Genomic DNA, 144,179 nt, shown 5'->3' with positions numbered 1-144,179 from the left:
ATTTGAAAAGTCGCAACTGTTTTTCACACTCTTAATAAAATTCCAAAAATGTTTTGGGTTAGAGTTGATTTGAGATTCGGTGTTCTTAATAAATTTGTTGTAACAGCAAGCGATTTCTTGTAGTATACAACACTTGAATTTTATTCCTGCAGCTTACTAGAGTTTTGTTCCGTTTATTTCAATATGTTGGTGTGTTTTCAAAAAAGTACAAAATCACAATATTTATCAACCTTAAATACAGAAAATATTCAAGAAAAAAAAAAGTAATAAACAAGCGCGTGTTCTATTTAGAAAAAACTGAAGTATGGATATATTTAAAAATTGTTCAAAATTAATTTTACAAAGACTCTCAGTATTAAGACTCGTTTTTTATACCACAAGAAAAGACGTATATTTATTTATCTCTAAATTGGAACAATGTGGCACCCGAATTTTTAAAAATAAACTGTCTTTATAAAGCTTAAGAAGGGGGCAATCAGAGTATTCAAAAACGTATAGGATATAAATAGAAACCAATAACACTTTACAGTTGAAAATAATTTTAGCGTATGGCTTTCAAACAAATTGATTAGTTCCTAATAATTATCGAGAAGCGCGCGATTAGTGACCCACCCTGCATACAAAAAACGTTAAATAATCTATCAATATCTTCTGTTCGATTTTATATTCCGTGTGATTTTTACTTCTCGAGCGTAAGCTAAGGAAGTATGGCAATCGGGCCACTTTTATGTTTTCTTGACGTTTCATGACCCCTACAGTACGAAAAAAGTAGTCTCCCGTTTCCGTCTGTCTGTCTATCTGTCTGTCTGTATCCATAGTAATGCGCTATGACTATTTTTTTTTTGTGCTGTAACTAGTATTATCTATGTTGATGACGCCTTCACAAATTTTTTATTTGTCAAATTAAGAACAAGTCGGTTTAAGAAGACTAATTCATTCAAATCGAACTAATTTCTACGTGACATTCTTTCGATGTATAAACATAAATAAACACTTGAGCTTCAGATTGATATTACCTAGTGCTGAAGGACATTTTATTACGTTAGTTCTGTACTTTAAATGTATTTTACAATCTCCGTACGACGGTGGGGCTGCAGGGATATGCCGTTGGTTTTTACTTTACAGCGGATATCACAAAATGAAAATTATAAATCAAGTTTTATAACTTTTTTGAAAGAGCTGTGAGAAGACCCACGTCTTTATTTCATTACGACCAAATTAGAATAATAATAATTTTATTCCATTGGGGCTTAATTAATAATTTTAGTTCTCTGTTTTGAGGAGACAACTCATTCAAATTAACAAATTTCTACGTGACATTCTTTCGATGTATAAAAATAAACAATCGAAGTTAAGTATGTACGCTGATAATGATACACAGTTTTCCATTGGTTATTTTTTTATTTTTGTCAATTTTCGACGACAAAAGTCTTTTTTAAGAAGCACATAAGCAGAATTTTCATCTCGAGAAAAATGTTCTCCGAAGCTCAGAAGAAATCCATACTTGAATCGTACTACCGTAACGACCCTATTTTCAAAAATTTCGTGAAAAATTCCCTGGTGAAGCTAATTTTTTAAACAATCAGTGGATACAATTGAAGACTAAAAGTGCGAATCATACAAAAGGGTAAACTTCTATCTAAATAACAACTCGTGTTCCTCAACGTCAAAAATCCGTCTTCTCGCAGTCAAGAAAACCAAAAACAAAATACACAGCATCCAGTTGTTGTTTCCTGCAATTTACGTTACTCTCCAGGCAGTGTACGACGTTCGTCAATATTATACTTACATTTACGTCGTTCTCTCCAACATTCTTCTCCAGTTTCCGCATTTTTTGCTTTCGTTTAATCCCCGTCGTACAAACGGTTGTTCAGAAATTGCGCCACAAAGATAACGGAATTTTATGCTGCACCATAGATAAAATTTAATTGCAGCTGCATCGCTTCAGTTTTATTTATTGCGGTATATTTAATGTTCGCGCGAACATTCGGACTTTTAAAATCGTACCAGCTCACAGTATTCATCCGTCACACCAACACTTCTCATTTGGGGTTGTCAACAACCAGAAATACCATTAACACAAATCCAGTTTACAGCGAGCTTTTACAAAGCTTCCGCTTTTCTAATGGTTTTTGTATTACCGTTCTTGCATTCAAATGGTGCGATAGAGGCTCCTAATGTAATCGCTGCCACAAATGGGATAATAAATATCGTGATGTATCATATTGGAAGAGAACACGCTGTTCGGGAATATGCATGTTTTATAATGATTTCGTCGATATCATTTTGATGGTGCCCATCTGCGCCTTCATTGGTAATGGTGGCACGGTTTCAGTTTTTTTGGCATCTTTTGTAATAAGAGTATAATGAATGTCGTCTATTGTTGTGGCTATTAAAATAAAAATATCAGTAAGTTTTATTATTCTTTTGAAAAATATGATCGCTTTATCTACGTAAATTATTACTTCGACGATTTTCTTCTACCTTCAGACGGTTCGAATTCAATTAAAGCGACGTAAATACTTAATGGGTTCACTATTAACTGACGATACTTATTATTTTTAAGAAGCACTAGTTCATATTTCTGACCTCACCTTCAAGAGCTTAAATAGAAAACGACAAGGTCACCTTATTTCTAAATAAACTGAAATAATCAATCATTCTTACAAAAATAACTTGTAACCTTATAACGCATCGTATACGGTATTTTGATAAAGGGCAGAATAAGTGAATGACACATGACTTGGAAAAATAGGAGATGAAAGAGTATCCATCATCCGAGAAAACAAAGCTCAATTTAGTGTTCTAAGGATCTTTACGTCAGAACAATGCAAAGCTACAACTGGTTAAAGTTACATAAATGGTTACTGTATGGAATCTCGAATAGAGATAATTCAATCATCAAACAAACAAGAAAGAGTATTTTTCTGGTTGTTTTCGTCCAACTAAGAAAAATCTAATTTTAACCAGGTCAGTACCAGGTTAAAATGCTTTCCTAATTATTTTTGCAGCATCTAATTAAAACAACAGAAGATAAGGAAATTTTTGTAATAAAATATTAAAATACAGTAAATTTTATCATTTCCGAATTCGAAATAAAATGGTCAGACAAGAATTACTCAAAACAAGTTAGGGTTCAATTTGCTTCCAAACTCAGTGATAAAAAATTGTTTTTATATTTAATTAACTGGGTTTTTAAATGAAACACGATTCTTTGTGTTTACGGTAAAATTCATTTCGCTTTGAACTTCCCCGCAGGAGCGAAAAATATCCAAATCCGATCTGATCAAAATACCATTGAAAGCGCCAATAATTGCCAATAAATCAGAACTCCGTATTGATTTCCCGCATTTCATGGTGGGGCCCGAATCAGCACACAAAAGATAGCAAATCAACTTTGAAACCTCCCAAAATGGTCTTCGTCCTTTCGAATAAACATTAAAACGAAATTGGGGAGAAAGCTCTCGGAATATTATCATCTCATATTTTTTATTTAACTTCGGTAAACATTTGGAATCGTCGTTATCAAAACCTATCCGAGTAACTCAAACGAAAGCTCTTGGCGAAACAGCTTATACCGCCTCCTCTTTGATCCTTTCCGGCCTAGACGAGCCATAAAGGATCTTAATTTCGAATGATTGTTTCTAGAAGTTTGCTCAATAAATTCGTCCTAAAAAGCGGTTCTTTATTCCACCGCAACCGAAGGGAGGATTTTATTTAATAACTTCCTCGATTAGGTATTTATATCTTTGAGAAATCCCCTACAGCATCGACGTAAGCTGTAACCCCTTCTGAATGTTTGTTTTTCGACGGCGCTCCAAGTGAAATAAGTCTCTTGAGCCATTTTCGCCGAAGGATTCGGGGAATTACTCGCCAGAAATGATATATTACTTCTCGAACTTCCGCCATTACCACATGGTACTGCGAACTGCTTTTTGCCGTGCTCGCGCCAACACAAGGCAATCTCTAAGGCATGGCGCGGGATATAGAAATATTAGTTCTGGAAAATTAGCAAGCTTTTTTATTTCTTTAACAATAGTTGAAATGTTCGGAATATTTTTTTATTTTCTTGACTTTCTAGGCTATAACATTGCATATTTCCGTTTCCGTTCATCTGTCTGTCCTTCCAAAAATGAAGGACATCATATCAAACTACTGTTAATAAAATGACTTGTTGCTTTATCGACCTCAGTAGAAGGAAAATCCACTGACGACTTAATAAATACAACTGTACCTACGAATCTCTACGTAGGCAAATACCTTCCGGGCAGAAAATTTATTTAAATTAGGATTTGTGCTCCCACATTTCTAATTTAATATAACCTCTAATAATGTACCTCTTTGTAAGGTTCTCTTGTTTGATCTCATTGATACAAAAGACTGTTGCTTTGAGCTTAAAGTTGATAAATTATCGTTAATCTTTGCAGTTTTTGTTACGAAGATTTGAGGCTTTGTATACTATAATTAATTCATCGCCATTTATTGTTTAATCATGAAACCCTTACAACCGACGAGAAGTACGGGCTAAATGTTACCAAAAATTCATACGAATTTCAGATTAAGTAAAAAACAGTGTTTTCAAAAATGATTATTTCTGTCAATTTTTTAACACAAGCTTTTTGTTTGATTGAAAAAAATCAATCTTTTCCGTTTTTGTTTTTGAAAAAAATAAAAAAATAAAAATTAAAGACACGTTTGTACAACCTGTTGTTAAAATATAGATCAATTGCAAGTACTTATCACCTTTTATATAAAATATGTATATATTAAAAAAGAGCTTTCAAAACGCAATGTTTTTATTTCTACAGTGACAATTGATGGAAGTATTTCAAATTCGATAACTTTAACGAAAGTCACAGAATACGAACATGTGGATTTCCCATTTCCCTCCGTCAACTATTAACTGTTAAATTTGTATACTCGTCCTCTCAAACAAATAAATAAATAAATAAATAAATAAAAAAAATAAATAAATAAATAAAAGTAAAAAAATAGCCAATCGCAAAAAATTCGACAGTAAATCACAGTTAATGCCTATGTGAAGTAGTGTTTGGCTTGTCGTCTAATATTCACCTATATTCGCAAATTTATAATAATTTACTGACTATATAACGTTCACTAAAACATATTTATTCATCCCCTCTAGTAATTTACTGACGTAATGGAAATTTATTAAATAAATGTTTGTTAAATATGTACCTCGAGATACCACGTTATTTGCGCTTAGACAGAAGTATTCTAATAGAGTCTACTTGACGAATTGCTACATTCATGTTGTCCTGAGATTTCATACCCCCAGAATTTGAAGAATTAGGTCTGCGGCTTCCGTCTGTAACTGGTTTGTTGTCGATTTTATTAGACAGATAACTTTCGGACCACTGACCTAATTTTTATCAAAATTTTCTAAACTAAATCCCACATAAATTTAAGGAGTGTATATGGTTTTTAATCAAACTTGTATAACACTATTTGAAAGTGTTTGAAAGAGTCTGAATCCTGGAGTTTTGTTTTTGAAAAAGTTGAAAACACTTTTGGGGTCCCTTGTATTTTACTTTGAAAATGTGGAAAAATTGCAAAGGTATCTTGTTTTCTTTTTGGAACAATTACAAAAAAAAAAACGAGACTTCTGGTAGTTCGTTTTAGAAAGAGTTTGAAAAAACCTTGCAGACCCCTGATGGTTCTTGTTTTTGAAACAGTTTGAAAAAAATTTGAAAACGCTTATCTTTTTCAGAATATAAACAATTTTTCGGCGCCTTTTGTGTTTTATTTTTTAAATAATTCGAAAACATCTTGGAGACGCCTTGAATCTTTTTTTTTCCAGAATATGAAAGAATCTTCGGGGCCTGTTGTGTTTAAATTTTGAAAGAACTTAAAAAAATTGTAAAGAATCTCGGTGTATTAAAGAATGTAAAAGAACTGTTATGGGTAGCTCGTGTTTTGTTTTTACAAAAATTTGAGAAAATATTTTGTTTTTTAAGAGTTGGAAAATTTTCTGGAAATGTCTTTTTAAGAGTTTGAAAGAAATTTTCGGGATCTTTCTGTTTTAATTTAGAAAGAATTTGAAGAAGTCGTAGATACTCCTTGTGTTTTCTTTGTAAAAAAGTTTTGAAAGAATCTTGACGGCGCCAAGTACCTTGTTTTCAGAATATGAAAGAATTATTGGAATTTCGTGTTTTAATTTTTAAAAAATGTCGGATATCCTTGGTGTTTTATTTTTCAAAAAATTATAAGGAATCTTGAGCCTAATGTCTGATGAATTTGAACGTAGCTTTGAGGGTCCCTTCTATTTTATATTGAAAGAATTTAAAAACACCTCGGGGATCCTTGGTGCTTTGTTTTTCAAAGAGTATGGAAAAATGTTCGAGATTGCTGGTGTATCATCTTTCAAAATGCTTGAAAGAATCAATTTTTTTTTTTCAGCATATGAAAGAATTGTGTGCTTGTTCTTTAATCTCTGAAGATCTCTGGTTCTATAAAAAAAATAGATAACTAAATAAATAAAATGAATTTTGGGGATTTATGACGTCTTTTCTTTTAAGAATGTGAAAAAATGTTGTTAGGTGTAGGTTGTGTTTTGTTTTTGAAAGAATTAGGAAAAATCTAGCTGGAGAGTTACCTCCTATTTTCTTTTAAAAATAATTTGAAACAAAATTAGAGAAGTCTAGTGTCTTTTTCAGAATATTAAAAGGTCTTGGGACACTCCTGGTGTTGTTTTTTATTTTGAAAAAAAAAATTTTCGAAGACTCATGTATTAATTTTAAAAGAATTTGAAAAAAACTCGGAGCTCCGGGCGGTTTCAATAATGTATTTTTTCAAGGATGTGAACGAATATTAAGGGTGGCTTGTGCTTTGTTTTTGAAAAAAATTGGAAAAATCTTGACGGGATCCTTGTTTCTGAAAGTGTGTGAAACGAATTGACTAGAATCTCTTTTCGCCCTTTCAGGATCCCTCGTACTTTAATTTGAGTGAATTTGAAAAAATCTAAAATCTTGGAAACCGCTTGTGTTTTATAAAAAAAGAAAGAAAACTAGAAAGAATCTTGACGACTTTTGGTGTCTTTATTTAAAAAAACTGAAAAGAATTTGGAAAAATCTTTGACACTGTTGGTGTTTCATTTTTGAACGAGTTTGACACAATCTTAGGGGCAGCTCGAGCTTATGTTTTGTTTTTGAAAAAAATTTGGAAAAATCTTGTGGGGAGCTGTTCGTTAAAAGATTGGAGAATCTTATGTTTTGGTTTTAAAATATGAAAGAATCTGAAAAAATCGAAGAGGTACTTGATGATGTTTTTGAAAAAAATTGAAAAACCTCTGAAGACGCCTACTGTCTTATTTGGAAAATAAAAGATTCTTCGAGGCCCTTTGTGCTTCAAATTTTGAAAGAATCTCGGAGACCGCTGGTGTTTTTTTTTAAGAATGTAAAACAATTGTTAGGGGTAGCTAGTGTTTTTTTTACAAAAACTTGGAAAAATATTTTTTTTTTGAAAATTTTTTGGACACGCCGGCGCCGAGTGACTTTTTTGGATTTTAAGACATTTTCGGGATTTTTGTGGTTTCACTTTAAATGAATTTAATAAAACTTGGATACTATTGGTGTTTATTTGGGAGTTTTGAAACAATCTTGATAGCGTCTAGTATTCTTTTTTTTCAGAATCTTCACAGCTCTTTGCTGTTTTATTTTTCAAAAAATTTTAAGGTATCTTTAATGTCTTTTTATAAGAATATGAGCGTATCTTTGGGAGTCTCTTGTATTTTAGTTGAGAGAATTTGAAACAACCGCTGGGATTATGGGATTTTGTTTTCAAAGAGGTTGAAACAATGTTGGAGACTGCTGGTGTTTTATTTTTCTGAATTTGAAAAAATCTTACATTTAAATTTTAAAAGAACTTTACTTGGCGATCCTGGGTTAAAAAAAAAATCAAAAAATTGGAAAGAATCTTGGGGGCGTCTAATGTCTTTTAATAACAATATAAACGTATTTTTGAGGGCCCATTGTATTTTATTTTTGAGGGAATTTAAAAAATATTTGCGGATCCCTGCTGTACTGTTTTTGAGTTTGAAGGAATGTTGGGGGCACCTATTTTTTTCAGGATATGAAAGAATTTTGTGCTTGTTCTTTAATTTGGAAAAAAAATCGGGAGATCCATAGTTTTATTTTATTTTATTTATAAAAGAAATTGGAATCTATGCAGTATTTTCTTTTAATAATGTGGAAAAATGTTGTTAGGTGCAGGTCGTGTTTTGTTTTTGAAAGAATTGGGAAAAATCTGGGTGAGGAGTCCCCTCGTATTTTCTTCCAAAAAAGAAGTAAAAAAAAATAGACAAGAAATTTTTGAGTGTTAATTTTGAAATAATTTTAAAAAGTCTTGGGACACTCCTGATGATTTATTTTTTAAAAGCTGTGAACGAATCTTCGAAGACTCTTGTGTTTTGAAAGAATTTGAAATAATCTCAGAGATTCCGGGTGTTTTGTTTTTGAACGAGTTTGAAAAAATCTTGGACACTGCTGGTGTTTTATTTTTTGTAAGAGTTTGACAGAATCTTGTGGTTTTTTTCAGCGTATGAAAAAATCTAAGGGGCCTAGTGTTTTAATTTTGAAGATTAGTATCTTTCTTTTCACACCTTTTGTAGTTTAATCTTGGAGCCCACTTACGTTTTATTAAAAAATAAAAAAAAATAACAAGAATCTTGAGGACCTTTGGGTGTCTTTATTTAAGAATATGGAAAGAATTTGGAAAAATTTTTGACACTGCTGGTGTTTTATTTTTGAAAGTGTTTGACACAGTCGTAAAGGTAGCTTGAGCTTATGTTTTGTTTTTGAAAAAAATCTTGGACATCTTAAGGGTCTTTTTTTAGAATATGTAAGGAATTTTCGGGGCACTTGATGTATTATTTCTGACAGAATTTGAAAAAAATCTCGTACTTCCCAGGTGTATTATTAATTAAAATATTTGGAAGAATGTTTTTTTTTAATAGTTGAAAGGATCTTTGAAAGTTCTTGTACTTTTGGTTTGAAAGAACCTAAAGAATTCCTGGTGTTTTGTTTTTGGAAACAAATTTCAAAAAATTTTCGAGGTTGTTAATACATGTTCTTTATATTTATAGACAGTGTCATGAAAAAAAAACAAAATTTTCAGAATTAAATACAATTTACTGGACTTGCTTCAGTGTGTAAGGGACGAATATTTTTTTAATGGAACAGAAATGTGTTAATCGAGTTTTATTCCTGAATTAATTTATTGCAGACCTTCTGGCCACCAGCACGTGCATATTTAATCTATCGTTCACTGCACGTAATGCCAACCTATGAATAATATGTATTTATAACCAGAACAAACCCACAGAACATATTACATTTTTGTAAATATTTAAAACGAAACGCAGACTCCAGCGAGGGCCCTGAGAAGCCCCGGAAGTGACTAAACCGGAACAAACCGAAGAACTCTAACTCTGTTTCGCAGATTAACTAATTTCCCGTTTCCCTATATTAGCTTTTAATTCTCCTTACTTGTCACTATCTAGTTACCTTCCTCCACCCTCTTCCCAATTCGTCGCGGTTTATTTTTATTGAAAACGGCCTCACACCTGCATATCTCTGTCTGTTGTCTCTGGCGAATCGCCCGAAAATTGCCCAATCGGTTCGTGACCAATTAAAAACGAAACAGAAACAAGTTAATTGGATCATTTCTTCCCCAGCCCCTATCTGTGAACTGATTTATTACGTCCGCACGAGCAAACGCGCTTTTTTCCTTAAACACCGCGCAATTATGCACGAGATGAAGTTCGGCTTTAATCCGCGAACTCGAATGCTTTCCTTACCGAACCCCGGAGTTGGGGGAGGATTATTCAAATTAACGTTCCGCCAATTACGAAACGTTTTATTGGTTTTTGCAGGAATTCGGATTCTGCAACGTTGGAAATTTCGCGATCGCCGTAAGATCATAGTTCATTCTTCGGATTTCAGATGTTTCTTTTGTGAACGGCTCTGGGGAGTCGGGCTCTTCGTAATTATACATTTTTCAGAAGCTCGCTGTAACGGCGAGCTTTTCAGTTGTTGCTACTTTTTGTTACAAAAGGGCTGTGCATGACACTCGGAGGTGGGGTTAATGGGAGTTTTCGCGTTCAGGTCGTGTTGGAAAAGGATAAAGGGTGTAATGAGGGGGTAATGGCAGAAAATTGTAAAGGGGATGAGATTCCTTTCAGTGTGGAAGTTGTGCAGTAATTTTCGTAAGTACGTGTAATGGAGTAGCGCAAAAAATTACATATGAAACGGCAGCGACCTAAAAGAGCGAGACTGAACCTGATTTTTAATTCAGTACGGATTTTAATCCTTTTGCAGAGTTGTTTTTTTTTTGTGCACTTAACATTAGAGTTTTAGAAATATATTTTCTTGTTGAATTTTAATAGCATTCGCATTGAAAATAAGAAATTCCCAATCGAATCGTTGCTGTGTAATTGATAACAACATTTACAAAAGTTAAAAAAAGAGAACTAATAAAAGAACCAAGCGAGATTTTTTTTCCCTTTCGGTTTAAGATTTTGAATTGCAAATTGCTGCTTGTGTGTGCTTCTGTTGTGATATACTCCTATTTAGTTTGGTCTTTGCATTAGCATAAAATTCGTTATTGTCCTGAAAGGAAAACATCGTCTTCATATAATACTTAAGCTTTACTGCAAACAATTTCTAATATATCTAATATGTACATTCAGATCGCTAAAAAAAATTTCCAAGCAAAATGAAAATTTTGTTGTTCTAAAATAAAAGTATTTCCTATGCTGGTAGTGTTTTCCTTTTTTTAAATATGAGAAAATCTTGGGTTTAGTTTTTGAATCAACTTGAAAAGATCTTGAAGGCTGCGATGTATAATCTTCGGAGCTCTTTTGTGTTTTGGTTTTGAAATAGTTTGAGAGTCTTTGGGAGTCCCTTGTATCTTTTATTAAGAATGTGCAAAATTCATAAGGGCCCTTAGTGTATTTTAAAAGAATGTGAAATAATCATGAAAGCTCCTTTGCGTTTTTTTTTTAACAATTTACAAGTTTTGATATTGAAATAAATAGTTTGAAAGATTTCTAGGGATCTCTTGCATCTTTTTTTAAAAATATGAAAGACTCTTAGTGTCTTCTTTATAATAATGTGAAAGAATCGTGGGAGTTTTGTTTTTGAAACAATTTAAAATGATCTTAAAGGTTTCTGATGTGTCTCTGTGTGTGTTTTTTTTTTTTAATATAAAAGTATCTTGAAGAGTTTTTGTGTTTCGTTTTCGAAATACTTTGAAAATATCTTTAAGTTTCCTCACGAGAATATAAAAAACCTTGAGGGCTTCTGGTGTCTTTTTAAAAGAATGTGAAAGCATCTTGAAAGTTTCTTTGTGTTTTATTTTTGAAACAATTTGAAAATACGCTGAAGGCTCCTGATGTTTTTCTGAGGGACCTCTATTGTCTTTTTTAAGAATGACAAAAATTCTGGTGTTTTTTAAAGCATGTGAAAGAATCTGGAAAGTTCCTTGGTAATTCGTTTTTGAAACAATCGGAAAAGATCTTGAGAGGTCATGTGTGTTTTTATTTGAAAGAATCGAGGCTGTTGATGTTTTTGAAATCGTTTGAAAAAGTCCTAAGGTTCCCTTAAATTTTTTGGCAATGTAAAAAAATCACGGGGCCTATTTTATTTTGTTTTTGAATCTATTTGAAAAATCTTGAAAGCTTCTGATGTTTTGTTTTTGGTATATTTTCAAAGATTTTTAGGGAGTCCCTAGTGATATAATGAATCTTAGAAGCTTCTGTGTTTTCTTTTAAAGAATGTTAAATAATCTCGAAAGTTCCCTGTATTATATTGAAACAATTTGAAAAGAAGGTTCCTCATGTGTTTTTTTTTGCATTAGTAATATTTTCTTTTGTTTAATATGAAAAAATCTTGGGGGATTTTTGTGTTTTGCTTTGGAACGATTTGAAAACACCGTGGCGGCTCCTAATATTTTGTTTTTGAAAGAGTTTGGAGGAAAATTCAGGGGGACCCTAGTTTTGTTTTTGAAATAGTTTGAAAGTCTTAGGGGTCCTTGTTTTTTTTAAGAGAATATGAAGAATCTTTGAAAGTTCCTTTATGTTTTGTTTTTGAAACGATCCTTCCTAGAGGCTCCTGATGTTTTGTTTATGAAAAAGGTCCTAGGGGGCCTTTAAATTTTTTCTTATCAATGTAACAAAAATTATGGACGCTTCTTGTGTTTTCTTTTTGAAATATTTAAGAGTTTCTTCTGATGTTTTTTCTGTAAATAATGTAAAAGAATCTTGAAAGTTCCTTTGCGGTTTGTTTTTTGAAGAGAAGTTCTTAAAGCCTCCTGATGTTTTATTTTTTAAATAGTTTGAAAGAGTTTTAGGGGCCACTAGCATTTTTTTCCTTAAGAATATAAAGTATTAGGAGGCTCTTTGTGTTCTTTTTTAAACAATGTTAAAGAATCTCGAAGGCTCAATGTGTTTTTGTATGGGTAGTATTTTCTTTTGTTTAATATGAAATAATCTTGGAAGCTTCTTGTGTTTTGTTTATGAAACAATTTGAAACGATCTTGAAGGATCAAGATGTTTGGTTTTTAAAATATTTTGAGCAAAGTGTTAGTACATGAAAGAATATTAGAAGGTCTCTCGTGTTTGGTCTTTGAAACAATCTGAAAGGTCTAAAAAGTTTCTGGTGTTTTTCTTTTCATGAATGTAAAAGAATCTTGAAGGATCCTTTGTGTTTTGTTTTTGAAACAATCTGAAAAGATCTTGAAGGCTTCTGATGTGTTTTTTGTATGAGTAGTATTTTCTTTTGTTTAATATACAAGAATCTTAGAGATTTCTTGCGTTTTATTTTTGAAACAATTTAAAAAGATCTTGATGTTTTGTTTTTGAAATATTTTGAGAAGGGTTTTTAGAGACTCTGGTGTTGTTTTTTTAAGAATATAATGAACCTTGAAAGAGGCTTCTGATATTTTTTTTTTTTATGGAAAAGAATCTTGAAAGATCCCTTCTCTTTTGTTTTTGAAACAATTTAAAAAGAGCGTGGAGGCTCCTGATATTTCGCTTCTGGAAGACAGTTTGGAGGAGACTTTGTGGTCCCTCAAATCTCTTTTTAAAAACGTGAAAAATTCAAGGAAGACCTTCGTTTTTTTGTTTTTGAAATAGTTTGAAAGGGTCTCTAGGGTCCCTAATGTGTTTTTATAAGAAGGTAGAGAACCTCGGGGGCCTCTGGTATCCTTTAAAAGTATGTGAATGAATTTTCGGAGGTCCCTCGTGTTTGGTCTTTGAAACAATTTGAAATGATCTTGAACGTTCATGATGTTTAGTTTTTTAAATACATATTTTGAGAAACTTTACAAATTTTAACAATATAATGAATCTTGACCGTTTCTGGTATTTTTTAAAGAATGTAAAAAAATCTTTAAAGTTGCTTTCTGTGTTGCTTTTGAAACAATTTGAAAAGATCGTGGAGGCTCCTAATGTTTTGTTTTTGGAAGAGTTTGAAGGGCGCTTAGTGGTCTCTTCAATCTTTTTTAAAACATTCAAGGAGGACCCTTGTTTTTTGTTTTTGAAATAGTTTGAAAGGGAATTAGGGGCTCCTAATGTGTTTTTTTTTTTTTTTTTTTTAGGAATATGGAGAATCTCGGGGTTCTGGTATCTTTTAAAAAGTACATGAAAGAATATTAGGAGGTCTCTCGTGTTTGGTCTTTGAAACAATCTGAAAAGGTCTTAAAAGTTTCTGGTGTTTTTCTTTTCATGAATGTAAAAGAATCTTGAAGGGTCCTTTGTGTTTTGTTTTTGAAACAATGTGAAAAGATCTTGAAGGCTCCTGATGTGTTTTTGGTATGAGTAGTATTTTCTTTTGTTTAATATCCAAGAATCTTAGAGATTTCTTGCGTTTTATTTTTGAAACAATCTAAAAAGATCTTATGTTTTGTTTTTGAAATATTTTGAGAAGGGTTTTTTAGAGACTCTGGTGTTTTTTTTAGGAATATAATCAACCTTGAAAGAGGTTTCTGGTATTTTTTTTATGGAAAGGAATCTTGAAAGATCCTTTCTCTTTTGTTTTTGAAACAATTTAAAAAGAGCGTGGAGGCTCCTGATATTTCGCTTCTGGAAGAGAGTTTGAAGGAGACTTAGTGGTCCCTCAAATCTTTTTTTAAAGACGTGAAAAATTCAAAGAGGACCTTCGTTTTTTTGTTTTTGAAATAGGTTGAAAGGGTCTCTAGGATCCCGAATGTGTTTTTATAAGAAGGTAGAGAACCTCGGGGGCTTCTGGTATCCTTTAAAAGTATGTGAACGAATATTCGGAGGTCCCTCGTCTTTGGTCTTTGAAACAATTTGAAATGATTTTGAAGGTTCATGATGTTTAGTTTTTTAAATACAAATTTTAATAATATAATGTATCTTGACCGTTTGTGATATTTTTTAAAGAATGCAAAAAAATCTTGAAAGTTCCTTTCTGTGTTGCTTTTGAAACAATTTAAAAAGAGCGTGGAGGCTCCTAATATTTTGTTTCTGGAAGAGTTTGAAAGACGCTTAGTGGTCCCTTCAATTTTTTTTTAAAGAATGTGATAAATTCAAGGAGAACCCTTGTTTTTTGTTTTTGAAATAGTTTGAAAGGGAATTAGGGACTCCTAATGTGTGTTTTTTTTTTAAGGAATATGGAGAATCTTGGGGCTTCTGGTATCTTTTAAAAAGTATATGAAAGAATATTGGGAGGTCTCTCGTGTTTGGTCTTTGAAACAATCTGAAAAGATCTTGAAGGTTCCTGATGTGTTTTTTGTACGAGTTTTGTTTAATATGCAAGAGTCTTACAGACTTCTTGTGTTTTATTTATGAAACAATTTGAAATGATTTTGAAAACTCCTGATGTTTTCTTTTTGAACTATTTTGAGAAAAAACTTTTAGGGGTCTTTGTTTTTTTTTAAGAATATAATGAATTTTGGCGGCTTCTGGTATTTTTTTAAAGAATGTAAAAAAAACTTCAAAGTTCCTTTTTGTTTTGTTTTTGAAACAATTTGAAAAGATTGCTGAGGCTCCTGTTATTTTGTCTTTGGAAGAGTTTGAAGGCTTAATGGTCCCTTAAATCTTTTTTTAAGAATCTGAAAAATTCGAAGACCCGTTTTTTTGTTTTTGAAATAGTTTGGAAGGGCCTTAGGTGCCCACAATGTGTTTTTTAAAAAATGTGAAGAATTTTGGGGGCTTCTGGTCTTTGAAACAATTTGAACAGATCTTAAAGGTTCCCGATGATTTGTTTTTGAAATAGTTTGAAAAGAGTCTAAGGATTACAACGTCTTTTCTTAAGAATGCGAAAAAATCTTCGGAGTTTCTGGTCTTTTTTTTTAGAACGAAAGAATCTTGGATGCCCTTCTGCTCTGTTTTTGAAACAATTCGAAAGGGACTTAAAGGTTCAAGAGTCTCTTTTAAAAATCTGAAAGAATCTTGGGGTGGCTTGTGTTTTATTTTTTGAATGAGTTTTAAGGAACTTAATGTCTTTTTTTAAGAATGTGTTTAACAAGTCTTCGACTAAATACCACTGAGTTATTGTACACGATTTTTTAAATTTTCTATATGTATATATATATTGAGAGAAATGGTAGGTGGAGCCGCAGATACGGCATAGAATAGAAAGCAATTGGTAAATCAGTTAATTTAGTAGGAGAAGGTCAGATTCTCAACTGATGAAAGGCATCGAGCCCATGTTAAAATTTTCGGTGTTGCGTGGATAATAATAATAAAAATGTATCCGTGTTACTGAATTTTTTTCATCAATTGTTAAACAATATAACTTTTTGCTATGTTAATTGTTATTACATTTGTGAAGTTAATAAATAAATTTCGGAAATAATTGCATTTATGTAAACTGAGTACTCATCCCGCAGTACTCTTTTATACAACACAGTTTTTCATGAAAATTTGAAAATTATGCTACGGAAACAATTTGCCTCAAAGATCATTTCTGTTACATACTCGGCAACACAAAACAGGAACGACCTGAAATTCACGATTCCAAATTTAAATTCTCTGTAGGCCTTCTTACTAGAGAATTACTTTTCATCAAATCCAGTCTTCCCTGACTGGGAAACGGCTATGTATGTATACACTGGACATACGAGAAACAAATGCGTAAAGTTAGCCAACAACTATCTACAAATTGCTGTACCAAACTTTAAGGGACCCTATATCATGTCAATTGCATCCAAAAATTTCTTAAGAAGTTGAGGTCGTAAATTTACCGAAACGAGCTCACTGAAATAAACAAGTCCCTTGAGAGCCACTAATATCGGCAGGATTCGTTAGTTTTACCGATACTGAAATGATGGACGACCACAAAGCATTATTACTATTATCCAAATTCAGGCCTAGAAGTTTTTCTGCCAAAACATCACAAGATTTATTCATAATCGTATTGTGGGTCAAGTTCAAATTGTACCATTGCTAATTCGTTTCGTGATTCTTTAGAACTGTACTGTCATATGTTGATAATTGTAATTTAAATGGTCCATTATAAACACAAATCTTGTCTTTGAGACCTTCGGCGACGCCAAATTTCTCTGTGCACTTTACAACTGCCAGCGACTTTTTCATTACCGATCTCAGCGCGTTCTTGAACGGTGAAAAATTTCGCTCATTCATTCAGATTTCCGCTGCTCCGCAATTTTGCCTCGCCTGACCGACATTTTTATGGTTTAAAAGTAATTTCCCTTTCTTTCATATTAATTCCTGCACATAAACCGTAGGTACTTGAGTCGTTCGTCGCTAAACTTTTCTGGATAAAAATGTAGAATGTTTGTTTTATCTCCATAACAAACGTCTTGCCTTTTTTACGCAGTCCCTAGTTAGTTATGCCTCCTTCGGAGTATTTCTTTCCACCGCTTTTCAGTACACATACATCTTCGGTAATATTTCATTATCCTGACACCAGTTCCATCATCTCACTTTTCTAAACGTCTTTCGGCAGGGCAAATTTGCGACGTCGTCGTCGGCGCCACAAAGCCGGGAATTATATGTATGCCGCACTAGCTAGCTTAATTCGCAAACATCTTCCATATTCGCTTGAATTTTTCTTGAGCTTTTCAAGCGTATTTACGTAGCGTTTCGAGTAATGCCAATAACAATTTCCGCTGCCTGAGTTCATCCCGGTATGTATTTTCTAAATCTGCCACAATTGCAACCGGATTCAGTGATGCACTTTCCTGAGATCCTTTCCACCCTATTTCCGACGTCTTGTTAATTTACTTTATCAATTTTTTTTGTTTTGTTGGTGAATTAATCATCTCCGTCGCCGTAACTGGTGAATTTTTAAACGTGTTCGATCACATTGGATAATACCGAAGCCGAAAATAGCACATTTCTTATTGAAGAGTTCTGGAGTTTTCGTCGTGTCACTGCCGTAGCAGGAAATCTGAAAGCTTCATTCCGGTAACGGGAAAAGACGTATGGAAAAGGCGGATGTTTCAATAAATAAAAGCTCACGCACCGCCCTCTATGACGGATATTGAGACGAACCTCGAAGTTTCTGGAGGAATTCGATAAATCCGAGGTTTATCTGATGCATTTAGCCGCTCTCTCTCTGCGGAAAATATAATTTATTCTTGAATGAACCCCATTTTAAAAATTTGTAGGTTTGTAAGAAACGTAATGTAAATGTAATGTAAAATTTACGTTGCCACTTACAAGAGCATCACAAACATAGTGAAAAATTATTACTCAATTTTCATAAAGTAATTCATAAAGTGATTTTTGATGGAAAAAGGTTCAGAAAGTTCACCCAAGGCGTTTATTAGATGTCATAATTTAGTAAAATAAGGTCTTAAATTTGTATTTCCTTAGAAAACCGGAAACCCTTCGAAGTTATGGCATTTCGCCATCGCACATTTTCATTCGTGCGAAAAGACTATTTAGTAACATTTTGTTGATAAATCTCTTGTTGACACCTTTCCTCAAAGGTCATTTGCTAACTCACGAACGCTGTCGGTCGTAGAAGCTTTACTGTATTAAGCAAATACGTGTTTAAACACAATAGTATAAACATTACGTAATTTATTCATAAGAAATAAATCAAGTAAAATTCCGATTTGAGTTTGATGGACACCCACCGGAACGTCAGATTCCGGAAATAATTTTTCTATAAATTAGAAAATAAAATTAGAAACGGTCTAAAAATAATTAACAAAGTGATCCAAAAATAGCTGACAAAGATGAAATGAAAGTAAAATCACGCACAAGTAAGAGATAAGGTAAGTTAGGCAGATGAATAAGCAAGAAAGGAACAAGTAAACTGCTGAACGAGAAAGTTTTACAACTTTGGAGGATGTCACAAAATTATCGCAAGCCACAAAGTAAAAATCTGAAAACGCAGATTCGAAGTTACTTCAGTATCCACAAATATAATATTGCTGTCACGTATTTAAAAAGTTTTACGAACGTAATTATAAAGAATGGTTTGAATTTTATTTTTTCGCAGAATTTAAAAAAATCGGGAGACAAATTCGGCATCAAATTGCCAAGTTGACGTGTATTGATTATGTATTTTGTATGTATGTAATAAAAGTATAATAAAAGACACGTTTAATGAAAAGTTGCCACCATGCACTATTTCATAACATGGAAGTACACCACAACAAACGTTTTTGTGGTGTACTTCCATGTTAGACTTACAAATGTTTACGAAATATTGGTTTAAAAATTTCAAAATTGTACTTAAAATGTTCGAAAAATAGGACGGTTTCGGTTTTTTTATTATATCTCAAAAAAAAAATAATAATATAGTACTTTCTTACCCCCAAAAAATTTATGAATACTAAGATTGGAAGCTACGTTGAAAATACAACGATCAAAGACAAAAGTTAAAAAATCCGTGGTTCTCTTTGCTCCTGCTTTTCGTTGTTCGCTCGGTATATAAAGAACAGAAAAATAAATACAGATCTTGGTCTTATGTAATGAAATATAATTTCTTTCGCCCGAAATTAACCCACACACCTTCCCGGTACGACGCCTATGGGTCTTCTAGTATGTATGTGTTTCTTCTAGTATGTAGTATTACTCATCGGCCGGGCGGCGCAGCGTTCGCTAAAAGAAAGCCTGGAAGCGAATGTCGCGATAGGCCCAGAAAACCCTCGAAGCGCCGTTCTCTATCCATCGAGAGAAACGTATAGGTTTAAATAGAGGCCACCATCTGGAAAGATTATTCAGTCGAGCCGAGTCCGGCGAATGTTAGGAAGAGCCAAACAAGTCGCGCCGGAATTAGTATGTAACATAATCGCTGTGAAGTTAGTCGTGTAAATTTGAGTTAATAAATAAATTGTTCAGTTCTACCCACGCCGATTTTAATCACCCGCTCAACGTAACAATAATTTAATCAGCCATACTTCACCACTGCCTTTAATTCGAACATAATATATCACAAAACACTCTGATGACTGGTTTATATTTAATCAGGCGGGGAATGCCAGTTTGCACTTCTCCGCCGATATTGGCGTGGTGCGGTTGTCAGTAAAGGGGGGGTCCATCGTACCTTTATCGCGGCTTTCGATCCGCTGAAAATCTGTCTTAATATAACAATCTACTCCAAAAAATACTTTTATGTTTCTTAAAGTATTTTTTCTTCAGTTTTTGAAATTGAAAAATACACGGGGTGTTCCATTATTCCATGTATTTCATCTGCTACACTTTCGTTGCATTAGTAGAAAAAAATTGGTCCAAAGTTGTTTCGACAGCATTTCCCTCGCCCGGGAAATACAATGATAATTTTTTTAAGTCACCCTGTATACGGAAATCCAAAAAATATGAATAGAATGATAAATCACAAGTACAGACTCATCACATTTTGTACATTTTAGTCCAAAGTTGTTTCGACAGCACTTCCTTCGCTCCGGAAATACAACGATAATTTTTTTGAGTCGCCTGTATACGGAAATCCAAAAAATATGAATGGAATGATAAATCACAAGTACTCATCACATTTTGTACATTTTAGATAAGATTTATTCAGCAAAATTTTGGGGTGACATCATCAATATTTTAGGGAGGATGAGCAAATACATTTTGATCAAAAATTTACCATGCTTATGATAACTTTAAAATATTTTCAAGATTTCAAAGGATTTGGTTTTGCAGATTCAAAATTAAATTGCAAAATGTTCGTTCATAATTTTGTTTTTTTTTTCCAAAAATGTGGGCGTTTTTGGAGGAGATAAGTAAATATATTTTATTAAAAATTTATCACGCTTATGTAATTCCAAATTAAATTGCAAAATGTTGTTTCATAGTAAAAACTCAATTCGGAATCATAAAACTACATGTGTAGGACTATGTTATTTTATACAATTTAAAATCCATTTACTATATACAATTTTGAAGTGACGTCATCACATTATTGGTGGGGATGATCAGACAAATTTTGGTTAGCGTACCATCTACATGATATTCGTAATATAAATACAAAATTTGACAACAATCGGCCCAATACTTTCGGAGATTATCTGTCTAATAAAAATCCGGAACGGCAGGACAGACAGACGGACAGACAGACAGACGGAAACGGGCGACCTATTTCTTCGCCCTCTCAGTATTGCAATAGGGTCGATCCGGTGAATCGCCACTTTCATGCTTCCTTGAGCTTTCATGGTATAAAAAAATTAAAAATTGTTCCACGTTTCCACCCGTCCGAAACTACTGGACCGATTGTTTTCAAATTTTATACCAAGTGTCTGGAAAATGGCGGATTAACTCTTCGTTATGTACGGGGGTTTCGTAATTTTATAAAAATAAAATTGGCAACACTGCATCCACCTTTTATTTTTTTAAGGACAACAATTATAACAACCGTAGTAATTAATCGTGCATTATTATTAATAATACAAACAGTTAGTTCTCATTAATAAAGTAAAAAAAAGATTTAAATAGACAATCACAAATTATAAACAAAAACAAGACCAACAAAAGAAAAATCTATTAAAGCATAAACAACTCAACACTAGAGAAGATGTTCAAAATTCCTGCCTTGTGTATATAATTGTGCTCGTAATGTTTCCAAATTTTGACATTTTTTTTTTTGTAAAAGTTAGTCCCCAGTAATACTTGTTACGGTAAAACTGATTTTGGCAAATGACATACACTCTAAGAAAAGAAAGGGTGGGTGGGCGGGGATAATATTTACTGAAATAAGACCGATTTTGGCAAATGACATACCCTCTAAGAAAAGAGAGGGCGGGACTAGTACCTGCTAAGATAAAACTGATTTTGGCAAATGACATAGCCTTTAAGAAACGAGAGGGTGGGTGGGCGGGGCTAATACCTGCTAAGAAAGATAAGAGTGATTTTGGAAAATGAGATACCCTTCAAAAAAATATAGGGTGGGTGGGTGGGGCCTAGTACCTCTTAAATCTGATTTTGGCAAATGATATATTCTCTAAAAAAATAAATGGCGGGCGGGCGGGACTAGTACCTGCTAAAATAAGACTGATTTTAGCGAATGACGTATCCTCTAAGAAATTTAATTAAATTATTATAAGCAAAGACACTAGAGGTTTAAAAGCAGTTTCAAATTCTTTCCAAACAAGAATACCTATAACCTCAACTGTTTTAAAATCTTCAAAAAAAAACGGTGTCCCAAAATTCTTTTAAATAATTTACAAAAAGATCTTCGGCTGCCAAAATAATACACCACGGGTACACAAACAGTGCGGCCCTCAAAATTTTTTCAAATTCGTAAAAAATAAAACCCTAAAAGCTCAAAAGATTTTTTTCAATTTCATCCAGCAACAAAACACCAAATTCCTTTAAATTTATCCGAAAATAAAACACTAAGGGACCTAAAATTAACTGCGAACATTTTAAACGTAACTGGGAAAAAATTGTATTTGTTGTTTATGATTCCATCTTGAGTTTTCTCCGAGACATCCAAACTTTCCCAAAAAATCCAAGTTGTACGGCAACCTTTTGTACAAAGTGTCTACAAATAATTCATACATCGTAATACCTCTATAAAACTTTTAGGTTGCATTTATGGTAAGATGGAGGTCACTTTCGACATTTTTATGATTTATTTAAATTTTGATTTTAAAAGTAAAACTGTACGTAAAAACATGTTTTCTTACAAGCAGCAGAATTCCCTGATTTAAAAAAATATTTTTTTTTCAAAGAGTGCTGGATGCATGAATCATACTAGTACATGCATGGGAATTTCCTAAAAGACTATTCGTTAGCTTATCGTGTAAAATGTGGGCGTACATTCGAATGTGTCACGGTTTTTTTTTTTGTTTCTTACGTTGCTACTTCTATCCTTTATATTATTTATTGATCAATTCCAAAAACGGTACACTCCACTGTTTTATTAGTAACACTACAATGCACGTGTCGAAATTGACATACATGTTCTCGCTGAAATAACGTTGATCGGAACATTTTCAAATGGAAAAACTTACTAAAAATCACCGATATCTTAACTAATAAGACTGATATTTCGTTGTCGACAACATTAAGTAAATACAGTATTTATTACAAGTTCTGAACGGCAAATTGCGTAGCTTTGTTTTAAGGGGGTTTTTTTAACTTGACATGTATGTCACAAAATTAGACAATTACTGAAGAAATTTATTTAAACAGACACACATTGGGAAATATCAATACAAATTAATGCCTTTATAGTCGTCTTCGTTTTGCTTTAATCGTTAAAAATGTTGTAATAAATGTTTATTTAAAAAAAAAACTTGATAATGATGTTTCTTAATGTATTTTTTTATCAGTATTATATACAGGTGTTTCCATAACAAACTTTAAATTTAGGTCATTTCCTGCTAAATCGAAACTGCAAAAAATCAAAAATGCTTAGAAAATAACAAATATAACTGACCGTTCTTGGACTTTTAACCAGCCCTGTATATATACACATACATATGCATGAACAAACTATAAAAAACAACATTTAAATGATAAAACTACTCAACACCCTATTATATTAGAATAGTTACGTAATTATATGAATCACCTCTGTTTACACAAAACCACAATAAATTTTACGTTGCACGTGAAACACACGTCATTACAGACGCAAGCAATTTTTCGAATAAAAAAAATTTTTCAAAGCGACGGGTTTTAAAATGTCCGAAAAATCAGGTAAATCGCGGACACTTTTCAGGCAGATATTCAATAATTGGTGTATTAAATCAACACACCGAAGCCAGCGATAAAGCACTGAAAACCCCTGGGATCTCTGTGTATAAAATGCACTGACAATATTTCATAAAGTCACTTTGATTTCGTAATGCATAAAATACAGAGTAAATCCGGTCCCCAATTAAAAAGAGTGCTATCAAATTTCATTTTGCCGTCATACGACATTAACAGGGCTTTCCATGCGAGCATTTTAGAAGTCACGATAAATCAAGCCAATATCGACAAAATATATATACGTTTCACTTTTAGATACAATAATATTGAAATCAAAATTGAAATATACATATGTTAAAATATGCTAATTTCAGTTTCAGGACTTCGAGTTGCCATCTGCTTGTGCGTATCTGAATTAAAAGTTTCTTTTATCCTTTGCGTACTAAACCAATTAGTGAAAAAAAGTATTTAGTTACATTCCTGACTATACACCACGTTGGTTTCGTTGCAATTTACGCAAAACAACCCTCCTTATTTATTTTCGTGCTGTCTTGCTGAAAAACTAACTATTTCATCTCCCTAACGAAAAATGCGAACTACTAGCACAAAAAACTTTTTAAGTCTATTTCACGGTTAATAAACGTTGACTTGTGGCTGGTTTACTCGTATCTAAATCCTCCCAAATGCCACGCCACGTGTAATCCAGCTCGGCTACACTAATTTTCCTCCGTATTGTTTATCGCAGTAAAACGCTACCAGAAGAAATTAAAAATAGAAAGACACCCAGCATAAATTAAAGGGCATTAATTAACGTGTTCTATTATACCTCCAGCTAATGTAATAAGCCGTGAATAATAAATAAATTAATTTGGGCAAGCGCTCTTGCCGTTGACGGTGGCGTTATTAAAGACAGGAGTTATTGCTTGAATTAACACAGCGCCGGTTAAACTGTCACGACGTGCAAAATAATTTTTCACTTTTTGCTTCTCAAGCTGCAGCCCATTTTCCCGAATGTGTAATTTCTTGGCGTTTCATGGGCAAAAACACGGAAACGGATTTCCGTCGGTCTGTCCGTTGGCAACTTATTTTCTTTATATTTAACAAAGTTTTATTTCTATTTTTAAACGTTACCCTACGGACTTGACGACTTAGCTCTACTAAAACCCTTTATACATTTCACTGCAACGTCCGCCGAAATTCTCACTGCTGCGACACTAATGAAACATAACAAACAAAAAGGATGTGCATCTTGGTGTACGGAATCGACTAAGTTCCATGCCCCGACCTCGTCCTAATGGGAAAAGGGGAGAACGGCGAGCATTCCGCAACTCTCTGCAGGCACGTCTAAAAGGAAACGTGGGAGAACGTCAGCCAAGAGAAATGCACATACGCGAACATTTCATAAACACTGACAACGAGAATTTCCTGTTTTCAGCTTAAAAACCACTTAGACAAAGACGAATACGGCTTTTGTGCTTGCTTTATCTCGCTGGCAGTTTCGGACTTTTTACCGCAAGGATATAAATTTGATGGCAAAATAAACAATGCAGTAGTTTATCACAATTAAACCGCATTTTGTCTGAACTGGGGATTCGCATGACGCGGAAAACAAACTGCTTCTGTTTGCGGTATTAGATCATGGAATTTAAGTTTTAGTAGCGTTTTCAGTTATCTAGCAAACCGATAAGCAAAATTTACCCTGGCTTTGAAGAAATAATTTAACTTATATTGCGAACGCGAGGTTTAATCAAAGTCCAATAGAGCAGATCTAGACTTGCTAAGCTCAAAGGTTTCACCAAAAAAAGGTGCATATTACACAACTTTATAGTCTATAATGGCGGTACAAAGCAAAAAGTGCCACGAGAGCACAAAATCGTGTGAAGTTAGTTGCCTTATTTGCATATTCGTGCCTTGAGGTGACTTTCAGACTGGTTGCGATATGAAACTACCGTGAAACTTCGATATCCAAAAAGTTATTGCAATTTCAATCACTGCAAGAGAGAATATTTTTTGGGCAAGAAAATTAAGTTATTGAGATTTTATGTCTGCGGCAAAAATTTCCACAGGGAGAGTTTGTGTCAATGGAATATAATGTGCTTATTTTTTAGGTTCGCAGGATAAATATTACTCCGATTAAAGCCATTGAAGCTAAATTTAATAAAGAGCATTAAAACGTTCTCAAAGGGCCCTGAAGCTTACAAATGGAAATCTCTGTGACAAGCAATGAATATAAACACCAACCGGGCGTATTTAACCAGAACTATCTGATTTGCTTTCAGAAAGATATCTCTGTTACAAAAGCGATAAATTTGGAAAATAAAGAGCGGAATGTTTCCGAGTATTTTCACTGGTATTAATGTGTCTTATAAAAATCGTTCCATACAAAAACAAATACTAAATTCAATTTTATCTCCGATTAGTGTCATTTAAGCCAACAGTACTCGAACCACTTCCCCGGTCCAGATGCTCGTCAATTTGTAACAACTGACGTGTGGGCAGCTTTGGAAAAATCTCAAGGTTATATTCCGGAAAATAGTTGTTTGTTCGAGGTTCCCTCAACGAATTGAGAGATAAAACAATTTCATAATTTGAAAGGATTCCATATACCCGCATACAAACATAAACAATAAGGTAATGTGCAAGCTTACTAGACCATTTGGGACATCTCAGATATATTCCTTACAACATATAATAAATACGGCTCTGTGCGGCTTTTAATGCTTTTATCGCTATACAAATATAATAATATATTTATGTGACTCATGTGATAAATATTGCCAACAATTTTTGTGATCAACATCGAGGCAGGTTCATAAATCACAAGTACAGGAGTGTGTTATAATATTTACTTATCATTTAGTATTTACCTTATCTAGTGGGCCATCACATGATTGATGTATGTGTAAGCCAGATCATGGCTATGTGACTCATGTGATAAATACTGCCACAGTTCTTGTGACCAAAATCAAGGCGGATTCATAAATCACAAGTACAGGAGTGTGTTATTGTATAACGTTTAAATATCATTTGGTATGCAAAATTTTGAGATGGAGATGAGCAGACAAATTTTGGTTAGAGTTTTACCATCTACACGATATCCCTAACATATCTACATATAAAATTTCACAAGAATCTGTGGAATTAAATATCGACACGAACGACAAATACAGCAGAGACGACAAATAGACGAAAAAGGAGGAGCTGTTTTTCCATGCTCTAGGAGTCACGAAATGTTGAGAAAACATTAAAGTGACCGTTCGTCGGATGGACCAACTATATCACAATATTTCCTCAGTTTATGCTTAGGAAGTTACAACAATTTAGGCTCAGGTAGTGAAAAGAAAGTTAATCTTGCTGCAATAATAATAATAATAATAAGTAAGCAGTAGACAAAGTTTACCATGTATACATATAGGGAATGAAGAACAGAAAGATCTTCTTTGTCAAATTTCGAAGACACTTGATTAAGGAAACGTAAAAAAAAAATCAATAGGGAGAAAGAGTACTGAAAAATTGGGTCTTTCCTGGACTTCCTAAAAATCTGCAAAAAATTTTAGGAGAAGGACTTCTAAGAACTAAGTTTAAAATATCGCATTCTGATGGTCCCAGTTCAATATTGAGCACTATCATCGAAAAATTTAGAGCCATAGTGAGGATTTTGTTAAAAAAACGTACTTGGCACAATCCCGGAAAAACTTTAGGACCAAAAATTACGAAAAAAATCGTGTTTGCGTAGAAACCGTGGGTCTCTTAGGGAGAATAATCCCAAGTCGATGCGAAGAATGGTTTTCGAAATATCCAATTTCAAAATCCAATTTTTGAAATATCTCAAAAACGGCAATTTTTTGCCGATTTTGAAAAAATTGTGGGAATTTTCGAATTGAAGCCGTAATTATTGATTGTTTCAGTCCAATATTGGGGACTATCATTGAAAACCTTAAAGCCGTTGTAGCACTTTTGTTAAGGACATTTAAAAGGGTTCCAAAAAAATTACGATGACTGATTTTCGAAACATTCGGTTTCGAAGACAAATTTTTAAAACACCTCAAAAATTGTCAGATGTATTTCATTTAGGCGATTTTGGGAAAATGGTGACAATATCTAGGGGTCATGAAACGTACAGAAAACATAAAAGTGGCCATTCGTCCGATGGGCTCAATTTACTATAACTTCCTTCACTTACGCTCGGGAGGTAAAAAACGGAGAATCGAAAAATGTAAAATTTAAGAGATTGAAGAATTGAAAAATCAAAAAACTGAAAAATGAGAAAAACGAGAAATCGAAAAATCTGAAATTAAAAACTCGAAATTGAAATCTCGAAAAGGTGAAAAATGTAAAATTTAAGAAATTGAAAAATTGAGAAATCGAAAAACTGATGAACAAAAAAACACGAGAAATCGAAACATCTAAAATTGATAAAACTGAAATTGAAAAATCAAAATATTGAGGAGTCAAAAAAATGAAAAATCGAAACATCCAAAAATATAAAAATTGAAAAGCCGAAAAATCTAAAAATTGAGAAATCTAAAAATCGAATAATTGTGAAATTGAAACAAGGAAAATCGAACCACGAAAAATGCGAAAATCGGAAAAATGAAGAATCGAAAAACCGAAACATCGAAATCTTAATAAATCTTGAAATCGAAAAATTGGAAAATCGAGAAATCGGAACAACAAAAAATCGAATAATCAAAAACAAATTAGAAAAAACGAATAACTAAAAAAAATCTAAAACCAGGAAGTCGAAAAATCGAAATATCGAGAAATTGTAAAATGAAAAATTTGAAATTAAAAAATTCGAAAAATTCAAAAATTGAAAAAACGAGAAATCGAAAATCTAAAACTTAAAAAATGGAAAAATTAAAACCTAGGAAAACTGAAGAATCGAAAAACCGAAAAACTGTAGAAACGAAAAATCTAGAATTAAAAATTGAAATATTAAAAAATTTTAAAATCGCGAAATAGAAACATTAAAAAAACCGTAAAATCGAAACAATGCAAATCGAATAATTGAAAAATTGAAATATGGAGAAATCAAACATGGAATGACCGATAAATCGAGAAATCAAAATAGCCCAAAAGAAAATTTAAAATTTGAAAAATTTAAAATTTGAAAAATTTAAAATTCAAAAAATTTGATGAATTAAAAAATTGGAAAATCGGGAAATTGAACAATCGAAAAGTTGAAACATCAAAATTTCGATAAATTGCGAAAATGAAAAATTGAAATATCAAAAAACCGAAAAATCGAAAAATCCAAAATTAAAAAATTGAAATTGAAAAATCGAAAAATTAAAGGACAGAAAAATTGAAAAATAGATAAATTAACAAACCCCAAAATGAAGTGCTGAAACATCTAAAAATTCGAAAATCGAAAAATTTAAAAATCGAAAAATGGAGAAATCGAAGCGTGAAATAATCTAGAAATCCAGAAATCGAAGTAGCCCAAAAGAAAAATTAGAGATTGAAAAATTTTAATAAAAAATAATTGTGGAATCAAAAAATTGAAAACTGAAAAATCAAAACAGCGAAATCTCGATAAATCGAGAAATCGAAAAATTGAAAAATCAATTATTTTAAAAATTGATAAATTGATAAACTCAAAAAACTAAAACAGAGAAATCGAGAAATTCAAAGATCGAAAATTGGAATATCAAAAAATTGAAAAATCTGAAATTAAATAATTTTAAAAATTGAAAAATCGAGACATGGAAAAATCTAAAATTTAAAATATCGAAAAATTACAATATCGAAAAACTGAAGAATCGGAAAATCCAGAAATCGAAGTTGCCCAAAAGAAAAATTAGAGTTTGAAAAATTTTAAATTAAAAACAACTGAGGAATCAAATAATTGAAAACTGAGAAATCAAAACAGCGAAATTTTGATGAATTGAGAAAGCGAAAAATTGAAAAAATCGATGGGTATTTTCCGAAGAACTGAAGCTGTAAAAAAATCTCAGGGCATCGAAAATTACAAAAAAAATCTCCTTTGCTAAATTTCGAAGGTGCTTAAGGAAAGGTCCAAAAAAATAAAACAGGTAAGATTTAAAGTTGATTCAAGGTGTATAATTAAATTACATTCAAGTAATGGTGAAACATGAAAACGCGAAAAAAAGAAATTATTCATGAAGCTTGCTTTCTACAAAGTTTGAAATTTTCAATATACCAGTATATCATATGATTTTGTCGATAAATAGAAATGCAATGTTGCCATATTGTACGCTTTATCGCCGTAGGCAGTTTAAATATGTGTTTAACTTTTTTGCACGTAAGAATTAATAATAAATGAAAAATACAAGATTAGTGAAAATAACACGTTTTTTGTTTAACTTCGCATTATTTTACTTTATTTTTCAATGCGTTAAAGAGATTTATCTTACTAATTTTGCTTCTACTTGTCTAAAATCATTAACTCACCAACCGTCGATGATGTGACATCAGCACTTACCTGAAAAAAAAAACAAGAATTATTATATGACTTCTTCAGTATTTTCATAAATAATTAAAACCACAAACTTTTTATCGTTTATTAAATTATTCTTAAATTCAAATTGAATTTTGTGACTCGATTAAACTTAATTACGAGTGGAACAAGAGTTAAAATCGTACAAAAAAGAGGTTTCACATATTACTGAAAAATGTCCATCTCCGCATCCCGTCGCTCCTAAAACACTGTTTCGAAATCAGAAACTCAAATTCCATTAGGGAATTCCAATAACCTATAATCCAGTAATCCTTTCCGAGATGTAGCAAAAGGAATACAATGGGGAAAAAATTGAAATGCGAAAAAAATGTAGTGCTGTATCAATCCTCTTCAGTTACTTAATGCTTGTTTACACATATCAATCAAACAAGAAAATAAATAGAAAACCATGATTTTCATTCTTATGTAAACAACAACCAACTACCGCAAACACAACTTTAATTTCAGCCCAACTTTGACAAAAACCGGGACTAAATTATTCACTGCCTTATTACTACCGTAATTAACCCAGAAATGCTGAATTATCTCCCGCAAACTCGAGAGCGACTCATTTACTTTTCATGGCCCCGTAATGTCAAAGGTGAACACAAGAAAACAAAAATAAAATTTGCCCAAGACAAATCAAAGACCCGCCCGCAACGTATATTTAGCCTTATTCTTCAATTCATGAATGATGTATCATTCGGGGAAAAACCCAATGCCTACACAACCCCCACAAACTCCCATTATAATGTCACCAAATTTTGTTAAACCTAAAGGGCAGAGAGCACCGCATTCGTTGTCACGATTTGGGATCTCTTAATATGTATTCAAGTGCCTCTGAAGAGTAACAGACTATGTTGAACCTCAAAATAACAATTTTCCTCCAGAGACTCGACCCTATTATATCAAAGTTCCAAGTCACCCAAGACTGCACAAATTCGTAACTTGTAGTCCGCCGATTGGATGAATCTTTTCACGCTCAAACATCCCCCTTCTATTATGCAACAACTTTGAAAAATGATTATTGCCTTCTGGCTGTAAGTAAACGCGAAAGTTTATTCTTGTTAAAAATTTATGCGTCTACGCGTGGATGTTATATGAAGGGGTTGTGCAAACTCAACGAGAAAAAGCAGACTCTCGAAACGCTAATGTGAAAGTCAACATTTGCGAAGAATGAAATTTAAGTAAAAATTAGACGTCTAGGCAAAGACAAAGTCTGTAATATTATTTGCACCTTAATAAATATTACGATAAGAAATAATGTAGAACCCTCCGGATTTGCATCACAAAATCTTCGTGTTTTGTATATTATCTACCTGGCGCTGATTTGCATTAATGTAATAAATAATTATATCGTTTAGATGTTTGGAGCTACTGAGTTAAATAGTTTATCTACGAATGAACGGCTGCATTATACATAAGAAATAGGAATTATACGAATATTAGTGAATGACGTAGATAAATGAACTTATTTCTCAACCGTATTTTACCCTAAAAAAAAAACTACATTAATATACACTTCTATACCTAAATGTCCCTAAGACGTGGATCTTCTGGATTATCACTACGCCCACATACACTAACTTCAACGTGTTACTCCCGCAACACATGTCGATGCGATTCAACAGCTACGCTGTCTTCTTCTCGGGAAAAACGAAACTGCTTATCAATTACCTGTTAACACGAGTCGATACCCTACCTACAGCTTCCCCCACCACGTCACCTTCCGAATCGGGGCGAAAACAGCCGAGTTGGAATCGTATCTGCGTCACAATTGAACGCTCTAGGTTGATCTTTAAATAATTGAAAATATTTGACAATTTACAAAATTATAAAGCGCTTTACCAGCGTTAAACAACTTGTTAATATTTTCATATTCTGCGATAATTTTAAAATATATATTTTTGATTAGTCTTTGGAGGTAATTTCTCACATCCTTGTTTTAAGTTACAACTTGCTTAAAATTATACAAGATTTAACATTTAAGAAGTGCGATCTCATGCTAAGCCCTGGTTTAGTTGTATCTTGGTATTTTCTAAACCTCTTAAACTAAACAAGAGTGGCTTGATGATTTTTGGGGGCGCTAACATTAATTTGTAAAATTAACAATTGGTTTAACGTTATTTAGGCAAAACTTTCGTCCATTCTTAAATGAAAACGAAAAAATTCAGTTTTTCGAAAAACGATAACTTTGGATTCCGCAAACATTTATTTATGTAAGAAAATATAATAGGAGTATATAATACCAGTTAATGTCTAAAAAAAACACTCGGTAAGGCTGGGATTCGAGTGGACATTGGATACATGAAACATGAAAAAGCAGAAAAAAATTGCAAAGTAAAAAGTTGTGATAAAAATCAAGGCGGATTCATGAATCACGAGTATAGGATTTCATGAAATTTAGAATAAAGTGATTAAATTGTTGTACTACACAATATTGTAAATGTAGATATAAAATTTAACAACAATTGGTCCGGTAATTTCGGAGATCTGTCTAATAATGAAAATCGATACAGACAGACAGATGACAGCTATGACAGACAGACGCAAATGGGAGACCTGTTTCTTGGCACTCCATGATGGCGGCGAAAAAAATATTGGTCCAAAGTTATTTGGACAGAACTTCCCTAGCTTCTGAAGCACAGTTCAACAAATACTGCTTCTCTGAAAATTTATATATAAAATTTTATTTAACCATCTTCGTTTTGTAATAACCGCTGTAAAGTAAAAACTAGAGGCATAAATAACACCCATTTTCCTTCAGCACCCCGTAATAGCAACCTGAAGCTCAAGTGGTTATTTGTATTTATACATCGAAAGAATATCACGTAGAAATTAGTTTGATTTGAATGAGTTTGACGCCGTAGGTCGCCTATTATTCGATATAGCCTCTGCGCCACGGAGACTCTCAGGGTAATGTAACGTTGTTATACCTTGCAAACGTTTTTGCGAAAATTTGAACGTTTATAGAAAAAACTGAAAGCGGATTCGTACACTACAAGTATAGGACTATATTTGTGTATAACATTCAACACATTTTAAAATAAATAGTTCATTAAAATGACGTCATCAAATTGTTGGTGGGAATGATTAACAAAATTTTGGTTAGCATTTAACCATCTACATGATATTTCTAATATACATACAAAATTTGACAACAATCGGTAAAGCGGTTTCGGAGATTACGTGTCTAATAAAAATAGATAGACACCAGACAGACAGACAGACAAAAACGGGAAACCACTTTTTTCGTACTGTGGAGGTTATGAAACGTCGAGAAAATACAAAATTTGGCAAAAAAATTAAAAAATGGAGTTAAAAAATAAAAAAGGGATCACAAATAAAGGGGTAAAAATTGCAACACAAAACGACGTCAAAAATGTGAAAAAAGGGCAACGAAAAAACTACCAAAGAAAGAGAACAAAGAAACGGAAGAAATAAAGGTTTACAAAAAAAAGGGATTAAAAATAAGGCCGAAAATGTAATAAAAACGGATAAAATGTGACAACAAAAAAATTATACGACAAAAGGGATGCAAGATAAGGGAATCAACAACCGCCAGAGAAATGCGAAAAAAGGTGTCAAAAGCAAAAAAATATGAGGAAAAGAGAGAATAAAAAAGGGCTAAAAACGTGATACGAAAATAAGGGGATAAATTGTTCCGACGAAAAAAAAAACGTGGAAAAAATGTTTTGGAAATTACGTGTCTAATAAAAAAAGATACAGACACCAGACAGACAGACAGACAGACGGAAACGAGAGACCACTTTTTTCGTACTGTGGAGGTTATGAAACGTCGAGAAAATACAAATGTTGACAAGAAAAAGATTAAAAAAATGGCGTTAAAAAATGAAAAAGGGATCACAAATAAAGGGATAAAAATTGCAACAAAAAACGACAACAAAAATATAAACAAAAGCAAACAAAAAAAACTACCAAAGAAAGAGGATAAAAAGACGGAACAAAACTAAGGTTTATAAAAAAAAGGTGTTAAAAAATAAGAGGGAAAATGTAATAAAAAGGTATAAAAAGCGCCAAAAAAACCAATTATACGACAAAAAGGATGAAAGATAAGTGAATAAAAAATCGCGACAGAAAGGCGAAAAAAAAAAGGGAAAAAGAGGCAAAAAAGGGTTAAAAACGTGATACGAAAATAAGGGGATAAATTGTTCCGACGAAAAAAAAACGTGGAAAAAATATTTTGGAAATTTCGTGTCTAATAAAAAAAGATACAGACACCAGACAGACAGACAGACAGACCGAAACGGGAGACCACTTTTTTCGTACTGTGGAGGTTATGAAACGTCGACGACAAATAACGGGATCACGATGAAAAAAAAAACAGGGAAAAAATATGCAACAAAAGTGACAAAAAAACGACAAAAGCCCAAAAATCAACCAGTGGCGTTAAAAAATAAGCGAAAAATGACAGGGACAAGGAAGGTAAGAAGAAAGGCGAAAAGACACAAAGGGACAAAAAAAAATACGACAAAGAAAAAGAGGTCGACAAAAAAAAAAGAAAATTAGATCAAAAAAGGCGACCAAAAGACGAAACATGACGACAAAAACTACCAAAAAGAAAACGACAAAAAAGAGAGGACAAAGAAACGCTGCAAAAGAAAAGTTGCTAGAAAGGCGTTTACAAAGTCAGCGCAAAAACGTAATAAAACGGGATAAAAAAGCAATTAAGAAATAAAAACGCAACAAAAAGACAACAGACAAGGGACAAAAAAATGCTACAAAAGACGACGAAAAAGCCACAAAAAAATTAGGCAAAAAAAACGGACATAAAATAAACCACAAATACGAACACAAAATATTGCTACAAAAAGCGACAAAAAGAACGAAAAAAAAGCTATTACAAAAACAAAAAAAGGACAAAATGTGACAAATAATCGTTTTCAAAAATAGGGACAAAGAAATATTGATGGTAAGTTATTTCGACAAAATTGATTTTGCGAAATTTTACAAATGCTCGATCGGGTTTAAATCCGGGTGATATAGAGGCCAATCCAATCTTTCAATTTGAACCTCATCGTGAGTTATTGTGCATTAGCACGAATCCAAATATTCCATATTGTTGTTCAGAGTATAGTTAATACCAATCAATGTAGACGCCATACGTGCGTCATATTAAATATACTAAATTAAGTTTCGGTACCCCTTCAAGCTAAAAATAATGGCGTTTACAGAATTTCAAATAACTCTATCCGTTGTTCTCAAGATATTAGGTCGCCCAATTGTAGCTGAGACACCCTGAATACGCCATTTCTCTATTCCCCAAAGAACAATTTTCTGTAAGTAGAGAAGACAAAGAAAGGGAACAAAACAAAGGTTTATAAAAAAGGGGTTAAAAATAAGGGAAAAATGTACTAAAAAAGGATACAATGCGACTAAAAAAACAAAATATACAGCAAAAGAAAGGAAATAAAAGGCGAAAAAAATACTTTAAAAAAAGCAAGAAAATATGGGGAAAAGAGGCACTAAATAAGAGTTAAAAACGTGATAAGAAGAAACAACAAATAAGGGGGTAAAATTTGCAATGGAAAAAAAAAGAAAAATGAGGGGACAAAAAAGGTAACAAGAAGGCTAAAAAACTGGAGGAAAACACCTGACAAAAAGGCAACAAACAATGGGTGAAAATGCGACAAACAATCCTGGCAAAAGTAGGGACAATAAAAAATTATTGATGGTAAGTTATTTCAGAAAATTTGATTCTGCGAAATAGTTCTTTTTTTTTGTGAGAAAATAAAAACACTATACGCCATGAACGTAAGTATGAAATATTTTCATAAATGTTTTGCAATCCAATTTTTTTATTTGAACCTCATCAACGTAAGATTTCAAGATTCCAGCGGTATCGGGGCATGTGCTATTTTGCATTAGCACGAATCTAAATATTCCATATTTTGGTTCATGAGTATGGGTAAGCTTCAACCTTCAAGCTAAAAACAATGGCTTTTACAAAATTTCAATATCTCTATCAATTCTCAAGCTATTAGCTCGGGGACTTTTACTTGAGACACCCTGTTTGAGCTGTTTCTCTGTTCAACACAAAACAATTTTTCGTAAGTAGTAAAACGTAAACATATTAAAACAAAAATTTACGGTCTCAATTATTATAATACACTGTGAACTTTTTGCGAAAATTTGAATACCCACGGGAAAAACTCAAGACGGATTCATAAATCACAGATGTAGGAGTTAACAATCGATCCATGGGTCGGATGGTGTGTTAAATTACTCTAAATTTGACATATAATTAAAGCTACTCTTTTCAAAATTGACCTGTAATGATTACTTAATTCCAACATACACTTAACACAAAATTCAAACAATAAGAACGATTTTTAAATTTAAATTGTAAATACTGGAAACATCTTACTAAAATACCAACAAGATCTCTTTGAAGTAAAATTTAGAGATGACATCGTCACTTTCAGCGTGGGATGAAAAATTAAATTTTAGTCTGCGTTCTGTCATTGAAATCAATATATCTTAAAGGTTCGCATAAATTCCTCGTGTTGCTATATTATAAGATAAACTGTAATTTTCAACATAGACATGTTAGATTTCACTTCTAAATTTCGTAAATAACATATTTCCACACTTGTGGTTTATGAATCCGCTTTAATTTTTTACTTTATACATCCAGATTTTTTAAATTTTATACTATCGGTGTGAAAAACGGCGTATTTTGCAAATTCTCTCATCTACACTAAAATCGTAAAATACACCCAACATTTTAAAACAATCAGTTCCGTAACTTTGGAAGTTACTTGTGTAATAAAATCGCTAAAACAACAGATAGCGGAAATTATAAACTAACATTTTCGTATTCAAATTTCAAAAGTTCAAAAACCTATAATAAATTGAAAAAAAAAAAATTATCGGTACCCATCCAAAACCGACTACACATATTAAACTTACTGAATAATAAACCACCGGAAATTTATTTTTGAATTATTAATTAACAATAAACCACTAACGTACACCAATTTCTATGAATATTTAAATTATACCATGTTTCATCATCGTATTTTTTCTGCGTAACAAAATTCAAACCTTAAAGTACGGACAGAAATAAATGAAACTGACTGCAGGATTCTGTCTGTATTAGCTTTTAGGATCCTTCACAGAGTGACAAACCACAAACCCTAATAAAAGTTTGTATACCAACAAGCTTCTTTGCCTGCGAAGAGATCAGTGCCGGATTAGATAATTTGTTGGGGCATTTTATTCAGAGAGAACAGTCCTAGTGGCAAATAAAATGTTTACACAGCACTCTTGTTTAGCGAGAAGCGGCTACCCTCAGAGAGTATGTCAAAACAATAATAAAATAAAGTTTAGATTCTTTAATACATACATTACTTGAATGACTCTTATGTTTACAATACATTATTGGAAAGTTTCAGTTTTATTTAGTGATGATCGGATCGAAAGAGCATCAATCATAAAACTTGAAAGCCATTTTAAATGTTTTACCTATTATTACCATTTTTACCCTTCTCCAGAAAGCAAAAAATATTAATTTTCGAATTTAAAGCAGCATTTAGCAAGTAATACAGATGATCGAGCATCGAACTTTTAAACCGCTTTTATCGTTCATGGATGGATCAAGTGAACTTTTCCACTTCCATCTCGGAAAGTAGCAAAACTAAAGTCGATATCAACTTTTGATATTTAAAAAAACAGCGGGTGACCTTTTAGCTTAACAATGTAAGAACAATATTATCTTATGGAATTTGTTTTATATTTTTAGCGTTCCTTCCACGTAAAAAAACACGACTGTCGGTTTAACAAATATGGATGACGTTTGAAAGAGAACGACTTCATAAATTCCAGTTCGGGTAAGAAGACATCTGACCTTTCCGAATGTCACAACGTGTTTGTAAAATTGTCCTGTTAAATTTTCTATCGAATTTATTTTTTATTTCTGAGGCACAATGAAGATTGATGTGAGGTCGCGTCAGCAACACGCTACAGCTGAAAAAGCATCAAAATCTTCAAGTGGCGTGAATTCCTGCATCCCCAAGTTTCAATCACGGGAAAATCGATATCACCATCCAAATTACACGATACATATTCCGTCTGTTGTAATAAGACGTCAAATTCCATTCTGTCACTGGTAACTTTCCTCCCTAATAGCATTAAATTCATACCTCGATAACTTGATACATATTCGATAACGACGTAGAAGCACTATTAAGTTCACTCCATCCTTCTTCTTGTTATATCGATTATACGTAGCCTCCGGCAGGTTAAAACACAAGTGTCAAATCACCAGCTTTCAGACGCTGCGGCTCGACCCGGCGCATCCACCAATTTTGATTTATTCATGTACATTATAACGTTTTCCAGTGAATGTCCTCTCATTTAATTAGCGCTCATGCGATCTAAAGGCGATTAATCATCGCAACATGTCGCCGATAAAATTCCCTAGCACGGCCCTTTCATCTACACACTCGCCTAATTAATTTCGCATTTGACGAAATAATCGCTCCGGCCGATTTTTCCCGATCGGTTGACCAAATAATTCTCCGCGGTATAGATTGTGCGGGGGTTTGCCCGAAAAAGCCATCCCTGGAGAGCCCGAATTACGTTGACACTTCGCAAGAGTTGGGGTGAGTTCGGTCTCATCTTTTTCTGGATGAGTTGGCAAAAGCCAAGACGTGGACAGAAAAAATGACGATTAACATTCAGGATGCGTTTAAGTTGCGTGTTATCGTTGAAGAACAAATCTGACACCTGATGCATTGTTCAAACTTCTCTCGAACGACGGGCTTGTTAGAAAAGTTTAAATTGATGCTTGAAAACAAAGTGCGCAGCTTGCGGGTGGTGCATTCGAGGGGGAAAAACAAACATTGAGAAAAATCGTTTCAGAAATTTTCTGGTGAATTTAAATTATTATTAAAAATTATGCATTTGCTTAGGTAGAATGTGGCGTGATGCAATTATGCAATGTTCCGAGAATTTCCGATTTCAAGATTTATTGAGTCGTTTTTTTAATCTGACGTCACTCACTTTATGAGGAGAATGAATAAATATACATAACGATAAATATTCAGTAAATTGCTAAACCGCAGGTAAACAAGAAAATCACCTTAATAAATTAATTCCGTAATATTTTAAAATAGCGTCATCATTTTTACTTCCTGAGTGACGTCATCTCCATAATTTATAATCATAAATGTTTTTAAATTTTATAAAATAACATACTGCTACACTTTCACCCTAGAAATCCAGATTTTTGGAAAAAATATCAAAATTGTAAGACAATATTTTGCAGTTTAACTTTGAAACTGCAGAACCGAATGCTCTGAAATCGTGCAACGTTTTAAGGTTATCGCAATCACGATAAATCGTTTTAATCAAAATTTATTCGTTCAACCCTTTCAAACAATTGATGACGTCATCTCAAAATTTTGTCTAATAAATCCTCTCTGAAAAATATAAAACATTATGACCCTATACTTGTGGTTTATCAGTGGACTTATAGTTTTTACAATGACTTATACCGAGTGACCAAACAAAATGAATGAATGAGGCAATTTACTTTATTAATTAAAATCAAGAAGGACTTACTACATTTTCCCGAAAATTTAGGTATACTGTTATTTTTACACTGCATCTACCCAAATTGATCTACGTGTCCTTGCAAAAATGTTGATGGGATCACAATTTCTCGTTTTATCATTTTCTTCCATTTTACAATTTTTCCCTTCTGCGAGTTTAATTTTTTGAAATTTTTGATTTCCCGATTTTCATAATTTTCAATTTTTCGATTTGCATTTTTTCAGTTTTGCAATTTTTCGATACAATTTCTCATTTTTGTTCTTTCAGTGTGTATATTTAATTTTTCTATTTTTCAATTTTACGTTTCCTCAATTTTCCAACTTCTCGATTTTTATTTTTCATTTTATCGATTTTTAAATTTCATTTCCTTTCATTTTTCGTTTCCCTTATTTTTTCAAGTTTCTTTCGATTTTATGATTTTACGATTTTCGAATTTTTGCAACTTTGGATTTCCAATTATCCGGTTTTCTGATTTCGTCAATTTTCAAATTTCGATTTTACAATATATATTTCGTTTAATTTTTCTTTAATTTTTCAAGTACTGAGCTTCTAACGTTTATATTTTTCAAAATTTTCATTTGATATTTTTTCGTTTTTTCATTTTTCAGTTTTATAGTTTTGCAATTTTTCCATTTTCTTTTTTTCATTTGCAAATCGAAGAACTGAAGAAACGAAAAATTAAAATATTGAAAAACTAAAAATCGAGAGACTTACAAATCGAAAAAGATTAATGAATCGAAAAATTGGAATGAAGAAAAATTGTAACAGTAAAAGATCGAAAAATTGAAAAATTAAATATTGGGAAATCGAAAAAGTAAAAATCGAAAATTTTGAAAAATCGATTAAATGAAAAAATTTTAAAATCCAATAATTGAAAAATGAAAAACTTTCAATTCGTAAAATTGAAAAAGTGATTTTTGTTTTAAATTATAATTAATATTACATATTTAAAATGAAAAGTGAAAAAATTGCAAAAGCAAAAACTAAAAAATCCAACAATTGAAAAACCGAAGAATTAAAGAAATAAAGAAAAATTGAAAAATCACCAAATTGCAAAATTAAAAGTTGAAATCTCATGAAATTGCAAATCTAAAAATTGAAACATCCAAAAGCTGGAAAATCGAGAAACTGAAAAATTCAAAAATGAGTGCTGGAAGAATTGAATGTGGTTCTGAAGAAGGAAAAAAAGAAAAATTGCAAATCGATTAATTGAAGGAAAAAACAATTGAAAAAACAGAAAATAAAAACCGAAACGAAAAACTGATAATCAAAAATTTCTAGAAATGAAACACAGAGAAATCGAAAAATTGAGAAGTCGAATAAATGAAAAAGTTTCAAAATCCAATAATTAAAAATTTCGAATGGGATTTTTTTTAAGTATCATCATTTTTTCAAAATGAAAACTAGAAAAATTGGAAATCCAAAATTGGAAGAAACGAAAAACTGAAAAATCATAAAACTGAAAAAACGAAAAATTCAAAACACTAAAAGTTGTAAAATCGAAAAATTGAAAACCGGAAAACTGCAAAGCGAAAAATTGAAAAATTCAAAAATTAAAAACTCATGAAATTGTAAACCTAAAAATTGAAACATCCAAATGTTGGAAAATCGAAAAACTGAAAAATTCAAAATTGAATAATGCTGGAAAAATTGCATGTAAAGAAAAGAAAAATGAAAAGTTGCAAATTGAAAAATTAAAGAAAATAAGAAACCGAAATGAAAACTGCTAACGAAAAATTGCAGAAATGAAAAATTGAAGAATCGAAAAATTGAAAAATTAAAAATCGAAAAATTGAAACGTCGAATAAATGAAAAAGTTTTCAAATTCAATAATTGAAAATTTCAAAAAAGAAAACTTAAAAATTATTATCATTTTTAAAAATTTAAAACGAAAACTAGAAAAACTGCTAGCCAAAATGGAAGAAACGAAAATTCAAAAAGCTAAAAATTATAAAATCAAAAAATTGAGAAATTCCAGTGAAAAACGAAAAATTATAAAATTAGAACACTGAAAAACCGAGAATTTAAAAAAACAAAAAAAAAAATAAAAAACCGAAACGAAAAATTATAAACCGAAAAGTTCAAGATATGAAAAATACAAAAATTTTAAAATTAAAAATTCAAAACTCGTAAAACTGTAAATCTAAAAATTAAAAATCGAAAAATTGAAACGTCGAATTAATGAAAAAGTTTTCAAATTCAATAATTGAAAATTTCAAAAAGGAAAACTTTTAAACATTATTATCATTTTTCCATATTTAAAACGAAAACTAGAAAAATTGCTAGCCAAAATGGAAGAAACGAAAAATTGAAAAATCATGAAACTGGATAAACGAAAAATTCAAAAAGCTAAAAGTTATAAAATCAAAAAATTGAAAACCGAAAAATTTCCAATCGAAAAATTGAAAAATTCAAAAATTGACAAATTCCAGTGAAAAAAAGAATTATAAAATTAAAACTTTGAAAACCAAAAATTTAAAAACATGAAGAAAATAAACCGAAACGAAAAATTATAAACTGAAAAATTCAAGACATGAAAAATCCAAAAATTTTAAAATTAAAAATTTAAAACTCGTGAAACTACAAATCAAAAATTTGAAAACCGGAAAATTGCAAATCGCAAAATTGAGAAATTCCACATTGAAAGAAAGAAAAATTATAACATTAGAACATTGAAAAACTTGAAGAGCTGCATATCGTAAAAGTAAAAAAAACCGAAATTAAATATTGTTAAAATTAAAATTGAAAAAACAAAATTTATAAAATTGAAACATTGAAAATCGAATAAACGAGAAAATAAAGAAAACAAAAACCCAGAACGCAAAACTGCAAATCGAAAAATTGCAAAATCTAAAAATGGAAAGATTCAAAATTTGGAATATTCAAAAACTCAAAAATTTAAACCTGAAAACTCGAAAAATTCGACAAATTGAAAAATCCAAAAATTGGGCAATTCCACACTGCAAAAGACAAAAACTCTAAAATCAGAACATTGAAAAACCGAAAATTTGAAAAATAAAAAAATAAAAAACCGAAACGAAAAATTATAAATCGAAAAATTGAAGACATGGAAAATCGAAAAATCGAAAACTTCAAAAATTAAAAATTCAAAAGTAGTGCAAATGTGACAATTGAAACATCGAAAAATTGAAAAAAATTTTAAATGCAAACTGGAAAAGTTGCATACGGTAAACATTAAAATTGAAAAAACCAAATTGAAAATTCAAGAGAAACCAAAATCGAAAATTGCAAAATCTAAAAATGGAAAGATTCAAAAGTTGGAATATTCAAAAACTCAAAAATGTAAACCTGAAAACTCAAAAATTCTACAGATTGAAAAATCCAAAAATTGGGCAATTCCACCCTGCAAAAAAGAAAAAGTATAAAATCAGAACACTGAAAAACTGAAAAATTGAAGACATGAAAAACTGAAAACTCGAAAAATTTAAAAATTAAAAATTCAAAACTCATGAAACTGCAAATCTAAAAATTGAAACATCGAAAAATTGAGAAATGTTAAAATGAAAACTCGAAGAGTTGCATACCGTAAAATTAAAAAAAAATTTAAAATTGAAAAAACAAAAAATTTTAAAATCCAAACTTTGAAAAATAGAATAATTGAAAAAATAAAGAAAATAAAAAACCGAAACGAAAAACTGCATAAAAGTGGCCACTCGTACGATGGACTCGATTACAATACTTCCTTCGCTTACGGTCGGGAAGTAAAAATTGAAAGATTCAAAAATTGGAAAATTGAAAAATTTTAACTTGAAAACGAAAATGAAGAAACAAAAAAATTGATAAATTTCACAAACGAAAAATTCGAAGTTCTATCGAAACAAACTTGACACAATGAATTCTCAATTTACTCATCCAGATTCACTGTGCTTTTCCGCTTCGTATTAATGACGATCCTGTCAAACAACCACCCGACGCGACTTTCGCAGCATCCCTTATGTGAAAAAGGCGGCAAAACGATATTTTAAGTAAAATCATACGCAGTCTAGCGAACAAATATTTATAATCACTCTGTAACCCTACAAAGGAACTTTAATAGCTGTGTACATATTTAAGTCTTCAGAAAGAGGTCAAAAGCACGACTATAAACTTTTATGCCGGGAAACTACGTCCATATATCGCATTAAAAACTGTACGTGACAAGCTACATGGCGTCAACGTAAACATGGTATCATCTCTCGCATCTTCATTTTAGCTTCACGATACAAATTTGATACACAGTTGCTTCCAGAATTTTGCTTAGTTCTAAACGAATTAGCTTTGTTTTTGACAGATCAACGTTGCAACCATTAAGGGGAACTGATCTTTTCCGCCACTTTCTGCAATTTTTCCTTATTACACTAATCATGTTATATCTTGCTAGTTCACTGTCATGTGCAAGTTCCTCACTCAATCAACAAGCTAATTATAGTGTGTGTACTTTACTAAATAAACTATCGTGTATGCTGCTGTTGACATGTGATAATAAGTACTTGCTTGGTGCGTCTATAGTGTTTGGAAATTTAAAATGACTCAGTTGCTAGAAAATTTTTATTTCAATTAAGCAATATGTTTAATTTTTTACTAAGGAATATACATACAGAAAGTAATCAAAGTACGACATTGTGCTTGGTAATGAAAAATCAAGCCTATCTTTGTATATCGTTAAGAATTGAATAGAAAATTGAAGCGAATTCATAAACCGCAAGTACAGAAGTATCACACCAACTGCTCTGACATAATATAAAACGCCAATATACATTTTTCACAAAATTGGTGTCTTTGAAACCAAAAAATATTCAACATCGTGACCAAAATACCTCAACCAATTGCACAAATTATAAATCCCTGGTTAGACGGTCCGCAAACTGTGAACACGAGCGAATTATTTTACCCTGAAACAAATTTAACTAAGGTGTTTGTAAGGGTCGTATACAATAATAGAATATAAACTCGTCGTTTGTGTTTGTAGGTCGGAATGTAGTTGACTTTCAACATAATGAAATTATTTTCTCCCAGTATTTAGCCGAGTGAATCTCTAACGACCAACTATTCTAAATACAGCGCTGAAATTTAGGCAGATTTTAAAGCGGCGCGAGTCATATGTGAAAGACCGACGATGTTCCATAATATTACTAATAAAGCCACAAAATTTTACTAGTACACCCAGAGAAAACTGCTAGTGTCCTTTATCACTGCCAAAACCAATTTTAAAAACTTTCAGTATCTAAGCAAAAAATTCTAAATTCAGCGCTTCAGAGCTGATCTAAAAAAGTTATTTTAAATAAATACAAAAAACGACTGAAAAATTCTATTTTTGTAATAAGTGCCTGAAACTAGAAGTGTTGTCCAACAAAAACAAAACCGGACGTGAAACTCAATTAATATTAAGCGGCTTTTGCAAATCAAAAATCGTTTTAAAACAAGTTGTCCGAACACTTTCTACTTAGTTGTATTTTCAAAATATCAAAATTTGATTTCAGGATAATTTTAGACGAATTTTTCTAACATACAAAACTCCTTTGACCACGTTAAAGCAAACATGGAATAAAAAGTAAAAATTACTCTTCTAAATAAAAGAAATATTAAAAAACACCGATTTCGTAAATTTTCGAAAATGTACCTACGATTGAACAACTGATTAACGCTTGACAGTACGACGATCTAAATTTAAATCCGGACTATATGGTGGCCAATTTACTCATTAAATTTGAACCTCATCGAGACATCATTAGAATCATTTTTTTAAACCATCTCTAATTTTTTAAAACTTTTCATTTATTTGTAATGAAAACTCTAAAATATTGCAAAAAAATCAAAAGTTCACGTTTACTCAATTTTTGATAGAGCTTTATATTTAATTTAATTTATGTAATTTTCATTTTCCACGTATTTTATTAACACACATTCACAAGTGTGCAACTCCGTCCATTATTTGAAAAGATACTTTTTTTATTTACAATATTTTTAGTTACATATTTTTAATTAATATTTCGTAGTTTTGTTCTTACAATAAAAAATTAATCTAGGGTATTGAGAGAACTTCCATCGCCCCTGTAATCCCAGCCGAAAAAATACAGTTTCTAGTTTTTTTATAGGGCAGGTTCATAAACCATAAGTTTAGTAGTACGTTATTTTATAAAATTTAAATAGTATTCTCTATGCAAAATGTTTAGGTGATCAAATTGTTGGTTAGCCTTGTACCATCTACGCTATATTCCTAAAATAAAAATAAAACTTGACAACAATCAGTCCAATAGTTTCGGAGATTATGTGTCGAACTAAATTGACAAGACGTACGGAAATGGAAGGACTATTTTTTCATGCTCTTGCAGTCACGAAACGCCAGAAAACATAAAGAATTGTCCGGCGAATGGACCCAATTACAATACTTCCCTAGCTTATGGTCGGAAAGTAAAAAATGAAAGAAAAAGAACGTTTTATTTTGTGGGAATGATTTTACTCTAGTCAGTGTTCACTTTATTTTGACTTAAACTGCATTTAAAAAGGCCATAAATACGGGTTGTATATTTGTATTTGAAAAAAAAAAAAAAAGTAAAAAATAAGAACTTGATTTAAATCGGGCAAATCCTGATTAACACAAACTTTTTTTTTATGAGCGTATATTTTATAAAATAGAGTTCTGCAAAATTGATCAACAAATAAAAATAAAAAATTATTTCATGTTATTACACGGAATTTTTCATATATTTTTGTAAAATTTTATTATAAAATTTTGATTTTGATTTAGGTAAAAAATCAAGGCGCATTCATAAACCACAAGTGCAGGAGTAAGGTATTTTATAAAATTTAAACAGTATTTTTTGAGGTGACCTCATCAAATTGTTGGTGGAGATGATCGGACAAATTTTAGCGCTTTAGCATATACACGATATTCCTAAAATAGCTGCAAAATTTGATAACACTCATCAGTCCGGTAGTTTCCGATATTGTCTATCTAATACATATTGACACAGGTGATAGACACACGGAAACGAAAGACCTATTTTTTCATACTTTGGAAGTCATGAAACGTCGAGAAAAAAAGTAGGCACTGGCCGGATGGACCCAAGCACAATATTCTTAAGCTTACGTTCGGCAGGCAAAAATCTATTTTTTCATATCAATACTACTTTTTTCGTTATTTTTGCGCATTCAAGAAGTATTTCTTTAGTTGTAGCATCAAGGTATTATAAAGACAACATGAACGATAATGGCCATTAGTTAATCAACAGAAATCAGTTCTAAAATATATTATACAGGCTGTTTCAAAATTACCACCAAAAAAATGTTGAGTAAGAGAGAATGCGTCAAAAATAGCAATAATTTTAAATACAATGGCCACCTTTATATTTTCTCAACGTTTCATGACCCCTACAATACGAAAAAAGTCGATTGCCGTTTCTATCTGTCTGTCTGTCTGTCTGTCTGCACGGTGTCTGTATCAATTTTTATTAGGCACGTAATCTCCTAAACTACTGGACCGATTGTTGTCAAATTTTGTATGTATATTACAAATATCATGTAGATGGTTAGATGCTAACAAAAATCATCCCCACCAACAATATGATGACGTTATTTCCAATCATTCTATGTTTATTTGATATAACTGTTATACAACAATATACTCCTATACGTGTGGTGTACGAATCCGCTTTGAGTTTTTTCCTAGCCATCCAAATTTTCGCAAAAACATAACGCACGATATAAGTGCGGATCGGAGGTCTCGGGATCGATTCCGAACTTGGCTTTTTTTTCTTTGTTTTCTCTTTTTCTCTCGCGTTGTGTATTGTCTATGTTAACGACGTCATAACAAATTTTTTATTGGTTAAATTAAGAACGAGTCACCCCATTTTCTGGAAAACGTGAGAATACGCACGTCTTTATATAATAACGATAAAATAAAAATTAAAATACTCTAGTTTAATTAATAATTTTAGTCCTCTGCTTTGAGAAAACAAACTCATTCCAATCAAACTAATTTCTACATGACATTCTTTCGATATTTAAACACAAATAGGAACACTTGAGCTTCAGATTGCTATTACCTAGTGCTGAAGGGCATTTTATCCCGTTAGTTACCTAATTGCTTTAAATATATTTTACAGGGGTTGCGGGGGTGTTATTTATGTCCCACTTGTTTTCCTTTTGCTCTTTCGCTAGAAGGTATTCTTTCCAAAGTAAAACACCAGTTTTTTACGAAACGCAAGAAAAGTATTAATGGGTTCAGAAAACATATTTTTAATAACAAAAATCCATTTAACACATTATACTCCAGATAGACGCTGGTTTTAAAATAATTCCACACCCAGTTGAACTGAGAATTGTAGAGACAGACATCGTCTATCATATTTACTTGCTGTCGACGATTATACTTAATATGAAAATCTGGAAAGTGATTTCGTTTCATACTTTCATCAATATTTCTTTTAGAGTCAGTCACTCAATAGATTTTAATATCTGCAGCTGCATACGTTTCCGATTTTCCATTTAATTTCTTCTATACACAAAAAGTACTTTTTTTACTAACCATACTAAGTGTAATTCATCATTCTGAAGTGGAATATCAGAGAATAAACGAACAAATGCATTTGAAATTAAACTTGCACCACAAATAACTTATTGACTAGGCTATGCTTTGTGTGACTTGATACAGCAATTTCACTTACGTGTTTAACGCTTTTGTATTAGATATTAAACGTATTTATAGCTTGAAGAGCTTTAAACTTGTTAAATGAGTATATTACTATCGTTTTATTGGCTTTTCATTGATACTGTGAAGCTCTTTGCTTTCTCGTTAAAGAACTAAAGTAGTTTAAAAAGTGATATTACTCAAGTTAAATTAGTACAATTTAAACAGTTCTTCGAGCAACCACAATTCTTGTTTAATATTTCAAAACTTCAATATTAAACTTGTGCGGATCAGAATTCTTCCATTAATACTTCCACAAAAATACAAAGAATGAAATCTAATAACACGACTTTCCTTGGCTCGTGTATATCACTTCCATTATTTGAAAACTTTACCTTCCAATCTTTCTTTACGAAAATCATATACATACCCCGATTCCAACTTTTCATCCAAAAGCTAATAAAACCCTTCATCCTTTGAAACAAAACCCATCGCACAATGCTGGCAGCCGTTGTCATTAAGCGAGTAGTCTATGATGTCAAGAACACTCTCAACCCTCTACCTCACGTGACAACAGCCCCAGAAAAACCAAAGACCAGCATACGACCTTTCATCTAATCTATAATGCGGCTGCCCACATCACAATTTAAATATTCATAAATTCAGCCGACGAAAAAAACTTCCTGCAGCCGATGGCGGATTTATTCTAACTCGCAAATTAGCGAGAGGGTGAAGGGGTGGTTTAATTTACATTCCGGACATGACAATTAATGGGGCTGTCACAGTCCGTGATGGCGTTTGAATTTTGACGTTGTTTTCGCGGCTTGTTGAATTGTTCCCCGTCGAGCGTCCTCAACCGTTGGGCCATTAATTTGAAGCGTGGAAAACTTCGAGTTTTAATCGCGAACAAAAGTCAGAAACTCGCATGTCCCCCAGTAGAATAAAAATGCCAATGACGTCACAGCTATAACCTCAAAATTTTTGTATCATTTCCGATTCGCGCGACTTCTGGAAGAAACATAACACGAAGTAATGAAATTTCTGTCTAAGCACCCATTCTTTGTACTGTCTGTCTGGTTTACCCCATTTGCAGTCCTGCAAATTGACGGCAGCGCCATCTAGTTTTTCAGCCCCCTTTCATCAGGGTGTTGTCGGCTCAACGAGAGCGAAGTGCTCTGTTTTCCAGGAAGTGGCTTCGTTTTTAATGCCCGTGTTGAGTGGTCTGGCAACGTGATAAAATTTTACGTTGCGAAACTAGAATGATTGTCGACATAAAAGTGGACATGGTCAGTTTGAACGTTTTTCTTTCGGGTTTCGCCTTACATTATCGCGATGCTGACGCAGGTTCTTGGAGGGGTTCCTTCCAAATGGTATTGGGTATATTTCACTTTTATGGCTTTATTCGCACTGATATGGAAATTTAGAGTATTTCCGGGTGAATCTTTTATGCTGTTGGTAGGTATTCGGATCTCGTATTTTCGGGATGCGTTTGCTGCAAAACGCGGTTTTAGATAAGCCAATTATGGAATGGAGTGGCAAACTGGATATATTTATCAGGCGGATATTAAATCTCGCCGTTGTTCGAGTTAATTATAGCCGGGAATATTTATGAGATTTGTGAAGTCTGCTGGAATTAATGAATTATCAAAGGGCGTTGATGGAAATCGCATTTCATTCACACTTTAATTCAATTTAATCACCATTTGTTCCGTCGAAGAAGGAAGCAGCCCTGATCAATGCGTGAGAATGTGATTACTTTTATTGAATAAAATGAAGGTAAGTAATGTTCTTATCGAACGGGTGGAAAGTTCAAAGTTAAGGTCAAGGATGATACTACTTCGGTATGTATTTATCACTATAGTGGTATCGATATTTCATAAAGCTGTTTCTTCTAGTATAAGAACATACTACCTGGTTTCATGACGCAAACGTAAACAAGGTCAAAAAGTCGCGCAACTTCGGACTTTTGACAGTCCACATGTTCAAGAAAGATTTATTTCAAACTCTGATGAAGAGATTACGAAGTCATGAATAAGTGAGCATGATCAAAAAAACCTTTTAATTTTCCCGAAAATTAAAGCCTCAAAGCCTCTGTAAAGTTAGTTGATAATGGGTGTTTTAATTATTCAAAGGAATATCATGATGAATGAGCCGAAAATATTGAATTTTAAGGGCTTTACCATAATCAGAGGTCATAATACCCCGAGTAATAAGGAGACTAAACAAAATTTGCATTTTTTCCTTTAGATGGTAAATTAAAATAAAAATCGTAGTACGGAAAATTATTCAAATTAAAAACGCTGGCTCACAGTCATAGCAACCACATAGCGTGAGGTGTAAAATAATTCAAGTCCAGTTAGCGTCAGTTTTTAAAATTGGTCGAAGGTTATTTCGACAGAACTTCCCTTGCCCCTGAAGTGCAGCCCAACAAATCCCGCTTTATTGAAAACTCATTAAAAATGTTTGCAATTTTTTTTCTGATAACCTCTATAAAGTAAAAACCAATGGCGTAAGCAACACTCCCGCAGCTTTTACATTTTTCTTCGAGTTCTCAAGCTTAAATTTTTCAGTTTCTCAATTTTCCAACTTTTGAATTTTTAAATTTGGGTTTCTCGAGTTTTCAGTTTTCAATTTTACAATGTTTGGTTTCGGTTTTTAATTTTCTTAATTTTTTCAGTCTAAATTTTTTCATTTGTTCCATTTTCGATTTTTCAATTTTTCATTTATCTTGCTTCTGCAATTTTTGGACTTTGTAATTTTTCGATTCTTTAACTTTTCGTTTCTTCAAATTTTCAGCTTGCAATTTTTCTTTTCGGTTTTTTATAATTTTTCGTCTTCAATTTTTAGATTTGCAATTTTTCGTTTGGGGTTATTTTCTTAAGTTTTTCTATCTTTGGATTTCGCAATTTTTCGTTTTTTCAATTTCACATTTTTCAGTTTTTCCTTTTTCGATTTAAAATTTCTGGTTGTCATAATTTTTCGTTTTTCCATTTTTTTCATCTTTCAATTTTTTAATATTTCGGTTTCATAATTTTTTATTGTTTCAACTTTAAATTTTTCAATTTTCCAACTTCTCGGCATCCAAATTTGTCAACTTTCCGTTTCTTCAATTTTTGATTTGCAATTTTTCTAGGTTTCATTTTAAATATGTAATAATTCTAAAATATTTTCACTTTTCCAATTTTACGAATACAAAATTTTTCTGTTTTTCAATTATTGGATTTTAAAACTTTTTCATTTATTCGACTTTTTAATTTTCCTATTTTTCTATTTTTCAATATTCCAATCTTTTAATGTTGTTTTCAATTTTAATTTTTTGATTTGCGTTTAGCAATTTTTCATTTATCTTGCTTCTTCTATTTTTGGATTTTTTAATTTTTCATTTCTATAATTTTTTATTTCTTGTATTTTTTCAATTTTTTGCAGATTTTAACTTTTAGATTTTTCAGTTTTTCCTTTTTTTTCAATTTTACAATTTTTCATTTTCTCATTTTGCTTCATTTTTCAATTTTTCAATTTCTCGGCTTACAAATTTTTCAACTTTCCGTTTCTTCAATTTTTGATTTGCAATTTTATAATTTTAATTTTAAATATGTATGTAATAATTTAAAAATACCTTCACTTTCTCAATTTTACGATTTAAAATTTTTTTCATTTTTCAATTTTTGGATTTTAAAACTTTTTCATTTAGCCGACAATTTACGGATTTTTCAATATTTTTTGTTTTTTCAATTTTATTTTTTAAATTTTTCGATTTGCGATTTTTCAATTTTTCATTTACCTTGCTTCCTCAATTTTTAGACTTTGCAATGTTTCGATTTAAAATTTTTCGAGTTTTCAATTTTTCAGCCCGCAATTTTTGTTTTCGGTTTTTTATAACTTTTCATCTTGAATTTTTCGTGTTATTTTTTCATTTTTCGGTTTTTAACTTTTAGATTTCCCTTTTTTTCGTTTTTCAATTTCACATTTTCCAGTTTTGCTTTTTCTCCGATTTTATAATTTTCTATTGTCACAATGTTTGGTTTTTTTCATTTTCTTTCATTTCTCAATTACTTAATGTTTCGGTTTCATAATTTTTTGTTATTTCAACTTAATTTTTTCAATTTTTCAATTTCTCGACATCCAAATTTTTCTGCTTTGCGCTTTTCAAATTTTAATTTGCAATTTTTCTAGTTTTCACTTTAAATACGTAATAATTTAAAAATAATTTCCCTTTTCAATTTTTACGATTTTAAAATTTTTCATTTAGTCCACTTTTCAATTTTCCAGTATTACAATGTTACGATTTTATAATTTTATGTTTTTTCAATTTCAATTTTTTCAATTTTTGGATTTGCAATTTTTCTATTCATCTTTTTTTTTATTTCTTCAATTTTAGGGCTTGCAACTTTATGACTTTTCATTTTTAAATTTTTCAGTTTTTTGGATGTGTCAATGTCCGATTTTATAATTTTTTGTCCTTTTAATTACAATTTTTTTAATTTTTGAATTGCCATTTTTCAATTTTTCATTGATCTTGCTTCTTCAATTTTTAGGCTTTGCAATTTTTCAATTTAAAATTTTTCGAGGGTTCAATTTTTCGACTTTTTAATTTTTCATTTTTTCAAATTTTCAGCTCGCAATTTTTCTTTTCGGTGTTTTAACTTTTTATCCTCAATTTTTCGTTTTTTTTTTTCAAACATGACATTTTTCAGTATTTTCTTTTTCTTAGATTTTACAAGTTTCTGCTGTCACAATTTTTCGCTTTCTCAATTTCTTCCATTTTTCAATTTCTTAATGTTTCAGTTTCATAATTTTTTGTTTTTTCAACTTTAATTTTTTCAATTTTTGAATTTCTCGGCTTCCAAATTTTTCAATTTTTCTGTTTTCACTTTAAATATCTATTTTAAAATATTTGCAATTTTTCGATTTTATTATTTCAAAATTTTTCAGTCAGCCAATTTTAATTTTTTTTTTTCAATTTCAATTTTATCAATTTTTCGATTTGAAATAATTTCTCAATTTTTCATTTCTTTTTTGTGTCTTCAATTGCGACTCTTCGAGTTTTCATTTCTAATTTTTTCAAATTTTTGGATATTTCACTTTTCAGATTTTGCAATTTTTCGTTTTTTCATTTTTTCGATTTTCCAAACATTACCGATTTTTTTAGTGCTCCGTTTTTAATTTCCCAATTTTTAAATTTCTCGATTTTTCAGCTTTTCGATTCAAAAAAAAAAATGGAAAAATTGTAAAATTGTAAAACGGTAAAATCAAAAATAAAAAAACCAAAAAGTATAAAATGAAAACTTTGAAAAATCTAAAATGTTGGAAATTAAGAATTTGAAAATAGGAGAAACAAAAATAGGAAAAAACGATATTTTTAGTGTAAAATCGAAATATTAAAAATTAAAGAAATCGGAAATCCAAAAGTTGCAAAACTGAAAAATTTTAAAATTGGAAAATAAAAACTGAAAATTTTAAAAATTTAATAAACGAAAGATTATAAAATCGAAAAAAAAAACATTGAAAAAATACAAGAAATGAAAAAACGAGAAATTGTTACACAAAATCGAGACAATGCAACTAAAAAACCGAGAAAATGAAAAATTAAAATCAAGAAGTTGAAAAATTGAGGAAACGAAAAATTGATGAATCAAAAAAAAACTGTAATATGGAAAAAATGAAAAATTGAAAAACCGTAAATCGAAAAACATTAACAATGACAATAATTTATTAATGCATATAAACATACAAGTTTTTCATGACCATGCACATACCTGAAGAAACGAAAAATTTTGAAATCAAGGAACTGAAAAGCTGAAAAAACTAAAATGAAAGTTGAAAAAACGAAATATTATGAAACTGAAACATTGAAAAATTGAATAATGAAAGAAAATGAAAAAACGAAAAACTGTGACATCAGTGCCTCATTCATTAATTTTCTTCGATGAGTAATTCAATGTATTGATAAACCACAAGCATAGAGTAATAATATTTTGCATATTTCGGAGAGGATTTATTAGACAAAATTTTGAGCTGACGTCATCATTTTTTAGGAGAGGATAAAGGAATAAATTTTGATTAACAATTTACCATGATTACGATAATCTTAAAACGTTTGCAAGATTTCAGAGCATTCGGTTTTGCAGTTTCAAAGTTAAATTGTAAAATGTTATACAATTTTGATATTTTTTCAATGTCTATTTTTATACGAGTAAATAAATGATTATTGTAAATTTTGGAGATGACGTCATGATTATCCAAATTTGAGTTAGCGTTTTACCATCTAAATTATACTGCTAATATACATATAAAATTTGACAACAATCGGTCCAGTAGTTTCAGAGATCATGTGCCTAATAAAAATTAATACAGACGACAGACAGACGAAAACGGGAGGTCACTTTTTTCGAACTCTGGCGCACATGAAACGTCGCCAATTGACTCGATTACTAAACGATATTATGTTAGAAAAAATCTCTCGGTAAAAAAAATAAACAAATAAAAGCTCATATGTAGACATCAGCAGAAAACACAAAGTAAACAACGCTGAAAGTTCGACGGGTATTCAACGTGACAGCTTTGTAGAACTTACCGTAGTTCATATTAATTTTGAATGGAAAGCACACTCAGGAATCACACATATAGAAAGTTAGACTCAATTATGAGCATAAAACCACTTCACATTCAGCACACAGCCTTCTAATGTGGTAATGCGGTTTTAGAGTTTCAATGTTACAAATTTTGATACTAAATACTTGATGTACCCTGCGTACAATTAACACCCAAATGTCTGGCATTTAGCAATATTTGATACGAAGTTGATTATATTTCTTATATTACAAAAAAATGTTTTGTCTTATGAACGAAAAGATGACTATCTTTTGCATGATACGCCTTCATCAAAAGAATGTCTGTTCTTACAGGAAACTTATTTACTGCTGTAAGAAATTTAATAATCAATACTAATCTGAAAATAATGACTCCGGTATCTTACAGACTAAAAATAAAGAATAAGTATTTTTGCACGCGGTGCAATCAATACTTTCTGTTCAAACTACTCAGGTGACACTTATTTTTAAAAATCTCAAATACAACGATAGCAAATCCTTAGTTGTTCTCTTAAAGTTACTATAAAATTGCAACTGGTAAAAATAATTCTATTAACTTGGAAAAATTTTAATGTGACGAGTAAAACATCCCTTTAAACTAAAAGTAGACCAGAGAAGCTATCTAGAACTTCCGAGACAAAATAGCCGTTAGAACAGTATAAAACTTTGTCGAAGTCAACGATCCTCCTCAGGTGCGACGCGAAAATAGTCCATGAATCAATCCGATCAAACATTCGAAAAACTTTAATTAAAACCGACTACTCCTCACTACCGCCACTAACTACTAATAATGGTAAACTTTTATAATTAATCCCTAGCAATTAAAAACTTCACCAAACTCAAATAAATCAATATCCTCTGAAAAATACCTCGATGTCTTCAGTACTGCAACTGCATCGATCACGACCCCTCCAAACACCCAAGGAACAGACAGGTGCCTCTAAAATATTTCTCATTTTAAGCACTTCGTCGGTGCGCTGACGCTTTTATAAATAAAAGTCATAAAAAAGTTATTAGAATAGCTTCACCGGGACACATTTAAACCCGAACATAAATTATAGGAACACAACCAATGCCGCTGTGATACGGCAACATTATTAAAAATTCCAACGAGCCTCTCGTTCGCCTACACAATCAAATCCGATCGACAGATTTCCAATAGGAGATGCGATTGCACCTTCCAACGAAACCATTGTGTAGTCACGTCTCCTCCACAAGACAAAAAATCTTATCGGTCCATCACGACTTCGACAAAGAAGTTAAACGGTTTCTAAGTTCGGAATTACGTGGGAGGAAAAATAATATACATAATATAAAACTCTGTAACAAAAAAACGAAGAAGATTAAAAAACAAAGCCAAGGAAAACATTTATTAAAAAGAAGTATTAAAAAGAAAAAATATATCACTCGGTATTTTTATTTGTACAACTGCACCACCGAGCTTTTACCATTAATATTTGAACAGTCAGCAAAAACTGTGTTTAAACAAAACGCTGTTAAACCCACAGCCAAATTTATCAAGCTCAGTCAACAACTTAATTTTAGACTTAAAAATAACGCTACTGCAAATACGGTGATAATATTCAACGTAAATTACAAACTACTCATTTATTTATTAAAAGTGCTGCAAACAACAGAAGGCGTGCAGCAAGGTCGCGTCTCGACCCATTACTTTTTCCAAGTTTCATAAATGACGTTGAAAGCTGCATAAATTGTCTTGATCGGACTGTCAGCAGTTTTACTGTAGACATTTTGCTCTCAAACGAAAAATCGCAAGCTGTCAATTGTGGCTGTCAAATGGCATTTCACAAAGGGTTATGGTGATATTGCGACATTGTATCTGAAAGCTTTTGAAATAGGAAACGTAAATTTACAAGAAAATTAACAAAATCTAGAATTTATAACGAGCTTTTAAAAAATATAAATCGAATTTAGCAGCAATGGATGATCCATATACCGATATGAAAAATTGTTTGTGGTATGGTATTTTTAACAATTTTGAAATGTATTGTTTGTGGGTTTTAACACTGCCAATTTAACCCGAATTGAACAATAGAATGTTATTCCATAAATTCAATCCTATTGTTTTAGGTAACAATCGCTATCAAACTAAATGAAACATATTCAAAGAAGATCTACGAGATTTACTTTATTTAAAACGCAAAAGACGAATGCATTTTTATGATGTAAACCTCTGCAATCGACCAATTACCACACTCATTGGGAGAAATAAACTGGCCATTGTTTCACGAGGTCTTCTGTTTTTTTGTTACCGGATCTTCTCGTATAACTGGATATATAAAAAAATTCAGCAGGAATGCGAAAAAGAGTATTAAGGAAATTTCTTCAAGAAAGAGTATTAATTTCTTAAATCCACAAAAATAACTTGTGTAACATCCCCCAAATTAGTACCTATACGCTCCGCCGGACCCTCCGCGTTAGCGCTCGTGTCACCAGCGGAGATGTCGGTACGACACCTCCCACGCCAAACCACCCTCACCCCATTGGACAAATAACCGACTCAGCCCTACAGTAGGAGAGGGGATCACTAATAAAAGAGGGTAGCACACCCTCTTCAGACAGAGTTCTACCAGCTCTCTTGGGTGATCTCCACAAGCACTGGGTGTCCGGTCAAGGTGAAACAACTCAAGACTTGCCCAGTAGATGTCTCCTCGTCCTTCGTAGCGAACTCCACAAGCACTGGGTGTCCGGTCAGGGTGGATAAGCTACGGGCGAGCCGCAGCCCCGACTCCACGCCGAGCTACCCCTTCCGAGAAGGTAGAGTTCTACCAGCTCTCTTGGGTGATCTCCACAAGCACTGGGTGTCCGGTCAAGGTGGAACAACTCAAGACTTGCCCAGTAGAAATCTCCTCGTTCTTCGTAGCGAACTCCACAAGCACTGGGTGTCCGGTCAGGGTGGATAAGCTGCGGGCGAGCCGCAGAAGTCTCCTCGTCCTTCGTAGCGAACTCCGCAAGCACTGGGTGTCAGGTCAGGGTGGATAAGCTACGGGCGAGCCGCAGCCCCGACACCACGCCGAGCTACCCCTTCCGAGAAGGCGAGGGTGGCCCCCAAGGCTTCCACAGCAATCGTCCCCGAGGCGGAACGCCGTGACAGCGGATGCGGGCTCCGAATAATTAGTGTACTGTGTTTTTTTTTACTTTGTAAATACATTATTATTAAATAAACTCTTACAAACTGGCGCCCAACGTGGGGCCGGAAAACCGCGAAAACCACAGTGAAGTGAAAACCGCGAACAGTACCGCGAAAACCACAGTGAAGTGGAAAAACGCGAACAGTACCGCGAAAAGCACAGCGAAGTGGAAAACCGCGAACAGTACCGCGAAAACCGTTGTAAGGTGAAAAACCGCGAAAAATACCGCGAAAGTGCGTAAAAACGCGAGAATTTAAAGAATCGTGTGCTCGAACTTTCCATCATCCCGGTCCTAACACGAACACAACGCGCCGCAATGGCCATCACTGCAGAACAAATAGAACTACTCATACAACGCCTGAAACCAGAAACTCCCGCCAAACAATTCACGCAGTGTACATCACGCTTTGACGGAACCAGAAAGCGCGAGACGGTTGAGGAATTCATCGCTGACGTCGAGTATTATCGGACATCGGAGAAGGTCTCAGAGGAGAATGCGATCAAAGGTCTCCGTTTCCTTTTGCAAGGAGACGCGTACACTTGGTGGTGCGGTATAAGTTCCCTCATAAGAACCTGGGACGAAGCGATTGCCGCTCTACGAAACGAATTCGCGCCACGCCTCCTGCCATACCAGGTATACCAGGAAGTATTCGCAACCGCCCAAGATGCTAATACGCCAACCAGCCACTTCATATCAAAAAAACGCGCACTCCTCGCACAAATCGATCCTCCAGACAGCGAGACCAAACAGATGGATTTCATCTATGGCCTGTTGAAAATAGAAATCAGGGACCGAGTTCCCAGAAGAACCGTGGCCACCTTCACCGAACTCATCACAGCCGCTCGCCAAGTAGAAGCAACGCTTCAGGAAGTGAGGAAACAGAAAACTGACGAGGAAGGAGCAAAGCAAAAGAAAACGAAATGTGAGTTTTGCCATAACTATGGCCACGATGTAACAGTATGCCGGAAGAAGCACCAGCAAGGTCTCCGGCGAGAAGCACCAAGGGTACCAGCGCATCTGGAAATTCCAAACAACCGAACTTCCACTAAAAGTATTTCTTGCTACGGATGCGGCCAACCCGGCGTCATAAGAAGAAAATGCTCCAACTGCTGCAAGAAACCAACGATCGCTACAGCATCGTTCGACTTCTGCTTCCTGGACACACAAGCAAGCATACGTCCAGCAGTACCTATCACGATCCAGGGCGCTCAAGGCACCGCTTACCTGGACAGTGGCGCCAAAACCAGCCTTGCCAGTGCCCAACTCACGACACTACTCAAACAACGCGGGTACCCATTTTCTGAGAAGACGGTTTTGCTAACACAAGCAGACGGCAAAACCGAAAACCGGCAGGTGCTAGTCACTACCATACCGGTGACTCTAATGGGCAGAACCATCGACACCACGTTCGTGTCACTCCCAGATGCTCGGGATTCGCGTACGCTACTTGGAATCGACTTCCACAAATCAGCAGGACTCGTAATCGACTACGAAGCTCAGAGATGGCATTTTAAAGGGAGCAGACACGAGACATACGGATTTGTGTCAAAGGACGATGACGCATGGCCAGCGAACGGTAGCACCGCCGCTCTAGATATTAGAGCTGCCAACACGCCAACGCTAGAAGAACTTACGACGATGCTCGAGGAGCATCACCTTCCCAGACCGCTAACCCCCATTCCTGATGTTACCATGGAATGTGACGTCATATCAGGAATCGCTGACTCATACGGCCCATGCATCACAAATGACTTTTCCAGAACGGGATTTATGATGCAGGATGCGGCTAATGCTGTCCAGCAAGAATGGGATAGGAACTTAGAAGGGCCCTACGCACGTCTTTGGATGGCCAGTATGGACATCCAATATGTAACCCTGCGTACAGATGAGGGTACGAAACTCAGCGAGGCACAGGTGAGAGGACTCAACGAGCTGCTGTGCCAAAACATGGATCTTTTTTCCGCTCACGGCCCCCCAACGCCCTTCGCAGAACACCGGATTAACACAAACAACCATCCTCCCATATCAAGCCCACCATATAGGCAAAACCCAGTGAGGCTAAACTTACTACGCGCGGAGGTCAGCGAATTGCTCGAGCAAGGGATAATCGAGGAATGTGAGAGTCCATGGGCCGCACCTACCGTGCTTGTTCCAAAGTCCAGCGGAGGCTACCGACTCTGCATTGATTACCGCCGTTTGAACGACGTCACCGTGGCCGATACGTACCCACTACCACGCCTGGATGACCTCTTGCATTCAACCGGAAAGGCAAAATATCTATCCACCATGGATCTGAAGTCCGGCTATTACCAAATCCAAGTTGCTAAGGAAGATCGTGATAAAACCGCTTTCGTCACCCCATTTGGCCTATATCGGTTTTTACGACTTCCTTTCGGTCTCCGGAACGCCCCAGCCGCATTCCAACGTTTGATGGATCGCTTCAAGATAGGACTAGACCATATCCAGATACTGGTGTACCTGGACGACATAATAGTTCTATCCCCGACATATGACCAACACATGCAAGACCTGAGGGATTGTTTTCAACGAATGCGACATTTTCAATTACGAATGAATCGACAGAAGTGCCGTTTCGGCTGTAGCGAGGTGAAATATCTGGGACATATCCTCACCTCTGAAGGCATTAGCACCAATCCTGAGAAGGTGTCTGCTATTGCCAACATGGCACCTCCAAGGAACACAAAACACCTCCTAACATTTCTACAAACCTGCAATTGGTACCGCAGATTCATCGATAAATTTTCGGAAGTAGCCAGGCCACTCACCAACCTAACTAAGAAGAACGTAGTGTGGGAATGGGGTCCAACCCAATCAGCAGCTTTCGAAGAACTCAAAACAGCCCTCACCTCGGCACCTATTCTCAAGCCAGCTGAACCCGGGAAACCCTACATACTGCGAACCGACGCAAGCGCGTATGCCTTAGGAGCAGCTCTCCTCCAGGGGGAGGGAAACGAAGAACGTCCCGTTGAATACGCAAGCCGTTTATTATCCCCGCCGGAAAGGAACTACTCTACCACCGAGCGGGAAGCTTTAGCACTTGTGTGGGCAGTCCAGAAGTTCCGCGGGTACTTAGAGGAGGCACCCTTCATTGCGATCACCGACCATCAGCCACTACGATGGCTGATGTCCCTCAAATCACCAAGCGGAAGATTGGCAAGATGGGCCTTGCAGTTACAACCATATAACCTAAAAATCGAATATACGCCAGGAAAGGCCAATATACTCGCCGACACCCTATCAAGGCCACCGTGTGACCAAGACACGACCATCGACTGTCCGCTATGCATCGTTTCCATAGAGTTACCAAGAACAGGGGCCAAAGAACTACGCCAAGATCAACTGTCCGACCCGGACCTAAAGAAAATCATCGATTCACTCGAGCAGAACAACCAAGAAGAATCTACCCGATGGGCTGCACGGGGATACATGATGTCACAAGGAGTGCTACACCGCTATTCATCTGATGACGACACTGAAAATCCGCAGTATGTGGTGCCTTTGAACAAATGCGAAGCCATCATTCGAGATCACCACGACGCTCCGTCTGCCGGTCATTATGGAGCCGAACGCACGTACTACAAGATCATTCAACGATTCTATTGGACAGGAATGAGAAAGATGATACAAGAGTATGTAAAAAACTGCGAGATGTGCCAAAGGTACAAAATAAGTAATCAAAAACCTGCTGGACTGTTACAAACCCCTGTGATGCGCCAACGATTTGAAAGCATATCCATCGATCTGTTTGGCCCACTACCAAAAGGACCCGACGGCGAAACATGGATATTTATCGTGGAGGATTGTGCATCCCGATGGATTGAGTTGTTCGCACTCAAGGATGCCAAGGCTGAAACATGCGCATGGGTCCTGGTTCAAGAAATCTGCTTGCGATATGGACTACCTAGGCGAATCATATCAGATAACGGCACGCAATTCATAAGCGCCGTCATGCAGAAGATCTGTTATTGTTTTGACATGGACCAGGTCTTCACACCGGTATATCATCCTGCGGCCAACATGGTGGAACGCAAAAATAGGGACTTGAAAACACAGATATCTATCCTCGTGGGAAATGAACATCAAACCTGGCCCGAGAAATTAGCCAGTATTCGATTTGCGATGAATACAACCCGGTGCCAGTCGACAGGGTTCTCTCCAGCATACCTCACCTTTGGCCAAGAACCACGAACGCCCAGCGATGTCAAGCACGACCTCAGGGCCGTAATCTTAAGCGAAAATTTTATACCTGAAGTCACGCCCCGCCTCGTGAGGATCGTCGATACCTTGAAGGAGGCCCGAGAAAAACACGAGGCAGAACAAGACCGACAAAAACACTATGCCGACCAGCACCGACGACCCGGCCCACAAATCCAACCTTGTGATCGTGTGTTAGTCAAAACTCATCCGGTGAGCAACTCAGCTAAGGGTCGAACATCAAAGTTTGCACCTAAGAGGGATGGACCGTACATTGTACTCAACGCCAAGGGACCCTGCAGCTTTGAAATTGCAGCACCAGACCATCCTTCCCTCCCATTAGGGGTATACCACGTCTCCGATCTTCGATTGGTCACCACCCAGGACGAAGACCCACAACCTATACTACCAATTCGACGGAGAGGACGCCCTCGCAAGCAACCTCCACGTCATCAGAACCCCGCCGGGACGTCTAGGGGTTCCGAAGGGGGAGATTTGTAACATCCCCCAAATTAGTACCTATACGCTCCGCCGGACCCTCCGCGTTAGCGCTCGTGTCACCAGCGGAGATGTCGGTACGACACCTCCCACGCCAAACCACCCTCACCCCATTGGACAAATAACCGACTCAGCCCTACAGTAGGAGAGGGGATCACTAATAAAAGAGGGTAGCACACCCTCTTCAGACAGAGTTCTACCAGCTCTCTTGGGTGATCTCCACAAGCACTGGGTGTCCGGTCAAGGTGGAACAACTCAAGACTTGCCCAGTAGAAGTCTCCTCGTCCTTCGTAGCGAACTCCACAAGCACTGGGTGTCCGGTCAGGGTGGATAAGCTACGGGCGAGCCGCAGCCCCGACTCCACGCCGAGCTACCCCTTCCGAGAAGGTAGAGTTCTACCAGCTCTCTTGGGTGATCTCCACAAGCACTGGGTGTCCGGTCAAGGTGGAACAACTCAAGACTTGCCCAGTAGAAATCTCCTCGTCCTTCGTAGCGAACTCCACAAGCACTGGGTGTCCGGTCAGGGTGGATAAGCTGCGGGCGAGCCGCAGAAGTCTCCTCGTCCTTCGTAGCGAACTCCGCAAGCACTGGGTGTCAGGTCAGGGTGGATAAGCTACGGGCGAGCCGCAGCCCCGACACCACGCCGAGCTACCCCTTCCGAGAAGGCGAGGGTGGCCCCCAAGGCTTCCACAGCAATCGTCCCCGAGGCGGAACGCCGTGACAGCGGATGCGGGCTCCGAATAATTAGTGTACTGTGTTTTTTTTTACTTTGTAAATACATTATTATTAAATAAACTCTTACACTTGGTAATTGATCACATTCAAGCAACTACTGAATAAACTTGTTCAACCGCATTCATATTTTTCTTTAAAATCTATGATTTTTGAATTAAAACAAATTCAAGATCTGTTTTGTGTTTTTTTTTTTCACACAATTCGAAGAGAATAAACACAAACTTAGATTTGTGCTTTTAGCTAGAAGTTATTATGCTTAATTTATTATAACTTGAAGGCGCATTCAAGATCCGTCAGTTTTGTATTTGCTAAAATAAATTTTCAAATTTTCTTGTACTAAAATGAATCCCAAAATAACATCACAAAAAAAATCCCTGGGTAATTTTCGAAACTGTTCGGAAAAAGGTGAAATATTTCATATTGCAAAATCGATATTTGCTTAAAAAAAAATTACCAATTTGATAAAGTTTAAAAGTCGTTGATTGTGAAAAGAAAACTACGTACAGTAAGAGAAACAGGACAAAATGCAAGCCCCGCCCGCCCACCCACCCCATCTCTACTGTGATGATTTTTTTTATGCATGGGGGGTTTATATTTTGTCTTTTTTTAAGTATACGTAATTTTCTTTTCATAACAAGAAACTGAACACAAGTTTAAAATGGTAAAATTTTGTCGGTAAATACTGATGCTGCAATTAAGCTCCGCCCTCTAACTCACGACGAATAAACAAAATCATCACGATTAAAGTAGGGTGGGTGGGCGGGGCTTATCTTTTGATTTTTGTTTCTTTCTTAATATTCGTAATCTCCTTTGTACAAGAAACTTAAAACATTCCGCACTCATCTCAATTTTGCTTAATTTTTCATTCCTTGTCTGACGGAAGGGCGGAGCGTAATTGCAAAATCCATATTTGCTTAAAAGATTTGATTTTGATAAAATTTTAAGTATTTGGTTGTGAACAGAAAACTACGTACAGTACGAAAAACAGGACAAAATGCAAGCCCCGCCCACCCGCTCTATCTCAACTGTGATGATTTTTTTATGGATAGGCGGGGCTTAATTTTGCGTTTTTTCGTAAGTATACGTAATTTCCTTCTCATACCAAGAAACTGAAGACAAGTTTAAATTGGTAAAATTTTGTAGGAAAATACGGATTTTGCAATAAAGCTTCGCCTCCTGGCGCACGACAAATAAAAAATAATCTTCTTTCTACAACAAGAAACTTAAAACATAATCAAAATGGTAAATTTTCGTAGAGAAATATATTTAAAAAAAGCCAAAATATAAGCCCCGCCCACCCGCCCTCATCTCTATTCCGATTAATTTTTCATTCCTTGTCAGACTGAGGAGCGGAGCGTAATTGCAAAATCCACATTTACTTAACAAATTTTACCAATTTGATCTAATTCTTTGTTTGTGAAAAGAAAACTACGCATAGTACGAAAAACGGGACAAAATGCAAGCCCCGCCTACCCGCCGCATCTCAACTGTGAGGTTTTTTATGCATGGGCGGGGCTTATATTTTGCCTTTTTTTTTTTTAGTATACCTAATTTTCTTTTCATAACAAGAAAATGAAAAAAAGTTTAAAATCTTAAAATTTGATGGGGAAATACGGATTTTGGAATTAAGCTCCCCCTCCTGACTCACGATGAATAAAATAAATCATCACAATTGAGGTGGGGTAGGTGGGTGGGGCGGATCTTTTGATTTTCGTTTCTTCCTTATTATTCGTAATCTTCTTTCTACAACGAGAAACTTAAAATATAGTTAAAATCCTAAATTTTCGTAGAGAAATATATTTATTTTACAAGAGGCAAAATATAAACCCGCCCACCAGACCCCATTTCAATTCCGATTAATTTTTCATTTCTTATCAGACCGAGGGGCGGAGCATAATTGCAAAATCCATATTTGTTTAAAATCAAATTTTAAACCAATCTGATAGTTTTAAGTCTTTGGTTATGAAAAGAAAAGTACGTACAGTACGAAAAATGCAAGCCCCGCCCCCCGCCATATCTCAACTGTGATGTTTTTTATGCATGGGCGGGGCTTATATTTTGCCTTTTTTTAGTATACGTAATTTTCTTTTCATAACAAGAAACTGAAAACAAGTCATTGAAAATTTGGGCTTTTGGCAAAATTGCCTACAAATCACCAAAAAATTCTAGGAAATAATCATCAAAAGCTGATTCAAAAAGCACAGTCTGTGGATGGATTCAGATCAAGATTTTCCAAATATTCTGTTTCAAAACCAAATTTTTATAAAATCCCAAAAATGGTCATTTTTGATTTTGGCGATTCCGAAAAACGGTTGGAATTTTCGATGACATGAAGCCGAAAATAACAAAAAAATGTCGTTTGGTGACTTTCGCAAGTGCTCGGAAACGGGTCAAAAATCTCGTAATTTTATTAAAAAAATTAGTAATTTTAGAGCGTGCTCGGAAAAAGATAAAAAATGTTGTAGGTATTTAAAATTTGTTCCCCAAAAATCCATAAAAAAAATTCTAAGATAAATATCTCGACGAACCGATTTAAAGAACATAGCCTGTTGAAATATTTTTCAAAAATTTCACTTCAAAATTACATTTTTGAAGAATTCCCATTTCTACCCAATTATGGAAAATTGTTTGAATACCCGAAGAAATGAAATCAAAAATAACTTCAGAAAGTTGAAATCAACAAAAAAAATGTCGTATTTTCGAAAGTACTCGAAAAAACGTCAAAAACTTTAAAAGTTCATTAAAAAATAGAGCCATTTTCTAAAGCGCTCAGCAAAAAGTCAAAAAATGAAGCTTTTGGCAAAGTCGCTTAAAAATCCCCAAAAATTCTAGGAAATTGGTGAGGACGAACTGATTAAAAAAACTCAGTCTGTTGATGGTCCCAAATCAAGTATTCGAAATATTCCGTTTGAAAATTTTTATAAAATCCAAAAAATTGTCAATGTCATTTTGGCGATTCTGAAAAATTGTTGAAATTTTCGAAGAAACAAAACCGAAAAATAACTTCTGCAGATCAAAAGAAACAAAGTTATCTCCAAATCCATCGAAAACTTCTGGAACATAGAACTCGATATCTGATTCGAAAAACTTGACTTCTTCGTGGTCACCAAACAAAATGTATTATAACATTTTTCAAATATATCCAAAATGGCCATATTTTAATTTGGCAATTCTTGAAAAATAATTGGAATATTCGACTAAATGAAGCCGGAAATAACTTCTAAAGTCAAAATGAACGAAAAAAATTATTTTGGCAAATTTTCGTAAGTGCTCCGGAAAAAGGTCAAAATCTTATGATCAGAAAAAGGGCAAAAAATTTCCTAAGTGAAATAAATCTCGTGCTATTTTTTTTTACATGAAATCCAAAAACGGCAAAATTTTATTTTGGTCCTTCTGAAAAATGGTTGGAATTTTCAAAGATACGAAACCGAAAATAAGTTCTGCAAGTTAAAATCAACAAAAAAATGCCTTTGGGTGATTTTCAAAAGTGCTCGGAAAGTCAAAAATTTGATAAATTCATTGAAAAATTGATTTCATATGTCCGGGATTGCAATTTTGGAAAAATGTCCAAAATTTTTGACTGTTAAACCATAATTAATTAATAGGTCATAGTAATTAAGTGCAGAAATAAAATATTTTATGAAGTCTAAATATAATTTATCTGGGAAAATTTTAAGTTAGCATCATCAAATTGTTGGTGGGGATAAACAAACAACAGATAAACATGTGACAGACAGACGGAAACGGGACACTGCCATTTTTGTATTGTACAAGACGTGAAACATGCAGAAAACATAGTCATTCATCAGATGAATCCTGCTATAATATAACCAGAATAATATAAACATTGTAAAAATCTGATCTGACTGGTTCCATATTTCCACCAAAAAAATCTCCAAGAAATCTCTATATTTTGTAGCTGACATGTTTAAATGAGACTTGTAACAAAAAAAGCACTTCGAGGGCAGTTGCCAGATTGTGTATCGATTCCCATTCTCACCTTTTTATTACTAGAATTGTTTCTTATTTTCAGAAATGAGGCCACGGGCAGCCTCAATTCAATCTCGACGTTTCAGCCAAATTTACAATGTGTTTATTTTTGTTGGAAAAACAACATTAATAAATGCTTAAACTGCAATAATGAAGTGTACACACGGTCAAACAGCAAACATTTACATAACATTTAGCTGGTAATTAAAAACGCGTTAATAAACTCGTCAACGGACGAACAGACGGAAATGGTAGACATTCGGATGATGAAAATCATATAAATAAAAAAAATGAAACGCCATAAATTTAAAGATATTTAACTCAACCGTATCAAACTCCAGAAGGAGAGAACTATTAAGAATAAGACTAACAAATTAGCCACTCTAGCTACGAAATGTGTATGACCTCATATAACAAAGTTCATAACATTAACCACGAACACGGTCACAAGAACCGGGTAGCGAGATTATTTAAAGCACTTTTGTGAACTTAAATATTACTTAATTAGTGACTAGTAAACTTGTCCTAATTATAGTAAGTCCACAATTCTCAGCATCGAATTTTGTTTATTATTTGTTACTTCCGCCATTGAGAGCCCCCTTCCCGAGCACTGCCACTCAAATCCGATAGACAGATTGCCAACCCAAGGTGCAATTACACCTCCGCAACGACACCATTGTGTAGTCACGTCCGTTTTACACGGCAAAAAAGGAAAAACCCTCGGAGCCGACGGCATCCCAATCGGGAATGCACTCCACGGACGGCACGTGTCGATGATGCCGCGGTACGGTCGAACAAACGCGTCCAATTAAAACAAAGTGGAATACCGCAGGGGTTCGTAGTTGGACCCGCTCTCTTCGCATGCGATGACCGCTGTCCCGGCGCATCCGCCAATTCTTCGCTCGCACAAATCGGATAGTGTGATGTCGCCTTCATCCCACGCTGCCGCTTCACGAGGGTTCCGGTTCACTAACCGGGAAAGGAGAGCACGCAAGCGCCACCCAGTGGTCGATATCGTCGGGCCCCAGCAGTTCCGACACATACAACTGATGATAAAACGGCCTCTCGCCTAAATTGGGGAAATTGCAATCGTTGTTTACACCGCAGCATAAGTGCACGAGTGCGGTCCTCCGCTCTGGGTCATCTACAAGAATCTGGACCCTTGTGGGGAGCATGACGAGGGAAGTTTCGGGGAGAGTCGTAAAATTTTGACAGGACTGTTTGGCGCAGGGGGAAAATGAAACAAAAATGGCAATGGCAAGACTTTTTCGAGCGCCACCTAGTTTTGGATTTCAAAAGTTCACACGATCGCTAGTTTACGAAAAGCGTCTTAGATAAAACACCACGTATATACTACGAACTAAAGAAAAGTGTGCTAATCTGAATTTCGGAGCCAACACGACGCCAAGAGACACCAAATAATTAATCATTCCAACCATTAACTATTCTCTTGTCGCGAATGAATGAAGATACATCGATTTTCAGTTATGAAAGCTTATCACGACTGAATTAGTAACATATTGACGATTGAATCAACTGTTTGAGTGGCATAATTAACTAACGCAGGCATATTGCCGTTAGTTTGCCGATTATGCATTACACACACATTTCGCATTAAAAGAAGTTCGGTAATTATTTAGCGTTCATAAAACTTAATGATCCCAGAGTACAATAGAAGTCGTTTGTTTTTTATAGAAGTACGTGAGCTGTTTTTCTACATATTAGCGAGACTGAGAAAATCGAACAAGAATCTGAAACCCTGTGATTTCGTTGCATTAGTAAATTAAAACACACTCCGAACTTGGCGTAAAATCAACTTCATAATAAATTTACATCTTATAAATAAAATCCAACTTCGCGAGTTGAATATTAATCCGCCAATTTAACGAACGGTTGACCTGTGAAACTTTAACATTCAATTACAGAAAACTGAACCGTGTACAATATTTGGCACATTTTAGTCAACTAGAAAAAGTTTGAGATGGCGTCATCAAGGTTGTGGAGGGAGTTTTTCTGAAAAAAAATTACAATATTTTGTAGCTGACATGTCTAAATGAGGCAATGGGACTTATAATAAAAAAGCACTTCGGGGACTCTTGCCAGATTGTGTATCGATCCCATTCTCACCTTTTTATTACCAGAATTGTTCCTTATTTTGAAATCAGGACACGGCTGCTTCAATGCATTGTCAATGTTTTGAAGCCAAATTTACTATTACAATGTGTGTATTTTTGTTGGGAAAACCACACGATTTACATGCATAAGCTGCACTAATGAATGGTACACACGGTCAAACAGCAAACGTTTACATTACATTTAGGTGGTAATTGAAAACTAGTTTAAATCGTTGTTTCCAATTTCCAGTCTTCGTTTACAACATGGAAAGCGATCACTTTCTCTCGTGGAACAAACGGAAATGATGGGTAATGATTCAAATTTAATTAAAAATAAACTCGTCGTAAAATTTGTCAGTCCGTGTAATGTTTTATTGATGAAATTTATGAAGCAAATACTTTTAATGTAAGTTAAGTTAATAATTTTGAATATTTTTTCGTGTTGTTTAAAACGTGGTCACTGGTTTTATATTTGGACGTATTTATTAAAAACCAAAGAAAAAATTTGTACATAATTTACACAGATTTGTACAGATATATTTTTTGCTAACGTAATTTAGTAACTCTTATTGTTCTTCTTCATGGTTCAAGTAAGCTCGTGCGATCATTATTCCAAAACACTACACACACCATAATATCAACACCCACTTTGCTAATAAAGTTGGCGTCATTATAATCAAGTTAAGATGAACTTAAACAATGGTATATGTAAATAGCATAAATTTCGTAACCGCTGTTAAATTAAATTACACTAGGCTGATCTAGAGTACAATGTTCAAATTAAATTCAAACATACAAGGTGCTTCCTTTAACCGTTACACAAAAAAGCTTCATTTTTAATGGAACGCCCTGTATATTTGTACACATTTAAATTCTTCGTGAAAAATGGAAAACGGACAAAGATTTTCTGATCAACTAGTTTCACGAAATTGCATTTTTATGGAAAAAAAATGGTCGGAGGTTATTTTGCCTCAAAGTTTTGCTGTGAGATCTGAACCATCCGTTTTGACCAATTGTCATTTATAAACTCCATTGCCAAGTTGCGGTTGATAGTAACTTTGATGTTCAACTTTTGTCGTACTTAAAGGACATGTTTTACGTTTCTTGTTGTCGAAATAAGTCTACACATATTAAGAAAAAAAAAAATGTAGCCCCGCCCACCCACCCTATCTCAATTGTGATGATTTTTTTTATTCGTCGTAAGCCAAGAGGGTAGAGCTTAATTGCAAAATCATTATTTCTCTACGAGAAATTACAAACATGTTTTTGAGTGTCGTGTTGTCTAAAGAATACTATGTATAATAAGAAAAAAATTAATAAAGTTTTCATTCGTTGCCAGGCCTAGTGGCGAAGCCTAATTGCAAAATCCATATTTCCCTACAAAAAATTACCATTTTGAACGTATTTTAAGTTTCAAAGAATAAAAAAAATACAATTCAGATGGGGTGGGTGGGCGGGGTTAATATTTTGCGTTTTTTCTTAATACACGTAGTATTGTTTGAACAACACGATACTCAAAAACATCATAATTGGGATAGGGTGGATGGGCGGGCTTACATTTTACCTTTTTGTTTTAATATGTGTAGACTTCTTTTCACAACATGAAACTTAAAACATGTTTAAAATGTTAAATTTGCAAAAAGAAATATCGATTTTGCAATTAGGCTCCGTCCCATAATTGCAAAATCTAAGTTTCCTTGCAAAAATGTACCATTTTAACCACGTTTTCAGTTTCTTGTGTGAAAATATGGCAATGTATATTAAAAAAAAGAGGCAAAATATAAGCCCCGCCCACCCGCCCTATCTCAATTCTGATGATTTTTTTTATTCGAGGGACGGAGCTTAATTGTAGTTCTTCTCTTTATTTTTCTACGAGAAATTACCATGTGAAATATGTTCTTAAGTAGTCGTGTTGTACAAAGAAAACTTCCCTAGCCCCTGAAATACGATAAAACACATCCAATTTTATTTTTTACGAGAACCCTTGTAAGTTAAAACGAAGATTTGCATGTAACGTTAAAGTAAATGTAAAGAAGCATGCTACACGTATCTTTCAAATGAGTTTTTCGTTGACAAAATTTTGTAATGACGTCATCAATATTATTACAAGGACATAACAACTGGGATAGATGCGATGTAATACTAATAATAACAGTCTTGTATTTCCAAATTTTGGAGAAAGTGGAGGGACCGCTCCTTATGTAATCAATAAAATAAATCGACTCATTCATTAATTTTTTTAATCGCCGTGTATAAGCAATTCTAAAAAATATGAATGATAAATCAGAGGTATAGACTCATATTTTGCACATTCTCGACATGATTTATTCGGCAAAATTTTGATTTGAGGTCATAATTTCTTTTTCGGGGAATTAAACAGATATATTTTGATTAAAATTTACCAAGCATGCCATATTTTTTAATAAACGTCTGCAAGATTTCAAAGCATTCGGTCTTGCAGCTTCTAAAATAAAATAAATTGAGTCATTCATAATTTTTTTAATCATACTTTGCACATTTTAGATACGATTTATTTGGCAAAATTTTAAGGTGACATCAGTTTTTACGGAGATTGTAAACGGGTAAATTTTGATTAACGATTTATCATGTGTCCGATAAACGTATAAAGTGTGCAGGGTTTCAGATCATTCGGTTTTGCAACTTCAAAGTTAAATTGTAAAATGTTGTTATTCTTTACTTCCTGTGCCTAAGCTAAGGAATTTGGTAATCGAGTTCATCGGACAAATTGCCACTTTCATATTTTCTTGACGTTTCATGACCCCTACAAAAAAAATGATCTCCCGTTTCCGTTTGTCTGTCTGGTGTCTGTATACATTTTTATTACACAAGTAATTTTCGTCAAACTTTATTTGTATATTAGAAATTTCATGTAGATGGTTAAATGCTAACCAAAATTTTTCTAATCATCCCCAAAAGCAACGTGATGACATCCCCTCAAAATTCTTCATAATAAGTAGGGTTAAATTTTATAATATAACATACTTGTGTACTTGTTCTTTATGAATCTGCCTTCAAATTTTCTCCGAGCCATCTTAATTTTTGCAAAATAAACTGAAATTCCACAAACAGCGGACGTTCAATTCCAGCACGGGTTTTTTTTATTCCTTATACTATCCTGCTATTTATTATATATACATTTTATAAAAAAAAAAAAACGAGTGTGGTTACTTAATTAATTGGTTCTCTCTTCTTAACGAAACAAAATCAATCAAATTTCAGTTTCTTTTAACACATATGCATGCATTTAATCACAACGTTACGTACTTCATCTGCAACTTGGTTTGTTGAAATACCAGGTTTATATATATTATACTTGAAAATTTAATCACCCTGTATAAACAAGTTAAAACATTCAATTCATTATACCTACTTCTGTCAAGACAAGATAACTGAAAACATTTATAATCTTTCGAAGAAGCTGAAATTGAATGGACTGTGTAATTCCAGGGTTGTAAATAATCTTGACCGGATGTTTTTTTATTATTAATAAAAATTGCCGTTTTAGTTGTAAAACGTTAAGAAATATTTTTTGCATTTAATTGTGACCATCTCCGCCTCCTGCTCTGAGTTTACGGTTTTATAGAATAATGCGTTCGTATCAATGCAAAATGAAGTCCTCGATAGCCGCAGAGACATACACAATTAACTGTTTTCTACGATATATCGGTGTGAATAGTTGTTGTGAACAACACCTTACTTAAAATTGCTTATATACAATGATTTAAAAAAATACATGAATCAGGCAATTTATTTTATTGAATAGATCAAGAATGACTCACTCGGTTTTTGGTAATACATATAGTACTCTTATTGTGTATTACACTCCTATCCACATCGGATTTCCTATCCATGCTCGTGTTAATGACGCCATCACAAAATTTTGTATTAGAAAAATTCACTTGAAACATGCGAACAGCATGCTTCTTTGCCTTTATTCTAACATATAGGGGTTTACATAAAAAATCGTGTTTCTTTAGTAAACTACTTCTATCAACTGAAATAACCACATACTGAAATTCTTTATTTTTAGCTTTAATTTAGAATACTTTAAATATCATTTTGGTGGATCTCTACTCTTTACTGTAAAATTTACTTTTAATTCATGACCTGATTTGACCTATTTTCACTAGATGATAATTTATTTCATTCACATCGAATAAAATCTAATCACTGAATTGGAGACACGGTGGGTGGGCGGGGCTAATTATGCTCTTCTGTTGAGTGGGAGTGGAAAAAGTAAAAAAATGCCATTCGCAATTTTTTTTGTTATACTATTTGCTATAAAATTTACTTCTTATTTCATGCACCTGACCTGACTTGACCTAACGTGACCTGACCTGTTCTAACTTTTCTATTGTCTCAAATAAACAAATTTTAAACATTTCTGTGAATATATAAAAATAAATAAATTTGTATACCGCGCAATTGGCGATTTTGGAAAACGGTAGGAATTTCCGCAGAAATGAAGCCGAAAATGACTTATGGATATCGAAATCTACAAGAAAAAGTTTAATTTTCGAAAATAGTTGAAAAGTAGTCGAAAATCAGTTTTATCTTACTAAATACTAGCCCCACCCACCCACCCTGTATTTTCTTGGAGGGTACGTGATTTGCCAAAATCAGTTTTATCTTATCAAATACTAACCCCACCCACCCATCCTCTATTTTCTTGGAGGGTATGTGATTTGCCAACATTAGTCTTATATTAGCATGTATTAGTCCCCTCCCCCCACCTCTTCTCATTCTAACGACTAAGTTTGTTCGTGTTCAGTAGAACTATCAAATCGGATAAAATCAATCACTGAAACCGAGACAGGGTAGGTGGGCGGGGCTAATTATGTTCTTCTGTTGAGTGGGAGTGGAAAATTTTCGAAAATAGTTGAAAAATGCTCGAAAATGTTAAAAGTGCCAAAATCAGTTTTATCTAATCAAATACTAGCCCCGCCCACCCACCCTCGATTTTCTTGGAAAGAACGTGATTTGCCAAAATCAGTCTTATCTTAGGAAGTACTAGCTGGCTAAGATAAGACTGATTTTGGCAAATCATATACCCTCCAAGAAATAGACGGCGGGTGGGCGGGGCTGGCACGTTTGATTTTGTTTTAAATCTTTGATTCTTCCGCTTGTCAAAATAGAATTCAATTCCCATTTCACAATAAATAAAGTAAGTTAGCCAAATGAGGAAGGAGGTGGGCAGGACTATGTTCAGCTTTTTCAATAGACTTATGGGCGGGGAGCTGGCCACCGAATAGGGCCTCAATTTTCGACAGAGAGCAAAGAAATTTATGAATATCTCTTCATTTAAATAATTTACTTATATTTTTCACATTTAAAACTGCCTTAATACAACACATGTAAGTGTTTTACATCATCGCAATCGTAAATATATACATATGCATCATATTTGCAAATTAAAAACAGTGGCGTTTACGGAATTTCAATGTCTATCTGTTATCCAGATATAAAGCCGAGGTTTTTTTCTGAGACACCTGTATATAGCACAATATAAATGAACTTAGGTTTCTAACTTAATTTGTACAAACACAATAAATATGATTCCTACTGTAAGATGTGTATACAGACTTTTACCCAACAACAATATGTAATTTCGTATAGTACTACAAGGAAATAATAATTCTCAGGTTACTATAATGAACAACAAATTACGGCTTTACCTCTTGTTTTAGTTGGGTGATTGAATCGTAAAGACCGTTAGTATATGTTTGTTTTCATAATTCAACCCTTTATAATACATAAACATTAGAAATAAATGTTTGAAATGGATTTCCGTTAACAATGGGATATTAGTAAATATTATTACCTTATATATTGTGGAGTTAGTTATTACAATCAACATTTACAATGAGGGGGGTAGAACCGATTGCTCGTATTTTATTGAGTTAATTGATAGTGTGGTAGTAAAACCTTGAAAGCAACCAATTCTAAGATATCTCAGATGGATTTTAGACCCGATTTGATAACTGATTTGGTGAAACTTTCTAGAAACTGAGTGCTTGTCTTTGCCAGACCTACAAACATCTATTTTCCTCCAACTGCGCTTAATATAATATTCAGCCATCGCGACACTCAAAATTTGAAGCTGCATATAAAATCTTATTACAGACTTAACTACCTATATGGTGAATCTAATGACGTAAAAAATAAATAATTTATTATTAAGCAAAGACTTACGACTGCTTCATACGTAACGACTCTATACTTACTATTTGCAACTAAAAAAAAAGTCACAGTCATCATTACACTTTAACGAAAAAAAATTTCAAAGGAAGAATTATCTAGCCGATTTGACCTGTCACAAAGGTCCAAGATTATTTATTTATATGCTTTTATATTTGGACTTCAAAATTGCGACCTAGAGATTATTATCAAATCGATATCGAGCCAAAGCGATAAAATAAAAACTGCCACATACCAAACTTCTACTTGAACAACAATTATTATAACTGGTGCTCTTATAGATAACGTTGCATATCAAAATGAATACAATAATAATAGACCATTAACCCACACGTTGCATAAAAATAATTACAACATTTGTTTTTATTATCGTTGCATAAAAACACAGACTTGTACTGGAAAATGTAAAAAAAAAACCGCTTTAATTAATGTAGACGCCCTATTTTCGCAGCGCCAAGTAATTTGGCGCATATTAAATTCTGCTGTGACAGTATAGTTTTTTGTGTACATAAACAGCCCCAGCCTCCATCGATCGACTCAATCTGACGAATTTTATTCATCCGGCGTTCAATCTATTAAGGCATCATTATTTTTCCTCTCGTTCTTTGCACCCTTCATCTATGGAGCGCGAGCATCGGAACGTCCTTAATTTTATTAAATTTCTGCTTCGTCTCAGTTAAGCTTAATGAAATGCTGCCACTTGTATTCATTACAAAGGTTGTCAAAAATAATCTCGACTCTAAGATGATACCAAGCCCCGAAGTCACTCACCTTTACTCCTTGAACATTTCAATTAGCAAATTCGCTTTGTAATACGGTTACCGCGTGTTAAGCGAATTGCCGACAACGTGAGCGTCTGGTAACCCTCTCTAAAAAAATTTATGTTGCCTGGAGACCAGAACTGTGGAGGTGTTTGCTTAATGGTGCTTTCCGTCTTCTCCAAAAGCCGCCCCGAATTTCAGATACCGCGATACGCCCTCGGGGGCTGCGAGAAAACAACGTGCTTGATTTTATCGCACGCCACTGGGAGATAGGCTCATTATTAAAAATGGCGCGGCTTACATGAGATGTAAACGTGAAAAAAATTCTGTTTGCGGATTACAGATAAAAATCCTGTTTATTTTGCACACGAGTGCCGAATACCGACCGAAAATTTGCAACCGAAAAAAAGGTTCGGAATAACAGAGACATTACGCAATGTATAAATCAGCATAAAAAACGAATCTATGCAAATAACGTGCCGAAACTACCAGAAAATTTCTTGGGGAGGAAAAACCATCGGTAGGCACGCGATCGCACCACACCAGATTTGTGAAGCTACAACGTAAAATAATAATTACATAAATTTAGCTTTCACAAAAAATTACGAACATAGAAACAAGACCTAACAGTTCCTCGGGGTAAAATTTTCTTTCTTTGAAATAAATTTTCAACTCTAACAATGTGTTTCATGTGTTATTTGTGAATGAGCAAATGCTCTGCAATGGAAAATTATCACAGATAAGAATGTCTGGCAAACGGGTTCTAAATATGAAAGAACTTCTGCTCCAGCATACTCAACAAATCATACAGCAACAAATCATCAGGGGATGCATTCGGAGGAAACGTATGTATGAAATATGGAATTTTTCAATTCAAACGGCGATTTTTCCAGCAACTTGAAGAAACGGAGGAGGGAAACTCATTGCCTTTCGCGTCAAAAATGATTTCTTTCTCTAGAAATATTCAACCGAAGAATAGTGTGTTCAACGCTGATGCTGGTCTTATCCACTCACAACAGTCACAAGAACAAAAATTCCAACTTTATCCACTTGTTGTAACGAATGTAAATCAGTGTATGTTAAAACTGCAAACACTTAGTGCTCCCGCAATCGCAAAAAAATGCCCTTTGATGCTTTGAAGTTGTTGTACTGTAATAATTACCTAATCTGTTTATGTTTGAAAAGCAAGCAGACACGACTGTTAATGCAATGACAACGCGCCGCAAATACCGTTTCTGTTTACACTGCTTTGAAAACTTTGCGTGACAAAGTGAAATTTGTCTGGATTTTTCTTGTAGTCATTTTTCAACAGACGCTCATTTAAATGCATCAACTCTATATTGTGCCTCTCATGGAACTTCAATTTACGTTTCTTTGGTAATTATGTGAAAAGGTCACTGACAGAGAAGCGCTATTTATAGCGATACTGGGGTTTTGTGTTTGTGGTTTAACCGCATTTTTTAAGTTTGATGGCTTTTTGAGTTATGCAATACAATGGCGAAGACATCAACGGGTAGCTAAGATGAACACTCCTGAAGCACAAGAAGTATGCAGAAGCGATGTAGACATTATTCAGTTATTTACTGTTTTGTCATTATATAGTCAAATTAGTCGCTGCAGGCAAAATATCTAACTAGTGTACACTCCTCTGAAATATCCAAATCCCAATTATACTACAGACCTCATATCAATTATACTACATGCATAATAATCTGCGTATGTTCTATGTCTGTAACTAATTGCTTGTCTAAATTTCCGCCAAACTTATAATTGAAACATTACCGTTGTCAGCCATTAAACGTCGAGCGAAATTAGGAACATACAAACTGAATAAAAGTTTGCATGAAATGGTCTGCATTTCCATATAAACCCTGGTTACATTTACAACCGAAAAACCATTATAAAAACAAAGGGCGTCTAGTATTAACGACTTTCAAGCAGCGCGGATTAATACTCTTAAATTAAACTGGGACCATAAAAGGATAATTAGAAATTAGAATAAACTGCCATGTCGTCGTTAAAAAATCTAATTATTAAAGTTGCTACAGTAAGTCGCTGTTTCCGTCATCATATCTGCCGAACGAGACGAAAATTAACTGATTCGTATAATTTTTTAACAATTTTGTTTAGTTTTTTGGTAAAACAGTGACAAACATCGTATTTATTTTAAATTATTATTATTCGAAATAGGTATGATGAAGAAAATTTTTCGCATTGATAATGTACAGAGAATCCTTTATGAGTTACGTTTTTTACATGTAAATAGAGCCCGTTTTAAGTTTTTTTTAGATAATTTTTGAAAGAATATTGAATTTCAAGCTGTGTTAACAGCTACAGCAAAATTCCATTCAGATTCGTAATCTACGGAAAATTCTCTAAAGCTATTTTTATATATGAATAGAGCTTGCTTGAAAACTTTTTTGTTATTTGAGGATCTCTATCAAAAGTGTCTTCAGATTTGTTAAGGTATGAATGGAGGTGCGTCTATAAGATGGCCCTTTTTAATTTCCAAAAAAAAGTCGTTTTCACTTTTTTGAATTTTTTTTGAAATTAGTCCCCTGTTTTTCAGAACTATATATTTCAATAGAATATATAAAATGGCCTCAGATTCGTAATCTACAAAGAATTGTCTATACGATGACACTTTTTTATTTCGAATAGAGACCGTTCTAACTTTTTTTGTAAAGTTTTTTGAAATTTTTGTCTTGTACTTTCGAACTACTTAAAATGTTATAGTAAAGAAAAATCGTATTCGTAATCCACGAAGAATTCTCTAGCAAACATTTTTTCATTACGCTAGATCCTGTTTAAGTTATTTTTGGAAAATTTTTGGAAATTATTCTCGTTTTTGTAAGTGAGCTGAACAGTTTTAACAAAAACTACAACAGGATCGAAATGTACGAAGATATCTATGGAGTGACTGTTTTAAATTCAAAGAGGCCGTTTAAAATTTTTGGAAATACCCTATTTTTCTGAATTATTTGAAGATGTATAGCTAAGACGTCTTCAGATTCATACATACTTCAAGAGCGAAATATACGAAGATATATGTATAGAACAACCATTTTTAAAATTCGAATAGAAGCCAATTTAACTTTTTCTTTTCTCTTCTCATTTTTGGAAGAATTTCTCCTGTTTCCCGTGTTATTTGAAAAATGGCTTCATAGATATTGATAATTTACGAAGAATTCTTTGTAAGTTCCTTTTTTTTTCCATTCAAAAAGGGCCCACTTGAATGTTTTTCGAAAAATTTTTAAAAAGATATTCTCTACAAACTTTTTTGTATTTGAATTGGGCTCGTTTGAATCCATGAGTTACGAACGGCATCTATAGGACGGTGCTTTTTATATACAAATGGAAACCATTTTCACTTTTTTGTTGTGTTTTTCCATCTATTTCAAGATGTTTAGCTAAAATTGCATCAGATTCGTAATCTAAAAAGAATTTACTACAATATGACCCTTTTTTATTCGAATAGAGCCCGTTTTAACATTTTTTGTAAAGGTTTTTGAAATTATTGTCTCGCTTTTTTCGAGTTAATTAAACATTTTGTACATTTTTGGAAAATTTTTCAAAATTATTCTCGTTGTTGTAAGTTAGTTGAACAGCTTTAACAAAAACTAGGTAATTCAGGGTCGAAATTTATCAACATGTCTATAAAATGGCTTTTAAATTCAAAAAGCCCGTTTCAAATCTTTGGAAATTAGCCTCCTGTTTTTCCAAATTATTTGAAGATGTGGGAGTAAAATGGCTTAAGATTCGTAATTTTTCCAAGTTATTTAAACTGTTACAAACAAAAATTATTTGATATTCGTAATCAACAAAAAATTCCTTAGTATCCAATATCATTTACTAGATTAGATCCCGTTGTATTCAACACATTTTTCGAAAACATTTTTGAAATATAAAAACGTTTTTGCGAGTTATGTGAACAGATTCATCAAAACTACAAAAGAGAGAAATATATGAAACTATACGCATAAAACGACTGCTTTTCAAATTCGAATAAAACCCAATTTAACTTTCCTTTTGAAAATTTTTAGAAAATGTTCTGTTTTCAGTGTTATTTCAAAAATTATAAACAAAATTGGCTTCACATTGATAAATAATTTACGAAGAATTATTCATAAGTTCCGTTTTTCCATTTTAATATTTTTTTTTAGAACATTTTTGAAAAATATTCTGCTTTTGGATTGTTTGAGCAGCTACACCAAAAATTACTTCAGATTCATAATCAACGGAGAATTCCCCATACGCTTTGTTTGTATTTAAATGAAGCTCGTTTGAGAACTTTTTTGAAACTTTTGGAATCATGTTCGCGTTTTTTCAAGTTATTTCAAGATTCGTATCAAAAAAATCTTCTAATACGTAAGTTACGAAGCAGCATCTATAAGACGGTGCTTTTTAAAAACAAATGGAAGCCATTTTAAAGTTTTTGTTGTGTTTTTCGATCTTTCTATTTCAAAAAGAATTTTTTACAAGATGACCTTATTTTATTTCAAATAGAGCCCGTTTTATCATTTATTGTAAAGTTTTTGAAATTAGTCTCTCGCTTTTTTCAAGTTATTTAAACTTTTTGGGCATTTTTGGAAGATTTTTCGAAATTATTCTCGTTGTAAGTTAGTTGAACAGCTTTAACTAAAACTAATAATTCAGGGTCGAAATTTATGAACTTGTCTATAAAATGACTTTTAAATTCAAAAACTCCGTTTCAAATTTTTGGAAATTAGCCTCCTGTTTTTCCGGATTATTTGAAAATGTATGAAATGGTTTCTGAGTCGTGAGTTAAAAAGAATTGTCTATAAGATAGCACTTTTTTAATTTCAAATAGAATTTTGAAATGTATTCTCTCGTTTTCCCAAGTTATTTAAACTGTTAAAAATAAAAATTATTTCATATTCGTAATCCACAAACAATTCTTTAGTCTCCAGTATTTTTTTTATTCGACTAGATCCTGTTTTATTTAACACATTTTCGGAAAAAAAAATTAAAATTTGGGGGCATTTTTGCACGTTATTTAACAGCTTCATCAAAAGTACTTCAAGAGCAACATATACGAAGATATACGTATAGAATAACTGTTTTTAAACTTCCAATAGAACACAATTTAACTTAACTTTGAAAATGTCTGGACAATTTTCTCCCGTTTTCCGCGTTATTTGAAAAATTATGGTATAAATGTTTTATGTATAAGTTCCGTTTTTTTTTTCATTTAAATAGAGCCCGTATTTATATTTTGTGGAATTTGTTTTTTTAATATTCTGTTTTGGGGTTGTTTAAACAGCTACAGCAAAAATGACTTCAAATTCATAGTAATCTCCGGAGAATTCTCTATAACCTTTTTTTTGTATTTGAATCAATCCAGCTCATTAAAAACTTTTTTTAATAATTTTTGGAAATAATTTTCTCGTTTATCAAGTTATTTGGCGGTCTCTAGAAAAAGTATTTTCACATTCTGAAGATACAAACAGGGTCTATAAGACGGTGCTGTTTAAATTCAAATGGTGGCCTTTTTTATTTATTTTTTTAATTTTTGAAAATTAGCCTCCTGTTTTTCCAAACTATTTCAAGATCTATAGCTAAAATTAATGTAATCTACAAAAAATTTTCTACAAAAAGACGCTTTTTAATTTCGAATAGAGCCCGTTTTAATTTTTTCTTTTGGAATTTTTTTATTAATTATTCTCTTTTTTCGAGTTATTTGAACTGTTATAAGAAAAATTGTTTCATAGTCGTAATTAAGAGAGAATTCTCTAGCAACCACAGTTTTTCATTTGGCTAGATTCTCGTTTAAGACATTTTTGGAAAATTTTTGGAAATTATTCTCGTTTTTGTAAGTTACTTGAACAGATTTAACAAAAACTACTTCAGGATCGAAATGTACGAATGAATCTATGAAACGACTCTTTAAAATTCGAAAGCCAATCTAAAATTTTTGGAAATTACCCTCATGTTTTTCGAAATTGTTTGAAGATGTATAGCTATGACTTCACATTCGTAATTTCCAAAGAATTCATAATTTCGAATATAATTTTGAAATTTATTCTCTCGGTTTTACAAGTTATTTATTTAAATTGTTGTAAATAAAAATTATTTCATATTCGTAATCAACGGAAAATTCTTCAGTATCCAGTATTTTTTTATTATTATTATTATTCGTCTAGATCCCGTTTTATTTAACATATTTTTGTAAAAAATTTGAAACATCCGGGCGTTTTTGCGAGTTATTTAGTGGCTTCATCAAAAGTACTTCAAAAGCGAAATATACAAAAATGTATGTATAGAATAACTGTTTTTAAAATTCGAATAAAACCCCGCCAACTTTCCTCTGAAAATGTTTGGAAAATCTTCGCCTGTTTTCCGCGTTATTTGAAAAATTATAGTAAATTTGGCTTCATATTGATAATTTACAGTGAATCCTTCGTTTTCTTTCCATTTAAATAGGGCCCATATTAATATTTCTTGGGGAAATTTTTGAAAAAAAAATTGTTTTGGGGTTGCTTGACCAGCTACAGCTTCAAACTTTTTGGAAATCATTTTTCGCGTTTTTCAAGTTTCAGGTTCAAAATGTCCGAAGATGTCTATAGTGAATCCTTTAATTTGAAGAACCCTTGGATATTATCCTCCTGTTTTCCCAAATTATTCAAAGATTCGTAATTTACAAAGAATTGTCTATAAAATAGGCTTTTTTAATTTCGAATAAAACCCGTATTAATTTTTTTGCAAAATTTTTGAAATGTATTCTATCGTTTTTCCAAGTTATTTAAACTTTATAAATAAAAATTATTTCAATTCGTAATCAATGGAGATATTTTTAGTATCCAGAATTTGTTTAATTCGACTAGATCCTGCTTTATTTATCACATTTTTGAAAAAAATTTTGAAATGGGGTTTCCTTGTGATATATGTATAGAAAGAAAGATAGAAAGAAAATTCGAATAGAACCCTATTTAAATCTTTTTTGAAAAATTTTGGAAAATTTTGTTTTGTGTTATTTGAAAAATGATCGTAAAAATTGGCTTCATATTAATAAATTACGAAGAATTTACTAAGTTCTGTTTTTCCATTTTACCATCCCGCTTTAATTTTTTTTGGAAAATTTTTGAAAACATTGTTTTTTGGGGTTGTTTGAACAGCTACAGCAACAATTACTTCAGATTTACTCGTTTTTCCAACTACTGTTTTCGATTTAAAAGTAAACTTGGAAGATTTTTGAAAAAGTGTTACAAAATCGGTTGCGCATTCTTTAGAAACAATGTCGGCGTCAAGTAACAAATACACGTTTAGCAAAACAAATCCTCATTATTAAAATAGCCTCGAGCACCAAATCATTATTTTTAGCACTACAACAAATATATTGGGCCACAATAGTATAACATGAGGTTATAACGAAATCGACAGAAGTTTAAAAAATTGAGACCCAGTCGAGACTTTTCAATTTTCGAGATTCTGTTAGGCACTTAACCATGTAGAGTATAACTTTTTCGTAGAAACGTATTTATAGATATCAAATCAAAAAAATTCAGGTTGAATTGGATTTATTTTGTTAGAAACGTGTTAACGTTACGCTTTTTGAAAAAACGAACGAACTTCACAAAATTAAATTAAGTAAGTGCCACCTTATTAAGGGAGTGGCTGCTGCGTGTCGTACGGAATTAAACACGACAATTAATGATGTATGTAATATTGTCGTTTCAAAAGTTGGCATCGAGAGAAACTTGACAGTTGTCAGCAGAGACACAGATAACGTTAATAAGATGATAAATATACCGGTCACTGCTTTCAGAGGACATTCCCAAAAGTTGGTGACAATTTTATGAAATGCTTTATTTTATACAGTGCGTAACACTACTTACCATACTGAACAATAGCTCACTTACTTCCGTTGTGGGGAAAAAATGGCAATTATCTGTCAGCTGTCACGACCAGACTGGTTCCACATTAATACTAAAAGCTCCATTTCTCATAAATCGCCACGTTCAGCTCGATAAGCACCATCATAATATCTACTTTTAGCAAAGACTGTACAAAAACGAACTAAATTCTCCCATTAATATCCACAACGTACCGCCCTATTTTTTTTTACAATAAATCTTTAACGAAGTCGTTTAAAAACCTTCACAACCCCATCTAATTCTATTCATGGCAACAAAAACAACATCATGCAAAAGCCATATCCATTTCTCCGGCGGCAAAATTTCCCACTGAAACGTCAACAACATTACTCTCTCTCCAACGCACGTGCCTAATTAAACCCACCCCTTCAATCCCATCCATTCCCACTCGTAACACCCTTTCGATCGTCCGTCCGAAAATAAATTTCGGCCCGTCTCGTCGGCTAATCATTACCTTCGAACGCAATTATCTAAATATAAAACGGTCCCAGATCTTGCACGGCTAATTTGTCACACGACAACCGTATCATCCTACTTGGCTTAGATCTAGGCGCACACACACATGTATACGTAAAACCCGAATTAATCTCCCTTTTAGCTCACGGACCCATCGACGTCAACCTGCAATCTGGCGATTTAATGAGATTAAGCCCTGCCTGCAGTAGACGTTATGGATGCGCGTCATGTTTCCACGCGGCTCTTTAATATGCAAATATTCGAATTACGCAGATACGCGGCTCCTTCTGTGCGTTATTTATTGTAATTTAGAATTTACTTAAAACTCTAATGAAAAAGATCAAGATTTTTCGCCTTGGCACGTCGTGAAAGGGAAGGAGATTTTAATTTACTTAATGCAGCATTCATAATGAATTCAGTAAAGGAGGGAGTTTAAGGGGTTAATTGAAAATGTGTGTTTCATAACGGCAAAGACTGGTAAAGTTTAGACAAGATTTGCTACGATGGAAGGTAACGAAGGGATACGTAGACTCTACATGAGAATACCAGAGAGAATATCAAGGCTCACTGTTGATTTCAGAAAGTTACGAGCTGGTTGAAGTACACAACTATTTCAACGAAGACAATAGTGTATTCATTAACTTCGAGGAACGTCGTTGTTATGAAGAAATTGCTTGTTTAGTTTTTACGCCAGTGGTAATTCTAAGCACTCCAGTTTCACAAAATTTAGACTACTACGTCGTAGAAGCGATCTTTAGTATATTACACTCACAAAATTTAACGTCTTCGAAAAATTATACACAAAGATACGTGTGAACAAAATTCAAGGCGGATTCATAAACCACAAATACAAGAGTATGAATTTTGAGGTTGCTGCGTATGATCAGACGCATGAAATTCGACAACCATATGGCGAAACTTCCCTAGCCAACACTCGGAAAGTGAAAATTAAAGAAAATTCGGAAAGTTGTCTTAAAATGAAACCATGAGGATATTCTGTTTGTAAATTTGCAACAATGTTTGACATTTTGCCGATGGCATTCTGTTTCCCTTTTATCCTTCGCTTTTAACTAGAACTCATCAGTGGTGTTGGTTAACAATTTGCATGTTTAACATTGCTGTAACCTTAGAAAATTCCTAGCATCCCTAACATTTACTTACGTCAAAATATTTCAATGTAAACAAAAGCTGTTGACGAACTACATATTTTTTTTATCTCTTCATGGACAAGTACATCCTCCAAGCAAGTAAAGCAAAAGCAGAGAACTGAAGAAAAAAAGGGGGAAACGAAAAAGATTCGCTTTTTTTTTTCTTTTGGAAATCAAAACAAGTAACTGCTCTTGGCGTAGAGTCTCGCTGAAGAAAATTCATGATGTTCTATAGGTGACTTCGAATATTAAAACTTTTTAGAGCACAAATTTGGAATCTTTGCATCTCTTGATCGACGTCTATTATATTGTTGCGAAATAAACCCATACGCCGCCCTCGAAGCGGTGTTCGCGATCCATCCAGAGGAATATAGGCTTTAACCGGAACCGATTATTCAGTCGAGTCGAGCCAGCGAATGTTGAGAAAAGCCAGTCAAGTTGCGCCGAACTTAATTTGTACATAATCGTTGTGTAATCAGTCGTGTAAATTCGAGTTATTAAGAAATAATTTGTTGAGTTTTACCCACGTCGATTTTTTTAATTACGACCAACGTCACAATATAAAGTCCCCTGTTTTCACAGAAATTCTGTAGAAAAAGGAACGGTGAATTCCTCTTTTTCTGGACAATTTGTAGCTTGTTTAAATCGCATCTTCAAGAAAAAAGTATTTTCTGATGAGCGCTGCTGCGACATGCGTAATGTAAAAAAAATTACCCATGGTCAATTTGTGGATTATTGTTGACAATGTTAACACTAAATCATAATTTTGTACATTCAAGAAAACATTTTTTTTTGTGATAGACCACCGCTAAAGAATGAAGGATAAAAGCAGATCAAAAGCAGAGTGGAAATACTTTGAGAAGAATACACCGACAGAACGTCGCAGTCATTCTGTTTTGCGATTCCTTGGTAGTTTGATCCAACAGTGTTTCTTTATTTACTTTTAAATATACAATTAAGTATTATCAGAAATAAAAGAAAAAGTCGAAAACGAAAGTTGAAAGATTCTTTAAGGAGTATACTATTAAAGTTAAACGAGTAACATACAACTTAGTTTTTTTTTAATGAAACACCCTACATATTTTTTATATATTTTAAATGACCTCTTCTTAGGCTTTACAACTACAGTTTACTTTTGAAATTTCGCTGCGACGTTGCCATGTTATTTCAATTTTCTTGAATTTTTTTGACAAAGAAAGAGTTCCTAAAAAAATCGCAAGTCTTTATAAAAAAAATGTAAAACTACAATTTTCAGATATCAATATTTGTTGTTTATTTTTCAAATGGAACATCCTGTATTTTATTAATGTGTCTTATTCTATTGTTTATCCTGATTCTTCCAATATGTCGATGTGTTTTTGAAAAAAGTAAAAAATCGCATTAACTATCCACTTTAAATATAGAAAATAATCAGCAAAATAGAAAGACAACAAAAAACTAAAATAAGATGCAGTAATAATATATATGTGAAAAAACTGAAATATCGATATTTGAAAATTGTAAAAATTAAAACATTTTTTGTAAACACTCTGTATATGTATATGAATATTTAATCTCATTTATACCACAACACAGTGTGTACCTTTCTGTATCTCTTCCCAAAATATTGTAAGACAGACTTCAAAAACAAACCTGTGATTTTTTGTGAACCTTTCCATTGCTAAAAAACTCCAAGAAAATGGGAATAACGTGGCAACGTCGCATTGTAATTTCAAATATCAACTATGGCTTTAAAGCCTAAGAAGAGGTTAAAATATGTAAAAATATATAGTGTTTCATAAAAAAAATAAGTTGTGTGTAACGTATTAATAAACAGATCACTATATAGAGTTAAGAATAATTTAAGAGTATAGTTCTCAAAAAACCGTACAACTTCGGTCTTTGACTTTTTTCTATTTCTAATAATTAATGAGATATCCAGAAACGCGCGCTTGGTGACTCACCCTGTATATAAAATTATATTTTGTTAGAGCGCCCCCTTTTCAGAACGCAAATTATATGCCACGTGACCGCACTGTGATGACTCTACTTGTTCTTGTCATAGAAATTCTATTCTAATTTTTTCTTCCCAAGCCTGCTAGAATATGAAAAAATAGGTCTCCCGTTTTTCGACTGTCTCATCTTTGTCGACTGTTTGTGGTCTATTGGCGTTTCATCAGACAGATAACTTCCAAAACTACGGGATCGACTGTTGTAAACTTTACATTAACAATATCATGTAGATGGTAATAACGAGAATTTCTCTAGTCATTTCACTAACAACGTTTTTTAAATTTCATAAGATAACATACTTCTATACTTGTGGTTTATGAACCCGCTTTTATTTTTTACACTAAGAATCTACATTTTTTAAATTTTATATTAGCAGTGTAACACTCCTACCGGTTAATGACGGACGGAGTACTTTACAAATTCTAATCGCCCTGCTTTATAAACGACAGACGCTGTATTTATACATTTCAAACGACGAACGCCGTACTTACAAAAGACGTACGTCATATACAGTATGTCCCCGGATTGACTTCACAAGAGGAAAAAAATTACATAGGAATATCATTTTTTGCTTAATTCAAAACTAAAAATAACGAAGAACTTAGAAATATGAAAAAGTTAATTTTAAGAGTACAAACCGGGAATATTGTAGTTTTAATTGGAGATTTATTCGTTTTGAATTAAGCATAAAATGTTATTCCTATGTCATTTTTTGTAAAATAGAAAATACAGTTTTTTTTTCCTCTTGTGAACTCAATCCGGGGACATACTGTATAATTTGTAAATTCTGACGCCGTACTTCATAAATTTTGAACACCCCACTTTGTACACTCTGAACGATGAACGCAGGTATGTACAACTTTAAGAACGACGAACGTCGTACTTTGTAAATTCTGAAAGACGTATTTTGAATTTAGAAGCTAAATTTGTTGTGTGTATAGGGAATCTCTGTCTAATACTAACTAATTTTTTATATATGTATATTTCTTCAAGGAAGGATCTCAGAATTTACTGATATTAATTATCTAACTTTGAAAAATCCGTATTTTAAATTTTGAATAGGTATTTTCTGGTAACTTTTTGAATTTTTTATATGTTGTCGACTAGATAAATATTTTCAAGCAAGTGACAATGTTTCATTGTACACAAGTCAAAGTTAAATTATAGATGAAGTTCAGTCAAATAAGTCCAATTTCTTAGATAAATTACAAAATTTGATCTTATGATTTATTTTTAAGAGTGATAACCTCTACAAACAAAAATATAAATCAATGTATTGTGGATTATTAAACTACAGTTTGAAAAATATAACATGCATATGTTTGAAGCCAGACTGGTTTCATTTTCAGCTAAATTTAAAAGAATTTGGTGTTTTGTTGCTGGATGAACTTGAAAAAATGTTTTGAGCTTTTAGTTTTTTTTTTAAATTCAGGAGACTCTTGGGTAACCATGGCGTATGATATTGAGAATTGGAGATTTTTTTTGTAAATTATTTAAGACAATTTAGGGGACTTTGGTGTTCTATTTTTAGAAAATTCTGACCTACCTGTTTTTGAGTTAATTTTGGGACCCCGTTTTTTTTTTTTTGAAAAATTTAAAACAATCTTGAGGTTTTAGGTATTCCTATTTGGAAAAAATTTGAAAGTGCTTTGCAACCTCTAGTGCCTCTTCTTATAATAAGTTAATTAAATTTCTTAGAGGGTATCTCATTTGCCAAAGTCACTCTTATCTTGGCAGGTAGTAGCCCCGCCCACCCACCCTCTCTTTTCTTGGAAGGTATCTCATTTGCCAAAATCAAGTCTTATCTTAGCAGTTACTAGCCCCGCCCACCCACCCTCTCTTTGAAGAAATGTCATTTGCCAAAATCAGTTTTATCTTAGCAAATACTGATGACTAACTTTTACAAAAAATGATCAAAATTTTCAACATCTTCTCTAGTGTTTAGTTGGTTATGCTTTTGTCTTATTAATATTTTTTTTTTTTGGTTTCTTTATTAATGAAAAATACTTATTTTATTAATAATAATGTACAACGATTAATGACGAAGTTTTTTTTAAGTGCGATAACCGCTACAAACAAAAATAGAAGTCAATGTGAATTATTAAACTACAGTTTGATAAATATAATATGCATATGTTTAAAGCGATACTTTTTATTAAAATTATTTTTATTATTTATTTTTATTAATAAAGAAAATTATATGGAGTTTATGAAGAAAACAGATGTCTATAAGCACATTTTAAATACGTTTTACTTAACAACTCTTTCGGTGACGTCAGCAAATTTTTGGTCGAGATGAACAGACAATTTTTGGTAAGCGTTTGATCACATACACGATATTCTTAAAACAAGTCTAAATGATCGCATGAATCAGTCGAGTAGTTTCAGAAATTATCTGTCTAATAAAATCGCCAACAGACGACAGATGGGCGAAAACCAGAAGCTCACTTTTTGTATTCTACGAGCCATAAAACGTCAAGGAAAACATGAAAGTCAGTTTCCAAATGGATCCTATTATCTAAAGGGGAAATAAATTATTAAACTAGAGATAAAGTGCAGCATGTCACAGTGAACATCTCAACTGAAAACTCGAATCGACGCCATAAGTTTTTTAAAAGGAAATAACAATAAATTTTATATAGACAATCTAAAATTTGAAAGTAATTCTTTTGGTAGGAATATCCGTCTAATAAAATAACCGGGGTATACAGACAAACGGAGATGAAAACCTGGAATGTTTAGATTCCCTAAACTCTAAACACCAGAAAAACATGGTTAGACATTAACCAAACTAATCTCATTTCAGAATAAAAATTTCTGCTCTGCAAGTAAAAATTATTTTCATAGATTTGCGACATAGAAAAACAATTTTGAAAGCTTTCTGAACGTGAAAATTCCGTCTGTCTACTGGAAATATTTTGAAGATAGAATTTTCAGAGCTGTGCTACCGATTAATGAATTTTGAAATTGCACCTTGAAATACTTAATCGTGAAGATGAAAATTAATCTCGTAAAACTTCTAAAGTAGAATAGAGAAAAATATGTATAAATTTGCAAAATTATCAAGATTGTTAAAGAAATAAATAACTGATCTATCAAAGTGTCAAACATTTTTGAAAAAAATGAACCCTCTCTAACCAAAAATTCAAGTACTTCAAATTTGTAATTCTTGTATCACACGTGTTAAAAAAATTGTTTCGTTTTTTACTGTTAAAAAAAGTTCATAGATCAATTTGAGCATAACAGGAAAGCACGAGAAACCTCAGAACCCGATGTACCTATAACAAGATCAAGGGAAAAAAACATACAGTGTGCCGAACAAATTCATAAAAAAAAAAAAATAAAAGGACCAGAAGAAAAACATCACAAATACAAGACCTGGCTTTTGTTTTATGTACGAATCAAGTACGCCAACAAAAAAAAGTTACAAATGAGAATAAAACACGTAATTAGTACTTGAAAAGCTCTTCCATCCAGTTTATCTAAACTAATCTGATTAACCTTCAACGAATTTTAAGTTGTCTCCACAAAACTCAGCTTAATTTCCAACAATTTATTCAATTACTCCTTTCAACAGTCTAATCAATTCTTCAGCTATGTAAAACCGATTCAACTTTACTTTGGAATCCACACATTCCTCCACCAAACTAAACAATTCACTATGCAAAGTCGTTACCCCAGGGGGTGGTGAATGGAGAAGTCCATTTCGCATCATAGGCCAAGGCGCCCTTCGACTCAACAACAACTAAAACAAAAACCACATAATTAATACCATCCAGCTCGAACCGACTCTCCTCAAACTCACTCGACACACTGCATAAACATTGTGGTCGCTTATTGGGCTTTGACAAACTTCCTCTTCGCTATAAACGAAGTCTTCATCAGCGAAGTATTCGCTATAATGAATCATCTTGTTATCTAAAATTTCAGAGATGAAATAACGCTTTCGCTTTCTGTGTTGTTCTGTACCTTCGAGCTTTTGTTTCAGGATGACGTTTTCCAAATCGACGAAATATAAAGTGAAATTATCATCGACTGCGATGTTATCAGGTGATATATCTGTCAAATACAGCCTGAAATCGTGGTGTTTATGCGTGAAATGAATGGCAGCTTCCAGCAATTGTAAAGCTAAATAAGCTCGAACATGCCAGGGAGAAGTTTGAAAATGATTGAGCGGTAAGCCACAGTACTGTTCAATTATTAAAAAGCCACACCTTCCGTACAATTTCGGGACCGGCCAGGCTTGGTTTGATAGAAGCGTCAGGATTAAAGGCTCCACGTTCACTTGGAGAATGGTCCAGATTTGGTCCAGATCAAAATTAGAACTCATTTCGTTCAGGAAAGTTTTTGCGGTTTCTTTAGAGCACGGTCTGAAACTCCGTACGCCGTCATCGCTTTTCATAAAATTTAGGACGTCATCCTGCGCTACGTGGGTTCTACGAATTCTATCTAATTCCTCTTTGTGTCCTAACTTTTTCAAGACCACCCTCTTATCGCCGTACTCGGCGAAATACAAATTTTTCACACTGAATAAATTATAAAAAACATCCCCGAAGCTCTTATACGTGAGAGTGATTCTTTTATCGTCCACGTCCTTGCACAAATCAATTCCGTAACAGAACGGACACTTGATCGAATCCGACAAACTCGAAACTGGTCTTTGCGACAAAATCCCTATGTAAATTCCAGCGATTGTCGAGATTACCAAGACGATCAAAGCAAAATTCATCTTTCACTCTTCATCCTTCGCCCAGACGAACTAAAATCGGAAATATACCATTACAATGTATTGATTCCAGGGCTTGTTAAAAATTCCCGTAAATCTTCCCGACGTTTTTCCAACTTGTTAGTGCCCCCGTAAATCTCTCTGGCAAAAAGTTTTCGTGAGATATTTTTTAAAATGTAGTGATTCTTTGAAAGGTTTTTTTGGAACAAACGTTTGAGTGGAGGGTGAACCTGCGTTTCGTCTAATCATCTTATACGAAAGATTGCCAAGATGTGGAGTATCGATTTCCACCCCTCGAAAGCTTCAACAACTTTTCTCGAAGTTTTCGAGATAAAAATAGTTCGGTAATATTACAGGTGAGGTTCTACATAGGTTACGGCCGAATCCTGGGAGATTAGAAAAGTAAGTCGAGAGTCGATAAGAATTGGGTGGAATGAAGTTAGTGTGTTATGAGGTTATACTCGGTTTTCCTTTATAAGGTTAGGGCGTTTATTTTTGTCTGGATAAGATAACCGCAATTGTGGCTCCATCTACGAAGCGAAGAAAGAAAACTTTGATTTTCAACTGTAGCTCCACGCAGGTAAACGATGTACATTATATAGAAAATGACAGGGACGGACGATACATTATATTATTTACATATAAACGTACAAAAGTTCACGCTTAGTCAAAAGATACATTATTTTCATAAAACCGGAGAATGCTATTAGAAATCTAAATTTAAAACAAGATTGATGACGTGACGTATTGGCTGATTCACTAGATGAACTTTGAACGATGAACTGAAATAACACAAAGTATTTTCAATTAATGTAAACGTTTTCCCTAAATATTTCCACAATAGTTACAACCTTTCCCACTGCCAACAATGTTAAACCCAAACGTTGCTACTTCGACTATTTTTGCACGATTTACTTGATATTTTTACTAATTATATGTGTAACAAAATCTTTTTATGTTTGAAGTTTTACAACGCAAAAGTCTTTGTTTTGGAATACGATCCCTTATAAATTTAAGCAGATGTGTGAAAAGGCACGAAAACATGAAACTAGATATTCGTAAGACGAGAAGTAAAACGAAACGTCTTTTACGCTAGATGTAAGGGAGGGCGTTCTGCAAAGATTCCCACTGAAGGGTAAAAGAAAACTTCAAGCTGAACACTTTGGAAGCGAAGACAAAATTTTAGGTGTTTTTTCACGATAATCGTAACGTTCACGGCAAATTTTGGAAAGATGTGTTGGTCGACATGATTATAATATACATGTAAAATTTGACATTGAGAAGATTGACCATGGGTCAGTTGCGCGCCACGGTCAACCAAAAATCTGCAGATGGTGTTAATACCTCCGGGCAGTTGCACGTAACTACCCTAGAAGTAAGGGATAGTTGCATACAGTGGTCAGAAAAATTTGCATATAATCTTAAGGGTTAATACCAAAAGCAGTTGCTGCCTATTATAATAGTTTTTTCTATCAGATTTTTTTGCAATAGAGGGTACACAAAAAAATTTGCAAAGAGGTTATTTTTAAAGTCTGTATTAGAATATTTTGTGGAGGAATAAATAAAAGTACGCGCTTTATTGCGAATATTAAATCGAATTTTAATATAGTGGTTATAAAAAGATTCTAAAAGTTCACAGTTTTCAAATGTCAATATTTCAATTTTTCAAAATAAAACACCCTGTATTTTATTACTATATCTTGCTCTATTTTTGTTCTCATTGTTCCAATATGTCGAAGTCTCTTAAAAAAATAAAATACTTAAAAAAAAAGAGAACAAAAAATACAATAAGATGCAGTAATAAAATATAGGATGTTCTAATTGAAGAAACTGTAATATGAATATATGAAAATTGTAATATTTATTTTTTATAAGCACTCTGTATATGAAGATCCAAGTTTATTTATACCACAACTTATTTATCTCTCAACAAACTATTGTAAGACGGATTTTAAAGATGAGCCTAATGTAATTTTTTGTGAACTCTTCCACTGCTAAAAATTAAAAAAAAAATAAATAACGTGGCAACATCGCATCGGAATTTCAAAAATAAACCGTGGTCGTAAAGCCTGAAAAGAAGTAAACCAAAACGTATCTAAATATACCAGGTGTCCGGAAAATGGCAGATTAACTCTTTGGTATGTTATGTACGGGGGTTTCTGGAGTTACAAAAAAATTGTATAAAAATAATCGTAATGTTTTCAGCTTTTGATCATTTTTTGTAAAAGTTAGTCATCATTTGCTAAGATAAAACTGATTTTAACAAATGACATCTTCGAAAAAAGGAGAGGGTGGGTGGGCGGGACTAGTTGCTGCTAAGATACGACTGATTTTGGCAAATGAGATACCCTCTAAGAAAAGAGAGAGCAGGTGAGAGGCTAGTACCTGTTAAGACTGATTTTGGCAAATGACATTCTCTAAGAAAATAGAGGGCGGGTGGGCGGGGTTAGTACTTGCTAAGATAAAACTGACTTTTGCAAATGACATACCTTCTAAGAAAAGAGGGGGTGGGTGGGCGGGGCTAGTAACTGCTAAAATAAGACTGACTTTAGCAAATGACATTCCCTCTAAGAAAACAGATGGTTGGTGGGCGGTGCTAATACCTGTTAGTAACTGCTAAAATAAGACTGATTTTAGCAAATGGCGTATCCTCTAAGAAATTTAATTCAATTATTATAAGAAAAGACACAAGAACCTTCAGAGCACTTTCAAATTCTTTCCAAACAGGAATACCTAGAACTTCAAGACTGTTTTAAATTTTTCAAAAAAAAACGGAGTCCCAAAATTAACTCAAGAACAGGTCAGGTCAGAATTTTCCAAAAATAGGACATCAAAATCCCCCAAAATTATTTTAAATAATTTATGAAAAAAAATCTCAATGAGCTCCCAAAATAATACACCATGGGTACTCAAACACTGCGGCACTCAAGACTTTTTCAAATTCATAAAAAAAACACCAAGAGCTCAAAAGATTTTTTCATTACTTCAAACTTACTACGACCGCCATCAAAGCCTTCACTTCTAATGTACTGTTAAAACACACTGAAAATTTTTTTAGCATTTCCAAAGAAAATAAGAATTTCCGGTTTCGCCGACATTGATAGCAAATCTATCATTCGAACCGAATCGTCGATTACCTAACAATCAAGAAACAAATACACCGAAAGAGCTTTAAAAAATAGGTAACGATTGACACTTAAAATTTACGAAATTTCAAAGCCAACTTGATTTACAATTTTTATATTCACCCTGTATAACGCTTAAAACGATACAGATTTTATACCGAATTAAGTATTAATTGACACAAAAAGACAACGATTGCTACTCGAAAGAATACTTTAATAATTGTGACAGATGGAGTTCTGCAGATATTCATTCTCACTCCTTATTTTTCAATGTTCTTTTAAATGATCTACATTAATAGTAACAGATATAAAAATAAACTTTATTTTATACAATTTCTTTTGGAAAAATGTTCAGAAACCAGTTCGACTTGGGATATTGCATATTTCGTATCACACAGAAGTCGATTATACTGTGGAAATCAAACTCTGATTTAAAAAGTTTAAAAATTCTTAGTGCGAAAATTATTTTTTGCCGCTTTAAACTTTTCCTTTCGGAAAGTTAGGTCCATATATTTTTTCTGATGTTGATATTCAGCATTTACGAACTATACGAATATGTAAGTCCATAAACAAGAATATATATAATCTGGAAGTTATTTGTCTGCTGCTTTGTAAACAGTACAAGTATATGTTAAGAATCTCCGCCTAAAAGATAATATCAAAAAAATCCAATATTAGAGCTAACGGAGACAACTGTCTCCCATTCTTTTACCAAATGCCACTATCCATCATTCCATGACTACCGTTGTTGCAGCGTCATTATAATTAATGATACCAATAAATCTTGATAGACGTGAGGCTTATTACATTCAAATTTCGAGTTTTCACAAAATTAATTGAATGAGTTTGTTCGCATTTAATTGACATTATTATCGTTGTTGAATTACTTAATTAAATTCGAATCTTCCGGATCGTAGAACAACCTAGAACGACTTAATATTTTCAGCACTCTTAACACATGAAAAGTTTCCCCATGTTTATAAATAAACAATCATTAATCGTGCCGGATTTATTTTATTTCCAACTTTAAAAAACACTGTAAATTTTATGTCACTGTAAACTTCAGAAACATAAAGTTAAATTCATTACCATGATTTAACAACTCAGTGAAAATTAACAAACGGCGGTGAAGTATTTTCGCGTATTAATTAACGATTATACACTTCACGACGTGGTATAACCGTTTTTGTGCTTCGCCTGGTCTTTAAAATATACTGCAGCAACAGCAAGCAAGCACACGATGAACTGACGTGCACTACCCAACAAAAATAGAAAACTCTACAAACCACACAAAAACCAAAATCGCAGCGAGAACATTAATCGAAGCCGATCCTTCGAACTTTTTGCTGCGAAATCGAATCACCACAAATGTAATAATCTGATACAAATCTTACCCCCTAGCCTACCACAACAAAAAATTCCTCGCAAAAGTGACACTTAACTGACATCTAAAGCTACAACTTTCGACGTGAATTTTCTGGCGCTTGTTAACGACAAACGCAAAACTACTACCGCAAAGACAACAAACCACAAATCGTCTTACCGTAATCGTATTAGTTTCGTGGTCGCCGGAATGCTGCTATTTCATCTGCAACAAAAAAAAACGTCTTGGTTAAATCGAATCAATGACGGTGGAACAGCCTGACATTTTAAAACATGGTTAATAAATCTCCCTTATTCCTGGACAAATTGCGACGTTAATACGCGCAGTAATGGTTGTTTTATTGTTGCACTGACCGGTCTCTGATTGCTCCGACATCATCCCCCCAGAGATTCCCTAAGAAAGGGAAAAATCATCGATTCCAATCACAATAACAGCGCCGAAAATTGATTTCGACGTGTCGCGACAAGGCGACCACGTTCGGATCTTTGGAGAGAAGTCGACGCGACGGGATAACAAATCCGGAACTTGTGTAAAGTGGAGTCCGTCGAATAGTGAACATTGATTTTTTGTTCCAAAAGTGCTTATTTGACTGTTCGGTGTTATAATGGTGATGATTTGCAACGCTTGCATGCGTTTCGGTTGCTTGTCCGACGGACGTCACTCACTATAACCGAAAATGTTCACGATTCGGTGGACTCTACTTTACCACCTAATTCTGATTTATATTGTATGTATATTTGAATAATATTATTCAACACTTAAAAAAAAAAAAATGTAAAAATAACAAGCAAGACAATAGAGCTGAAGTCGGCCCTGAACCGCCCGCAAGATCTTGGTACAAAAACCTAATTTATTGCGGAATTTCGTGCCGAGGGCAAATGCATAAAAGTGCGCTTAACTTTTTCATGTTTTCATGTCTTAGAAAATCTGAAATTACACGGTTCAATTTCATGTAAAATTTCTTCGGAATAACGTAGGTTAGCCATATTTCGACGAAACGAGCTGCATATAGGGCGGCCACTTGACGTCGGTTTTGTTGACAGCACGTAACAATGAAATTACGCAGTGAGGAGCCCGTCAGAGGAGGCTGGAGATTCAATTAGGGTAAAAATAGCTATGGTTCTTTTTTCGTACGGTTCGCATATTTAGGGTTTAAAAGGATTTGATGTGTGTCCGTTGTGACAGCGTATCCCTTCAACCCCGACAGATTATTAATTGAAGTACGTGCCGTGCGCACCGCCGCCTCCATCAACCCTTCCCTGACTATCAAAATGTCACTTTACTATTCCGCTTCTCTTCGCCAGTTCTGAGCAGAGATTATGAGTTATTACGGTAATGGATGGGGGATTTGGAGATATTTAAATAAAAATGTTTAATATAGCGTGGACTTACAAATCGTTAATCGATTCTGACCTCTTTACCGTACACTGACATTTCTTTCGGTGGGATCATCGTGGAAAAGTAACACGGCACGAAGGTGCGTTAATTAATATTTTCGGTTTGTGTCACATTCGAGCCATTTTATTATCCCTATTCGTATTTGAAAAAAAAAACCTATATTATTTCGTATATCCAGTTAAAACAGCTTAGTAAAGAAAAAAATTCAATTTCAAGTACAACTTTTTTAAAACCTGTAGAACTGTAATCGACGTCACTGACGTGCAATGTCGATGGAGCAAAAAATGCTACCTCACACGTCTAGTCGAATTGATCAGTTAGAGCCAAATTTATCGTAAATGTTGACGTCGACTGGCAACAATGAGGTGCAGACAAAATTACCCTCAGTCTAATGCACCTATGAATCCAAATGTTTGTTCATGGAAGCGGCGAAAAGCTTCAACAGTTTTATCTTACGATGCTTTTATATTTCATTAAAAAACGCTACACTACAAAAAAAAAATGGTCGAAGGTTATTTCGACAGAACTACGGTCGCCCTTGAAGTATAATCCGACAAATTTTGATTAAAGATTTACCATACTTCCGATGACCTTAAACGTTTAGCATTTTCAAGATTAATTTGTAAAATGTTATATAATTTTGATTTTAATTTTGCCAAAAATTTGGATATCAAAGGTAAAAACTCAACAAGGATTCATAAATTATACATGCAGGAGTATGTTATTCTATACAATATACAAACCGTTTATTCGGCAAAAATTTTAGAGAAAACGTCGTCACACTGCTGGTAGGAATTAAACAAAGTTTGGTTAACGTTTTACCATCGCTGACTCACAAATAAAATTTGGCAACAATCTGGCCAGTAGTTTCGAAGATTACCTGTCTAATAAAAATTGACGGAGGAGACAAACAGCCCACGGAAACGGGGACCTACTTTTTCGTACACTAGGAGTCTTGAAGCGTCGAGAAAATATAAAAGTACGCAGTCGTCCGATTACAATTCTAGTCCTTAGCTTACACTCAGGAAGTAAAAAGCATTACTGTGTGTTAAAAAAATGTATCGAAGTTTATTTCGACAGAACTTCCCTCGCACCTGGAGTACAAATCCAACAAATCCCTCTCCTTTGAAAAATTATACAATTTGATTTTTAGATTTTTAATTTGTGATAACCTCTATAAAGTAAAAATTATCCGCATAAATCACACCCCCGCAGCCTCTACACCGCACAAGTACAGACAATGTAAAATAAATTTAAAGCAGAACCGACGACAAAAAATTGTCCTCTCAGCAATAATAACATGCTGAACTTCAAGTGTTTATGTTTATCCATCGAAAGAGTACCTAGCAGATTTTTTTTCTCTATTAAATAAAGACGGGATAGATATAGGTGGAGCTTATATTGTGCCTTTTCTTTCTTAATATACATAGCCATTTTTTCACAACAAGAAACGTAAAGCATGGTTAAAATGGTACATTTTTGCAAGGAAATATGGATTTTGTAATTACGGGGCGGAGCCAATTGCAAAATCGATATTTCCTTATATACATTTTCCATTTTAAACATGTTTTAAGTTTCTTGTTGTGAAAAGAAATATATACATATTAAAACAAAAAAGCAAAATGTAAACCCGCCCACCCACCCTATCTCAATTGTGATGATTTTTTTATTCCCCGAGAACCAAGGAGCGCAACTTGCAACTGCAAAACACTTCTTTCTTTACAAGAAATTAAAAAAAAATATTTTTGAGTATTGTGTTGTTCAAACCATACTAGGTATATAACAAAAAGTCAAAAAAAAAACAAATAAACACGTTTAAAATGGTAAATTTTTGTAATGAAATATGGATTTTGCAATTAGGCTCTGCCCCTAGGTTTGCCAACGAATGAAAACTTCATTACTATTTAGATCAGGGCAGGTATGGGTGGGGCTTAATCTTTGGCTTTAATTTTTTCTTAATAGTGAGTACGTTTCTGGCCTTAGTTGTTGAATATTTTCACTATTTTAGACGAAATTCTTCTTAAATCCATTGTCAAAAAGCAATTTTCGAATTTGACGGATAATTCCGAAACGGCATTAAACATCGAGTTCCGGTTTTTGAAGCCTGATTGCAAAATTCATATTTCCCTACAAACATGTTCTAAGTTCCTTAGTATAAAAAAAATCGCAATGGACATACGTAGTATTCTTTGAACAACACGATACTCAAAAACATGTTTTTAATTTTTTGTAAAGAATAAGTATCTTTCAGTTAAGCTTCTTTAGTTCACGGCGAATAAAAAAAATTATCACAATCGAGACAGGGCGGGTGGGCGGGCTTACATTTTGCCGTTTTGTTTTATTATGTGTAGACTTATTTCCACAATATGAAACTTGAAACTTGATTAAAATGGTAAATTTTCATAAGGAAATATCGATTTTGCTATTAGGCTCCGCCCCTTATTGCAAAATTCATATTTCCTTGCAAACATGTTCCATTTTGACTATATTTTAAGTTTCTTGTCGTGAAAAAATGACCATATATATTAAAGAAAGAAGGTAAAATATAAGCCCCGCCCACCCACCCTGTCTCAATTCTGATGATTTTTTTTATTCGTCGTCACCCGGGAGGCAAAGCTTAATTGCAAAAACCTCATTTTTTTACAAGAAATGACCATGTGCAAGTGCAATATGTTCTTAAGTAATCGTATTATTCAAAGGAAACTAAATGTGTTAATTAATTAAAATTAGTCTTATCGTGACAGTTACTAGCCCCGCCCACCCACCCTTTCTTTTCTTAGAAGAAAGCCAAAATCAGTTTTATCTTGGCAAATACTGATGACGAACTTTTGATTAAAATTTGGAAACATTATGAGCACAAGGCAGGCATTCTAAACATCTTCTCTAGTGTTTAGTTGGTTGTGTTTTAATGGATTTTTCTTCTGTTGGTTTTCTTTTTCTTTATAATTTATAAATGTTTTATTAAATATTTTGTGGGTAATTTATTAATGAAAAATAACAGCTTGTTTTATTAATAATAATAATAATAATGCACAACGATTAATGACCACTGGTTGTTATGGTTATTGTCCTAAAAAAAAATAAAAGGTGGATTTCAACTACCATCATTACTAAGAAATCAGAAAGTAGGCCGGAGGGATTCACGCATTAAGTGCGTGCAGTGTTGCCAATTTTTAGTTCCCGAAACCCCCGTATATAACGTAGGTACTGAAGAGTTATTCCACTATTTTCCAGACACCCGGTATACTAATTTCGAAAAGGCTTTCGCTAAAATAGATCCTTGTTTATTACTGCTAAAGCTCTGGAATATTGGCTTCACAAATCCGTTATTGAAATTTTTAATATCTTATCTGACCGGTAGAATCTCATTTGTGAAATCCACAAATTTTAGCTCTTCATCTTCTGAGGTCTCACAGGGATCGAACTAGCACCATTGTTGTTTTTGCTCTTTATTAACGATCTTCTTGATGCTATTCCCTGCAATAAACTTCTGTTGGCTGATGATCTCAAATTATACCTAAGCACATAGTATTTTTGAATAACACGATACAGTCTTACATGGTAATTTCTTGTAGAGAAATCATAAGGATTTGGCAATTAAATTCCGCTCTTTTGGCTCTCGACGATTAAAAAAATCAACACAATTGAGACAGGGCGGGTGGGCGGGGCTTTTTTTTCCTTTTTCTAACACACATAGTCGTCTTTTCAAAACAAGAACCTTAAAACATGTTTAAAATGGTAAATTCTTGTAGACAAATATGGATCTTGCAATTAAGCCCCGCCCCTCGATCTGACAACGAATGAAAAATTAATCACAATTGAGAATAGAGATCGGGACGGATATGGGTGGGGCCTAATCTTAGGCTTTATTTTTTCATAATAAACATAATATTCTTTGAACAACATGAGACGCTAAAACATGTTTTTAATTTCTCGTAGAGAAATAAAGATTTTACTGTTAAACTCCGCCTTCTTGGCTCACAACGAATAAAAAAAATCATCAGAACTGCGATAGGGCGGGTGGGCGGGGCTATATTTAGCCTTTTTTTCTTAATATGTATAGACTTATTTCGACAACAAGAAACTTAATAATAATTCATAATACACATACTATAAAATTTTACAACGAGGGGCCCCGTAGTTAAATTTAACAAAATTCGACACGCACAGTGGACAGACAGACAAACAGACAGACAGAAAGGTAACTTAGCTTATGCTTGGGAAGTAAAAAAACTGAAAAATGAATTCCGTATGCAAAAAAAAATAAAAAAAAAGTAACAAACCCATCAGATTCAAAACAGCAGAATTTTATTAAGATCTCTACTTCGAAAATTTTCTTTGACTTTTGAAATGTAAAATGGACTTTTAAAATGTAAAAGTTAAGAGCTTAACTCAGTAATGAAACACGTTATAACTTACAAGGGAACTATATAAAAGAATATAAAAATTACTTAACATAATTTAAGTATTAAACACGTGCAGAATAGTGTTAAAAGAGAATGAAATTTCATTAATTCTGTTACCTGAAAACAGAGGCTACAATGAAATAAAACGTTCTGAATATTATTTTTATTAATGCTAGGCGAGAGCAACATTACTGTATTCTTAAACTTTCAAGGCAATAGGGTGAATCGTCAATTTAATAAATAAATTAAAAAAAAAACTGGAAACGCTGGAGCAAAAATTGCTTCAATCAAGGTACAGAAGACACGGCGTCAACGATATTTTTAAAATACATCTAAAATTTTAAGACAACCACTCCAGTAGTTTCTAAAACTTATTTAACGTAATGAAATCGTCAACAAACGACAACATGCCGAACGACAGGCGACGCATGGACAGGAACAAGAGACTTTCTCATGGTCTAGGAGCCATGAAACATCGATAAAACATAAAATTATTCATTCGCCACATGGATCGCATTACAAAACTTCCCTATTTTATGCTCAGGAAATAAAAATGCACTTGAATGCAGTGCTCCATTAAACCACTGGGAATGGAAGACAAGAAAATTTACATAAGATTTCCAAGCATTTTACATGACGTCTTCAATTATTTGGTGGGGATAAAAATACTGAATAAAATTCGCCAGCAGATTATTACAAACTATGACACTACCAAGAGAGACAAGAGAAAAAAGTATGAGTAGGCATTGCTTTGAAATATTATTTATGAGTATTACACGAAAAAAAGCAGAAACGTGACATGTGAAGTGGCAGACATTTAGAAAAAAATTACACACCCGCAAAAATAGAAAACCAAAAAAAAATCCGTACGTTAATGAGTACAAAGATCTATAAGTGTCCTAGAGACTAAAAACATCAAGAGAAATTACATTACAGGTACAATGCAAGTTATGAGAGGTTACTGTTTGAAGTTGTGCCAAAATGCCTTGAACGACAAATGCAAAAGCCAAGAAAACAGCCGAATTATAAGTCATTTGCTTTCATAAGCTGACGTTAGCAGATTCGAGGATCGTAGCAGTCGTTTCACTGAAAAGAATTCGACTGTACCTTGATTAAGGATGCTACAAGCACGTACGTAGTTCCTGCACAACGATTAGTCAGAAAAACGAGATGTCCCACCAGCTCTAACAGAAATCCTCGTCTTCGACTACTTCCACTTTCCACAAAAACCCGCGCCGATTGTAACCAACATCATCATCGAAAAAGGGAACGCTTTTTAGGTGACTGCCTACCTCCTCTGGTTTCAATGTTGACTGAAATTAATGACGTCAAAGACAATCAATCACCGCGAAACGAAGCTCAGCGCTGAGCGCCACTACCCCACACGTCATCAATTTTACAACCTCAACAACTTTTAAATAAGTTAAAATATCGTGGGTAGAGTTGGGAATTATTCAAACTGCGGGTAATAAGTCGCTTATTCGGACTGCTATGCAAATTCAGTGGCGCACGTGACTTGGATGCAAACGCGTCAACGAACATCACCTTTAAATCCATCCATTGTCGTTCGGATTGGCAAACAATACGATGGAATCGTGTATCGGCCGCCGCCCCATTACACCAATTAAGCCGAGCCGCCTATGTCGTCCCACGGTCGCACTAATTTTACAACAACCTTGACAGTGCTGGGGCATTTCGAGATCTCTAGCTGGGAGCGCGGAGGAAGCAAACGTGGAGAGAAAAATCGGATCTTTTCAAAGGAGACGAATGTCAAAATTCTGGAAGCAAATTTTGTGAAATTTATTTCAATAATCCTGTCTATTCTATTTGTTGTTTTTCTTGGTCTTCCACCTCGGGGTCGATTTGATACCATTGCCCTCTGGAGTTTTTCATCGCTGTGCTTTGATTACATTTAAATAATTTAGCAACTTCACTTTGAGACCTTCCATTTGTTACAGCTTGAATAATCAGCTTTCTGGCGTCTACCAATTTTTTTCCACACCTTTCGTCAGTCTACTTTGTACTTTTATTGTGCAAAAATTATAAATATTATTGTGAGTTTTCAACAACTTCATATAATAATAACACAAAACTCTGTATTTAATTTCTGTCGTTGTTGTTTCCTCTACTTTAATTCAAATAAAGAGTAAAGCAGGTTTTACACGAAATAAAGCCTGTATTAAATGTTTTCTTTGTGAGCTTCTTACAATCGGAGAAGGCATTAGACCTAATGCTGTAGAAAATATAAAGCGGAATTTCCATGTTACTGCTTGGTACCCAGAATACTGAAAAATAATAAAATCCTTTGTACGACGCCCGCCGTCTGTTCTCGGTGGAATCGTGTATGAAATAAGATTCAGTCAGTAAAATCTACAAGGACTTTCGCACTTTTCGTCGAAAATAGGAGAAGCGTGTCAACAAGGAAGAATTTATGTTGCTACTTTTCGGTAGACTGTAGCATATTTGTACTCCATTAAGAGAGATTTTTCCAATAAACACCATCACTGTGACTTTAAATTAAGATGATCATAAGTGGATCATCTTGATTTTACTGGTATTCAAACTCTAGTGAAATGATGTCGGTAAATCGGCGCAGTTTGATATTACCCAAGTGAATCAGTTAATTTATTTTTTTTTAATTTTTAAAATCTCCAATGCATTGGATATGAGTATTCCACGACCCGATTACCAGTTCGTTTGACACTTATTACTAGATGTTGAATCCGATTTTTATTTAACTTGTGGATGTACAATGCATTTTTTGTGAACTTTTATACAGGGTGTTTCAACGGTTTTCTCACCGACTAGTGAAAAAATTCGTTCATGCTGTCTAATATAATTGTTATACAAGATGTTTTTTTTTTAAAGATTATAGTTTCCCCAGTTTTAATTCGTTTTTATAATGTGTAAAAGTTCACTAGCTTAACAATAGATTACTACTGCCGGTGATGGGACAGTCATAAATAAGGATTTAAGCATTATTCTGTATAATAGTAGCGGCAAGGTTAAATCCTTATTTATGACCATCACCGGCAGTAGTAATCTATTGTTAAGGAAATTAACTTTTACAAACAAATCAGAACTGGGGAAACTATACCTACCAATTTTTTTAAACCCACATATTTTATAGATCCGAAAAGAGAGAAAATGAGTTGCACTACACTTTTTGAGATATTTGTATTTTTATGGAAAAATTACAACTCCACCATTTTTAAAGATTTTGGATTGGAATTTTGCAAAAAATTTAGTCCCCTTGCGTAAAACGCGTATAAAAAAATCTGTCCAAAGTTATGTAGACAGAACTTCCCTTGCGCCTAAAGTACAAACAAACAAATACAGATGGGTTGAAAAATTACAAAATTTAACTTAGCGAATTTCTTATATTTTGATGACAACCCTTATAAGTTAAAATAAAGATATCTGTGGACTGTCAACATAAGACGATTCTATACGTATAATGCAGTTAAATTTTTCCATAAGAAAATTTTATGATGACGTTCTTAACTTTTAGCAAAGACACGTATGTCAATTTATATAGGTACAGTGTAATAATAACCGTATCCCGAAATTTTCAGGAAAATTGAGTGAACCGTTCTCACTTTCATCAATAAAATAAATTGCTTCATTCATTAACTTTCTTGAGTCGTCCTGTATAAACAATTCTAATTAAAAACTATATTTCACAGACTTTACAAAATTTTGATAATAAAAAAGTACCACCTTCAAAATACGGCATTTATAGAGTGGCTTTCAATATTTAAAAAGTACGGCATTCAAAATGTATAAAGAATGGTATATTCATACGCAGTGCTGATATGAAATTTAAAAAATCTGGAAACCCAAGGTAAAAAGTAAAGCCGGATTCATGAACCACAAGTACAAAACTATGTTATTTTATTAAATTGAAATACTATTTGCTATGCAAGATGATTTTAAGGTGACATTTTCATATTGTTGGTGGGGTAGACTAGACAAATATTGGTTAGCTTTTTAGCATCTGCAGGATATGGTTAAAATACGTATAAAATTTGACAACAATCGGTTCACTGGGTCTAATAAATATCGACACAAACGACAAACGACAGAGAGACGGAAATATATCATGAAACGTCAAGAAAACATGAAATTAGTCGTTCGCTGAATGGACCCTAACTTCCTATATATATGTAATAAAAATAACTTTTCGCTAAGTAAGGTGTGTTTTGAAACCAAATCTGGTAAGGTAGTTGTGATAAACCTTAAAAAGAAAACTTAAGTAAATATAAGCTCGAGATCTAGTAAAATACAGGCTGTCCCATTTGAAAATGTGAAAAATCAGTTTCAAATGTATCACCCTGTATAAAAAATTGGTCGAAAATTATTTCGACAGAACTTCCCTCGCTTCTGAAATACAGTCCAACAAATACTGCTTCTCTGAAAAATTATAAATTTTGATTTTATAATTTACTTTTTCGTGATACCTATATGGAGTAAAAACCATATAGAAGGCACTAGTTACAGTGTAAAAGAAAAGAAAGTGTTACCTTCTTAAAAAATACAGTTGGGAGCCCCGAGAAGATTTAATATTCCTAAAAAAAGTGACTTGGGGTCCCCGAGAAAGTTTCGCCTTCTTTAAAAAAGGACAGTTGGTACCCCCGAGGTTTCGCATTCTTAAAAAAAGATATTTGGGGCTCCCGAGGTTTTATATTTTTAAAAAAGACAGTTGGGACCCCCGAGAAGATTTCACATTCTTAAATAAGACATTGGGCATCCTCGAGAAGCTTTTAAATTTTTAAATAAAAAGGGGCATATCCTCACCTTTTCAAAAAAGTAGGGTAATCTCAAAAATTAAAAAAAAAACTGAAAGATCAAGTTTGGAATCGAAGGCGAGACGTCCACGACCGGGATTCCTTGCGCTAATGGTAAACTGTTATTATACCATGCGTTATGTTTTTGCAAAAATTTGCGCACTTAGGGAAAAACTCAAAACGGATTCGTAAACTATATTGTGGTATAACAGTTAAATGAAATAAACATAGAATTCTTTGAAAAAACGTCATCAAATTGTTAGTGGGAATGATTAGCAAAATTTTGGTTAGCGTCTGCACGATATTTCTGATATACATCCAAAATTTGACAACAATCGGTCTAGCAGTTTCGGAGATTACGTGTCTAATAAAAATGGATACAGACACCAGACAGACAGACGGAAACGGGAGACTACTTTTTTCGCACTCTAGGGGTCATGAAACGTCGTGAAAATATTGTTACGAAAGAAACTCATACGCCACTCCGGTACGACGCCTATGGGCCGACGAGAGCTTTCTACTAGGTATGCACGGCAATGACGGGTGACTCATCGTTGTTGAAGGCGGCCGGCGGGTGTTCGAAAAGCCTGGATGGGTATTCGAGAAACTCCTCGATCGCAGAAGTATGGGTTTAAAAGGAATTATTTTGTACATAGTCGCTGTGTAATCAGTCGTGTAAATTCCAGTTATTAAGAAATAAATTGTTGAGTTTTACCCACGCCGATTTTATTCACCGATCAACGTAACAAGACAAAAATATTCATTCGTCCGATGGACCCGATTACTATACTTCCTTAGCTTACGCTCGGGAAGTAAATAGATAAAAAAAACTCTTCAAATTTTTTATATTTTTGTCAAGACAAGGAACTGAAAAATTCTATACAAAACTCCAGGCTAGTTGAGAATTTTTAAAGATTATTTAAACCGTATCGTTGAAGATCTGGTTGGAGAAGGGAATGAACAGAAAACTCGGTGAAACAGTGGTAGAATTTTATAAATCAAAGAATTTAGAAACCGTTATTTAGAAACCGTTGGGAAAAATCGGAGAAAGTGGGAACAGAAGATGGGTTTTATGACGAGTTAGGTAGAAGATACAGGGTTCGAAAGCGACGTATTTAAAATAGACCATCTGGCGAATGGCCGCTTTCATGTTTTCTCCTAGCCCCTACGGTATGAAAAGTAGGTCTCGCAATTCCATCTGCCTCTCGTTTGTCAATTTTTATTAGACCGATTGTTGTACAATTTTATATGTATGTTAGAAATATCTTATAGATGGTGAAGCATTATCAAAATTTGTCTAATCATTTCCACCAACATTGTGCTGACGGCACGTCAGTGTTTTCCATCCTAAATGTGATTTCAATTTTATAAAATAACATACGCTGTATTTATGATTCATGAATCTGCCTTGAGTTTTTAGCCTAAACACAGACTTCCGCTTAAATAATCACGAGTTCCGCGCAGTCATGGGCCAGTGTTTTTATTCTTACACTGCGATTGGTATTATCTATGTGTATTGCTTTAACTAAACAACTCGATTTGTTTGTTGTCTAAATAACCTTCGATTAATTTTAAATTATACTCGTAGCTCTAAATGAGTGTTAACGGGATGTGTGAAAATAGGACTGACCACAAAAAAACTTCATGAAAACCAACACTACTGAACTACATCACCGTTAAGAAATTTAAAAAAATAATAATAACTAAACAGCGAATTATGAGAACTAAAAATGTAACACTGCAAAAATAGAGAAATTTATATAATAAGCATTAACGTTTGGATACAAAATGAGAGGTATTACAAAAATCCTCTAACCAATAGCACAGGAATAGTACCGAATGATTTGTGAATTCCAGGCACTTTTAACGAATTGGCAATTGTCGCAAAATTTCTTACATTAGATACATTGTATATAAAGTTTATTTATGCGTTGCCAAAAAAACAAGAACGCAACAATAAACGAAAATTTTAAGCGTCCAACCTTTTCAAAATCTTGCCCATTCAGATGTCGTCCTACTCACATAAGCTTGATTTACGTACTCGTTAATAATTCACGAATGAGTTATTTATTGCAGTGTTGTTTGCGTACAACTATGTAGTTATTACTTAGAAGCATGCATTTATAACCAGAATGTAACAAATTTCAAACCCAAAATATCGTGATAAAAAAATATTTTGGATTTTCAAGACGGTAGGCAATAATACTAGATACAGAACAGCGAAATAGTCGGTTTTTTGCTAGGAAATGAAGACCGTGAAAATGGTTTATGGTGTTGAATAAAACACTTTCATTGTTATGTGTTATTATCGCAATGGGACATTTGTAAATTGAGAGTGGGTAGTGGGTGCATTCTGTAACCGCTTGTAAGCAAGAATATCTGGCCAAATACCCTGATTTGTAAATTCAAGAAACATCGTTAGAGGAGGAAATGTAATCAACAGATTTGTTCGAACTGGCAATCTCAACAAAGGAAAATCTTCTCCCTTCAGTAAATGAGGAAGGAAATCTGGAAGACTTTTAGTATATGAGGAAGTTGTTGTGGATGTGAGATGACTCGATCACAATCAGAACATCTTTGACAAGATTGTCTCAGAAGAATTTAGGCAACCCGTTATACGGATGCGTCTGCTACCTGTCGTGAATCCTTGGGCATTTAGTAACATTCGCATAAAATGATAGGCGGCACACATCCATGACCTACTTCGACCCTCTAATCATTTATAGAAACCCTGTATCAAGTGTGAAATTACTGCCAACAGTGCTCCAGTTTTTGTCAGATTTTCTAACTTTACATTAAAAATTACCTTACTCAACCTAATATGATATATTTCAATTTCATTAGGGATCTTTACATATGCGACATTGGTTGCCAACCAAATTACTAAATTTACACGGCCTACCTTTATCTAAAAACATCCTGAACGATATATATACATATAATAAACTGTAAAACAAAAATAAATTGTTGAAATTTATCATGGACGCCAGTGGTCCGTAAAAAAAATACAATGCAATTAATCAGATGCTCAACAAAAAAGCACATTTATTCTAAATGTGTTCATTCCGGTGTTTATCACGAACAAATTCAAAATTGGTTTATTCACGAATAAATTTAAAATTGGTCATTCAGCAGTTTATCAACAGCTCAACCAAAATTAAAATTTTATATTTATTACACCTGTAATTTATAGCTTGCGACCAAGCTAATTTGCAATCATGTCCGTGGACGTCACATCACTCCATCAAGCCACAGATTAAATTTTACGTCAGAATTATCAATTCGTGTTAGCATAAACACACGAACAACTGCAAACTATTTTGATCCCACGAAACACCGGCTCGCGGCGCATTAAACTGGCGCTCAACGTGGGGCCTCTCAGAATCCGAAATCGATTGTCGGTCTGCGGCTGTTTTTTTTCTGGCGTGGTGGCAGCTGCTTTAAACGTGATTGTGCCCAAAGCTGGAACTGATCGATTCCGCTAAACTCATCAGAAGTTACCTCGTTTAAATTTGGAACCGGGATGAGTGGCGGCGGTTTCAATTTATTAATGCGTTATTCCCGATACTTTTACGGTAATTACTGAGTGGCGTATCACCATTACGCATCCCTTTGGTCGGGTTAATTTAATTAAAAAAGATCCCATAACGCTCGCACAAGGTCTGGCGGGTGGGTTTCGCTGGGAAAAGGCTCGCCTCCGGCTGGTCGCGACTCATGAATGAAGCAAATGCGATGCCAAAAGGTGTTCTAAATCAGTCGCCTATTTTTTTTATGAATGGAATTAAAAGGCTTGCCAAAACTTCCCGACCACGACCTGCTGGATAATAAAGGCTTGTGAACGACAAGCGCAAGTGCTTAGTTGGACTGGTCGCCGCGTGGCGCCACATTCGGGAGAAAGGACCACCGAAAATGCACGATTTTTAAAACACGCAATACCATTAGTGGGTGTTGTCATGTAGTAATAATACGTGCAAATAACTACATATAGCTACCCGAAAAGGCAGGAAAAGCCACAAAAAACTGCACGGTTACGAACGTCAGAAAACATGATAAATCTGCTTTGAAAAGTGTCATCATTAGTGAGTAACAGGCGAATCTGCCGGATGTGCGTATATAATATACTGTGGTAAATCGCGAGTTTGGTACACAAAACACAAAGTCATAATGGCACAGTAAAATATATTTCTCTTATCTACATAAAATTTTCTGTTTTGTTCCCCTCTTCTGACTTCTATTCTTCAACAAATGTTCCAAAAAAGTGTTTTCGTTTGTTCGCAAAATATTCCAACGACATTCTGATGACAACCCGACGGAAATAGGAGACCGACATTTGCCCATTGTAGAAGTTCTAAAACGTCGAGGAAGCGTGAAATTAGCCATTTGCGAAATGAATCATACTCGGAAAATAAAAATTTCCAAATTCAAAAATATGAACTTATTTCGCCTGTAGCACCGTTTATAAAAAAATTCAACTGCATATTCGTATAACAAGAAACTTAATTATGATATTAATGAGATTTGGGTAACACACTGAAAACCACACGGTTTTACGCCAATTTAAATTACGCTCTATACAATCGCTGTATTCTGATTATACCTAATGAATCCTATAGAGATCGATCAATATTTATTTAAAACATGCAATGAATGCATTATTAGTATTCCTCCTGATGTATACAACGAATTTACACAAATAAGCGTCGATTCCAAGACCGTTATCAGCGACATCGTAATTGGAATATTTTCATATCTTGATTTTGATGCTTAATTCCTTCGAGAAATCGCTTTACTAAACGGATAAATCAAATCGCTCAGATTACGTTGAAAGTTATTAAATATTTATGGCCCGGGTTCCGAAACCGTCAACTTGATTAAATAACTTCTGGCGGTTTTTTATAGAAAGAAAAAATTGCGGATTGTAGGTTATTTCGACATAACTTCCCGAGCCCCTGAAAAGCAGACCAACAAATCACACTTTTTTAAAATCTCTAAATTTTTTGCGATTTTTCTTTTCCGATCTTGATAAAGTAAATAACTCAGCGGCGTAAATGACACTCTCGAAAGTTTAAATTTTTCAGTTTTTCAATTTTCCAACTTTCGAATTTTTCAATTTTTAGATTTTGCAATTTCTCGATTTGAGTTTCTCAAGTTTTCAATGTTGCGATCTTGGAATTTTTGTTTTTTCAATTTCAATTTTTTCACTGTTTCGATTTGCAACTTTTCTTATTTTTTATTTTTCAATTGTACTACATGCAACTGTTGGAGTTTACATTTTTAATTTTTCAGTTTTTCGATTGTTCCATGTTGTGATTTTCAAAATTTTCTTTTCCTCAATGTGAAATTTTTCAATTTTTGGTTTCTTCAATTTTTTCCTTTCCAAGGTTTGGATTTTTCAATTTTTAGATTTCTTAATTTTTCGTTTTTGTTTTCAATTTCAGATTTTTCAGTTTCTCGATTTTTCAATTATAATTTCTTAAATTTCACTTTTTTCAATTTTACGATTTTCTATTTTTCAGTTGCTGGATTTTAAAACTTTTTCATTTATGCGATTTTTTGGTTTTTCCATTTTTAACTTTTCAATTTTTAATTCTTCAATTTCTCGATATTTAATTTATCAATTTTTCGAACTTGAAGTTTTACGACGATTCTATAATTTTTCGATTTTAGAATTTTTGGGATTTACAATTTTTCGATTCGATTCACTTTTTCTTCTTTCCAATTTTTCAATTGATTAAAATTTCTCGATTTTTTGTTTTTCAATGTTGCAATTTCTCATTTTTTCAGTTTTTAGATTTTTCATTTTTTCGGATTTTTTTGATTTCCGATTTGTGATTTTTCTCTTTTTCAATTTTTAGTTTTGCAATTTCTCGATTTGAGTTTCTCGAGTTTTCAAAGTTGCGATTTTGGAATTTTTTGTTTCTTCAATTTCAATTTTTTCAACGTTTCGATTTGCAACTTTTTAATTTTTAATTTTTTAATTTTTTATATTGCACGACATGCAACTCTTCGAGTTTAAATTTTTGATTTTTCAGTTTTTCGATTTTCCAACATTTGGATGTTTCAGTGTTTAGATTTCGCAATTTTTCGAATTACAATTTAAGGAGTTATCAATTTTTAATTTTTCAATTTTTCAGTTTTTCATGCCTTCAATTTTTCAAATTGCAATTTTTTTGTTTTCTTGATTTTTTCAATTTTTCGATTTTTCAGTATTCTAATTTTCAAAATTTTCTTTTCTCCAATGTGAAAATTTTCAAATTTTGGTTTCTTCAATTTTTCGCTTTCCAATTATTGGACTTTTCAACTTTTAATTTTTTTTTTTGCTTTTACGTTTTTTTCAATTTCAGATTATTCACTTTCTTGATTAGCAATTTTTCTAGTTTTCATATTAGATATGCAATCATCATTTCTTAAATTTTTCACTTTCATTTTACGGTTCTAGAATTTTTCTATTATTCAATTATTATTGGATTTTAATACTTTTTCATTTATGCGATTTTTTAATTTTTCGATTTTATCAATTTTTAACTCTTCAATTTTTAATTCTTCAATTTTTAATTCTTCAATTTCCCGATAGTTAATTTATCAATTTTTCGACCTTAAAGTTTTCCCCGACTTTACAATTTTAACGATTCTATAATTTTTCGATTTTAGAATTTTTGGGATTTACAATTTTTCGAGTCGATTCGTTTTTCTTTCCAATTTTGCAATTCAATACTTTTTCTCGATTATTGATTTTTCAATGTTTCAATTTTTCGTTTTTTCAGTTTTTCGATTTTTTATTTTCTTCCTATTTTTTTTTGGTTTTCGATTTGTAATTTTTCTATTTTTCAATTTTTAGATTTGAATTTCTCGAGTTTTCAATGTTCCGGTTTTGTAACTTTCTGTTTTCTCAATTTCTATTTTTTCAATGTTTCGATTTGCAACTTTTTAATTTTTCATTTTATTTATTTTTTTGATTGTACGACATGCAACTCTTCGAGTTTACATTTTTGATTTCTCAGTTTTTCGATTTTTCCATGTTGCGATTTTCAAAATTTTCTTTTCCTCAATGTGAAATTTTTCGATTTTTTGTTTCTTCAATTTTTTCCTTTCCAAGGTTTAGATTTCTTAATTTTTCGTTTTTGTTTTCAATTTCAGATTTTTCAGTTTCTCGATTTTTCAATTATAATTTCTTAAATTTCACTTTTTTCAATTTTACGATTTTCTATTTTTCAGTTGCTAGATTTTAAAACTTTTCCATTTTTAACTTTTGAATTTTTAATTCTTCAATTTCTCGATATTTATATTATCAATTTTTCGAACTTGAAGTTTAACGACTTTACAATTTTAACGATTTTATAATGTTTCGATTTTAGAATTTTTGGAATTTACAATTTTTCGATTGGATTCGTTTTTTCCTCTTTCCTATTTTTCAATTCATTACTTTTTCTCGATTTCAATTTTTCTTTTTTTCAATTTTTCGATTTTTTTAATTTTTTCCTATTTTTTAGGTTTTCGATTGGTAATTTTTCTCTTTTTCAATTTTTATTAGATTTCGCAATTTATCGATTTGAGTTTCTCGAGTTTTCAATGTTACGATTTTGTAATTTTTTGTATTTTCAATTTCAATTTTTCGATTTTCCACCTTTTGGATGTTTCAGTTTTTAGATTTTGCAATTTTTCGAATTACAATTAAAGGAGTTATCAATTTTTCAGTTTTTGATGTCTTCAAATTTTCAAATTGCAATTTTTCGCTTTCCAATTATGTGTTGGATGTTTCAATTTTTCAATTTTTTACTTTTTCGTTTTTTTCAATTTCAAATTATTCAGTTTCTTGATTTTTCACTTTTTCAATTTTACGGTTCTAGAATTTTTTAATCATTCAATTATTATTGGATTTTAAAGCTTTCATATATGCGATTTTTGAATTTTTCGATTTTTAATTTTTCAGTTTTATCAATTTTTCAATTTTTAACTTTTCAATTTTTAATTCTTCAATTTCCCGCTCAATTTTTCGACCTTGAAGTTTTCATTTTTGATTTTTCAGTTTTACGATTTTCCAACTTTTGGATGTTTCAATTTTTCGGTTCTTCAATGTTCTGATTTTCAAAATTTTTCCTCAAAGTGAAATTTTTCATTTTTTTTTGGTTTCCTCAATTTTTCGCTTTCCAAGTTTTGGACTTTTTAATTTTTCGTTTTTTTTTCAATTTCTGATTTTTCAGTTTACCGATTTTTCAGTTTTTGGTTTGTTCAATTTTTGATTTGCAATTTTTCTAGTTTTTGTAAGTATTTTTATTTCTTAAATTTTCAACTTTTTTAATTTCACGATTTCAGAATTTTGCCATTTTTCATTTATTGGATTTTAAAACTTTCATTTATGCGATTTTTCAATTTTTTGATTTTTAATTCATCAATTTTCCGACTTTCGATTCGTTTTTTTTTTCTTCTACCAATTTTTCAATTCAATAATTTTTCTCGATTTTTTGTTTTCAATTTAATTTTTTCCGATTTTTTGTTTTTCGATTTGTAATTTTTCTCTTTTTCAACTTTTCCAATCAAAAAATGGAAAAACTGCAAAATTGTAAAATTGAAAAATCGAATTATGTGAGTATGTATTAAAAATTGAGAAACCTAGAAATCGAAAAACGAAATACATTTATACATATTGTAAAATCGAATTATTGGAAATTTAAAATTGCAAAAATTGCAAATTTGAATAAATTCAAAAATTGAAGCCCTGAAAAAACAAAAATTTAAATTTAAAAAAATAAATAATCGAAAAATTATAACAACGAAAGATATTAAAAAAGTCAAGGAAATGAAAAATCGAAAAATTGTGATATAAAATCGAGAAAATGAAAATTAAAAAATCGAGAAACTGAAAAATTAAAATTAAAAAACTGAAAAATTGAGGGAACGAAAAACTGAAAAATAGAGAAATTAAAAATCGAGAAACTGAAAAATCGAAAAATGAAAAATTATAATAAATACCGAAAATTTGTAAAATTTAAAAATTGGAAACCGGAAAATTAAAAAATAGAAAAACTGATAAAGTTGGAAGTCGAGAAATTGACAAATTAAAAAAATTAAAGTAAAAAGAACGAAAAATTATGAAACCAAAACATCGAACAATAGAAAAAATAGATTTATATGATACAACAAAAATTATAATTATGTAACGTTAAAGTAAATGTAAATCTCCGTTACAAAATTTTGTGATAACGTCATCAACATATTTACAAGGACACAAAAAAAAAAATAATTAAATTAATTTTCTGAAAAACCAGATAAATTTAGAAAAATCAATTTGGATTAGATTATAACAATAATAATAACAGTACTGTATTCGCAAATTTTCGGGGAAAATAGAGTGAATCGTTTTTGATTTAATCAATACCATAAACTGCCCAACTGATTAATTTTTTTGAGTCACCTTGTATATATAATTCCAAAAACTACGCTCAGGAAGTAAGAAAAACTGATCACGATGAAATTGCCACCAATTAAGAACGACAACAACTGAAACAATATTGAATTATTAAAACTAAACATTAAAATGCAAAACCAGCATCCTCTTCCAACCAATCCACAATTTCCGCTGTGCGCCGCTGTTTATGTTTCCCTAATCTCAAACTTCACGTTAGTTTTAAAGTTCTTACCTAGTTTCTCAGTTTTAAAGTTACAGTAATCTGAGTAGATAAAATGTGACGGATATGTTACGCACAGCAGCGGAAAAACGCCCCTGCTGCTTTAAATAACACTGTAATAAAGTCACCAACTGTTAACATTTCGTGCTGGTTCCACTACCGTGACTTTGTCCAATTGCACTATAGAAACTTTAACTAAGTATAAGGTGTAATGTCCATTGATATTGTGATTGTCGACGAACAACAAAAGGTACAACTAGCTAAAAGAACAATCCAGAAGGACCAGTTACAATTTTTGCGATCAATACATGCACGGTGCAGGAAACGGCGAATTTCCCTAAAACTTAAGGCGAGGAAAAATGTTTCCACTTTTCATGTGACAGTTTTAAACTCTTGGAGATTCTCTGTTACAACAAGGTGGCATTCAAAGTGAGAGGATCTTACGGTTAGCGATATATTCCTCGAGTGTAGCAATCCAAGTATGTGATAATGGAACACAGAAACCTAATTACTGTGTCAGACAAAGTGAGCAGCTACTTTTGCATTCTTAGTGTAGCTGAGTGTGATTAGAGATCAGTTTAGAGCTCAATTCAGAGCTAGAACTGCCGCTAACTGTCACCCCAGCTCAACGGCAGAAATCTTGTCGTGACAATAAATCCCCGCAAGTGGCGCCACCACCAAACACAAACTCCACTGCACTTCTGCCATCCCCCAAACCAACACACAGTGTCAATACATCCACCAGGTCGTGACTTCGACAATCAAAATCCGGCAGGCTTGGTTTAATCTTAGGCGTTGGTAACGTCGTTTCATTGATCGCTCTCCCCATAACCGCCCACTTACTGGGTTTCTTGGATGCTGCAAGAAGTGTCGCCTCAATTTCCCTGCCCTTCCATCAACGAATCCTTCTTGTCGCTTTTTATCTTTTTAGCACAACTGCAGATCAAACATTCAGGAGGTGTCCTCGCAATCGTTGCCAAACGGACATATTGCGAAGATTCGGCGTTTGTGCGGGATTGGCACAAATTCCCTTCCCTTCCCGATGTATTGATAAAACGATCATCCGGTATGAAGCGAAATTTGAATTACTCCCACCGCTGTTAGTTGCAAATTCGCGACATTAAGATAATTCCTCTTCCGGTGGATCTCTCTCGGGGCGGAGGTGGAATCCGATGATGCGGCAAGTTTCTTATTATAAAAACCTTTGGGATGAGCGGTGCGTTTTGTTTTATGGCCCACAAAAGTCGCACCTGAACAATTTCGTTTCTCCCGCTTGCGATTGTCGGTTTGTGGGATCCACGAAGGTACGGAGCGGCCCAAAAGGGGACGCAAAATAAGCAACAATGTTGTTTATGAATATTTTAATGGGTAAATTAGTAATACGATGTGCGTTCACGCTTTGCTGTCTTCGTCTGTACGAAAGCCAATTTATACCCGGGTGTATTGGTAAAAACAACGAACATTCTGCCCATCATAGCTTTACTTATTGGAAATAAAAAAAAATATATCGAGGTTAATTTTCAAATTTTATTTTTTCTTTAGTCAGATTAATCTCTAAATCTTGTATCTTGGTTTAACTCGTTTATCATAGCACGCAAAGAAGCGGTAAGGATGAATAGATTATCTCCTCATTATTATGAACTAGCTTCAAATGTCGGTCAGGGTTCGCACCTAGGTCCACTGTTGTTTCCGACATACATAAACGATATTAAACATACTGTCAAGAAATAGAAGGTGTTACTAATTTCTTAATTCTATCAACTCAACAACATCTGAACAGACTAGGGTGTAAAAATTTGGATCTAAAATAATATTTATTAAAAGTGTAAATTTGTCCGCTACAGATTTCCGGATTGTGGATCTCCCGCTGATAAAACTCTAACCAAAATTTGTCTAATAATCCCCACACCACAAAGTCATTTAAAATTTATAAAATAACTTCCTCCTGTACTTGTGATTTATCAATCTACCTCAATTTCGTCCATTATTAATTTTTTTATTGTTTAAACCGTTTTATTCTTTAGACACATAATACGGACCTCTATAAGAGCAGCGAAGGTCCACTCGCTTCGCAGATGAGAGGTCGGGGGATCAATGCGGGCCGGAGCTTTTTTTAATGATCAAAGCAAAAACGGTTCATTCTATTTTCCCGAAATTTTGATTATTATTATTATATATGAGTATTACACTACACCTATTCAAATTAATTAAGTGTCGTTACTAAAATAACAAAATCTTTTTATGGATGGTGAGTCAGCGTAGTTGACTGAAGAACTTTTTTAAAAAAATATAATAAATACTATGTCAATTTTATAAAATAATATACTCCTGTACTTGTGGTTTATGAATCCGCCTGCATTTTTTATCGTAATTATTTATTAATATTTGCAATACGTTTCACGTGGTCGATAACTGGTTTACGCAAGGAACAAGTACGTGATGGCCAAGCTGAGCGTTCCCTGCGTGGGCGAGTTCTAAACCTCTTTATAACGTTTATTACCCTAAAACACCGAAAATATATACAAAATAGATAATGCCAACTTGATTGCCAAAACGCGTCTGCAATTATTTTTGTAAGAAGATTTCTTAATACTTCTTCTAAAACTTTCACCCTTTATCTCTTTATTATTTTAAAACTTTCAGTTCTTTGAACATTCCCAGTACGTTCTAATTCTATAATTCTATATCATTTCGCGTCCTAGATAAACTTTTGTGTAATTTATGTTTTATTATAGCAAAAAATATCCGAGTTCGTGAGTTTAATTAAGTTTTCATCAAATCCAATTTGGTATAACGGTAATAAAAAAAAATTGTCACGCTCAACTAGCAGTGATGGGTGGGACGGGTTTTTTGAATCAGCGCGGGAAAAATTTAGACCGGCGCCTAAAAGGCCGAAATTTTACTTCATTTAAAAGTATTTAAAATTTAGACTCGGGCACCATCGGTTCCTCCGCCTCTGCCCATGATGACTTGTCATTGAAGCAATTGGAAAGAATATCGGGAAACTCTTGTTTCTTGGTTTCGAAGTAGCTTGAAAGAATCTCGGGGACCTCTTGTGTCCGGTTTTTTAAGTAGTTTGGCAGAATTTCAGGAACCACTTGTTTTATTTTTGAAGTAGTCTGGAAGAATTTCAGCAACCACTTGTGTTTTGTTTTTGAAGTTGTTTGAAAGAATCTTAGGGACACCTTGTATCTGGTTTTTGAAGTAGTTTGAAAGAATCACAGAGACCCCTTGTAGCTGCTTTTTGCAATAAATTGTTTGAAAGAATCTCGGCAATCCCTTGTGTTTTGTTTTGTAGCTGCTTTTTGCAATAAATTGTTTGAAAGAATCTCGGCAATCCCTTGTGTTTTGTTTTTGAAGTAGTTTGAGAAAATCTCCGGAATCTTTGTCTTGTTTTTGAAGTAGTTTGAAAGAATCTCGGGAACACCTTGTTTTTTGTTTTTGAAGTAATTGGAAAGAATCTGTGAGAGCCCTTTGCCTGAGTTGTAAAGTAGTTTGGAAGAATCTCAGGAACCACTTGTGTTTTGTTTTTGAAATAGTTTGAAAGAATCCCAGAAACCCCTTGTAACTGCTTTTTGCAGTAAATAGTTTGAAAGAATCTCGGCAATCCCTTGTGTTTTGTTTTTGAAGTAGTTTGAGAAAATCTCGGGAATCTTTGTCTTGTTTTTGAAGTAGTTTGAAAGAATCTCGGGAACCACTTGTTTTTTGTTTTTGAAGTAATTGGAAAGAATCTGTGAGAGCCCTTGTGCCTGAGTTGTAAAGTAGTTAGGAAGAATCTCAGGAACCACTTGTGTTTTGTTTTGGAAGTAGTTTGAAAGAATCTCAGAGACCCCTTATATCTGCTTTTTGCAATAAATAGTTTGAAAGAATCTCGGGGACCCCTTGTGTTTTGTTTTTGAAGTTGTGTAAAAGAATCTTGAAGATATCTTGTTTCTAGTTTTTGAAGTAGTTTGAAAGAATCCCGGGGAGCCCTTGTGTTTAGTTTTTGCAATAGTTTCAAAGAATTTCGGAGGGCCATTGTGTTTTGTCTTTGAAGTAGATTGAAAGAATCTCTGGAAACCCTTGCCTTGTTTTTGAAATGATTTGAAAAGATCTCTGGGATCTTTCTGTGTATTGTTTCTGAAGCAATTTGAAAGAATTTCCGAAAATTTTTGTGCCTTGTTTTTGAAGTAATTTCAAAGAACCTCTAGGATCTTTCTGTGTGTTGTTTTTGAAGCAATTTGAAAGAATCTCGGAGAATTTTTGTGCCTTGTTTTTGAAGTAATTTCAAAGAATCTCTAGGATTTTTCTGTGTGTTGTTTTTTAAGCAATTTGAAAGAATCTCGGGGATCTCTTGTCTTGTTTTTGAAGTAGTTTGAAAGAATCTCGGGAATACCTTGTTTTTTGTTTTTGAAGTAACTGGAAAGAATCTAGGAGAGCACTTGTGCCTGGACTTTAAAGTAGTTTGGAAGAATCTCAGAAACCACTTGTGTTTTATTTTTGACGTACTTTGGAAAAATATCAGGAACCTCTTGTGTTTTGTAAAAATAGAAAATTTGTACTCCTATAAGAAAATATCAATTTTGAAATTAAGCTCCGCCCCATAATTGCAAGTCCATATTTCCTTACAAAAATATACCATTTTAACCATGTTCTAAGTTTCTTGTTGTGAAAAGATGGCTATGTATATTAAGAAAAAAAGGCAAAATATAAGACACGCCCACCCGCCCTACCTCAATTCTGGTGATTTTTTTTATTCGTCATAACTCGCGAGGCGGAGCTTAATTGCAAAATCCTTCTTTCTGTACAAGAAATTAATAACATGTTTTTGAGTATCATGTTCAAAGAATACTATGTACATGTTAGGTCCCACCCATACCCGCCCCGATCTCAATTCCCAATTGTGATGAATTTTTTAATCGTTGTCTGATCACAAAGGGCGCGGCTTAATTGCAAGATCTATATTTGTTTACAACAATTTACCATTTTAAAGATGTTTTAAGTTTCTTGTTGTGAAAAAACGACTACGTATATTAAGAAAAAAGGCAAAATATAAGCCCCGCCCACCTGCCCTATCTCAATTGTGATAGGCTTAATATTTTGCCCTTTTTTTCTTAGTGTACATAATATTCTTTCAATAACACGATACTCAAAAACACGTTTTTAATTTCTTGTAAATAACAAGTATTTTGCAGTTAAGCTCCGCCCCTTGGTTCACGGCGAATAAAAAAATTCTCACAAATGAGAGAGGGTGGGCGGGCGGGCTTATACTGTATTTTTCCTATGTGTTTTAATATGTGTAGACTTCTTTACCCAACTTAAAACATGTTCAAAATGGAAAATATTGTTACGATTGACGGACGAATAATAAATCGGGCGTTGGTAAAACTCAAAAATTTATTTCTTCAGGTCGAATTACAACACTATCTATTGCAACGAATATGTACAGAAATTATTCCGGCGCTCTCGACTGTCTTCACTGGATGAATGAATCCATTACCTACGGTCGCCTCTATTTAAACCCATAGTCTCTGATCGAGATCCTTCACGAACATCCATCGCGACTCCGCTTCGAGACTCCCCTGGACGCCGCTTCGAGACGCTCCAGACCTGTCTTTATGCGCCCGCCTCTCGGCCGTCAACAGCGATGATTCACCCATCAGCGCCGTGCGTACGTCCAGAAGGCTCTCGACCGCCGTAGGCGTCGTACTGGGGCGGCGTAAGGGTGTATTTCGTAACACTGCCCCCCTCTTCAAATCCGATCGTCCCGATCGGAAGCGTCTTCGTTGTTTCCTTCGTACCGTTTTAGTCGATCGAGATGAACGATCTTCATCTTCGTCTTTGGTCCACGTTGGATCCGATAAACTACGTCATTTATTCTAGTGACGATAGTGTATGGACCTTCCCAGTCAGGAGCCAGTTTTGGGCAACGTCCCTTCTTCCGTCGGGGGTTATACAGCCACACTAAGTCATCTTCCTGGAATCCGCCACAGTTGGCCTTCACATCATAACGGGTCTTCATTCGGTCACTGGCAATCTTGATCCGGCCCCTCACTAGTTCATGTACGTTGACCAACTTCTCTTTCAGTTCGTCCACGTAGTCACGTACTTCCATCGGTTCTTCGGATGGCAATCCAAAGACTAGGTCACAGGGCAGCCGCAGTTCCTTCCCAAATACAACGTGAGCAGGTGTTTGGCCCGTGGTGTCGTGGATAGCTGCGCGGTAGGCCAGCAGGAATAGTGGAAGGTGCTGGTCCCAATCCCTTTGGTGCTCTTCTACCACTTTCGAAAGGTGTTGCTCCATAGTCCGATTGAACCTTTCCACCATGCCGTCGGACTGTGGGTGTAGTGGCGTTGTCCTTGTCTTACGTATTCCCAGTAGCTGCATCACTCTTTGGAAGACGTTGGATTCGAAATTGCGTCCCTGGTCTGAGTGAAGTTCCAAGGGGACGCCAAACCTACTGATCCAATTGTCAACCAGTACTTTCGCGACCGTGACGGCTTCCTGATTTGGAATGGCATAGGCATCTGGCCACTTGCTGAAGTAGTCGCTAGCCACCAGGATAAACTTGTTGCCGTCGTTTGTTACAGGGAACGGACCGGCCACATCGATGGCGATTCTTTCGAAAGGTGCCCCAACATTATATTTCTTCATCTTTCCCCTCGCCCTGGTATGAGGACCTTGGCTGGCCGCACACGTCGTACACTTGCGACACCAACTTTCGACATCGTCACGATGACCTACCCAATAAAACCTCTCCCGGATTTTCGACAAAGTTTTGTTCACTCCGAAGTGGGCTCCAGATGTTCCGGCATGAACTTCCTCTAAGACCTTGGAAACCTTTACCTTGGGGAGGACCAGCATCGTCTTAGAGGTACGCCCATCAGGACTCTCCCACTTTCGCTTCAAGAGCCCATTTTCCATGACCAAGGAATCCCATTGGGCCCATAATGCCTTCAAACTGGGGGATTGGTCGGACAATTCTGCCCAGTCGGGTCGTTCGACTCCTTCCTCCTTCCACTTTAGTATTGGTCCGATTATGTCGTCTGCTTCTTGCTCACGCTTTAACCGCGCCGTTGTCCATTCTTCATCTTGCTCAAAAATCGTCCGACGAACGGGCAGGTTCCCTTCTTCCGCGTCGATCCTGTCGCAGTGCTTGCACTCTCCACACGGACGCCTTGACAAAGCGTCAGCGTTGTTGTGAAGTCGACCCGCTCGGTGTTTGATCCTAAAGTGGTACTGCTGTAGTCGTTCCAGCCAACGCGCTACTTGGCCCTCGGGATTCTTTATCTGCAGTAGCCACGAGAGGGCAGCGTGGTCGGTCCTGATCAGAAACTCCTGTCCGTATAGATACTTGTGGAAGTGGTTGACGGCTTTGACAATGGCTAGCAGTTCCTTCCTTGTGGCACAGTAATTTCTCTCTGGTTTGGAATGTAATTTACTAAAATATTCGATAACCCTTTCCTCCCCATCTTGTATCTGCGACAATACGGCCCCAACTCCCGAGTTACTCGCATCGGTATCGAGGACGAACCTTCCTTTGTCCCTGGGGTAAGCCAAAATGGGGCTGGTGCACAAAGCCGTCTTCAGTCTCTTAAAGGCCATCTCACATGTACTGCTCCACTTGAAAGTCGCCTTCTGCTCCGTCAGTTGGTGTAACGGTGCTGCGATGTCGGCATACCCTTCTACAAATCGTCGGTAATATGTGCAGAGTCCCAAGAAGCTTCGTAGTTCATGCTTGTCTCTTGGTATGGGCCAATCCCGGATAGCAAGAACTTTCGTCGGGTTGGTTTCTATTCCTTTCTCCGACACGATATGGCCCAGGAATTCGACTCTTTTCTGGAAGAGCGAGCATTTCTTGGGATTTAGTTTCAAACGAGCCTTTTCCATTCGTTCTAGCACCTCCTCGAGATTCTTCAGATGGTCGTCAAACGTTTTGCCCATAATCATGACGTCGTCGAGGTATACCAGGCAGGTCTTCCATGTCAGTCCTTTTAGCACCATCTCCATCAGCCGCTCGAATGTTGCTGGCGCATTACATAACCCGAAGGGCATAACGGTGAAGTGATAGAGGCCACTTCCGGTGGAGAACGCAGTCTTTTCTTTGTCGTCCGGGTGCAAGCCTACTTGCCAGTAGCCACTCTTCAAGTCCAAGGTCGAAAACCACGCCGAGCCGGATAAGGTCGTCAAGGTATCGTCTATTCGAGGAAGGGGGTAACTGTCTTTCTTCGTGACGTCGTTCAGTTTCCTGTAATCGACGCAAAATCGGGTAGTCCCGTCCTTCTTGGTAACCAAGACTACTGGAGATGACCACGCGCTGTTGGATTCTTCAATTACCCCATCTCTCAACATGTTGTCCACGAGTCTTGTAGCTTCTTCTTGTTTGGCTAGGGGTAGTCTTCGAGGAGCCTGACGGATCGGTTGCGTGTCACCAGTGTTTATTCGGTGTTCTACGATGTTGGTCTTCCCGAATGGTTCCTCCTCTGAGGCGAAGACATTACGGTGCCTACGAATGAGTCCTTTGGCCAGTTTTCTCTCACGAGCAGACAGCTGGTCCCAGTTGACCTCCAAGCCTTTGGTATCCCCTTCCTTAGACTCATTCTCAACGTCTTCTTCCTCGCAGTTCAATACTCGGGCGACTGGCTCACACATTCCGATAATCTCCCCTTTTCTAATATTGACTGCATTGGGAAACACGTTTGCCACACGTAAGGGTATGTCACGATCGGTTTTGACTAGGGTGCTCGCGATCAGGAGCTTGTGGGTCGAGTCATGTGCCGGCTGCACCATCCCCAAACTGTATCCGGGGTTCGTCTCTACTCTGGCGGGGACGATGACTTCTGCATTACCATCTACCTTCGTTGTCTGACAGACCACTAGTCTGACTGTTGCAGCTTCCACATTCGGACGTCCCAACACAAATTCTTCGGCTCCGAAACGCAGAATTTTCTGTTCTGGGTCGATCATTAAACCATACCGGCTGATTAGGTCCATACCCAGAATGAAATCGTCAGCGATTTCCGCCACCAGAACTTCATGCCTTATTCGGAGTCGACCGAGCTCTACATTCACCACCGCTGTACCCAGAACCGGTGTTGTTTCTCCTGTCACCGTCTTTACATTCGTGGCGGTATATACTGATTTAATTTGGCAATTTTGTAACCTGGATCTGCGTGCAAGGGACACTTCGGCTCCTGTGTCGATGATGATCTTCGATTCCCGTCCATTGATTTTTCCGCTGATTGTCGGACTGTCGACGCTCCCCGCGATACTTCTAACCATTACAGTTGTTGGGGCTTCTCTTTTAGCAGCCAGTACGCGCCCCGAGATACCGACTGCCTTTAGTTTTCCTGCTCCTGATGTAGAGGAGGTCGCGGCTGCGATCTCCTCATCGGCGCTGGCGATCTAACACGGCAATCCCTCCTAACATGCCCTTGACGCCCACACCTGTAACATTCTAGGCGCCCTCCATGTTGTCTAGAACTGCCCGTCTTGATTTCGGCAATTATTTCGCGGGCGAGTTTCTCAAAGTTCTCGCTCATTTTGTCGAGACTCTCTTGAATAGGGTTTACTTCGCCCTCAACCCCAATGCCTCGTATCTTAACGTTGGAACGAGGTGAGCTGTTGTATGCGGCGTCCACTTCTAACGCTCGAATCAGCGCCTCGGATGGTTTCTTGAACCCGGAGATTTGCAGGACTCTTCTTACCTCACTATCTCTTACGCCGTTTACGAAGGTTTCTGCTGCCAGTCTGTCTTGGAAGTCTTGCGGAGCTTCAGGATAGGCGAGGTGTACCAAACGTTTAACATCAGCCGCAAACTCCTGAAGAGATTCACTACTCTTCTGAATCCTAGATTTAAGCTGCGCTACGAAAACTTGCCGGAGGTGTTCATCTCCAAATCTGAGTTCGAGGGCGGTCGTCAAAGCGGTATAGTCCTTCTGGTTCTCTTCTGATAATGTCTGTAGAATCTCCAGGGCCGCACCTCGTAGTGCTACTACCAAAGCGGTCGCTTTCTGTTGGTCATTCCAGCTATTCGACAAGGCCGCAGCTTCAAATTGCTTCTTATAAGTAGTCCACGACGTCTGCCCATCGAAAATAGGGGGTTGAACTCTCACCGGACTGAATTCTGCAGGGGTCGCAATTGTAGGTCGTGGTGTTTGCAACCTTTCTTCGAGCTCCTTGATCTTGTTTTCCATTTCATTTCTCACCTCGTCCACTTCATTTCGCACGACTTGGAGGATTTCGCTTCGGCTGTTCAAAAGTGTAGTTTGCATAGCTTTTAAATTTTCTTCCATTATTCTTTGATTTTCTTCCATTATTCTGCGATCTTCTTTTCTATTTTCTTCCATTATTCTTCGATCTTCTTTTCTACTTTCTTCCATTATTCTTTGATTTTCTTCCATTATTCTGCGATCTTCTTTTCTATTTTCTTCCATTATTCTTCGATCTTCTTTTCTACTTTCTTCCATTATTCTTTGATTTTCGCTCAACATTTTCATCATTTTTGTCAGTTGTTCCTCCATGTTGGCTGTTTGCGCTCTTGTGGTAGTCGGCATAAAATTTTCTTCTAGAAACTTCTAGAGCCTTGACAGATGTCAATTCTCGAAGCCAATGTCAGGTGATGAAAGTCTAATTCCGTTATTCCACTCTTACCGCGGGAGAGAATTTTCTCGAAAGTTCACTTTGTTCCGGTCTCCCCTAGTAGCACCAACCAAATTCGAATCCCGATTTATTTCACAATTAATCCCACTTCTGACACCAGTGTTACGATTGACGGACGAATAATAAATCGGGCGTTGGTAAAACTCAAAAATTTATTTCTTCAGGTCGAATTACAACACTATCTATTGCAACGAATATGTACAGAAATTATTCCGGCGCTCTCGACTGTCTTCACTGGATGAATGAATCCATTACCTACGGTCGCCTCTATTTAAACCCATAGTCTCTGATCGAGATCCTTCACGAACATCCATCGCGACTCCGCTTCGAGACTCCCCTGGACGCCGCTTCGAGACGCTCCAGACCTGTCTTTATGCGCCCGCCTCTCGGCCGTCAACAGCGATGATTCACCCATCAGCGCCGTGCGTACGTCCAGAAGGCTCTCGACCGCCGTAGGCGTCGTACTGGGGCGGCGTAAGGGTGTATTTCGTAACAATATGTATAAGGAAACATCGATTTTGCACAGGATTCATTCAACAGAAACAGAACGATTCGTATATATTTCCAATGTATAGACGAGTAGAAGAACAACTCTTAAGCTCCGTTTCGAAGAATATACGAAAAAATCTTCTTCTGTGATAGGTTTATAGTCAAATTCAAATATTAAACTGGCAATATTATTGCGCAAAAAAAATCTCGTTGAGGAAAAGACTACTACTTCTAGCGAATACGATAGACATATATACTGAAATACAAATACCTAAAGATACCAAATTCAGTTATTATAGTTTTGATCAAAGGATTTGTTTAAGTTCAAATACCGAATCAAAAATTTCGTTTTACTGTCCGTTTACCGAACAGATGGAGCGATCACGTGCACTTCGCTGCTTACAAATCGTGAAAGTTAATTCCCGCACAAACACACAAAATTAATTTATTGTTTTGTAGTAAATTATGCACCTGCATAATCGCATAACTATAAGTTTCTTAAACATGATCGGTTTAAACACAAAAAGGCGTGGTATTAAGAGACGTGACGAATGAAATATACCGACACTTGTTCTCACCTGTTCATACAAGTTCGGCAGCACACGATTTTTCAACATTAAACATTAATGTACTAAATGGGAAACTTTCACTGCAAATTTCTCCAAATTTTGACGCGATGAACGAAATTAAAAAACACAATTTTCAAACGACGTACGAAAAAGAAGACGTTACATTTTCAAATTCTACAAGCTGTAAAACGCCGCGAAACACGAAATCAGACACTCACAACACCACCTCAGCTCTCGCTATGCCAATCGTTACACGAGCGCCAAATCTCACAATTATATTTGCCGCCTTGACGGAATCCTCCGGCACCGCAACCTCGTGCGATCTATGCAGACTCCACCTCTACCTCTACCTCCTGACCGATCATAATTGAATTCCCACCAACCCCTGAGTTATTTCGGTGAAAGTTCATTAAGTCGGAATGTTAATGCAGACAGTAGATGCCTCTTTATTATAAAACTATACTCGGAATAGTGGGCGGGCGTGGTTTATTTATCGATCTCCTAGCGTCCCTCATTCAGAATACGGCCCTGCTGCGTGCCTCGGGCTAGCAGCGAGCGCACCCCGAAAAAAGAGATGCTTTCCAACAATAACACGCAGTTTTCCTCGCGTCAACACCTGCAAAAACTTGCTTGTTTCTGGGGGAAGGTATTTCGGTGGTGGTTGGTCAGGTCAATGCACAAAATCAATACGTGCATCACGAAAACGCCACTGATTTGCATTTATTTACCTTGCATTAGGGGGTAAGGTAAAGCTCGGTGTTTCTGCCATCAGGTTTGTTTTTCTTGTAGAGTGCAAATACCGCAGTAACGAAATGTTGAGGTTTTATGCACGAACTTGTCTCGTAGTGTCAATATTAAATTTTTAAATAATTACAGGAAAATAGTGTAGAGATGAACAACTATGTATAAACCGTTCTGGATCTTTTTAGACAAAAGTGAACCACGCAATGGCCACATTTATTGTTATTTAAAAATCATATTATCGAGTTGCAACATTTCTGACTTCTGTCATTAAAATTTAAAATGTCGAAAATTATTTTGTTACAAGAAAAAATTGGTCGAAGATTAATTTAATGAGGTCTGTCGTATGTAATAACAGAGGTACGACTGAAGACTGAACTGAAAATAATTTATGGTACACGTAACTTAAGACAAATAGTGATAACACTTATCAACCTGTAGACGTAAGAGTGAAACAGAAACTAAACTAAAAAATATTTTCTACGAATTGCAATAACCGGATCACAATGCCGACGGTTCAGACTTTTTTATTACTGTGACTTCCGCTTATTGAATAAAGGACTACATTTTATTCTGATTTTCGATGTTGTAACTCACATTGGGTTAATTATAACTTCTCTAGGGGTTATGAAATATCGAGAAAATATGAAAGTACCAAACAGGGCCTTATTTTGGTCTAAAAACATCATGAAGCGTTTATACAATGAAATTTAGGAAATTAAGTTCTTCGACGCTGTCATCCCACTAAAGGCACTTAAAATAAGTTATTTTTATTTGGGGGTTTTAGTCGAATGGACCATGTTTCACAGTTGTTTTGACCATCCACACTGATAAATAACGAAAGGGAAACTCGACGACGAAGCCTCTGCATTGGCACGGCCAGGCGATGGTGCCGCTTAGAGCATTATTTTAAAAATGAAAACGAGAATCACAATTTATTTTCTCTTCTGAACGTAAATATGAAAAGAACTGGATACAATTGATTGATCGCATTGATAATCTATAGTTAAATCCTAGATTTTTAGTAAAGCTTTGCTTTGTTTCAACTGCTTTAACTGATGAATTTAATTATGAATCACAATGCATCATTATTTTCCCAATCCGATAAATTATATCATTCTGATACTCCCGTTGACGTTCATGTTGTCATTAAAATACGCTTGGAACTCTGACAATTAGTCAAATTAATGTCGAATTTAAAAACAATTATATACAAGTAATGTAATAGTAATGTTAAAACAATCTCTGCACAGTCTGACTGAAACTTCAAATTTGTTTTAATTTTATCGTTCTTAAGACCAAAACTGCTTTAGTTCTAAACTCGTTACATTTATTTGGGGCATATTTTACCTTGTTTTCTTAAAAAAAAACTAAGTGAATAAACAAGTCATGTTTCACACTACTTGTGTTTAATTCGCAGATCTGTCTTCATACAATCAGTTTTAAGCAATTTTAAACGCTTGGTTAATTTATTTTATACATTCCGCTCGAAATATTTAGCGTACTTTAAGTAATTTTAATGTCGGCAACTTTACACCACATTCCTGCAATAATTAAAAGTCTAAGTGCCCTACTAGAGGTTTAAAAACGTAAATTGACACAATATTTAAACCCGGCAACAAGCGTAACTAAATTTATAATAATAATATATTAGATAACAAGTTTCATAATCGCCTCTTTAGTCACGAGCTCATTTAATGACAAGCGGAGCGGGTGTTTAAAAAACGAACGTCTAGAAAGGTGTATAAACGGGTTGCGTAAAAAAATGCTAATAATGAAATTACTACTTCTATTTAACAATACAAAGCTCGACAATCATGGTTTAATTGTTATTAATATATTCAGAGAGTACATCTACGCAAACGTGAAACCTATATTTTCGTAGCCTAGGACATGAAGTTAGAATTCGTCATAATTATCCTTCTACAAGTCCAAGTCCAATATATATATAGTCACACCGACCATATCTACCCACCTCGACCACCTGATCGCCTTCAAATTATTTCGTGTTCCCAACTTACAAAAGCACTATTTTTAAACAATCTGTGGATACACAATTGACGACCTAAAAGTGGGAATCATAAAAGAGTGTTTCGCCGAAAGTTGTTACTAAGTTAAAAAAAAAATTCTGCTTGCCTATAGAACTCTTTAGGAAAAAGTTAAACTTAGCCGCGCCCACCCACCCCTCTTCTTTCATTTATTTTTCTTCTAAAATAAGAAATAAATTCTTGTAACAAATAGTACAACAAAAAAGTTACGATTAGTGCTTTTTTTTGGCTAGTTTCTATCACTCCCACTCTCCAGAAGAACATATGTATTATAAACCCCGCCCACCCACCCGCCTCCATTTCGGTGATTAATTTTATTAAAAAAATAGTACTACCAAAATTTATTGCAGCAGCAAGACAACGAAATTTATTGATTAAAAGAAAAAAAATAGTTGAAATTTTGGGAATTTAAAAATGAATGACAAACTGTCCAAAATTTTGGTTGGTTTATTTGTATTTTATACTTTCCTTATTACACATTCTACTTTTTGTATTTTTATCTGACATGCCATTAACGTATGTTCTATACGTAATATGGCGAATAAAACAACACTATCACTATAAACGAAGAAAAAACTCTTCAAATATAAGGTGTACATCGAATAATTTATAGAAGGAAAATAACAATTTACCTATTTTCTCACCAACGGTTGAACAGATTTGCCGAAGATTTCAATAAGACAATAATATTGTCAAGAATTAACATTATTAACGGTAGTCACCAGAATGAAGAGGGGGTGGGTGGGCGGGGCTATTGCTTGCCTATAAAAAACTCTATAGGAAAAAGTTAAACTTAGCCCCGCCCACCCACCCTATCTTCTCTCATTTATTTTTCTTCTAAAATAAGAAATACATTCTTGTAACAAATAGTACAACAAAAAAGTTACGATTTTTTGGCTAGTTTCTATCACTCCCACTCTCCATAAGAACATATGTATTATAAACCCCGCACACCCACCTGCCTCCATTTCGGTGATTAATTTTATCAAAAAAGTAGTATTACCAAAATTTATTGCAGCAGAAAGACGACGAAATTTATTGATTAAAAGAAAAAAAATTGTTGAAAACTAGGGAATTTAAAAATGAATAACAAACTGTCCAAAATTTTGGTTGGTTTAGACTATTGACACTTGTATTTTATATTTTCCTTATTACACATTCTATTTTTTATATTTTTATCTGACATGCCATTAACGTATGTTCTATACGTAATATAGCAAATAAAACATAGCTATCACTACAGCCTGTTATTGAAAGGTACGTACAAAATAAAATCGGCAATTGGTCTCGAAGTGTAACTGCTAAAAGTTAAAAAAAGTTCAGGTAAAAGTGTTCTCCTTTTAGAGATAAAAATTATTAAAGTTTATGTCCAAATTCGTTGTACGCCTCTGATAAAAAGATCATCTTTCGTTTCTGTAGCAACATTTAGTCTTGACAAAAGTTTTATTGTTACCGTTGCTAGGATTTACTAAAATAAATTAATTTTACCTATCTATCCTTTAGTAGCGTCTAAAAAGGTTGGATAAGGGTTAATTTTCCCGTTATAATTTTGATAACACAAAATAAGTTTTTCCGACTACTTAGACTTCGCGAAGAACTGTCTATTTTGTTGTACGTACCTTTCAATAACACCCTGTATAAACGAAGAAAAAAATTCTTCAAATATTAGGTGTACATCGAATAATTTATAAAAGGAAAATAACAATTTATCTGTTTTCTCACCAACGGTTGAACAGATTTGCCGAAGATTTTAATGACAATTATATTGTCAAGAATTAACATTATTAAGGATAGTCACCAGAATGAAGAGGGGGTGGGTGAGCGGGGCTATTGCTTGCCTATAAAAAACTCTATAGGAAAAAGTTAAACTTAGCCCCACCCACCCACCTCCTCTTCTCTCATTTATTTTTCTTCTAAAATAAGAAATAAATTCTTGTAACAAATAGTACAACAAAAAATTTACGATTGGTGCTTTTTTTTGGCTAGTTTCTATCACTCCCACTCTCCATTAGAACATATGTATTATAAACCCCGCCCACCCACCCGCCTCCATTTCGGTGATTAATTTTATTAAAAAAATAGTACCACCAAAATTTATTGCAGCAAAAAGACGACGAAATTTATTGATAAAAGAAAAAAAAAATTGTTGAAATTTAGGGAATTTAAAAATGAATGACAAACTGTCCAAAATTTTGGTTGGTTTAGACTATTGACACTTGTATTTTATATTTTCCTTATTACACATTCTATTTCTTGTATTTTTATTTGACATGCCATTAACGTATGTTTTATACGTAATATGGCGAATAAAACATCACGATCACTATAAACGAAGAAAAAACTCTTCAAATATAAGGTGTACATCGAATAATTTATAGAAGGAAAATAACAATTTATCTGTTTTCTCACCAACGGTTGAACAGATTTGCCGAAGATTTCAATAAGACAACAATATTGTCAAGAATTAACATTATTAAGGGTAGTCACCAGAATGAAGAGGGAGTGAGTGGGCGGGGCTATTGCTTGCCTATAAAAAACTCTATAGGAAAAAGTTAAACTTAGCCCCGCCCACCCACCCCCTCTTCACTCATTTATTTTTCTTCTAAAATAAGAAATAAATTCTTGTAACAAATAGTACAACAAAAAAGTTACGATTAGCGCTTTTTTTTGGCTAGTTTCTATCACTGCCACTCTCCAGAAGAACATATGTATTATAAACCCTGCCCACCCACCCGCCTCCATTTCGGTGATTAATTTTATAAAAAAAATAGTACTACCAAAATTTATTGCAGCAGAAAGACGACGAAATTTATTGATTAAAAGAAAAAAAAAAATGTTGAAATTTAGGGAATTTAAAAATGAATGACCAACTGTCCAAAATTTTGGTTGGTTTAGACTACTGACACTTGTATTTTATATTTTCCTTATTGCACATTCTATTTTTTGTATTTTTATCTGACATGCCATTAACGTATGTTCTATACGTAATATGGCGAATAAAACATCACTATCACTATAAACGAAGAAAAAACTCTTCAAATATAAGGTGTACATCGAATAATTTATAGAAGGAAAATAACAATTTATCTGTTTTCTCACCAAAGGGTTAAAAGAAGAAGATTTTAATAAGACAATAACAATGTCAATAATTAACATTATTAAGGGTGGTCACCAGAATGAAGAAGGGGTGGGTGGGCGGGGCTATTGCTTTCCTACAAAAAAAAGTTTCTAGGAAAAAGTTAAATTTACCGCCACCCATGGTACAAGAAGACATGGTATGTTACTCCGGTGGATAAATTTTTGTAAATTCAATTAAATATGTTACTTCTCATAAATAAATCATTTTAAATCCAACAAGGGTTTAATTCTTGTTGACATAACATGACCTATCTTTCTAAGTTCAAACACAAACAACCCATATTCAGGTCATGTTAAGAAATATATAAATATAATATACAGGTCGCTAAAATGTATAGAAACGGATAACATATTATAAACCGCGCCCACCCACCCGCCTCCTTTTCGATAATTAGTTTTATAAAAAAAAATAGTACTACCAAAATTTATTGCAGATGACGACGAAATTCATTGTTTAAAAGAAAAAAAAATAGTTGAAATTTAGATAAAACTTAATGACAAACTGTTCAAAATTTTAGTTGGTTTAGACTATTTAGACTTGTATTTTATAATTTCCTTATTACACATTCTATTTTTTTGTATTTTTATCTGGCATGCCATTAACGTATGTTGTATGTGCAATATGGCGAATAAAACATCACCATCACTATCACTATAAACGAAGAAAAAACTTTTGAAATATAAGATGTACATCGAATAATTTATAGAAGGAAAATAACAATTTACCTGTTTTCTCACCAACGATTTAACACAAGAAGATTTTAATAAGACAATAATCTTGTCAATAATTAACATTATTAAGGGTGGTCACCAGAATGAAGACAGGGTGGGTGGGCGGGGCTATTGCTTGCCTATAAAAAAAACTCTAGGAAAAATTTAAATTTAGCCCCACCCATGGTACAAGAAGACATGGTATGTTACTCCGATGGATGAATTTTTGTAAATTCAATTAAATATATTACTTCTCATAAATAAATCATTTTTAATCCAAGGAGGGTTTAATACTTGTTGAATTCAGAAAGAGAAGCTCTATTCAAAAAATGCATTAATTATATGGTAGTGCCATTTAAAAAAATCAAGTTGGCCTTGCATCTCAAAAACAAATGAAGCAAAAAAAATTTTTTTGGCGAATGATTAGAGCACAACTTCTTGTACCAACCATATCTAATTTCGGTTGATTTGTACAACTGGTTATCAAGATATTTAACCGTTTCCATACATTCTAGGGACCCTGTATAATAAAAAAGTGTTAAATAATTTAAGAGATGTAAAATTACTTACTACTTATTAATTGACGACAACGGCGCACATTCAAACTGTTTTATTTCTTTATCGGCATCAACGCCGGTGAATTTTCCACCTTTCTCCAGCAAAAAAAAACGAATTTCGGGATTAGGTAACCGTTAGTTAGGTCAATCCACAAGATAAATATACGCAGCACGGAAACAGCAACGTTACTATTTGTATTTACCTTACATTAGCAGCAAACAGTACGTGATCTTCGGGACGCTCCTGCCAGCAGCACCCAATCTCACTGTATTTTCGCACTGACTAAATCTAAATATAACCGTATCACCCGCTCTTCTTTATACCTATTTTTAAACTCACTGATAACGGTACGCAATAAGAATTGTGAAAAAAATAATAAGATGATTCATGCATTGTGATTCATCATGTAGGTCTCCGAGTTATCAAACATTAGTCAAATGTTTGCAGTTAAGTGCTACCTGAACAAACACCGCCACGGGCGAAATTGTTCAGAAAATTAATGGTTTGCGAAAATTGAGGTGTAAGGTCCGCAAAAATAATCCCGCCCTGTTTAACAACCGACTTTAATAATAGGGTCTACATAAATTCGCACTGATGCCAATAAACAGCCCAAGTTGGTTTAAACGTAATGAAGTTAAAAATAAATTTCCAGGCTCACGATAAATCTAATCTCGTAAAAATTAAAATTAATTGACTGTGTATTACGACAAGCAAAGTTTTATTGACGTTATTACAATTCTGTACGAAAGTGGAAGAGAAAAATAAATACAACACGGGGTTTTGCTAAATGGAATTGTTTTCGATTTTCCAACCCTCTGACTTGGATTATTTTGTTACTTTTGAAACCTAAATCAAGTGACACATTAAAAACTGATAGCACAACATTAAATGTGCACTAAAGCAAATAGTATTAAAATTTTAAAGTAATTGACTCAATAGTTGAGGAAATTAGCACAGTAAGTTTCCGAAAAATACCAAGGAAACGGAAAACTCCTCGAGGAGTTCGAAACGGTCTCACTCCAATGCTTTTCCTCCGTTGTCGCTGGGGAAGTAAAAACAATAAAAGCAAGGAAATTTCTTGCAACAGAGCATCCACCCACCCTTCTACCGCACTGCCAGTTCTGGTTATGTTTAAAAGAATATCTTTCCCACATTTTCTTTTCCTGTTTTCCTTCTCTTTCTCCTTGGGAGTCGCCTAATCCCCAAAAAACACAATGCCACAGGCGAGCGAAAAAGCTTCAAACTGAAAATCAGATTCAATTGTTTTTCTTTAATACGAAACCGGCCTTATTTAAAATAATAATGTTTTCCTTTTGGAACATCAAAGGCTTCGATATCGTGATTTATTTTATTTACAAATATAATTAACTTGTATTTTACATGCTGAGTACAAACTGTAGCTCATTTCAAACGAACGTTACTTGGCCAACTCTCAAAGGCTAAATAATTTTCCATTGTTTTGTTTAATTAGTTATCTTTTAGTTTAGTAGCGCTGACGTAGAACAGTAGTTTTACGTTGTTCAGCAACAAAGTTTGGTATCTGCCCACATTAAATTAGAATGGAGTTTATTCTATATATAACCGAGATCAATGTGGCCGCTGGTCATTACGTAAAGTAAGGACAATCGGAACATTCCAATTAAATACTTGTGAAATTTAATATCGATAGGTATTGCCGTTACGTTCCAGTTATCAATTGATATCTAGTCAGAAGCCACAGAGTTATCACTTGGAACAAATAGCAGCAACAATAAATGAGAACATATTTAAGCATGAACTTGGAACAAATCAAACCTCATTTGAAATTAAGCTCCGCCTCTCGTTTCACGACGAATGAGCACTCATTTAGGCCAGCACAGGTGAGTGGGTGGAGCTTATTCGTTTAATTTCACAATATTCGTGTTTTCAGTAATGAATAATTATTATTTAAAAAAAATTCAAAAAGGCGTTTTTTTTCTAGAGAAATATTTCATTTGCATCTACGCTTTGCTAAGCGTGAGCTCATGAGAAATGAAAAGGATCATTAGACGGAGTTTAGGGCGGGTGGGCGGGGTATCTTTTTTCTACCACAGTAATCAATAAACGGGCACACCTTTTTAATAATCAATTTTCGATGAACAGGCACTTAAAACGTGTTGAAAATACCGGTAGTTTTTATCAATAATAGCGCTTAACTCAAATGGCATTTGCTCCTGCTCAGAGATATTTCCCATGTTCAATTTATGAAGGCAACATGAGAAATGTGGATACTTCTTTAAGAAAAATGTTTCAAGATCGTTGGATTGGGAATAGGGGCCTAATAAGATGGCCTCCAAGATCGCCTAATTTGAACCTCATTGATTATTTCCTTTGGAGTTTCATAAAAGATAATGTTTACTTTGATCAATGGAGAGACAAAGATCTCTTGAAACAACGCGTGAGTGAGATTATAGCAAGTGCCACATAAGGCATTCATTGACGTGCGGAAATATGTATCGAACAACACAAAACTAAAACAAAAATAATTTTTGTCGATCAAAAAAAAATTTCTTATTTAAATTTGTTGAAACTGTGAGAATGAACATACATGGTTGTTAATTTTTCGGGCTACTAGATTTTTATAAAGAAATATTAATTTTTCTCTATTTTACTGAATAACTTTTTATTATTAATTTTAGAAAATTGTTGTTTTTCATTTTTTGAGGTAAAAAATTGATCGAAGAACAGACAGAACTTCCCTCACCCATAAAGTACAGCTTGTCAAATCCAGCTTTTTCAAAAAATGTAAAGATTTGATTTTGCGAATTTTATTCTTTTCTATGGCAACCATTATAAGCCAAAATAAAAATATGCATCTAATATTTGAGTAAAGGTAAAGAAACGTGCTAACCGTTTGTTAAAAGTGAGTTTTTCTATTACAAAATTTTGTGTTAATGTCATCCACATTTTTTAATAATCGAGACTGAAGACTGAACGGAAAATCATTTATGGTACTCGTAATTAAAGACAAATACCGGATCACAATGCCGACGGTCCAGACTTTTTTATTGCTCTGACTTCCGCGTATTGAATAAAACACTACATTTTATTTTGATTTTCGATGTTGTAATCCACATTTGGTTAATTATAACTTGTCTAGATTTCGGGGAGGCCCAGCATCCCCTAGCCTCCCCCTAGCTACGGGTTATCAAACATCGAGAAAATATGGAAGTATCAAATTGCCCAATGGACTCCATTACTGTACGTCCTTAACTTATCCTCGATAAAAAAAACAACTTGAAAGTGTCCATGTTTATACATCCGAAGAATGTCACGTAGAAATAATTAGTTTGATTTGAACGAGTTCGTCCTTTCAAAAGAGAAGATCAAAGCTATTAAGTAGTAAGCTACAATCGACAAAATGTTTATTATAATTCTTATCAAAGACTTTTGTATTTTCACATTTTCGGGAAAATGAGGTGACTCGTTCTTAATTTGATCAATAAAAAATATGAATGCAATGATAATCACACGTAAAAACTCATCATATTTTCACATTATGTGTAGAATTTATTCGGCAAAATTTTGAGATAACGTCATCAATTTTTTGGAGGGAATAAAAAGATTTATTTTTATTAACAATTTACCATGTTTACAATGACTTTAAAACGTCTGCAAGATTTCAAAGCATTCAGTTTTCCAATTCTCGATTTATTCAAAAAAAAAAAAAAATTGACTGCTTTATTAATCTTTTTGAGGCACCCTATATAGGCAAATCTAAAAATTTTAATGCAGTGATAAATCACAAGTATGGACCATCACACTTTGCACATTTAAGATATGATTTGTTCAGCAAAATTATGGAAATTATGGTTTTTATCGATCAAAAAACTTTTTTTTTATTTAAATTTGATGAAACTATGAGAATGAACACATGGTTGTTAATTTTTCAGGCTACTAGATGTAAAGAAATATTAATTTTTCATCGATTCTATTGAAAACTTTGTATCATTAATTTTAGAAAATTGTCGTTTTTCACTTTTTGAGGTAAAAAATTCAAACGATTCGTTTGTTAAAATATGTACTGGGTGTTCCATTTAAAAATATAAAGTTGATGTAATTTCCGGTGTTACCGAAAGTGAGAATTAAATAATAATGTGTTTACCATCAAATATCAAATAGATCTTCTAGTACGATACAAACTTGCCCAAAGAACAAAGGACCTATCTTCAAAAATAAAAACATTAGAGGGGTTATATCAAATAAAAAAGACAAAGTAATTTTGAAAAAAAAGATATTGTTATTCGAAAATTTTATTTTTTTATGACAAAAAATTTCAATAAAAAGGTACAAAAAATTGGTCCAAAGTTGTTTCAACACAACTTATCTCACTCCTAAAGTAGAATGAAACATAAAAAATAAACACTCAATCAGATTTAGGAATTTAACTCGTTCCTATGAAAATTTGCAATTTAACACCTTTTAAATTTAGTTTTTACAACCCCTATTTGCTCAGAGGATATGTCATTTGCCAAAATAAGTCTTAGCTTAGCAACTACTAGCCCCGCCCACCCGCCCCCTATTTTATCAGAGGGTATGTTATTTGCCAAAATAAGTCTTATCTTAGCAAGTACTAGAAACCCGCCCACCCGCCCGCTATTTGCTCACAGGGTCTGTTATTTGCCAAAATAAGTCTTACCTTAGCAAGTACTAGGCCCGCCCACCCGCCCCCTATTTCATCAGACGATATGTGATTTGCCAAATTAAATCTTATCTTAGCAACTACTAGCCCCATTCACCTGCTCTCTATTTTCTTAAAATGTGTCATTTGCCAAAATGCTAGTACTTGCTAAGATAAGATTGATTTTGGCAAATGACATAATCCTCTGAGAAAATAGCGGGTGGGTGGGCGGGGCTAGTACTTGCTAAGACAAAACTGATTTTGGCAAATGCCATATATTCTAAGAATATAGAGGGCGGGTGGGCGGCGCTAGTCCTTGCTAAGATAAGACTAATTTTGGCAAATGACATATCCTCTGAGAAAATGATAAACCTAAAAAATATGAATGCAATGATAAATCACAAGTAAAAACTCATTATTTAGCAAAATTTTTTCTTAGGGGGAATAAACAGATATATTTTGGTTACATGCAAGATTTTAAAGTATTCATTTTTGCAATTCTTGATTTATTCAATTAAATAAATTCATTCATTCATTCATTTTTTGAGTCACCCAAATCTAAAAAATATTAATTCAGTGACAAATCACATATATAGAATCATCATATTTGTCACATTTAAGATAGGATTTATTCAGCAATATTTTGAGGTGACAGCATCAATATTTTAGGGAGGATGAGCAACTACATTTTGATCAAAAATTTACCATGCCTATAACTTTAAAATATTTTCAAGATTTCAAAGCATTCGGTTTTGCAGATTCAAAATTAAATTGCAAAATGTTGGTTTATAATTTCGATTTTTTTTCCAAAAATCTGGGCGTTTGTTTTGGGTAAAAACTCAAATCGGAATCATAAACTACATGTGTAAGACTATGTTAATTAATACAATTTAAAACCCATTTACTACGTACAATTTTGAAGTGACGTCATCGCTTTATTGGTGGGGATGATTAGACAAATTTTGGTTGGCGCTTTAGCATGTACATGATATTCCTAATATAAATACAAAATTTGACAACAATCGGTCCAGTACTTTCGGAGATTATCTGCCTAGTAAAAATCCGGGACGACAGACAGACAGACAGACAGACGGAAACGAGAGACGCTCGGGAAGTAAAAATTTCCAACATCATATAAGTATACAGAATTCGTCATTTATTCTTTAATTAGGTACACTTTACTAGAGTTTTATATATATTATTCAGTTATTTACTCCTTCTCAGTATTTTATGTTAACTGCTAAGAATAATTATATAACATAATCAAAAATGTTGATACGGATTATTGAAATTAAGACTTAATTATTACTTATTCAAATGTGAATTTTAAAATGTGATTATATTGACTATGCTTATTAAATACTGAAATAATAATTTTTTCCTTCCAGTGCTTTGAATCGTACTTGGTGGAACAGAAAATACAAAGTGTGAAATTATTAGTAACAGTGTTACAGTTTTTCTAACCTTACATTAAAAATAACTTAACCTTATATGATAAGCTTAATTTTTCATTAGGGAGTTTTGCATATTCGGAATTGGTTGCCAACCAAATTACTAGATTTACATGGCCTACCTTTATCTAAAAACATCCTGAACGGTTTATTTATATTAATTGTAATTTTTTGAACAAACCTATATAAATAAGGTTCAACCAACCTCCATTTGCCCCATAAATACATAATTTTAAGTAAACAAGCGTAGTGAAAGATTTTAATGGTTTGGGATTATGTTCTCATTAGTTAAATCGTGAATTTTACAATTGTTATAATAGAGTTGTAAAAGTTTTACACCTACATTACGTGACAACGATTTTTTGCTCCCAATTGTCCAGGACCCAAGCCATTTTGGACCAATTTCACGGAGCCCGTGATTTGTCACTCTGCAAAAAGGTCTTCCAACTCTGATAACTTCGACCCCTTTCTGCGAGGAAAATTCTCAAGCTGTTGCTCGGACCCAAATTTAGGGTGCGACAACGGGGCCTAATGGCAACGTCTATAAAGATTCCCGCAAGGGGAAGACTTCACCTAGTGTAAAGTCAAACCAAACTTGCAAGTCCGCGGTTCTAAATCCCGCCCCTGCTACAAACACGGCCTTTTATTTTCGAAGCTTTGAACTAATCAGATCGCTTTGATCATTAATCCCGAATTACACAATCCCACGTTGATGTAGCTCCATCACGTCGTAAACTCCTCCAAAAACACACTCGGAGGTATTTATTGATTGGAACATGAAATTTCATGTTGACTCGAGTTATTCGCGATTGGAACTCGGCCAAAAACCACTACAACTCCTCAATGAAATTTGCGCAGTTTTAGAATAATGACACGGGGGCTGTTACTGCACCAAACCGCAACTACTTACGTAAAGTGTTTCCTTGCGAGCACGGCCTCACACACAACTAGAAAAACTCCATTTCGGCCGCTTTCGCACCCAAAACCACCCACAGTTACGCAAAATAGGGCGTGATTAGGACAATAAATCGACCTAACCTATAAGAACCGAAAAATTGACAGCGATTGTGACGTTTTTTAAATCGACGCTGCCGTCGATCGTGCCCAGGCGACTGCGATGGGATTTGTTTTCGTCGTTGGGGGGCTTTTCGGGGAAAATGGAAAAACGGGCCTCGAGTGTCGGTGGAGGTTCAAACAACACAATCGATTTCGTGGGAACACGGCCGGGAATTGTTTGCATTGAGTAATTTCGTAAAACAGGCACTTACATCTTGTACGTCAATGTGGCTGGGACGCTGCCTCACTCCGGTCTCGGACAAAACACCGAACTAAAGTTAATTCCAACACAAAACATGAAGTAAACTACAAAATTTACAATGCACACCACACATCATCGGGAAAGTCAGGAGACGACTTCAATAGATTCGTGATATTTGCCGAAAAAGCGCACGCGTCGAGTGGTTCAGGAGCGCGCCGGAGAGGGCGCCACCGATAGGCGACAGTCAAATTTCAAACCAAAATGTTGAAGTTGGAGGAGTGATTCTGCGATTTTGCTACCAGGAGTTCTGAAAGGGCCAATATTGACAGAATGACTCAAAATAAAGCGTGGGTGCTGCATGTGCGGGAATTCGTCAGATGGGGACTTGGATGACTGTTTTCTGAACAAATTATTTTTAATAAGTACCTACCTAAATACACCTTGTTTGTTTTTGTGGGCTGACGTTTCAGGAACTCAAACAGCTATTATAATTTATAATTATTAATACATTTCGAAAAAGGTCATCTAGGAACCATTGAAATTTAATGTTAAAAAAACTGTCAAAGGGTCAAATAGCTGCAATACCAACATTATTAGTTTTAAGATAAATTTTACGAACATTTTTTTATCATACGGTATATGTCGTCTAAAAAAAAATCTAATTTATCAGTCTAATTTAAATAGATTTATGAAATCGCAAACAAAAGTAAATTTGTCAAAATTTTTAGATTCATATTATTATGTAACAAGCAAACGTAATTCGTGTCGTGATGAGCGAAAATTGGACAAAAAAATGTAGGTCTTATATTTTGTAGGACGGAAATAGACAGAAGCTCTTCAATTAAAAATAAAAAATATATTGACAGAATGGGCGGGAAATGTCTTATAACTGCGTTCATCTCGTAATTTCAGTCTCTGGTATATTGTTGGTTGCATACTATA

The 144,179-nt window shown here is 34.1% G+C and overlaps 1 protein-coding gene across 6 annotated transcripts; it reads right to left on the bottom strand.

The window, feature by feature from the left end:
* Positions 1 to 91,079: 91,079 nt before the first annotated feature.
* LOC135131978 (divergent protein kinase domain 2A) lies at positions 91,080 to 143,420 on the bottom strand. 6 transcript variants are annotated; one of them, XM_064059876.1, is made up of 6 exons: positions 143,248 to 143,420; positions 96,936 to 96,980; positions 91,756 to 92,300; positions 91,511 to 91,614; positions 91,347 to 91,459; positions 91,080 to 91,286 (listed from the first exon to the last, which is right to left on the bottom strand). In XM_064059876.1, exons 3-6 carry the CDS (start codon positions 92,268 to 92,270, stop codon positions 91,095 to 91,097), a joined length of 924 nt encoding a protein of 307 aa, XP_063915946.1. In that variant the 5' UTR covers positions 92,271 to 92,300; positions 96,936 to 96,980; positions 143,248 to 143,420; the 3' UTR covers positions 91,080 to 91,094. The 6 variants fall into 6 exon arrangements, with proteins under 6 accessions (XP_063915946.1, XP_063915941.1, XP_063915944.1 ...); XM_064059871.1 differs by having other exon boundaries at positions 91,511 to 92,300; XM_064059874.1 differs by lacking the exon at positions 143,248 to 143,420 and adding an exon at positions 142,890 to 143,026 and having other exon boundaries at positions 91,511 to 92,300.
* Between the last annotated feature and the right edge of the window lie 759 nt (positions 143,421 to 144,179).

Source organism: Zophobas morio, unplaced genomic scaffold (genome assembly GCF_036711695.1).
Source record: "Zophobas morio isolate AGI-343-1 ecotype UQ-CSIRO unplaced genomic scaffold, CSIRO_AGI_Zmor_V1 ptg000021l, whole genome shotgun sequence".
NCBI lineage: Eukaryota > Metazoa > Arthropoda > Insecta > Coleoptera > Tenebrionidae > Zophobas > Zophobas morio.
This window is presented reverse-complemented; position numbering and strand designations above follow the sequence as displayed.

Bases quoted from the DNA above. Each gene is read 5' to 3' on its own strand.
- LOC135131978 (XM_064059871.1), bottom strand. From the start codon at position 92,270: ATGAATTTTGCTTTGATCGTCTTGGTAATCTCGACAATCGCTGGAATT. The intron at 91,460-91,510 runs GTACAGAACAAC...CTGAAATTTTAG, and splicing joins CCTGAAACAAAAGCTCGAAG to ATAACAAGATGATTCATTAT. The intron at 91,287-91,346 runs GTGAGTTTGAGG...TTTTTGTTTTAG, and splicing joins ATGTTTATGCAGTGTGTCGA to TTGTTGTTGAGTCGAAGGGC.